Source organism: Marmota flaviventris, chromosome 2 (genome assembly GCF_047511675.1).
Source record: "Marmota flaviventris isolate mMarFla1 chromosome 2, mMarFla1.hap1, whole genome shotgun sequence".
Taxonomy (NCBI): Eukaryota; Metazoa; Chordata; class Mammalia; order Rodentia; family Sciuridae; genus Marmota; species Marmota flaviventris.
The window spans coordinates 11,890,952-12,012,847 of NC_092499.1; the positions used below are offsets into that span (position 1 = coordinate 11,890,952).

Genomic DNA, 121,896 nt, shown 5'->3' on the forward strand with positions numbered 1-121,896 from the left:
GTCAGCAGGAAGCAGGACAACTCTGTTGCAGAGGAGAGAGATTAACTCTGGCGGCTCTAAGATTCTAGGCTCTGGGGCTTTTAATGCAGCGACATTCAGAGGCTTTTGCTCTCCCCCGACCAGGTCTAGGCACTCCCGTTGAGTGCTTCCACTTATACACAGTCGGGCAGCTGCTGATTTTCACTTCATTTTACATCCAAAGTATATTTTCATGTAAGCACATACTTTTTCTTTTTTGGTACCAGGGATTGACCTCAGGAGCACTCAGTCACTGAGCCACGTCCCCAGCCCTGTTTTGTATTTTATTTAGAGACAGGGTCTCACTGAGTTGCTTAGTTCCTCACCCTTGCTGAGACTAGCTTTGAACTCACGATCCTCCTGTCTCAGCCTCACAAGCCGCTGGGATTACAGGCGTGAGCCCCTGTACCCGGCAGCACATATTTTTATAAATTGTCATCTTAATAATAATTAAGCAGTGGTTGAAACCAGGGGTCTGCAAACCAGGGCCTGCAGGCCTCCAGCCTGTCGTCACCCATTCTTATGAATGAAATTTTACGGACACAGCCACAGGCATTCATTCATTCACACTTTGTCCAGAGCCACTTTCTCACCCCATCCAAGGACGGGCCAGTTGTGACATAAATAATGTGGTTCTCAGCTGGAAATACTCACTCCCAGGCCCTTGTCAGAAACACTTGCCAATCCCTGTTTTAAATGTGTTTTTGCCAAATAACTTTTCAAAATAGGTTATTTTAGTTTGTGTGACCTTCAGTGTCAGGGAGGATTATCTACTTTGCTGTGTAAACACCAGCATTCTGAGTATGCTTTAATCTTTGCACATTTTAAAGATGAGAAAAATGTAGTATCTCCTTGTTTCAACTTGAAGTTGTTGGATTACCAGTGAGCCTGGGCATTTTTTCTGCTGGTTGTTTACTTCCCGAGTCACTCCTTTCGTGGATGCATATTTATATTTCTTGCTCATTTACTACGAGAGGGTTGCTTTTTATTTGTTTTGTTTTATTTTGTTCCATCTAGAAATTTCTGTTGTTTTTGTTTGTTTTAGTTTCACTACTGGGCATTGAACCCAGGAATGCTCCACCACTGAGTCCTTTTTATTTGCATTTTATTTATTTTATTTGCATTTTCAGACAGGGTCTTGTTAAATTGCTGAGGCTGGCCTCAAACTTGCCATCCTCCTGCCTCAGCCTCCCTAGTTGCTGGGATTATAGGTATATGCCACTGCTTCTGGTTTATGTAGGTTCTTTACACAAAATATGAACCCATTTCTGTCACATTTGCACAAATCTTGAGACATTTCTGTTACTAATTGATTAGGTGGCTTTGGGCAGATCCTTCAGCCTCCTTCTGTTTCCTAAATGAGTTTCCTCATCTATAGGACTGAAACAAGTTTTTTTTCCCATAATATTCTTTTGGAAACTTTATGAAGGCTGAATAATATTAAACATGTAAATTTTTTAGTTGTCTTTATTAATATTAACAAAAATTTATTTTTATTAATAAATAAATAATAATAAAATTAATAAAAAATTATTAATATTATCCTTTAAAACGAGCTAGCTAAAATTAAAGCATTGAATGCATTCTGTCTGACTGGTATCTGCATCAACAAAGCATTGGATTTCAAACCACTTTCAACCTAGCCTATCATAACACTCAGTTATAAGCAAGAGGGAACCCAGCTTAAAAAAGGCTTAATTAAGCAAAGTAGGAACATCTATTGGCTCAGGCAAAGTTCAGGATTTCAGGCAGAGTTGGATCCAGGGGTCCTAACCATGTTGTTAGGATTGCTTTCCTCTCTCTCTCTCTCTCTCTCTCTCTCTCTCTCTCCTGTGGACCCCTGCACATCCTGGCTGACCCTCAGCAAAACCTGCCCAAAGAACCAACTTCTGATTCAACACTTTTAGGAAAAGTTTCAAGGTGACACTCTTTGCACCCACCTGGTGATAGGTCCTTCCTGAATCAACCACTGTGGGGATGATCGGCCAAGTCTGGTGGATGGAATATCCATCTCAGAATGGTGAGGAAATGGTGAGTTTCCCCAGAGGAAAATCGGAAAAAAGGGGTCAAGAGCCATACACCTGGGAGGTGCCTCAGGGAGGAGGAAGGACCAGGGGACCCTGCTTCTCCCACTCAGCCAGGCTACCTTCCTGCTTACCTGTTTCACATATTGGCCCAAGATCTACCCTCAGGGGGGCTTACCTTCTAATCACACAGAGGCCGGGACCTAAGCCAATGCCTCATGGTCACACTCTGTAGTGGGTGATTCCAGCCGGAGAGGTGCAGAGGGGCCTGTGACAGAGGGTGGGCCCTGGAGGACACTTTCCCTGGGAGACCAGGGAGGCCTCTGTAGGGAGTCAGCATTTGAGAGCTAAGGTCCTCAAGAAGGACCCCCGGGAAAAGGGCCCTGCGGTGTGTACCTGAGGGACAGAAGAGTCTGGTTCCAACCAAGTCTGCAGGGACAAGTGCACGGGCGTGGGAAGAGACCCGGCAGAGGGTTTCTCAGCCTTGCAAGGAGGTCACAGCCCTGGCCCAGTACAAGAACCAAGGGTGGCCTCCCAGAGAGAGCAAGCACGTTCTCTGAGGCCAGGGCCAGGCTTGGCTCGGGATGCAGCCAGGATGAACTGCTGCAGAGAGTTCCGGGTCCAGCTCACCTAGAAGCCTGTGGGCAGTCGGTGGTGTCTGGGCACAGAATCGGCAGCCTGCAGGCAGTGAGCTCTCTGTCCCCAGAGGTATGGATGCAGCATGTGGCTGGCTGGCAGAACAGGCCAGAGCCCCAGGAGTTGGGGACTTTGTAAAATGCAGAGAAAAACAGCCAAACTTGATAACGACGTTTAACAAAGTGTCTGGGGAAGGGCCCACTTAGAACGTTTTAGCAGCAGCCCGCTGCGATCTGAGCAATCTCTGGAAATGATTTATTTATATATAAAAATGAGACATTTTCCACAGCCTGGAGACAGAGCCTGGGGCGAGGTTCTCATTGGACAGGCCTCCTGGGGCCAGAGGCTAGGTCCTCCTCCCACAGCCTGGCAGGGGGCTGATTGCTCTCCCAGGGGAGGCAGAGGGCCACCCCACCAGGCCAGAGCTCCAGAGAGTCACTTCTCCAAAATCAACCCCGCAGAAGCATTTTAATGTGTGGCTGAGCGTGGAGTACAGTCAACATCTTTATTCCAAGAATGCAAATTAACCCCTGAGGGGCCTGGAGGAGGCAGAAACCGCCTGCCCCAGTGAATTTTGAAAGGTTTGAGTTGGCCACACAAAAATCACTTTCCTGGAGCCAGACTTGGGGACACTGAGGCTCCAGAGGCTGCTCAAGGACAGAGCTCTGAGCAAGTTCCCCATCAGGACTTTCTCGATGGCTTTGTCATTGAGGGATCAGTGCACACAACAGTCTTGCAGCCTAGGAGTCTGCTCTGGGCTCTGGAGACCTGTGGGCCGGCTCTGCCTGTGGCTCAGAAACCAGGACAGTGACCCTGAGGGGTAGCAAGAGGCCATCCCTATACCGAGGGCCCTTCCAACTCCCCCAACCCCGCATCAGGGGCTCCTGCCCCAGCCCTGAAGGGCCAGTCCCCTCCCCTGTCTGGCACACAGGAAGTGTGTGGCCAGGACCTGAACTGAATCCCTGCCAGAGAGGACCTTCCCCCCAACCCTCGCGCTACCTGCCAGAGGCGCCTGCAGAAGCAGCCCTGGGAGATGTCTTGACGGTCCCCTGAGCCCCTGGTCCCCTGGGAAAGCAGCAGGAGTGGTTTCTAAGTCTCTCATGGACAAATAGAAATTGGGGGGGTCAGGGTCCCCAGGCTTTGAAATCCCTGCCAGAACTAATCTCGTCCCTGTACCCGACCAGGTGCTGAGTGAGCAACCTCAGGGGTCAAGGGGTTGCCAGGAGCAGAAGTGTCCTGGAGCACCAAGCAGCCTCTACCAGAGCCCAGGTGTGCATACAATCGGGGGTCCCCAGGTGAGGCTGGTCTCCTCCTCATAGGTGAAGGGTGGCTCTTCACCAGGGATTATCTGCATCCTAGCTCTGCCATCTCTGTGCTCCCAACAGCTCTGTGTGCCTGTGCACCCCTCAGCCTGCACCCGTACCCCCACAGCCCAGCATCACCCCCGTGTACCCCACAGTTCTGCACTCCACCCTCAGACAAGCGACTCCTCCTGTCTTTAGACACATCGTCCTTCTCTGCAGCGGAGGGAACCACCTGCTCCTACCTTGGTCGGTGGGTGAGAGAAGACAGTGGCTATAACTTGTTCTGTTTAAGATGCACAGACACCAGGGCCTGCGCTTCAAGGCCGGGGGTGAAGGCTGGCGAATGAGTCTCCGTGGACACGGCAGCTCCACCGCCCCATGGCAATTGTTTTCAATGTTTCTGAGCATCCATGTTTGCTGGGCCACTGTTGGGGACCCAAGGGAGAAGGTAGGTGGCTTCCGGAGTGGCAGGACAGAGCCTCACAGGCCAAGCTGGTAGAGTCAGGGAAGAGGGTGACGGGCTCCCAATATGGCCACAGTGTGAAGGGTGTGCCCACAGCTGCACCTGCTGGCCACCTCCTTAGGTCACTTCCCTACTGAGCCTCAGTTTCCTCAAACTGAAAATGAGGAGATGGGGGAGAGCGCCAGGCGGAGGTGTATCGTCAGTGTCCCCTCTTCCTACCAGAAAGGTGGCTCTCAGCTTCCGGGGTCCTCTGCTCCCTCCCATGGGAGCTGGCCTGGGGACCCAGCCCTGGCCTGTCCTCCCTCCCCACTGCGGGGCTCCAGTGCCATCTTTCCAGCCTCTCCTCAGGGATGCTAATGCTGGTCCCCAAGCAGCTTCCTCCTCTGTGCACCCACAGTGCTCAGCCCCAAATGACACCGCGCTGACTTACTTGTCAGCTCACCCCAGAGCACTTTGAGTCTCCAACCCCACACTGGGGGGCTGGCCCAGAGCAGGTGCTCAGGCACGCAGGGACCCAGGAGCGAGGAGACAGCGCTCTCAGCCCTGCGCGGGACGGTTTTCATCCTGCTACCTCCACACCCATGTAAGGCTAGGAACTGTTTCCCACAATTCCCTTCTGCTATGGGTGACACTGGGGCTCCCTCTAATCCATAAGTCTTGATATCTCGGAAGGTAAACTTGTCTGGGAATAAAGTACAAGTAGATGTAATTAGTAAAATTAAGATGGTCTTATCCTGGAACAGGTGGGTCCCTAATCCAATAGAAATGATGTCCTTATTAACAGGGGGAATTTCTACCCACAGTGGATATGCATAGTCACTTCACCTCACACACGGGAAATGCATATAGAGGTGAAGGCAGAGGTCAAGGAACGCCAGGATTGCCCACAAACCACTGCTCCAGACCCGTCGGACGAAGCCTCGGTCTGTTTTGTACTGCTTCAACAACATGAATTCCAGCATAGATTTGTCTGTCACAGTTCTGGAGGCTGGAAGTCCAAGATCAAGGCCTTGGCAGATTCTGTGGCCTGGTGAGGGCTGCTCGCCACTCCCAAGATGGCGCCTTGAAGCTGCATCCTGAGAGGGCAGGAGCGCTGGACCCTCAGGTGGCATGAGGCAGAGGGCAAGAGGAATCAACTCTCAGGACCCAATAGCCTCCCAGAGACGTCAGTGTCAATACCACCCCCTTGATTAGGTTCTGACAGGTTTTGGAAGGGACACAAGGTTCAACCACAGCAGATCATAAATTTGTTACTGAAGCCTCCCAGTTTGGGGTACTTGGCTGTGGCAAATGTCCTTTCCTTGTTATATGTTGCTAATCCAAGGACCTCCTGTGAGATTAGGAGGCAGGCAGCCCTTGTTCTCACAAAACCATGAGGGTTGGGACGGCCACTCCCTCAGAGTTCCACACTCCACAGACGGGGCTTGGTGCGCACCACCTCCTTCACACAATGGATCTACTTTAAAACGCCACACTAGGGAGTGTGGAGTGCATTCAATGCTCCCTGCACGAGGAAGCTGCTTCCCACCTGCTCCTCCTCTCTACTGCGCAGCTGACCCTCTGGAGTCTCCCTCACACCCCTGCAGTGCATCCTGATTGAGCCTCTTTTTATTGAACAGGATGATGCCGGGTTCAAATTCCAACTCTCCTTATACCAGATCTGAGGAGCCACTGCAGGGTTGTGCTGGCATGGGGTAAGGCACTCACTCTGTCCTTGCCCTGTTTTTATTATTTGTAAAATAGAAAAAGACCAGATACGGTCTCAGAGGAGTGTGAAAATATTTTCATATATGTAAAGCGATTGGCACGAGGCCTGGCAGGTCATAAATTCTCAGTAAATATTCACTGTGATCATTGCAACTATTTTTGTAGTTATTGTTATTATTGAGCTATTTCAAGTGTCTATATCTCATCTGCACAAGATTATAAACTCCTGAAGGGCACAGAGCTCTGCACAGCTAGGAGAAGCAGTAAAGCCTCCATAAATATTCATGGAATAGATAGATTCATTATTACATTCATAAGTCATTTCATAATTAATACATGAGGGAATGCGTATGAATAATAGTACCAATACTATAAATAATGATGTTATTGATCACTTGTGGAGTAGTTAATATATACCAGGATTCAGACTAAGCACTTTACACAAATTATCTCCTTGAATTATCACAACAATTACCTAAGAGTTGGTGGCACTTGCAATGAGGAAACTGAGGTATGCAGAAGGCGAACAATTTGTCAGTGTTCTTGAGCTCCTAGGGGTGAAGCTGCTATCATACCCGGGTTTTTCTGATGTAAGAACTCATGCTCTTGACCATAACTGGGCGTCTGTTTTGCTCAACTGATGCTTCCTCTGAGGAGTAATTAAATTTTGTTCATCATCGTTTTTCTAGTACAAGGCCCAGGACTTCACATAAAGTAGGTCCTCCAGGAGATGCTTATTGGGTGTGTTTAGATGGGTGGGTGGGTGAATAGGAGGTGGGTGGGTAGGTGGGTGGATGGATAGATGGGTGAATAAGAGGATGGGTGGGTGGGTGGGTGGGTGGATGGATGGATGAATGGATGGATGAATAGGTGGGTGAGTAGATGGATGGGTGGGTAGGTGGGTGGGTGTAGGGATGGGTGGGTAGATGGATGAATGGATGGATGGGGGGGCTGGATGGATGGGTGAACAGGTGGATGTGTTGATGGCTGAGTGGGTAGGTGGGTGGACAGATGGATGATAAGTAGTGGGTGAGTCCGTTGGTGGGTAGATGGAGGTTTGAATGGATGTGTCTTTGGGCGGTCGGGTGGGTAAATGAGTGAATGAATGTGTGGATGGAAGGGTGGTGAATGGGTGGATATGTCGGTGCGCAGGAGAAGGAGTAAGTGGAAGATTGGACGGTGCACGAGTGGATGAAAAGCAAGAGCACACTCCCCTGTGTTCCCCTGCAGGGTAGCCCCTGAGGGATCCTGAGACAGGGAAATGTTGGGAACAGAGGTGCATGTGGAGATAAAACGTGCTGAAAAATAGTTGTTGGCTGCACTGTTCCTGGAAGGGAGGCGGAGCCAGGGAAGGCACATCTGGGTTACAGGAAGAGGCGTCCCCTTGTTCAGCATCTCCTAGTCTGAAAGGGCCAGGGCTCCACGGTGCAGCCACTAATTGGATTTCATTAAAGTGAAATAGGTTTCCTAGCATTGGAAGAGCTGGTTCATTAATCTAACACATGCTCTACCGGTGGGGGGCATGGAAGGGGCAGCCAGCCCCATCCCACCTGGGCTAAGATCAGAGGACAGACACAGCGCTCAGGCCTGAGCGCCTGCTGTATGCCAGCACCCGGGCTAATGGTATGCAGTGCTGACTCGGGGCCAGGCTCTACCTCCAGAAACTCCTGGTCTCAGCAGAGCCTCGGGGGGCCGCTGCCACCATCCCACGAAATACCACGGCTGCCTGCTAATTGCTTGTTGGTCACCTGATCCCTGATGACATCAAAGGCCCCTGGGAGTTCTGAGTGGTGTTCCTATTTGCATCCCAGGCTGAGGGGTGCCAGAAGTGACCATGGCCATATCAGTACAGGGGTCCTGGGTACCCCCCAGCAGAAGACTGGAGCTCTCCTCTGTGGAATGAAAAGACCCCAGAATCTTCCCGGCGCTGGTTTCCTTAGCAAGGCATTAAAAAAAAAAAAAATCGAAAACCCCCAAGGCTGAGAGCAAAGGACTTTGCAGCTGGCGCTGAGATAGGCCTGCCCCTCACACCCGGACCAGAAAGGCCATGTGTCCTCATGACCCATGGCTGTGAGGAAGCCATCTCCTCCCGGCCCACACCTCCCCCTTCTCTCCCCCGCAGCCTGAGCCCTCTGAAAGGGCATTGCCCAGAGGGTTTGCTTGTCCCTGGTTAATGGAGGCCTGGGGACACAAGAGGGGAAATTCCATCATCTTTGAAACGGAATTTTTCTGATGAGGGGACTTGCCAGGGTAGGAACTGCTACCCACCCCCCTTTTCCAGACAGGAAGCAGGATCTGAGAGATAGGTGACAGGGACATAGTCGGATTAGAATCTGGCGTCTTCATGCAGGTCAGCCGGGGGGATCAGTGGCAGGAGTAAGGGGAGCGGCAGGAAGACCGGGCTGTGCCCACTGGAGAGAGCCCTGGATCCTGCAGCCGTGCAGCCTCTGCTCAGGCTGTTCCCTCCTCCGGGACCAGTCGCCCTGTCTCCGAGTCGGACTCCTACTTGTCCCTCAGAGCCCTACCTAAGTGTGACCTTCTAGACCAAAATTCCGGGCGATTTGCAAGCAAGCTCAGTCTGTGATTCCCTGGGCTCCCATTGCTCCAGGACTGTCATTCCAGGTTTTCCATTTACCTTCCTCCTTGGATTCTGAGCTTCTTGGGGACGGAATTTCCATCTTTTCTCTCTGCAGTTCCAACCTCCAGCACGGGGTCTGAAGAGGACACACACACTAATGTTGATTTCAATCAATCCATCAAATCATTGACTCCCAAGTATTAATTATCCACACAGTAGACTTGTGCTTCTCTTATTTACTTATGCAATTATTTATAATTAGCCAAGAAACGTAATTACATTTTGCTGTCGGCAGTTCAAACACTACAGAGCCATCAGAACTCCCTCCCGCCCCAACCTCTCGCCCTGGGCACCCTCATGGTCCATCCCTGGTCAGCATCTAGAAGGGAGCTCCGTGGCCAGCTTAGGGATCTCCTTCCAGTTTGGCTACTCGTCCATCAATGTTTGGGTCCCCACGTGGAGCTGGAAGGCCGTGCGTTTTGTATCTTTTCACACCGATGCCTCTCTGTTGCACATCTTACTTTGCAATTTGCTTTTACCCCAAAACGAGTTCTCCCAGGCTTTCCTCTCCCCGTCAGTCTCAGAGTGAAAACTAAGCCTTTTCAGTTGCTGATCTGGACCTTGCCATCCCAGGCATCCCATTTCCTCTCCCAGGTGGGCACCTTCTCTTCCTTGCAGGTATCTCAGGCTTTTCCTTGTCTCCTGCTGGCTGATGCACCCAGCCTGGGCTCTGGACACACTGATGGTGTGAGGGAGCTCAGGCAAGTCCTGGAGACCAAGATCATTTCTCCAACACTCCTCTCTGGCTCGTTGACCATGCAATACCCCCAGTGTGCATCGACTCACCAGCAATGAAGCACTTAGCTCTTGAGGAACTTGCTTCCAGGTGAGGACAGCAGGACTGGCTGCAGACCCTCCCGACCCTCAGATTTGTATTCCACAGATTTGGTGCTAGAGCCCTTCCCTCCCAGGGCTGTGGTGAAGATGGAAGGAAACATCCAAGAGCATGGCCTCCGTGGGACACTGGAATCCACACTGGCCAGCCCAGCCCACCCTGAGTCCCCTTCTTCTTGTCCTGTTCTACTGAACCCACTTGTCCTCATTCTGTCCCTACTAATGACTGGTGACAGCTGAGAGTCCGTCCTCTGGCATGTTTGGAAACATGAACTTTGTGTTTCCTTATGTAAGATGGGGTTGGAAATTCACCTGCCACCAAAGTCGCTGACAGTCAGTGTTCTAGGATCCAAAGAGATTGGCAGCAGGGCCAGCTCCCTGCCTGCAGCTCCTCCTGGCACAGAAGCGGGAGGGAAAGAAGACAGGTCAGCAAGGACCCACCAGGGCCCAGAGCACAACCCACCACCCTGCCGACTGCCCTGGCTCGGAGGCAGCTGGGCTTCAGGGAGCCTGCCCAAGGTGGCCTCTGACGCCCCCCGAGAAGCTGCCTGCCAGGAGGAGGGCTGAGGAAATGGCTTGTAGGGGTCCAGGCTCCCCGCCGGGGCGGACGGGTGGGCTGGGCCTTCACTGACTTGTTTCACTCATCACAGAGTGACATGGGGCAGGTCACTTAGCCTCTCCCTGGTCTGGTCTTCTCACCTGTGAATTGGGATTAGACCTGCCCTCTCCCTGAATCCCTGCAGCAGCCACTGCAGAAGTCCCTGGAGATACTCAGCACAGGGACAAATGCCAGCATCACAAGGACCCTCCCTGGCAGAGGGCAGAGGCAGGGTGACATCCCGCTCAAAACATGCAGGTACAGGAAGCAGGGCCTCCGCGGAGGTAGGGAGAGCAGTGAGTGGGGAGGAGGAGAAGGGAGCCTTTCAAAGGCCGGTGCCACTCCCCTCTCCTTTTCACTCATGTTCCCATTAATCGTGGGTCCCTGTGGCCTGGCCTGGTCCCTGGTGGAGTCTGTGGAGGTCCGCGGGGCTCAGGCACCTACCCTGTCCTGCCTGCGGTGGGGCTGGCCCCGCCTCCCTCTGGTGGCACCTCCCACCCAGGACTTGGAAGAACACCCAGTGCATGTGGCACCGTCACCCTCTGGCTCCCTCCCTGTTCCCGTGGAAACGTTCCCTCCACTCAGTCCCACGCCCTGTGACCCACAGAGAGCAGTACCTGCCTGAAGCCACCCTGACCCACAGGAGCCCCGGGACCCCACCCCAGCCTGGGCTCCATGCAGCTCCGTCCAGAGGAGCAGGGGAAACAGGACGGCAGGGAAGAGAAAGAGACAGAGAGACAGACAGACCTGGAAAGACGGACAGAAACAGGGAGCAGGGCTAGAGAATTCCCAACAGCAGATGCCACTGAGTCCACTCCACACGACCTCAGCAAGGTGTCTTTTTGGAAAGGGACCAGAACAAGCAAGGTGCTTCCCAAGGCTTGCGACAGGCCAGGGGGACAGGTGTCATGAACCTTCAGTGTGACCGTCATCAGTGACCGTCATCACAGTGCTCCACAGGGACTTAGCAGCTCACAGTTATTTGGAAATTCCAGGCAGGGATTCTGAGGGACATGGGGCTTTGAGACGCAGGGGACAGCAGACAGAGGGACATGGACAGACAGATCTAGACAGAGCTGTGCTCCGTGGAAAGAGGCAGGGCTCCGACGCCCGGAGGCAGACAGAGGGGACAGAACCACAGCGTGAGGAACACATTAGAGCCAAAGCACACTAGGGCCCAAGCCCCCATTACTGCAGTGGCACCTGGGATCGGAAGCCAGCCAGGGCTCCCATGCTGGGGACTGCAGACACAGCAGACTCAGCTCCTCCTGAACTTGGCCCAGACACACATCCCCTCTCAGCATGAAAAGGCGGCTGCCAAAGCCGGAGGACAGCGTCCCCTGGGAAAGACACTCCATCTGCAGCCCAGACAAATTAGCTACGGCTTCTGGAAAAATCCACCCCCAGGCAGCAGCCCCAGGCCTCAGTAGGTGCCGCAGGGTCTGCAGGGCTGGGCTCTGGGAAAGGGCAGCAGTGCTTCTGGAGGACAGGGCTGGACGGAAGCTGGAGAGCTCAGAGCTGTTTTAAATGATTTTAAATAATGGGCCTTTAATTTTATGGTTTTGTAGCCGCTTTCGAGAGGGAAGGTCACCTGGGTGACCTCGGAGGCTGTACTTCACTGGTGTTAACTGTTCAACCCAATGGCTGCCTCCTCCTTCCCCTGCCTTGGATCGGCACTGGCTCCCGGAGCGTCCCAGGGGACTTTGCAGGAAGCGCTCAAGCTGCTCCAACGCAGACCTATTTGTATCTGTGTCCCTTGCCACCCAACCTGTCTCGGCGTCTGCTCCTGACAAGAAGCTCCGGAAGATTCATCGCGGCCCAACAGCTGTTCCTTCTCCTGGGGACTAGATGCTCACTCACTTCCCTGGCCCTCTCCCGGGAGGCCTTCCCCAAGCACACGTGTGAGTGGACTCCCTCTACCCAGAGGCCTCCCGTGGCTGCCGTTTGCCACGCCACACTGTCCACCTGCGCCCCGGTCCTGGGGGATCTTCATGGCCCTGAGTGTGCGCTCTCGCGGATTCACGGGGCCAGTGTCTCGGGGTCCCCAGTGAACTCTGGATCTTTCTTCTGCACTGCTGGAACGTTCTGGTGGAAATCCTCACCCTGTGACCTGCTCACTTTCAAAATTTTACCCAACAGACTCTTGACCTGCCATTGGCAGCCTCTGTTCACGTGTCCCACATGTCCCCAGAGGCTCTCCTGGGAGGGTCCTCTGCATCCTGCTGCACTCCGGTTTCCTCTTTAGGGAAATGGAACTAAAAACAGCAGGAGAATCCCCAAACCTCCAGCCCCATGAGACAGCTCCCTACCCCCACATCCCCCCAGGACTCCACAGGGACCTGGCAAGCTCACACTCAAACCCGCCATCTCCCCCTCACGCCTCTCGTCCCTGTGTCCCAGGTCTGCGTGACTGACACAAGCAGACTCCCAGGTTCCAGTTCAGAGAGCCTAGTCCCCAGGTCCCCCCGGGCCCCAGAGGTTGTCAATTCTCCTTCAGAAACTTCTCCCGCGCCTGTCCCTTCTCCCACCGCCACTTGGCAGTAGCCAAATTTCTTGGGTTTTGCCATCTCCTGCTTGGCCTGTCCCTCAGGCCCCTCGCTGGCCTTCCTGCCTGGAGTCGATTCCCTCCCAATCTACATCCCTCCTCTGAAAAGCACTCCCCCAGCCCTGGCTTGAAAGTCTGATGAGATCTACTCCCCTGAACTTGACCCACCCACCCTTGGGGGCCTACCCTGGGCTCTTCTTGCACACGCTCTGCCAGCCCGGCCCTTTTGCACCCTCGTGCCTTTGTACAAGCAGCTCCCTGCGCCCCAGCTTGGCTCCTGCCTCACTTGGGTCCTGTTTCTGTATTAGAAGAACATTATACTGAATATAATACCAAAGTGCATTTGTGCGTTTCTCTTCCAACAGTCCAGAATCTGCTTGGGTTGTCAGCCCAGAGCCTGGCACAAGTCAAGCTCATAAACATTTATTGAGTGAATGCGGGGATAGATGGAGGGATGGAGGGATGGAGGGATGGAGGGGGATGGGAGGGTGGATGGAGGGATGGGACAATGGATGGAGGGATGGGTGGGTGGGTCGGTGGATGGATGGATGGATACACAAGTCCCAGGCCACATGGGGAGGCATTCCAGACAGCAGCTATAGCCAGTCGCCAGCTCTGCAGCTGTGGCTGCAAATTCCAGCTTCTGGATCTGAGGCTGCTTCAGCTTCTTCCAGTTAATAGTGAACTAAGCAAGGGTTCTGAGCTCGGGGTCTGTGGAGCCCTAGGTGGTCTGTAGATAGGATTCAGGGACATCTATGAACTTGGATGAGGAAAACTATACCATAGGTAACAGGTCACCCTGATGTTTATAGCACTTTGATACCAAGAAAAATCACAAGAGTTTTCAATAGTCATTTTTTAAAAAATTTTCCTATATACTGTCAATGTCACAGCTGTTTCTGAATATCATTTATCTTCATCACTACTTTGATATTATGATTGTTATTAGCTACTGTTAGGAATACTGTTGCCCTTTCTTATCATTAATGTACCAAAGGGCAATTTTATTACTGTATTGCACATTTTTTTTAATAGTATTGTGACTGCAGGTGGCTGACCAGCCTTCCCTGGGAATATGCCTTCAGGGCAAGGACACCGACTTACCCTGAGGCCACTCCTCAGCTCTGGGCATGCAGTGACCTGTCAGATACAAAGCATGGAACACTCTGGCACATCCCAGCTCCTGCGCAAAGGAGGCCGAGTCCTCGTTGTATCTGCCCCCGCCTTAGACTGCTCTCAGCCCACCCCTGCTGCAAGATGATGGGGTGGGATTGCTGAGGGGTCTCTAAGCTGAGCCCCAGAGCCAGCCAAACACAATGTCAGTAATGCATGGGCACAAGCCTGTCCGTGACCCAGAAGTACGCAAAAAGCCATGGACACCTGACCATAATCTAGTGACACCTAGGGCCTCTTAGAATAACGCTGTTGATATATTCAACAAAACACAGAGCACTAGGGGTCAGCTGCCTATAGATCCACGTTAGGGCTCCCATGTCACAAGGGACTCTGGCAAACGGGCCTAGAAGGTGAGAGTGTTGCTGTATCAGGCTCGTGAGTGAGACGTTGGGGGTGACATTAACTGTCCACATGTCCCTTTTAATTTTTCAGTAACACAGTTATTGCTGTCCCCCAAGTTTCGGCTGGGAAGCAGCCCCTGGCCATAGCCAGTGTTAATCTACGTGGGCCTCCATAGCTGGACTTGGTGGCTTCAACCACAGAGATTCACTTTCTTGCAACCCTGGAGTCTGGAAGCTCAAGGTCAAGGTGTTGGGGGCTGGTTTCTTCTGAGGCCTCTCTCCTTGCTTGGAGTTGGCATCTTCTCCTGGGACTCTGCTCTGTGTGTGTGTCTGTGCCTTCGTCTCTTACAAGGACAATCACATTAGGACAAAACCCTAATGATCTCTTTTAACTTAAATACCTCTTTAAGGACACTGAATCCTAACACAGTCCCATTCTGTAGTATGGTGGGGACGGTGAGACTTCAACACGAGGGTTTTGGAGGACACAACTCAGCTCATAACAAGCCTGCATTTCCCAGCCTCCCTTGCAGCGCGGCGTGGTCATGGGATTAAGGGCACTCCCGCCAGACACATGCAGAAGCGCTGTGTAGACGTCCTGGTCAGTTCTCTAAACCAAGCGCTTCCTTCTCCGGCTTCCCCCTTCCCAGTGGCTGGAACCGCTCCCCTGCACGGATGGGAGTCAGGGCTGGGTCTAGATTCCCAGATCTAGGTGAGTGTCACCTTCATGGAGTAGAAGTCATCCAGGGGCCACCCTGGACTGCCACTGTCAAAAAACTCTGCAGTGCACAACAATAGCATTTATTTTACACGATGCCCACCTGCAGGCCAGCTGATGGAGCTGGGCTGGGAGTGTCTGGTGCCCCTGCTCTTTTCTGGGTCTACTTCCCAATCTCTCATCTTCCTTGAACCACGGTGCAGACGCGCACACCTTTATCCCAGCTACTGGAGATGCTGAGGCAGGAGGGTTTCAAGTTTGAGGTCAGCTTGGGCAACCTAGGGAGATCCTATCTCAAAATGAAATTTAAGAAAATGCTGGGGTGTGGCCCAGTGGTAGAGCACTTGCCTAGCATGCTCGAAGGCCTTGGGCTCAGTCCTAGCACCACCACCACCACAAAAAAAAAAAGCACGCACGTACACACACACACACACACACACACACACACACACACGTGCGCGCGCGGACACACAAGGCAAATCATCTCCCTGAGCCAGCAGGCCAGCTGGGGACCGCTCCTCTCACGCTACACAGAAAGGGAGCCAAATGGGCAGCAGAAACAGCAAGGCCTCCTACAGCCTGGTCTCGCTGAGACTTTGTCACTTCCACCCACATGCCCTGGACTAGGGCAAGCCATTCAAGATGGGCCGATAATGTCCCTGGCCTACCTGCACGTAGACACCTACCGGAGAGAGATGTGTACGCCCTGCCTCGGGGAGGCTGTGATTCAGGAGCGCAGCATCGGCCCTGACGGAGGACCCAATTTCTACCCCGCCAGAGAGGGCAGCAGGAGGCAGCACCTCCATCCTCATGTCCACTGGGCCAGCTGGGGGCCAGGTACAGGGGACCAGGACAAGAGGATCGGAAGCCCAAGAATGGTGTGAAGAACCCAGGCAGCGGGGCCTGTTTGTCCTGGGAGACACTAAGGACCAACATGTGGGTAAGATGGCGCTCTGTCCCCAGGAGCCACCCATGAGCACCTGCCCAGCTTGCAGACAAGAGGGGTGGGGCTGTCCTCGGCCATAGTGGAGACCCAGGCAGCGCAGGAGGAAGTGACCTCTCAGCCTGAAGGCACGCACAGAAGGCCAGCGCTCACCTTCTGCTTGAGACAACACACAGGGCAACCTGGACATTCATAAGGACACTCCCCGGGCTTAAGCTCATCTTGGAAATACCACTTTAAAGGAGATCCAACAGATTAAAGCAGTGTCCACTCTTGAGGACAAGGTGGCCCCCAGAGGGCTGGCCTGTCCCTCTTCTCCCACGTAGACGACTCTGCTTGTGCAATAGGAGGCTCAGAACAGGGACTTGGAGGCCAAACTGTGGGGTGTCCAATACTGGCGCTGCCTTTACCAGCTGGGTCACTGATGGAAGTCAGTTGGCCCGATTTATTCTCTTGTGTCCCTATTTGGACCTCAGGATTCAGCGCATACGTGAACATGATGTGCTTAGAATAATGTCCAGTACACAGCACGGTTTCATTCATTTATTTATTTTTCAATGGTGCTGGGGACGGAGCCTAGGCCCCCGTTGCATGCACCAAGCTGCACTTTAGCACTGACCTACATCTTCGGCTCCACGGGCTGTGTTTGTGCCGTCTGGTCACTAAGCCTTGGTCCAGGCTGCACCCCTAAAGGAGGCCAAGAGGGAAATGTAGGCAGCCAACGTTTGGACGGATGGAGAAGGTGGATTGGATTAGGACATCTGAGAAACAGGACTCCCTGGTCAGCAGCAGGAGAAGCCAAGAAGCAGCCCAGCTGACACTAACGCCTCTCCCCAAGACCCGCACTGGCAGCCGGGGACTCCGGGCAGTGGGTGACGATGGCTTAGAGAAGAGGGGGCAGTGTCTGCCCTGTCTTGGCCAAAGGTGGAAGACTTGTTCTCTAGAGAATGAAAGAGAGGGTCGCTGGGCTGGGGGCCGTGGGGGGACAGCAGGAATGACAGAGGGTGAGACCCCTGGGGGGACTCCCACCTGGTCTCCAGGTCCCTGGCCACGGCCATTTGACTTCTAGGTGAGGGACAGGATCTGAAGAGCTGGAGGGAAAACACCTAGAAGCGCAGTCACCTGGTCCCTGGATGAAACACTGTGACCAACCAAAGTGACGGCGGCAGTGGACGAGCCCTGCCTGCGCCACCAGCCTCCAACCAGCTCATCTGCTGTCCCCATGTGGGAGCCACAAGCTGGGGCTCCCAGGACAGTTGGTAGAGGCCAAAACCAACAGAGAAGGGTAAGTTGGAGACCACAGGTCTGTGTGAGGAAATTAAAACCTTGAAACTACTGATCTCCGTAGAGGATGAGAGGGACACGGTACAATTCACAGATCCCTCGAGGTAGAGGTAGTGGTTAGAACCAGAAGATGCGTCCCAGCCCTGCCTCAGTGCCTTTGAACATGACCTTGTTTGGAAACGGGTCATGCAGACATCATCAAGATAAGGCCGTGCTGGATTGGGCGGGCCCGAATCCAATGACGGTGGCGCATGAGGAGACAGAACCGCAGACAGATGCAGAAGCCACCGTGAAGAACCCCTGGAGAAGAGGGGGAGCGACACGCCCGTGAGTCAGGCGCACCGGGGACCACCATCAGCACAAGAGCTGGCAGCGAGGCGGGGGAGCCCACCGTCTCCCGGAGCCCCCGGGAGGAACCAGCTCCCCCCCCCACGCCTCCAGAACTGCGAATAGATTCCTATTCTTGAAGCCACCCAGTGTGTGGTACTCTGTTGTGACAATCTTAGGACAGGAACACAGTAGGCGCTATGATTAGTATCCTCGTTCTACGGCTGAGGGAGTGTGGCTAAGTGTCTACCCGGGTCGGGAGCCCAGGGGGGAGGCAGGGCTGTGTCCAGGGGTCCTGGCGGCGTGGATCACGGGGTGTGCTTCGTCCTCAGGGAGCAGGAATGCGTGGGAACTGAAAAACGAGACAGCCCTAAAGAGGGAAGAGGAAGTCCAGCAGAGGAGCTCCCCCAGGAATGAAGGAAAGGTTACAAGGAAACACCCCGAACTAAAAATAAGAAAATGGGAGGTTCGGGATCCAAATCCGGGGAGAGGGAAGACCGAGTTTCCAGGGAAGAGGAGCTGAGCACCCGCTGAGAACAGCCTCGGCCAGACCGCACCTCCTGGGGAGCCGTCATGCAGCTTTGTGCAGAAGATACAGAAAATAAAAATAAAAATAAACCTTCCAAAGAGAGAAGGATGGGAACTCTGTTAGCTTCTCGGGAGAACAGTGGAGTCAGGAGACCACAGAGTGGTGCTTTCAAGATTCAAAAGGGGAATTATTTCCATTGTAAAAATGTGTAGGCGGTAGGCTGTGGTGAAGTCTATTGCTAGGCAGCATCTCAGCAACGCAGGTCTCCCGTGTCCACCTCCAGGGTGGCCCATCCCCAAGATGGCGCCCAGGCTGCCCGGGTCTTGGAGTTCAGCTGCTGACACTCATCAGGGCAGCAGAACTGATGTGTGTTTCTTCCAGGACAAAGTTGGAAAAGACACCGTGGCTCCTGACTCTCTTCTGTCTTCATTAACTCGCTCTGTGGGCAGCTGGCCGGTGTGTCATGAGGCCACTCATGCGGTCCTGAAGAAAGCCCCACGTGACGAGGACCTCAGATGACTCTGCCAACAGCCAGGGGTGGCTCCATGGCTCTGCCTGAGAAGACCTGAGCGTCCGAGCCACCCTGGACTCCTGACACGCAGACTCTGGGGGACATGCTGCATGGGGGGCTGCTCTAAGCGGCCTCATTTGGGGGCAATTTGTTACGCAGCGGAGAAAACGAATACATCTCCCGTGCATCCTTCTCTGGAAGCCATGCTCCACCCAAGCCACAGAGCGAGCAAACAAGAGATTCTAGAAGCAGCGCCCAGCAGGGCAAAGAGGGGTTGAAGGACCCCCCCACACACACCGTCCCCACCCCATGCTGGTGAAGGAGATCTGGAGAGCAGCCAGGGCAGCTTGAAGGCTCCAGGAGAAGCTTCCAGAAGGTTAAAGTGGATGTAACAGCCAATGCGTCTGAACCATCCAAAGGCGTCTGGGGCGCACATTATTGACAAGTACAGAAAAGAGCAAGGGAAAGTTAAAACTAACAAACAACAGCAAGGTGACTACTAATTCTAGGAAAACAAGGCATTTTGCAGTAAAAGGGAAACATCAGCGCGCCCTACCTGCTCAGCTGCGAAGAGCCCAGCACGGCCATAATAACGGGCTTCTGATTAACCACGCGAACAGACCTCTCGTGGAACTCGTGGAACTCGGCTGAGACTCCAGAGAGGACAGGAAGCCCGCAGAGGTGGGGAGGGAGGGAGCCTGAGAGAGGGGTGAGGGGCAGGTTGTGCTTCTCCTGACTCCCACCTTCGGTTCTTGTACCAGCTCAGTCGCCCTCAATGAGCACCACGGTTCGCTATTGTGGCTGCTACCCTTTTAAAGTGTCCAAGGGAAAGGATTGCTCCAGGCTGTGACAAAGCCAGCCGCCTGCTGGGACTCGCCACCCCCTACAGACAGACCCTGGTGCTGGGCGGTAAAATGGTCAGTCAGTCCTGAAGTGGGTCATAGGATGGGTTGGCCTCATAGTTCGCAGAAGAAAAACACAAGCACAGAGAGGTCAAGCATTGTGTTCAGGGGCACACAGCAGAGTTGGTTCATTCTATTTTGGAGTTAGGGTTCTTTAGAGAAACAGAACCAACAGGGGCGAGTTTGTGGGGACAGATGTTAAGGGACTCTTCAACTCTAGGATGGCCCGCTGATGGGGCTGCACCTCTGCCTGCCTGCCCTCCACAGCTGTGCCCAGGAAGGAGCGAGAGCAGCAGAAGCAAGTCCTCAGAGGTTGGGAAACTCCACCCTGGAGGGTTCTGAGCACGAGGTGAGCCCAGGAGAAGGCTGGCTCTGGCCGGAAGATCTGGCCACACGGAGGAATCCTGAGTCATTTTGTTAGATGTGATAAAGACGATGAAGTCGGTAAGAAAATATCCACAGGAACCTGCATTTCTGAGACGCCAACAGCAGTGCCAATGAGTGACATGCGTCCAGTTTGTCACTTGCTTTGAAGCACTCCAGGGGGAGGTGGGGCTTGTGGCTGGCCACCGGGCCTCGTCTTGAAGCAGGATGCCAGGCACACGGTGGCCTCCGCCCTCTCTCCACGGTTTGAACATTTCATCATAAAAATTAAAAATAAATGTAAAAAAACGTGTATGAATAAATAACCAAATAACCTCTCTGGGAAACTGCCTGAGGGTCTGTGGAGCCAAAGGAGGCGGAAGCTAAAAATAGTGGCGAGACTTCCTTGGCTTGTCCACATGTCATCTGGGATCATCTGTCATGGATACTCACACTTCCCGTTCGTTCTCTAGGTGCCCAGTGGAGCTCACGTCCAGGAGAGGAAGAAGGTGCGCCCGCCCGCCCGTCCAGGGGGACAAGCATCCTCAGTTTCTCCACAGGACGCCAAGTGTCACAGTGACGAGGCTCTCTTAGAGGGTTCCTGCTAGGGTCACACTAGGATTAAAGCACTTTAAAAAAAAAAAAAAGCTTTTCTCTCCTTGTTCAGAACCAAGACACCCTAATATAGAAAGTTCAGAAACAAACATTAAAACAGAGACAATAAAAATCACAGCTGTCACCCCCACCCACATCACTGACGTCATTATTCTCGCAGATGACCTCCCGGGGCCCTGTCGATGCTCACCATCTTTTATAAAATGTACAAAAGCGGCTCAAGCTGTGTGCGATTCTATCATCTAGCTTAACACACTGCCAACATCTTCTCATGGGCTCCACACCCACTGCGATCCCTACCTTTAAGTCGTTTTTCTGTTTTCCATTTTGTGACTCTGATCAGCTCACCATCAGTCCCATCGCATGCCTTTCCCGGGGCTGCTGTGACAAGCAGCACACGGCGATGGCTCAGAACAGAGTGAACGTGTCCTCTTACAGATCTGGAGGCCAGACGTCCAAAATCAAGGGTCGGTTCCTTCTTAGGACCTCAGAGGGAGAGCCACTCGGCTCCCTCCATCCCAGCTGCTGGAGCTGCTGGCCAGGCCTGGCTTGTGGCTGCGTCACTCCACCTCCGTGTCCACCGTTGTGTGAGTTCCTCCCTGTGTGTCTGTGTCTCTTCTCTTGGATAAGGCCACCTGTCGCTTGGACTAAGGGCCTGCACCAGATCTCATCTTTTCCCATTTAGGTCTACTCTTAGTTCCAGGTAAACTCAGTCTGAGGTTTGGGGAGTTACAATTTCAACAGGTCTTTTGGGGGACACAAATCAACCCCAAACACTCACCTTCAGGGGCTTTTCGATTGCCACCCCCCTTGCTATTCATAAGTCAGGTCACACATTTTTTGACACATCCATTGTTGTTTTTTAAAAAATTCCTAGAAGTGGAATTTCTAGGGCAAAGAGCACATTAGTCAGAGTTGGGGGCGGGTGAAGATGAGAATTAGAGAGGATTCAGTACTGGGATTGGATGATGCTGGTGTTGAGAAGATGGGAAGCAAAACGATGCTGAGGTGACCCAGATGAAAACTGCAGGAAGCAGTGAGGACCTTGGGATTTGGGGGACAAAAGGGGAGAAGTGGAGCTGTCAGAACCACCTGTGGAGGAGTGGCGCTGCTGTCTTCACCCATTTTCTGTTGCTATAACAAAACGCCTGAGCCTGGGTAATTATAAAGAACTGAGTTTTATTTGACACACAGTTCTGGAGGCTGAAGTCCCAGGCTCCAGAATCTGCAGGGTGTCTGGGGAGGACCTTCTTGATGCATTGTGACATGGCGAGGACATCATGTGGTGAGACAGCGAGCCTCTGGTTCAGGTCCCCCTTCCTACACAGCCATCACGAGGGCCCCACCCTTATGACCTCATCTAACTCTAATCACTCCTCAAAGGCCTCACTTTCAACTATCACTATTGTACGACTCTGGGATTGCGTTTCAAATGCACCAATTCTGGGGGATAAACTTCAAAGCACAGTCCTAAGGATCATGTTGTGATCCCTGGTGGGGACACTGCGGTCAGAGCTTGACCTCTCAGAGGCCACCATGGCAGGCGCTGGGACCTCTGAGAGCGGGGCCCACACTGATCTCAGGGAGTGCCATGGGCCTGGTGCTTAGACCGCGGATGGAGTCGGGGGAGCACCTCCACCCGCTTCTCCCCTCCCGGCCTCCCCCCCGCCCAGCTAGCAGTCAGCAGGAGGCTGGGAAATGCAGGGTGCTGACCTCCAGCCCCGGCCTGACTCCACAGAATCACTGGTGGCCGGGCCCAGCGGGGCGCCGAGAGAGGTCCTGGGTAAATAACTGTCCCAAAGTCTTCCAGAAGGAGTCTCTCAGTTCACATCCCTGCCAGCGGCCAGGAAGCGCCTCGTTCCCAAATCACTCAAAACTTTGTTCCCAATTTGATAGGAAAAAATCACAGCTTGTCTTCCTTGGCCTTTCACTGACTTTCCTCTTAGTCATGTTGAATATACTTCTTGAGATTTGGCTTTTTGTTTTTTGTTTTTTTCGGTCATTGTATTTATGACTTGTTTTGTGACTTGTTGAAATACAAAACTGAAATGATTAAAATGTCACATTGTATGTCCTCTGCCCATTTTATTCCAATAGCTGCCTTTCCTTATCAATTCATAGCACCGCTGGATGCATTAAAGTTATTAATTCTCGCTCTACAATACACACTGCAAACAGTATTTACTCATCGTGGTCTGACATTTCGTTTTATTTATAGTGTTTTTGATGTCAGGCTGTTCAATTTATAAGTGGCCAAACCCATTAATCTTTTCTTTTATGTATTTTCCTTTGGCTTCATGCTTAGAAATCTCTTCCTCAGGCCAAGCCTACATAAATATTCATATTTTATTTATTCTTTATGGTTTTGACATTTTTAACACTGATTTTTCTACATTGTGATCTTAACATGGACTTTATTTGGGGGTCTGGTGTAAAGTCAGAAGTTATGGAATAGTCAAATTTTCCCTGATAATTTTTTTTTTTTTTTTTTTTTTGGTACTGGGTATTGAACCCAGGGGTGCTTAACCACTGAGCCACATCGCCAGGCCTTTTCATTACTTTTTTAAATTTGAGACAGTTTCTCACTAAGTTTCTTAGGGCCTCACTAAGTTGCTGAGGCTGGCTTTGAACTTGCAATCCTCCTGCCTCAGCCTCCCAAGCTGCTGGGATTACAGGCGTGTGCCACCACACCCAGCTTGTGTATAATTTTTAATGCCCTCTTTATCTTCTATTAAATTCAAAGGATACAGATGGATACACGAGGGCTGTATCTACATATTTGTATCTGTATTTCTCTATTTTTGGACTACTTTTTTCACTCCATCAATTTGCCCTCGCCACAGTGTAGACTCCATGAGAATCACCTCGCTCCCCAGGGCCTGGCCCAGGGTAACTACCCCTAAGTAGATGTTGAGCAATCGAGTGGATTTTTTGTTGTTCCAAAGATGTTGTGTTTTTGTTTTCTATGTTAGGTTGATTGAGTTACAATTTACACACATGATTTTCTTGCATGGTTATAATTTATATAGAATCTAAATTACATAGAATTTAATTGCTGAATTGTGATTGACGGCCAAATTGTCCCCTTTTAGCATCCAGTTTAATGAGTTTGACAAATCCATAGGGTTGGGGATTCTCTACCACAATCGAGATACAGAACAGTTCCACTCCCTTCAAAGGGCTTTATCAAGCCTTTCTTTTAAATTATTTTTATTTTAAACTGTGGTTAAAAAGCTTGTAACCCAGGGCTGGGGCTGGGGCTCAGTGGCAGAGCGCTTGCCTAGCATGCGTGAGGCCCTGGGTTCGATTCTCAGCACTGCATATAAGTAAATGAATAAATAAAGGTCCATTAACATCTAAAAATATTTTTTTAAAGCATGTAACATAAAATCTGCCATCTCGATCGTTTTTCAACGCACAGTTCAATAGCACAAGGTGCATTCCCACAGTCGAGAAGCGACCAGCACGACTCTCTCGGCTTTCCCATCTCCTGTTACACTGCTGAGGACCCCCTCCCCTTCCCCAGTCCCCGCAGAACGCGGATCTGCTTTCTTTGTCTTCAGTTCTTGTGCCTTAGATGCTTTATATAAACAGGATCCTGCGACTCCTATGCTGGCCTCTGCTGGCCTCCACATCCGTGGGTTCTCCAGCTGGGGTCCAACCAAACGTGGATTGAAAATACTGGGGGAAGAAGGTCTGACCTTTCTTTCTTGTCATTCTCTAAACTGTGCACGATGACGGCTGCTGACACAGGGTTCACGTCGTGTCAGGGACTGTAAGTCGTCCAGAGAAGACTTGAATCTGGGCATCTGGAGATTGGGTACCTGCTGGAGACCCCAGAACCAGCCTCTCATGTCTGAGGAGCAATGACTGAGCCGTCTTGCCTTGGCTGCGTCTCATTTCACAACCTCCTAAGTCCTGCAGGATTCCCTTTCCTTTTTAAGGCTGAGGAAGATCCCATTGTCTCTCTCAAGCTCTTCTGCAATCCATTTGTCCCTGGACCTACTCTGTTTTCTGTCTCTACATTTTTGCCTTTTCCAGAATGTCAGGTAAGTGGCACCTCTTGAGTCTCTCCTTTTACTCCGTTTAGTACCTGTCAGACACCCCCACCCACATCATTCTGAGTGCTGCTCTTTTGTTGTTTTTCTTTAATTGTTGAGTGATATTTCATTATATGAATGTGTCACAGTTTACCCATTTCCAAGCTGAAGATGAATATGTGTTATTCCCAGTTTTTATGATTACAGCTTTGTAATGAACTTTTATGGTGAACCCATCTAGTAAGTAATCATCCCTTTCTATTACTATAATGAAACTCCTGAGGATAGATCCTTTATTAAGAAAAGAGGTCTATTTAGCTCACAATGACGGCTCAAAGTCCAAATAGCCTGGAGCTTTCTCTGGCTGCATCACATTGTGGCAGATGGTGTCATGGCAGGAGTGCATGAGAGAGAAAGAGATCACACGGCAAGACCGGAAGCCAAGAGTCCAGGGAGAAGCCAGGCTTGCTTTTTCTAACTGCCTCTCAAGAACTAACCAGACTCCTGGAAGAGCTGCATCCATTCTTCCCCAGGGCAGCACCCTCAGCAACCTACTTACTCGCTCCTACACCCCACCCCTTAGAGACTCCAGCGCCTCCCAACAGAGCCAGCAAGGACCAAGCTCCGTCTGACACAGTCCTTGGGGGACCCCACAGACCACCTCCAAAGCTGCTGGACACACGCCAGCTGTAGCCAGCACTAGAGGGAGACCAGGTGTCTCTAGAATATGGAAAGAAGCTTTGCCCCTGGAAGTGAGGGGGGTGAACAAACGTCTAGTAGACTAGGTGTCTGGGTGATGGACTGGTGCTGTCAGAGAACTGGAAACGTATCCTGCTGTCAAACAGGAGGTGAGGTGGGCGGGCACCCCAGGGGTGCATCTCCCTCTGGCCCCTCCTCGCTGCGGGGACTGGGGTGACGAGCCTGGGTCTCACATTTGTAAAATGTGAAGGTCTGAATGCTTCTGTCCCTCCACGTTCACATGCTGAAGTCCTTGCCCCCAGGGTCAAAGCCTTAGGAGGTGGTGATGTCATGATGATGTCTCTTGAGTGGGATCAGTGCCCTGTGGAGGGGACCCCGAGAGCTGTCTGCCCCTTCCACCCTGGGAGCGCCCAGTGTGAAGGCGCCATCTAAGGACCAAGAAGCAGCCCTCTCCAGACTGATCTGCCGCCACCCTGATCTTGAGCTTCTCGGCCTCCAGAACCGTGAGAAATAACTGGGTGCCATTCCCAGGCCGCCCAGTCTGTGGGACGTGGATCAGGAGCCTGGACGGGAGGCCGCGCTCCCCCACGGAGCACCAGGCGCCGTCATCAGCCTGAAGTAAGTGTTCAGCACTTGCTGCTTCTATGAACTATCAAAGGGGAAGCCGAGGCTGGCTCCCGAATAAGAAAGCCATGCAGGAATGAATTCAGCTGTTTTTGCCCAAGAACGTGCCCAGAACGTGCAGGGGGCCGGATGGTGCTGAAACCTGGCAAGTCCCGGACACACCCCCCCATCAAGAGCAGACCTGTGTCCTCGCCTCTTGATTCTAAGGCTCTTGTGACTGCTCCAACCAAGTCAGAAGGGCAGCCACAATGCCATATGTCACAGAATGCTGCCTTGCTGTCCCTGTCTCTCTGAGCCCCAAGCCACCGGCCCTTCTGACTTGGTTAGGAGTCTAACTAGCCCTAAAGCCACAGCGCTGGCCCCGGGTCATGGGTGGAGCCCTGAGACCCCACACAGGTCCAAACAGGCCCTGCAGCCCAGGTGTCTGCCTGTGGGTGAAGACTCTGGACTCCAGCCCGTGGCCATTAGAGTCCCTTCCATCCCTTGGATCTTCCCAGCTGAGACCCTAGACGCTGTGGACAAGAGCTTCCCCTCCGTGCCCTGAAAACCCCCCTGGTCCACAGAATTTGTGCATGCGACAGACCAAGCCAGTGGTCCTCCAGCCACGGGCGCCGGCCCCCCATCCAGCCACCTCCTACCCACTAGAGGACTTCGCACATGGGGTTGGAGGATTCACCAGGCTGTTCTGTTTTCTCCGTGAGATATCCCCCAAAACGCAGGATTTTGCTACTCTTGTGCCTACTGAGAACCAGCGGATGACAGACTTAGCCATGATGGCTAGGAGAAATTATTTCAGGCCCTGTAGAAATTTGATCAATTTCTATAAACCCATAATCCCCCTCTCCAGTCTGCACGTCATTCCCTTGTCACTTTGATGCATAGGAGTTAAGCAGACCTTAAGCTTCTGGACTGCCTTAGCAATACGGTGGAAGGATCACGGCCTGAAACTCAGCTCAGGGTCTAAATCCCGGCTCTGCTTAATCACTTGGCCCCGGTGAGTGCCCGTCTCCCTGTCTGGACTCTGTCCTCCACACAACTGCTGTGGAGGTGGAAAGAGACACTACGTGGGAAGGGTCTAGCCCAGGGTGACTCAGAGTAAACCCACTGCCGACATTGCTCTGAAGTGCTCTCCCTGCCTCCAGCCAAACAGGAGCAAGTTCTGGACCATGGTGCACCCCCTGCTCCGGGCATTAACCCTCAGGAGCCCGGACTCCTTCATCCCCAGCCACAGCAGTGCCCAGAGGGCTGTCGCAGCAGCTGGCTTTCCCCGCAGCCCCACATGCTCTCCTAGCTGCGCTCCGACTTGAGAGGCTGGGAGAGAACTGGCTGGGGCCCACAGGGGAGGCATCATCAGGATGACGAGTGGGGTCCCTGGAGGCCACAGCCTTGTCCCATCCATTCGCGGGAGGGAAGGGAAGACAGGAGCTTGGGAAATTACAGCCCCATCAGGCCACCATCATCTCCTGCAGCTGGCGGAAGTGATTGACGGCCCTTGGGCTCTGTTTTAAAGATTCAGCGGGAGGAAGGATGACTCTGTTGGATTTCAGCCCAAGCCGCGGACGGCCCTGGGTGCCAGAAGCCATGACAGATTGAGAGCCCAGAGCTCAGGAAGAAAGCGTGGACCTCCATCCGTCACCGGAGGAAGCAGAGCTGGGCCCAGGAGGCACGTGGTCCCTTGTCTCCAGCTCAGGACAGACCCCTGTGCTCTCCTGGGGGCTGGGCTCTGGCTCGGGGACTTCAGTGTCCGGGAAGCGAGGGAAGGTGGGTTCTGTTCACACCTTTAGGTGTTTGGCAAACGAGAGGAGGAAGGAGAGAACCATGACTCCTGCTCTCTTTCTAGTAGGACTCCCTCAAGCCCAGTGGCCCAGGGAAGCCTCAGACTCCTCATCTGTAAAATGGGACTGGGGGTGTCCTCCGCCCAGGGGCTGTTGTGACGATGAAGTGGCATCCTGTGAGGAATCACAGCAGCTGGTAAATATTTCAAGGTGCCCAGGTAAGGGAGAGGTGGCCGGAAAAGCCAGGTCATGAGCCCAAGTCCAGAGGACGAGACAGAAGTCCAGGCAGGCAGGGGTGCTCCAGGGGGCGGAGTCTTAAGCTCTTCTCGGCCCAGACAGCTCTGCTCTGACTCACTGTGCCCGCTGGGCTGGCTCCTCTCCACTGTGCCGTCTGCCTCAGAGGGACCGTGCAGAGACCAGGACGTGCACTTAGCAAGTCTCAGTGGCATATGTCCAGAAGGGGATTGCCGCAGTCTGGCTGGGCACAATCAGGAGCCACTTGTCAATAGAAACTAACTTTATTTTTAGAACCACACACTAAACCACACAGCTCCTCAGGAAAAACCCTCAGAGCCCAACTGCCACCACCGGCTTCCCACAAGCCTCTCCCTCCCACACAAGCTTCTCTCCACCTCCCACAATCCTCCTGCTCTTGAGGCCGATTGGCTGGGTCACGTGGGCAGAGCCAAAAAAGTCCCCCAATGAGCAGCTCCGTGGTCTGAAAGGGCAGGGAAACAGCCCAATGAGCATCACCGCAGAGGAGCCAATCAGCTAGATGTTGCTGGGGCCGCTGTGAGCCAATCATCAGCTGGCAGCTGGAAGTTTGCTGGCAGCTGGAAGTTTGCTGGGGCCCCTTCGGCTGTGGCTCTCAACATCTCCCCCTCTCTGTTTAAACAGCAAGCATGTGGCTTAGGGACCGTGCCTGCCTTAGGTTGTCCAATAGTACATATGGTCCTTAGGTTGGTACCATTGCAATTGGATCTCACCCGTCACTGACTACCGGTCCAGTATACAGCCACACCTGTGGAGAGGTCTTTGTACCAGCGGCAGGGTGAGGTTCTTTGCCTCACCTCTGTTGGCCCCCAAATTTTAGCTGGACGATCATGACAAGCAGAAGGGAGGAAGATACACCAAGCCAATTGATGGCTCCTTTTGGAAAAATTGTACCACCAATGACATCATCAGCAAAAATACCCCAACACTACCACAAGTCGCTGCACCAACAGATAGTTCACAATGCATACAGGTGAGCTCACAATGTGTCCAGGCAAGTTCTGCAAGCAGTTCAGTGATGGCTATTGTAGAAGCTGTAGATTGGTTTTATCTTTGACTTCACCAGCACTGGGATGAAGATAGGAATTCTGGCAATAATGGCTAAAGAAAAAATTTGCTGGGGCCCCTTCGGCTGTGGCTCTCAACAGGGGATGTTCGGTCAGGAGTGGTTCTGAGGTTGTCATGGGGGAAGGGCATCTGCACCAGTCTGGATAGGCTGGTGGGGCAGGAACCTAGGCATGGTGCGATTTTCCTAGATACTTCCAAGACCAGGCTGGGGATCTCACGCTTCAACATCAGGGCAGTGGGGAGCCATGGAAGATTCTGGAGCAGAGAGTGATCTCTCAAAAGAAATCCTTATCTTTGTTAAGCAGTTGGTGTCTCAACACCACCAGGAAAAGGGATCAGTTCAACACCAGTGCCCGGGACAGAAAAGGGGGACAAAGCGGCCAGGTCAGGACCGGAAGAGCACCAGGCCCTCAGCATGTCATTTCACTGTCCTGAGCCTGGGCCTCCCACCTGGGGCGAAGAGGCACCTACTGGGCTGAGTACGGGGTTGGGGCGGCCCCCCAAAGCAGAAAAGGGAGGGGGCCCAGCTGGGCGCGGCAAGGTGGGTGGACGAGAGGTGATCCCCAAAGGCTTGCCAGAGGAGGTGACCTGTGGTCTGGGTGCGAGGAATGCACAGGACGTCCCTGGGGTCAGCAAGGGGCCTGGTGTGTGCACTCCAGGATTGAGCCGTCACCGGAGCCTGCACAGGGACAACCAACCGGGCCAAGGTACATACGGCCGACACAGAGTGGAACTCAGAGCCCAGGTCTCCACTCCCAGGCCAGGGCGGCAGGGGGTGACGTGATGGGGGACATGGTGCTCAAAGAAAGCAGCAGTCCTTCCTGACAGAGGCCTGGGGGAGCCGGGCCCAGGAACAGGTGGAGAACAGCGAGAACGCGGGAGACGTTCAAGAAGGAACACAGGTGTCGCCTGCTGAGCCAAGACCGTGCGAAGGTTGAATTCGTGACCCCTGCATGAGGGGCTGCTGATCCCCTTCCTCCAGGAAGCCGGCTGTGACTCCACCCCTGAGCAGCCCCAGTACCACGTGGTGTGGATCCTGCCGATCACAAAAGGCCCCGGAGGCCAGTGCTGGTGGTCACTGTCTCCCACAGCAGAATAGTTTAAAGAGGTGGTTCAATCATTATTCCTGCTTCCTAAACTCCCTCTTGGTTAAGTGACCCCCCACACACACCACAAAGACTGTGGCCAGGGAAGCCGAATGACAGGCCGGAGGAGGAGACTCACCCCGTCTGATGGGCCATAAACCTGCTGGCCAGGTGGGCCAGGGCTGCAGGGCCTCCAGGACCTCTGTTAGTACCAGTCACTGTGCTGGGACGAGTGCCTGACAATGGCCGCAGTGTCCCCCACTGTGGAAGCTGTCTGCAAGTGGTGACAGCAGGGCTCAGACAATGGCATGACAAATCCTCCCTGCAGGAAGCCCTGGTCGCGCTTGACCCCGGCCCGCCCGCCACGTGGGCATCCAGACCTGTCCCCCGGGAAGCTGAGCAGGTGGCAGTGAGAAGAGCCACAGCGGTCTCTGGGCCTTCTCTCTTGGGCCCTGGGAAGACCCCGGAGGAGTGGTCACCGGATATCCCCCTTTCCCAAGTGGGTGATCGACTTGGCCAAGGTGATACCATTAGCAACTGGGACCAGGGGACAAGTCTCAGACTGCGGCCCAATGAGAATGCAGTTCAGAATGAGGACGTCACTAAAATCCCCAACGGCATCGTCCAGTCTAGACCCAGAGTGAGCCCAGCCCAGGGTTGGCTGAGAGGTGAGGGGCAGGGCCGGGTCCACAGCTGGGCCATGATGGGGGTCAGGACCCAGCAGAGGTGGGGGTCAGTGACCTCGGAGCCTGGGACTGCCTTTCTTCACGCACAGGCACCCGGCCATGCGGTCCTCAGTCAGAGCCCCCCCGCCCATTTCAAAGCAAATGGGCTGCCAGCGGTCCTTCTTAGAATGAAGTTGGCCTTCAAAGCCCGAGGCCACACTAGTGACCGAGTAAAGCAAACTCAGGAGGCCGGGAGGAGGCCCAGGCAAATGGGCGGGGAAATGCCAGGAGCCCTGGCCCTGGGTCCAGCAGTCAGGATGCACTGTGCACACGCACACACCCCCACACCCCCCCACACACACACAGACACACACACAGACACACCCCTAGCACATGGCCCTGCAGCAGGGAAAGGGCCTGAGTGCTCTGTCCAGGGGACGCAGGGTCTGCCCTGGCGCGAGACCCCTGGCCCCTTCACAGTCCCAGCTCCTGTCTGTGCAATGGTGTAGGGATCACCCACCTCTGGGCTCTGGTCACGTGGGTGTAACAAAAGTAAAACCCCCGCTCTGCCACCAGCCCACTGAGGGGATTCAGTTGGCGTCTCGGAGTCCCCCAGGCTCTTGGGTTTCTGGGAACTTCCTCCTTGTGCCCTTTCCTCTGGTGGCAGAGACAGGCAGCCCAGGCTGACAGTGAAGTGGGACGTCCAGCCCCCACGCCCAGCCCCACCCATATTCCTTCCTGGGGTGGCCTCACCTCACCAGGCCTCAGTGACTCCTCTGTCCCCTGGCGATGAGACTCCCGCCCGTGTCTGGGTTGTTGGGAGGATGTGAGGGACAGCAGGCTGCACCGGGCCCCGTGGACTGGCCTGGGTCGCATTTGGCTGAAGTGCAGCCAGTCAGCTTCTTCCCCAGGCACTAGTCGGTGACCCTGAAGAGAGTCCCTTTTCTTTTGCCTCTCGCTGTGGTGGTCCCAGGAAGAGTGAGCTCTGCGGTGGCGGCTGGCTTCCCAGTGTGCGTGAGGAGCTGAGCAGCCGGCCTGCGAGCCAGGCGCCAGGAAGGACTTGGGACCCACAGGGTGGGCTTCAGCTGACTAACTGGGCCTCTGTGCCCAGCCTGACTCGGCCTGGGCTTCCTGGGCTGTTCATGGAGCGCCTGGGGCGGGAGGGTGGGGCCTCTTCCTGCTCCGGTCTCCCAGGGTTCATACTCAAAGCTACGGAACAAATCGCTGAGAGTCCAGGACAACAGGCTGAGCACCCGCAGGTCCCTGCAGGCTGCGGACAGCTAGACATGGACGCGGCTTTCTTCCCTGTGATCTGGGTCGCCCCTGGGACTTTCGGACCTCGGTTGGAGTTCCCGTGGCAGCCTCTGTGCAGCTCACCACAGTGGACAGTAGAGATGGGGCCACTATGTCGTGGCCACCTTGAGCATGACAAGCTGGTCATGCTCTGGACCCTCTGTCCTGATTCTAGACCTTGCTTCAAGACGGTCCGGATGGTCCCAGCGCTCCACGGCCTTCCCTCACACTGTGGGGTGGAGGGAGAACGAGGCCGTCTCTGCAGAGGAGGAAAGAGGGAGGCCGGAGCTCTAGAAGCCACGCGTGTCGGGGGCATGCATCTGCCTGGGAAGGACGTCGCAGACACTTGAGCACCGTCCACACCTCGGGGATGGTCACGTGGGAAGGAAACCAGAACCACCCGAATGTAGCTGCTGTTTATTGAGCACCTACTATTGCATCAGCTCCTTCAGGGGGCTTCCTTCTCCCCCACTCTTTCAGCACACATGGGGGGGTCCTTCTCACCCCCATTTTAGAGACGATAAAGGGGAGATGGGCGACTCCTGGTCCCAGGACAGAGGCCGGTGAGGAAGGGAGCCAGGATGAGAAGACAGGTCTGTCTCCAGAGCAGTAGCTCTGAACAGCTGAAAGAAGAAGAATAAAATAAAAGCCAGTGGTTCCCCAGGGCAGAGAAGTCACAGAGAAGAAAGGGGACTGGCCCCAAGTGGAACAAGGAGTGAGACTCCTGTTCCAGGAGGTATGCGAGACCCGTGGACACCACCCCAGGGATGAGCGCTGTCCTCGGGGGCCCATAGAAGCTCCTGAGAAGGGGCACTCTCCTGGGCCCTCTGAGTGCCTGCTGTATACAGTGGAAGTCAAGGAGCCAGTCTGGGAAGCTGGCGGTGCATCCAGCTGGACTCCATGCCGGGCAGATTCCACATCCCCAGGCCTCAGCTTCCCCACCAGCAAGCCTGGGGGGGGGGATGTCATGCCCCCAGGGCAGAGCAGGGGACAGCGGAGCTCGCAGAGAGGCAGCCCTCACCAGGAGCGACCAGAGCGGGTGCCAACCCTGGTGGCACTGCTGTCCATGGGGCCTGGGAGAGCTCCCCTCCCCAAGCCCAGCTTCCTCCCCACACAGGGAGGCAGATCAGGCCTTGCAGGACCCTGTGGGGGTGCACTCAGAGGTGGGTCAGAACGCAGTGGGCCCGGGCCTGGGTCCTGGGGACTGGGGTGCCCCCCACTTGATTTCTCTTGGCCAGCTCCTGAGGACCTGGACTCTTAAACCCCCCCGACCTGGGAGGCTCCCTCTGGAAGATGAGGATCCAAGCAGCCTGCTGGACAGAGGCTCTCCCAACCCGCCCAGGACAGCTGTCCACCTTCACCATCCACCCCAGGGGGAGCCCTCTGGGTGCATGTTACTGCCCCCCCCCAGGCCACTCCAGAGAGGGCCCTGACACGTGGGGCCACAGAGCTCTACCCTCAGGAGCACGATGGCGGGTCCCCTCTCAGCAGCTCAGCCACAGCACGGCGGCCTCCCCAGGAGTGTCAGAGGCGTTGGCTGTGTGGACTCGTCCCGCGGGTGTTCTGGGGACCACAGAGCTGGCTCTCCAGGGGTTGGCTGCTGGGGCTTCGGCTGGAGAAGGGTTGGTGTGTGGTCTGGGCTGGAACATGTCCATTCTCAGCTGCAGGAGCCTGAGCAGGTAGCTGTCTGTCCAGGCCCCGCCCCCTCCATCAGGCAGGACAATGACACCTATGCGGGGTACTGAGGGACTACGCAAGAGCACGTGGAAAACTTCATTTAAAGGGTTTGCAAGGATGTGGAAATAGAAGCCCTGGGCACTGCTGTGCAGAGCAGTCAGAGACGTGCAGAGCGGGCAAATCCTGAGTCAGAAAGCAGCTCACCAGGAGCCGGGCTGGGGACGGCGGGGAGCGGCTGTCCAGTGGGCACGGGGTTTTATTTGGGTAATGAAAATATTTTGGAACCAGATAGAGATGGCAGTGGCATACCCTGCAAATATTGTAAATACCACCAGGGGCAGGAGGGGCAGAAGCCCGCCCTGGACACTTCATATAAACGGGATCGTTTACAATGGCCTCTGGAGTGGCCTGCAGTTCGTGTTTGAGGTTCCCGCATGAGTCCTGCTTCACTGCGTTAAATAGGTGAATAACAGTCCTCTGTGAGGGACACTGGCCGGTGGGGGTTGTGCTGCTGAATCGCATTTGTTAAACACAAAGTCACCTGACGTGCCGGACACGAGGGAGTGGGACAGCTGACCTCAGGTCTCCTCCAGTTGCTCACTGGGGACAAGTCACGGCCTGTCTTAGCCAGCTTCCTTGTCACAGAATGAAGAGAAAAGGGCACCTGCAGGTTGGTGGGAAATAAAAAGTGATGATGTATACAGAAGGCATTGGACGTGGGGCTGTGTACAGAAGGTGCTCAATAGCTACAAGCCATCCTTATGGACAGAGCAAGCGTGGCTCACAGGGTGACCAAAGGTACAGCCTTCCAGTTCCATTGGGGGCACTTTGTCCAGCCCTTGGGCTTCTCTGCCCTCTGTGGCACGCTGATTTGTTGACACCTGTTATGGGCCAGGTTGTCATAAGTGTCTAAATGGCTCAGGTACTTAGACACCACGATGACAGAGAGGCAAATGGATGCAGCCTACTGCAAGGGACTAGGCAGTAAGGGTGGGAGGATGAGACTGGGGGACCATCTGGCCATTTCAGAACGCAGGAAAAGCCAGTGCAAAGGCCCTGAGGTGGGGACCCCGTGGCATGACCCTGTAACTGCACAGCAAGCCCTGTGTGCTGAGGTTAGGAGAGGGGCAGGGGATTCCACGGGCTCCCCGAGCTGGTGGAGGGGTCTGGATTCTGGCCCAGGTGCAGGGGGAGGTGTGGAGGGGCTGATGGAGTTGACTCCACTGTTAGGATCTTGCTGGCTGTGGTGGGAGGAGGACTGGACGGCAGCAGGCACACAAGGAGCCACGGGCCCAGGGTGGAGGCTGGGGCTGGCCCAGGTGGGGAAGGTGTGGTGACAGCAGAGCTGGACACTGGGACACGCTGCACTTTGAAGGTGGAGGCAATGGCTCCTGCTAATGGAGAAGCTGGGGGACCAAGGGGGGCCAGGGGCCCTGGGATGAGAAAGATTTCCAGGTGTTTTGTTTAACCACAGGTGAGTGTGGGGTCCTCAAGGCCCGGCTGGAGTTGGGGAGGGGCTGGTCAGCAGAAGAGCGCCTGGGGCCGTGGGACGGTCAGGATGCTGGACACCATGGTGGGTGCACGCCCCATCCTGGAGGATCCAGCAGGAAGATAGGTCCCCCCGGGTGTCACTGCCACGCGGAGGCCATGCAGGAGGAAGGGCAGCTTCTGGGGTGGGGGAGGGGCAGGGAGGGGACACAGAGTAGGAAGGGCCAAGAGAAGGTTGTACCTCAAGCAGGAGGAAGCCACGGCTGTGCCCCGCGCAGGGCTGAGTGCCGAGCTTGACTGGCGCTGGGGGAGGTGGAGGCACTGAAGCAAAGCCCAGAGCACCAGGATGCGGGCAGGAAGCAGGCCCTGAGCTGCCCAGCGTGGTCTGCCCCTGGGGTGGGCCCCAGAGGGGGATGCGGGGTCCCCCATCTATAGCTTGGAAGCACTATCCCTGGATAGGTAGGGGTCCAAGGAGGTCCTCCAGGAGACAGAAGGGGACCTCACCTTGACCCTTGCGTAGGCGGGAAAGCTAGGAGTCTACCCTCAAGGGCAGTGCGGGCCATCTGGACCGTGAGACAGCCTTTGGGGGTCTTGGGCTGGTCTTTAAAGGGAACCTTGTCAGTGGGGAGCGTGAGAGGTGCAGGGGGTGGGGGCGTGAGCCCAGGGTGGGTCCCGTGGTCTGGTTCCTCCAGGAGCCCTAGGCTGACGGCCCCCAGTCAGGAGAGGGTGTTTGGAATGTGCCATGTCACAAGGCTCTGGAAACATCGTTCCCTTGGCTTTATTCAGTCTGTAGAAAATACGAGTGCCAGCTGCGGTGCCCGGGCTCTCATTACTGGACTCCAGCTCCAGGACCGAGATCCCGCTCTGCTGGAGGAAGCACCCACTGTTCGTGTGCCTCCTTCCTGCCTCGGTGCTAGAGGGAGCCACTGGGAGCAGCTGGAGAGGGAGGACACAAGTGGAGGCTGTGGCCACTGGGAGGAGGGAGGGGAGGACTCTGGGTACCAGGCCCTGCAGAGGCCTCGAGGGTGCGGTGGCGAGGGCACCTCCATCCTCCAGCTTCTGTCCTGGGCCAGGTTCCCAGCAGAGGGCGGGGACAGAGGTGAGTGTGAAACTGTCCATGGGGGCAACAAAGGAGGGGAGGGCTGCAGGCCAGTGGAGGGCCCCGGCGGCTGGGCTGGTGGCCATGCTGCTGCGCATGCCCAGCACCGGGGTGAGCTGTTGGCTGGCGAGGCTCTTCCTCACTGGGAAGGGTTTTCTCAGATTTGAGTTGTGGAGGTGGAGGTGGAGGTGGATCTGGGACCTGAACCTTGCAGACACCGGAGGCAGGTGCTGGATGCTCCCTGCCATGACGTGTCCTGACTGCACTCTTCCCGTCCACGCTCCCCTAGGACAGAGGGCTCTGGCCCCAGGCAGCACCACCGTGGCGCTGTCCTCTTACCAGGTTTAAAATGCCTGCTCATCTGGTAGAGAAGGTGGCCCTCGGGAGGTGCTCCCACTGGCCCTTGGGAGGTGCTCCCAGCGGCCCCTGGGGGGGTGCTCCCAGCTCTCCACTTCTTTCACCGATGTCAGAGTGAGTCATTTCTTCACGAGCGCATTAGCTGTTTGTCTTTTCTCCTCCTGTAGATTGTCCCTTTGTGGCATGTTTAAATATTCTTGGAGAAAACCTCAGTGAGTCAAGAGTCCCCAAAACTATCAGGAGCGACTCCAGGAGCCAGCTTGCCCAGAGGGGTTCATGACTCTGAGGGTTGCAAAGTCACCAGATGGAAAACTGAATCAGGCTACAGCAGTGTGTGTGCGTCCCTTTTGTTGGTTGTTTTGCTTTCTGTTTTGTTTGTTTTGCTTTTAATAAACTGCACGTTTTAAAGCTAATGTAAAGTCGGAAGCTCCCGGAAGCCGTGGCCTCCTTCTCACATGCCCTCAGACCCACGCTCTGACGACAGGGAGGGAGTATGTGCAGAGTTCCGTCTCCACCGAGCTTTTTTCGATGGCTTTTATTAATTATTGAGTGATCTGATAAATAATTCATGACTTTCTGCTAGTGACGGCATCGTCAAAAACTCATTGAGTAGAAGCCAAGCCAACACACGGTTCTCTTGATGCAGGAGGAAATCCCTACTGTATTTCCACGTGCGTTTGAATGAGGATGTGTGTGTGTGTGTGTGTGTGTGTGTGTGTGTGTGTGTGAGGCACAGCCCTGGGTGTGTGTCAGGCACAGCCCTGTGTGTGTGCTGGGTGTGGGAGCATATGTGAACAAGTATGTGAGCACTTGTGTGCATTAGCACAATGGAACATGTCACCGGAGGCGTGACTGTGGGTGTGTGAGCTGTGAAGGACTTTCTCTGGAGACTTTATTTTCTGCACTTTGCTGTAATCTCCTTGGTCTCGAGCTGGGAACAGTAGTTCTTTTTTTCATTATCTGTATAGATGCTTCTTAATAATAAAAAGTCCAGATTTCGAATAGAAAAAAATTAAGTAAAAAATACACGTCCTTTGGGGAGTGGTGAGGAACAGGGCGGGGAGGATGGGAAAAAGAACAGGAACATCATTTCTATCAGGAAACTTTCACCAGCTCCCCCAGTGGGACTGCTTAGGGCCCAGCACACAGAGTAGTTACTGGGCAAAATCACTGATGAATATAAACAATAGAGGCAGAAGTTTCCATGAAAAGGAAGCCAGGCAGGCCACCACAGGGTTTCTGGTCTGACCACTTGGCTTGCTTGTTCCTTAGGCTCAGTCTCCTCCGGTGGAAAATGGGACAAAACGGGACACTATCAACTCTGAGGCAAAGGAAATAACACGGATGATGGTAAGAACCACATGGCCTAATCCAGCCGGCCATGATGATAGTTAATTCACTTTGTGTCCATCCCCAGGGGCAGCTGCTGGGCATTCTCCAGGTCTTTGGAGCCACAGATGAGAGTCTAGTTGTGAAGTCAGCCCTGAGAAACAAGTGTTAAAATCTGCCGTAGATGTGTCCTCTTCTCATTCAGTTCTGACGCTCTTTGCTTCCTGCACTTTGAAATCTGCTACTGTCAACACATCTCCGGTCACTAGGTCTTACTGTTGAATAGAAGAACCTCTTCATTACTATGAAATGTCCTTCCTTCTCTGTAATACTAGGCTTTGTTCTAACATTTGCTTCCTTTAATATTAATACAATTACATATCAGCCTTACTTTGCATCAATATTCACGTGGTATATCTTTTCCCATCCTTTTATTTTTAACCTATTTGCATATTTACAGTTAAGTGCACAGGATTTTAATAGACAGCATATAGAAGTGTGGTTGTGTCTTGCTGTTTTATCCAGTCTGGTAATCTCTGCTTTTTAACTGGAAGAGTTAGTCCATTTACATTTAGTGTAATTATTATTGTGGTTCTGTTTAAGCCCATGGTCTTGCAATTTTCTTCTCTGTCTTGGTTTTTCTACCTTTTTTTTCTTTTGTCTTGCTTCCTTTTGCACTAACTGAATTTTTAGCATTCTATTTTATTTTCTCTATTGCACTTGAAGCTGTACTGCTTTCTGTTATTTTTTTTGCTGATCATTCTAGGAACTCTAATATTCATCTTTAACTTACCATAGTTTGCTTAAAATCAATTTTGCAACACATCATGTATCATTTTTCACACTGTCAAGCTTGAGAACATTGCAAGAGTATAATTACATTTACCTTTTTGTCCTTTGTGATGTTATTGTGTTTTTCTCCTATATATACCATAAACCTGATGTTATAATCATATAATTTTTTGCTTCAAATTGTCATTTGCTTTTCAAAAAAACCAAGAGATGAAACTTAATCTTTTAAATTTATCAGTAGCTCTAACATTTCTGGGGTTAGCATTCCTACTTTCAGATCTGAATTTCCCTCTACTGTCATTTACATTTAACCTGAAGAATTTCCTTAAACATTTCTTGAAGTGCAGACCCAGAGTAGACAAATTTTCCCAGCTTTCATATCTGATGTCTTAATCAGTTTATTTGCTGCTGTGACCAAAACACTTAACAAGAACAATTAAAAGACAAAAAGTTTATTTGGGGGCTTACGGTTTCAGAGGGTCTCAGTCCATAGATGGCCGACTTCATTGCTCTGGGCCCACGGTGAGGCAGAACATCATGGTGGAAGTGTGTGGGGAAGGAAAGCAGCTGGGAGCATGGTACCAGGCAGGAAAAGGAAAAGGAGAGGGAAAGGGAGGGGGAGGGGGAGGGGGAGGGAGAGGGAGAGGGAGAGGGGGAGGGAGAGGGGGAGGAAGAGGGGGAGGGGGAGGGGGAGAGGAAAGGGAGGGGAGGGGGAGGGAGAGGGAGAGGGAGGGGGAGAGGGAGAGGGGGAGGGAGAGGGGGAGGGAAGAGGGAGGGGAGGGGAGGGGGAGTGTTCTGCTCAACAAGGAAAAAATATATATGCCAAAGGCACTCCCCCAGGTGCCCACCTCCTCTGGCCACACCTTACCTATCTGTCTACAGTTACCACCAAGTTAACCCCTATCAGAGGATTAATGCACTGACTAGGTTAAGGCTCTCATAACCCAATCACTTCACCTCTAAGCTTTCTTGCTTTGTTTCTCACATGAGCTTTTGGGGGAACCTCACATCTAAACCATAACATCTAAAAATGTCTTCATTGCCTTCTTACATTTTAATATGTTTTTGATATTTAAATCATGTAACATACAATTCACCCATCTAAAGTATACAACTCAATGATTTAGGGTATAACATTACACTATTTTTAAAAATTGTAGTAAAGTATATATTTCACAGAATTAGCCATTTATTTATTTATTTATTTATTTATTTTATTGGTTGTTCAAAACATTACAAAGCTCTTGACATATCATATTTCATACATTAGATTCAAGTGGGTTATGAACTCCCATTTTTACCCCAAATACAGATTGCAGAATCACATCGGTTACACATCCACATTTTTACATAATGCCATATTAGTAACTGTTGTATTCTACTACCTTTCCTATCCTCTACTATCCCCCCGTCCCCTCCCCCAGAATTAGCCATTTTAACAATTTTTCAATGCACAATTCAGTGACATTAACTACATTGAGAATGTTGCACAACCATTAAAGCTTTCTTATTACCTCAAGGAAAAAAAAAAAAACAAGCAACAGCTCTTAACACCCCTACCCAAAGCCCCTGGTAATCTCAAATTCACTTTCTGTCTCTATGATTTTTGCCCTTTCTAGATACCTCATATAATGGGCATCATATGATATTATTCTTTTGGGGTCTGGTTTATTTCACTTAGCATGTATTTTCAGGGCTCATTCATGTAGCATGTTTCAGAATTTACTTCTTTTTTTATGACTGAAGAATATTCTATTGTAAAAAAAATCATATTGTGTGTGCGTGTGTGGGGGGGGGTGTATTTCAGTACTGGGGATCGAATGCAGAGGATCTCCGCCACTGAGTTACATACACAGCTCTTTCAATTTTTGTTTTGGGACAGGATCAAGCTAACTTTCAGATTCTGACCTTGAACTTGCAGTTTTCCTGCCTCAGTCTCCCAAGTAGCTGGAATTCCAGGTGTGCACCACCACACCCGGCTATACCACATTTTGTTTATCCATTCACCTGCTGATGGACGGTTGAGTTGTTTCTACATTTTTTTTTTTTGCCACAAGCAACACTGCAGTGAACATCAGTGTATCTGAGTCCCTGCTTTCAATTCCCTTGACTTTACTCATACTTTCAAAAAGATACAGAATTCTATGTTGACAGTTGGTCTATCCTGCTCCAAATCTTATCCCATTTTTCTTTCCATCTGTATCCATAGTTTCGGATGATAAGTGTTTTAGTCGGTTTTTTCTGCCACTGTGACCAAAAGACTAGATAAAAACAATTTTAGAGGAGGAAAAGCTTGTTTGGGGCTCATGTTTCAGAGGTCCCAGTCCACAGATGGCCAGCTCCATGGCTCTGGACCCAGGGTGAGGCAGAGCATCATGGCGGAAGGGTGCGGGGGGGGGGGAGGAAAGCAGCTCAGACGTGGCCTCCAGGAACAGAGAGAGAGCCCTGCTCACCCAGAACAAAATACACACCCCTTAGAATGCCCCCAGGGACCACCTCCTCCAGTTAACCCCAGCTTAATGCCCTGATCAGGTCAGAACTCTCATAACCCACGCATTTTACGGCTAAACTGTCTTGCATTGTCTCACACCTGAGCTTTTGGAGGACGCTGCATATCTAAACCACAACAGCCAGACAGCCTTCGTTTTCACTGGTTGCCTGTAAGTGGTGGGTTATTTTTTTCTGACTACAGACCAAGCTTTGTCTTTGTCTTTAGCTCCCAGAAGTTTGATGGTGATGTTTCTGGATTTTTGAGGATTTGCTGAGCTTCTTGGATCCACCGACTAGTATTTTTCATCAGATGGAGGAATGTTTTGGTCACTGTTTCCTCAAAAAATTTTTCTGCCCTATTTTCCTTCTCTATTCTTTCCAGGGGTCTGAGTCCAGGTGTCATGATTGAAGGTGTCCCCCAAAGTTCATTTGTCAGTGAGTTAATTAGTTGTTTGTAGCTGTGACCAAAACACCCAACAGTTGCAACTTAGAGGAGGAAACCTTTCACTTAATGTCATGTTTTCAGAAGTTCAGCCCATGGTCATCCAACTCCATTGTTCTGGACCTGAGATGAGGCAGAATATCATGGCAGAAGAAAGCTACTCAGCTCATGGCAGCCAGAAAGTGGGGAGAGAGGGAGAGGGAGGGAGAGAGGGAGGGAGGGAGGGAGAGAGAGAGAGAAGGAGAGAGAGAGAGACCATGAGTACTTTGAGGCACCAATAACAAAATATACACCCCAAAGTCATGCCCCCCATGACCTACTTCCTCCAGCCACACCCTAGGTCCCTGTAGTTACCACCCAACACAGTAGTCCTTGCAACTATTAATCAAATGGATCAATCCACTGACTAGACTGCAGCTCTCATAATCTAATGATTTTACCTCTAAACATTAATACAGGAGCTCTCGGGAGACACCTCCTATCCAAACCCTAAGAGTTAGAAACTTAATTCCCAGTGCAACAGTATTGAGAGGTAGATCATTAAGAAGTGATGGGGTCATGAGGGCTCTGCCCTCATAAATGCATTAATGTCATTGTCACAAGAGTGGGTTAGCTATAAAAGCCTTCTTCTTTCCCAACCCCCTCTGCTCTCCTTCCACCTTCCACCATGAGATGGTACAGCTTGAAGGCCCTGAACAGATGCAGCCCCTCAATCTTGATCTTTCCAGCCTACAGAACCTTATGAAAAATAAATTTTTGTTCATTATCAATTATCTAGCCTCATGAATTCTGTTATAGCAGCACGAAATGAACTAAGAAACCATATCTTACACTGCTTGATCTGGGCTCAGAGGACACTGAGATACTATTCCTCTTCTTTTTTTAATCCTTTCTCTCTCTCCTTCAGATATAATAATTCCTGTAAATCTGTCACTGGATTCTTCAATCCAGTGTTAAACCCGCCCAGTGAATTTTCCATTTCATTTCTTGTATTTTTCAGTTCTAAAATGTTTATATGGTTCTTTTGTTTCCATTTCTCTGTTGAGATTCCTCTTTTGTTTTTCGATAACACCATCTATTCCTTTAAGTCCTTGAAAATAGTTTTGTTCTTCTTAAAATGTTCTCATATGCCAATCCCAGCATCAAGGTGGTCTTTGGATCTGTTCTTGTTAAAGATATCTCCTCCTCCTCCTCCTCCTCCTCTTTCTCCTTTCTTCTTCTTTTCCTGATTATGGGGCACACAGGACTTCAAATCCCACTTCCTTTTCTTTTTACTTGCATGACTTTTGGCAAATGGATATCTCTGGACTATTTCCCTTTTGAAATAACAGGGATAATTTTGCATGATTGTTATGGGGATCAAACAAGATAATGTACATAAAGACCCTGTTGCTTAATGGAAGGTGGCTGTTACTGAAGTGGCACCCCCTTTCTCCACAGAAAAGCCCTCTTCACCATGGCTGATTTTGGGACTGTCAGCAAAAAAAGTCTCTGCAAAAGAGTCCAATGTAGATAAACTTTCTATTTTCGTGTCGCCCTGTTTTACTTGGCCACTGGCAGAGAAGATACCAGCACTCCAGGTGCTGGACACCCCCTTACTGATTTCACAAACATATACAGTATAGGACTTTGAAGAAATGTGCAAACAAGGCCTCTGGCCTTGAGCTGGGCTTCACAGAGATGTCTACATTTTTAAGACAAGTTACCAGCAGGGCTCCATGGTAACAGCTGGCAGGGGAGGAAAGAAAGGGGAGAAGAAGCTCTCCCCTTCTCAGGTGTTGTCCTTGAAGAGTTAACTTGCCCAAAACAGTGAAAGAAAAAGCTGCTTTTATGTGAAATTCTGCAGACTGTGAACTTCTGAGCCCCTCCCCTTACATGCTGGGTATAAAACTCTGAAACTCCCTGAACTCGGGGTTCAGGGGATTGATTGATTACATTGATTGATTGATTGATCGGGGGGGGGGGGTGAGGTGGATCCACGCCACAACTGTAATGACAGACATCACTTGTTGAGGGCCCCTTGGACCCAAAGCACACCCTGGGCAATGGGCACCCAACATGGCACTTAGTCTTCACAACAAGCCTGTGGCCCACGTGTTCTTCTCACTCCACAGTGAAGGAACTGAGGTCTGGAGAGATTCTGAGCCCTGTGGCCCCCAGATGGGCCACTCCCCCTTGTCCACAGGCCTGTGTCCATCCATTGCCTCCTTCTCTGCCTGGTCCCTCCTGGTCACTATTTGCTGGAGCTGAGATGTCACTTTCCTGATGTCACCCTCCAGAGCCCCACGGCTCCCTGAGCCCAGCATGGAGCTCCATCATCGTTGCCTGTTTTCCAAGAGCAGCTCACGACTTCCTTGGATCCATGTGTTTAAGTGACTAGAAAGTGTCAAACGCCTGGTGCTTAGCAAGGGCTCAGTAAATGCTGCTACTCTTACCGTCCCCATCGTCTGCCACAGTGCCAGGCCACATGGGTCACGGAACATGTCTTATGTTAATGGATGAATCCCATCACGCAGCCACAGAGCCACAGAGCCAGGGACACAGCTCCTCCTGTGCCCTAGGCCTGTGCATTGGCCAGACAGGCAGGACAGCTCCCATCCATCTTGCGAAGAGCCCTTGACCTCAGACAGCCACCCCCATCAGCCCAGGAAAGTGTGCAGATTGGGGGCAACTCCTGGCAGAGGAACCACGGGCATCAGGCCATCAGCCACCTGGAGCCCCAGCCCTGCCATAGCCCCTGAGGAAGGCAGCATATCACACACTGGAAAAGGAGAGCTCGAGGCCCGTCCTCTCCTCGGGTGGCAAAGGACTAAGGAACCCTCAGAAAAATATTTTGAAACTCTCCAACATGAAACTCTGATCCTTTTCTAGAAAGAACAGGGGTTTACGAGCAGGATCATGAACTGCCCATCAGAGACCAGCTCGGCCAGCGCCCTCCTCTTGCCTTCTCCCCAGGGCAGCTTCTTTTGGTCCAGGCCTTACTCTGTCCATCCTCCGCCCGCAGATTTCTGGCCTGTTTATTCCTTGTCTCATCCCCTCCCATGAGGCATGTCCCACCTTCCAGAATTTCAGCCCCAGGGAGTGCCAGCTCCCAGGTCCCTGCCTGGCAACCCAGGAGAGGGGTGATCACACCAGGTGCTCAGCCAGTCCTGACCAATGCAGCCCGGTCAGCAGGCATGAGCCATGACGGCTCTCGTTGCCCTGGCCAAGGACATGTGCCTTGGGCCCCATGGGCCATCTCTCCAACCCCCTGGCATCCATCCAGTCTCCCTCCTCCTCCTCCTCTTCACCGTTGCTCACCCCAGCTAAGGCTCTGTGTGCCAGGCCTGTCTGGAGCCTGTACAAGAGGAACATCATTTCCCAAGATGAGATCCCTACACTCGTTTGAGGACTAGGGTCTGGTCCTGGAAACCAGTCCACTGGTAGAGACTCTGAGCCCCACTCAGGTCACCAGGCTGTGACTATCAGTGGACAGAACCCTGAACGATCTCCGACCTGCCCTCCAGAATGCAGGCTGCCCGTGGCCAGGTCCGCCGTGGCTCTCAGTTCCCTGGGGCTTTTGCGCTGGCCCAGACCAGCTCCAGGTTCATTCCAGTCCGTGGTGTGGATTATGGGATGTCCCTGTAGGCCAGCACAGCCTGGGCTCCCCCTTCCCCAAGTCCACACCGGAGTCCCCAGCCTGCCACACGGCCAAGTGCACACGGGTTAGGTCCCTTGGACCACTCCACCCAGTAAGCTTGGGGACTGTCCCCTCCCGGGCTGCCCTCCAGTTCACTTCCTTACACCATCCTCTGAGCATTTCAAAAAAGCGGGGGCTGCATGGAAACATCGGGGTGCATCTCTTGCCAAGACCAGGACAGTCTAGGCTGAGGCGTGGTCACGTTGTTAAAGCCACAGAAGAAAACCGATGTCTCCTCAGGCAGAAGCGGAGGTTCTCCCTCCCCCAGGGGTATGGTGACAGTGACTGGGCTGCACACTAAAGAAGATCTGCCACATGAGGGGCTTCCCCAATCAGGCACTGGGGAAGGGCCCCCTGGGCAACTCCTGCTGCGAGTCTCTTGTGAAAGTCATCAATGTCACCTGGGACAGTTGCAAACAATGGGCCTCTTGCGGGGCTGGCAAGCTGACACTGGCTGTTCCCTGGGGACATGGTGTCCCTCCTATGGTTGTCTCCATGGGTGGTCTCACAGCATGGCCACCGACTCCCCCAGAGAGACACCTCCAAGAGGCCAAGGTGGGCGCTGAATTATTCCATGGCCTAGCCTAGGAGTCACTGTCACTTCCACCTTAGCCTATTGGTGACACGGGCCAGCCGAGTCATTGTGGAAGGAGACCACACAAGTCCCTGAAGACCAGGAGGCATCGCCCCGGGCTACCTCAGAGATGTGCTTCTGTAGACAGGGCTCCCAGGGAGGATGAGTTTCCAGAGTGGAAACTGAGTCAGGAGGCAAGAGAAGAGGGCACATCTGGCTCGAGCGCCTGGATTTGGAGGTCCACTGTCCAGCCACGCACTCCCAAACCAGGGGGCCGGGGGGGCCACCACATGAAGCAGGAAGACTGAGGGGGAGATGAAAGGAGCCTGTGGTAGGAGCTGGGAATTGGTGTCACCTGCACTTCCAGTGCCCGTCCTGCCCCCTCACCACCTCTGAGGTCAGCAGAGCTGCGATGGGCAGCTCCTGGACTCCTGGCAGAACCTGCCACACCTTTGCTTCCCACCCAAGCTTAGGGCAGCCGGAAGTGCAGAGCGGTTCACCCCCTGCAGCAGCGGGAGGGGGACACCCCACAGCCTCCTCCCATCACAGAAATTCTGAGGCTCCTTTCATACAGGTCCCAGGAGTCCCCGGAGGAACTGAACCCCAGATGCCCGCAGCAGAAGCCAGCTCAGTATCACCCACGTCGTTGCCTTTGGGCCCCTTGCCTGCCTCTGTCACCGTCAAAGTAAACCCCCTCTGCCTAACTCTGGCCCTCAGGCTCACTTTCGGGGGAGCTCAGGCTCTGACGGTGAGCCTCCCCACCCCTGTCCTCGATGGCCCCTGCTCTCGATCACCCCTGCTCTGCCGTGGCTTTTATTCAACAGACACTTCCTGAGCACTTGATATGCAGCAGACGCTGGGAAGAAAGGTGACCAGACATGAGCTCAGCCCTCAAAGACCTCTGGCGACACGCATGGCGGTCTCAGACAAAGCGTCAGCAGCTCGGACACACTGACGGGAACAAGGACCTGGTGTCCCAGGATGTGACATGCCTGGAGCCCAGAAGAAGGCTCTGGAAGCCAGACAGGTCTGGGGAGGCTTCTCGGATGATTGATGCCTGAGCTGCGCGCTGCTGACGATGACAGCTCACCCAGGAGGCAGAGCGAGGGGCAGTGGGCTTGGGCCAACTTGGCGGGAGTGGAGCCCAGCAGGGTTGGCAAGCCGCTGCTTTAAGCACTTTGTTGCCTTTTTTTTTTAACATTTTTTTGTTTCTGATTTTGCAACACTGGAGGTTGAACCCAGGCCTTTACATATGCTGGGCAAGCACTGCACTATTTTAAAATTATTTCCAAAGAGCTTTCCCAAGCATTCAGTCAGCCCTCCCCTGGATTATGTCCTGTGATGGCCTAGGAACTTTGAGTGATGGGATAATGTCCCCATTTTACAGAGGAGGGAATGGAGGCCAGCGAGTTCCCCGGATAATAAATCCAAGGGATTCAGTCTGACTCCAGATCCTGAGTCCAGGAGCACATGTCCATCTGCAGACCGTGGTGCTGAGCAGAGTGGTGGGGGGCAGCAACCAACGACAGGAGTTTCAATCAGGGAGCAAACCCAGGTCTGGTATTTTCCAAAGATAATTCTGAGCATGGTCACATCATCCACGTTCCAGAGTCTGAGAGAAAGGCCGTCATCTGTTGTGTGGCCAGAGGGGTAAAGAGTGAGCAGCTCTGGGTAAGGAGGCACACGCCTGTAATCCCAGCAGCTCGAGAGGCTGAGGCAGGAGGATCTCAAGTTCAAAGCCAGCCTCAACTTTTAAAAGTGAGGCGCTAAGCAGCTCAGTGAGACCCTGTCTCTAAATAAAATACAAAAGGGGCTGGGGATGTGGCTCAGTGGTGGAGTGCCCCTGAGTTCAATCACTGGTTGCAAAAAGAATTAAAAAAAAAAAAAAAAAAAAGAGTGAGCAGCACCCCCATGAGGCTGGCCCAGGCTGGCAGTGGCCTTCAAGGCCCCTTGGTCCCAGCCAGGCCCAGCAATCTCTCCGGGTTCAGGTTAGGAAATTGTTCTCCAGTGCTAACCTCCCAGGGTCTGAGATTTTATTAAAGAAAGTTGACATTTCCCTTCAAGTTTATCCCTCTTGGAAAGTCTAATAAACATCTTCTAACCAGCGAGGATGGCCTCAGGGTGCCATGATACACACACTATGACTATTTTTGACTCACCCCGCTCTTTTCTAGAACAATCTTAATTAAGTGCGAGGTGCCAGTAGGTCTAAAAGAATTTACCAACTGCCTCTCAAAGTAACTCTGATTAATAGCAGAGACACAAAAGTGTCTCCATAACCAGGTCACATGACAGAATACAAATGACTGTCTGTTGCTATTTTTAAGTAATGTTTATTAGAATCCCTCGGCGCGTAATAAATTTAATTTACAGCTGCTCGCAGCCCGACTTACACATGGCCTCCAGTGGCACAGCTCATTAACACACTCGGAGAAGAAATGAGTTTTCTCTTTAATTCTCTCATTCCATTTCTCCTTCCTAATGAGGCCAGATTGTGAGACTCTTCAGGAGAGAATGTCTCCATCGTCTCGGGTACAGATCGTCGTAAATGCTCAAATTTTTTAATCATCGCAGAGGCACGCGGCAGAAATTCGTGCTCGGTATCTCGGGGTGGAGCTGGAGAGAGAAAGTGAATCCTGCTCACGTGAGCATCAGATGGGGGGGAGAGAGGAGCAGCCCAGGGGGGTCATGGGGGGCCGAGGACAGCCCTGTTGGAGATTCGGAGGCCTTTGGACAAGCCTAGTATAGGGGTTCCATGAGGATCCCCGAGACCTGCTTCTATTCCGCTTCTGAGTTTGAACTAGAAGACCCTAGAGCATCTCTGATTCCTTCCAGGTCCTTGGCTGAGGGCCAAACCGCAAGTTTGATCTGTAAGAGCCAAAGGGTACATTTTAGGCTTCACAGGTCAAGCTGAAGGGGCACCCCCTTTGTCCACAGAAAAGTCTTAACTGGGCTTCTCCAGAAATCTTCACCATGGCTGATTTTGGGACTGTCAGCAAAAGAGTCTCTGCAAAAGAATTCAATGTAGATAAACTTCCTATTTTCATGTTGCCCTGTTTACTTGGCCACTGGCCGAGAAGATACCAGCACTCCAGGTGCTGGACACCCCCTTACTAGTTTTCACAAACGTATCCAGTATAGGACTTTGAAGAAATGTGCAAACAAGGCCTCTGGCCTGGAGCTGGGCTTCACAGAGATGTCTACATTCCTAAGATAAGAGAAGATACCAATTGGGCTCCATGGAAACAGCTGGCGGGGGGAGGAGAGAAAGGGGAGAAGAAGCTCCCCCCTTCTCAGGAGTTGTCCTTGAGGGTTAACTTGCCCAAAACAGTGAGAGAAAAAGCTGCTTTTATGTGAACTTCTGCAGACTGTGAACTTCTGAGCCCCTCCCTTACACACTGGGTATAAAACTCTGAAACTCCCTGAACTCGGGGTTCGGGGATTGATTGATTACAGCAAAAGCTGTGCCCTCTGAACCTGGCTGCAGCCAAATAAAACTGTTTCCTGCTGTCTTCGGTGCCTTGCCTTTGTTGTCAGCACCTCGGGGTGGAGCTGGAGAGAGACAACAAAGCTGCAAAGTCAGAGGTACCCTGCAGATACTGAAATCACGAGAGAGAAGAAAGTCCCACAAATTATTATTAATGAAATGGGAAATGTAACAAGTGCAAAGTTTGCAACACAGGCGAGTCGTGAGGAACGTGCAGCTCCTTTATGCAACAGCATTTTGCTTATTTTGTTTTCAGAGACAGAACACCCTGTCGTCCCCCTGATGAAAAGGAGCTCGAGGACAGTCCAAGAACAGGTGGCAGGCTGCGTGGGGCCGCGGGCCACAATCTGCCAACTCCAAGTGTGGAGCGGTGTCTAGAAGTGTGCAGCTGAACTGCTTGGGTTCAATGGCAGCTGAGCAGTTTTGTGACCTCCCATCTCAGCGATCTACAGTCACAATAGTGCTGCGAGGCTTTGATGGTGTAAGCAGGAACTTTTCCTCAGCTTATGAGCCTGCAGGATGCTTTGATCTGCGTGGCCTCTGCTGGCCTGGGTGGCCCTGCTCACGCACCTTCAAGTGGCTTTGGCCAAGGGACTTTGTGGACATTGGCTGGACTTGGTCATAGGCCAAAGTTCAGCTGGCTGATGGCTGGTGGCCTTGGCTGGGATGCCAGGACCAACGTGACACTGCCCTGTGTGCCTTCCCCTCTGGCAGACTAGCAGGGCCATGGGAGGAGAAGCCAAAGCAAACACACCCAGTTACCAGCACCTGACAAACGTCCTCCTGCCTCACACCTACTCTTATGTTATATGAAATGTCCCCAGAGGCTCCTGTGTGGAAGGCTTGGTCCCCAGAGCAGAACATCAGGGCGGAGGAGCAGGGCGGAGGAAAACAGCTCAGGACAGACACCAGGAAGGAGTGAGAGAGGGAGGGAGGGAGAGAGAGAGAGAGAGAGAGAGAGAGAGAGAGAGAGAGAGAAAGAGAGTACTCCCCTCTCCATGGACAAAATATAAGCCCCACAGTCGCCCCAGAGGCCCACCTCCTCCAGCCACACCCTACAGCACCACCCAGCTAGTCCCTATGAGGGGATTAGTGCATGGGCAAGGTCAGGGCTCCTACAACCCGGTCACTTCACCTCTAAACCTTCTTCCTTGTCTCACACATGAGCTCTGAGGGGACACCTCACATCTAAACCATAATCCCTACAGGCTGGGGTCATCTGGTCCCACGTCACTGCTTCTCCTTTAGGGAGGCCTCTTCCCACACCCTCACAGCTCAGGGTCTCGGTCAGGGCGAGCTGGGCTTCTCTTCTCTCTGGCGCTTCACCCGGACAGTCACGCCACGGGGCACTCTGCACCTGCCACCGTCACCTGAGCTCCAGTAGCCTTTCTCTGCTTGCTCATCAGGATTGTGTCAGTAGGAGGGGGCTTTCTTAGGGGGTGTCTCTCTCTCTGCTTGGGGTATGATTTGAACCCAGGGCTCAGGGACAGCTCTGAGCGACTCGTGACAATCAGCACCCCTCCTGGTCTCTCCCCGGGGCTGCTGCTTGGTGTTCATCTCCGTTGGTCGGCTTCCCTGTACTGGAACAGACATTGACAGAATCAGCTTTTAAAAAGGAAGGTTCACTCTGGCTCACAGTCCTGGAGGGATCAGTCCACGGCTGGTCGCCTCATTGCTTTCCAGCCTTCGCCAAGGAATGACATCATGGTGGAGGCGCATGCAAAGCCACTCACCTCAGTTGCAAAAGAGAGAAAGAGGAAGGGACCGAGGTCCCCATGTTCCCTTGAAGGGCATGTCTCCATGAGCAGAAGACCACTCACTGTCCCCACCTGTTAAATGTCTCCATCTTCCAACAGCCGCACAGGCTGGGGACCAAGCCTTCTACCTGTGGGGGCTCTTATTCACAGCCCAGAACCTCCTACAGTTAGACGCACTCCACTTTTAAGAAGTCTAACGTAGGCAACTCCACAACCCAAATCATTAAAAGATGTGAAGAAACTGCTGGTTGTCTGATTGTCCCTTGATGTCCCCTCTTTCCTCATTAGTGATGAGGAAAGTGATGGAATCCCTAATTTTAAGTTGGACATGTGACTGCCCTGATTAAGAAATGTGATTCCCGGCCTCCCTTGCAGCCAGGTGCGGTCATGCAATCATGCCCAGGTCAATAGGATGCCAGCACAAGTGTCCTTTGAATCTTCCAGAAATGTCCCTGAGGGGAGCATTTCTTGCTCACTTCCTTTTGCTGGAGTTTGGACGATGGCTGGGGTTTGAGCAGCTGTCTTGGACCACAGGGTACACAGAACCCTACAGGCTGCAGATGGTGGATCTTCTGGTTGGAAAGTCCCTGAACCCTGCTCTGTGGAGCACTGTCCTCGTCCGGAATTGCTCTTACCAGAGTGAGAAGGCAAGTTCTGCCATACGTAAGCCCCTTCTCTAGGTGTTGCTGACCCCGTCTGGTCCTTACTTAGTATTTTAAAGTCCACAAGACGCCCCTTCCTCCCTGTTCTTTTGTGATATTCCCAGGCAAGGCAAGTGATGATATTTATCATCCCCATTTTATAGATGAGGAAACAGAGGCTCAGGGAATTTAACTGACCGTCCAGGACCAGACAGATGGATAGAGGCTGTTATTCAAACCTTGAGGGAGTGACTCCATGTCCAGGCTCCCCCTGGGCACTCAGCTCACAGGCCTCTCCCTGGCCACACCCCAACCTGCACCCCGCTCCTTGATCCGGCCAGAGTGGACTATGGATACCACAAATGTTGAATGTCGCTGTCTTGCTTAAACACCCAGCACTGCCCCCCAGGCCCCTGAGTGCCTCCTGGAAATCTCTGCTTGGCTCCCAGGCCCAGCTGGGCACAGCCGTTCCCTCCCACAGCCTCAGTCCTCACACTCTTGGGATCTCTGGTCCAGCCATGCCCAGTAACAGGACAGGTCAGCACCAGGGTGCAAACCAGCTGTTGGAAACCAGAGTGGAGATGTTTTTCTCCCAGGTCACCAGCCTCAAAGGGTTAAAGGGCAGGTGAGCAAGTCCCTGCAGACAGGCTGCCCGCCACACTGGGAGGCCGGGGTCAGCCTGGTGGGAGTCCCTGGGGGAGGGGTGCCACCTGCACTGAGGGCTGTGCCTTGGATCTGACGGATGGGCAGACTCTGCCGGGAAGGCCTTCCTAGGAGGGGGCACCGGGCTTCCCAGCTGACCCTGTGTCATGACCGTCCCTTTCCTTTCTTGATTTCCTGCCAGGCCGGGGCTCCTGGAGTAGGACAGAGCCCTGGTTTCAGGCAATTCCACCCCAGTGCCCAGGGCCTGGCACAGAATTTGCGTTTAATGCCTATTCGTTGAGGTCCTAAGTGAGCAAGGGTGATCTTCTCGGAATTTCAGGGACCATCCGACCAAATCCACTCCACGTCACACCTTGAAGAAGGGGTGCTCTTTAAAAAGTCATGAATAACAGCTGGGTGCCCGGCGGTCAATGCGGGGTGAGCAGCGGATCCCCACGCTCGCGTGTGCTTATGACATTTCTGACTAAAGTAAATGGCAAAGCCCTCGTTCCCGGAAAAATCTACAAAGTCAAACCAGACAGGTTTCCAGGCAGAAGCCACTCCGTGAAAATCCTACTGTAAACACGAAGAGACAGAATGCAGCCAGCTCCCCCTCAGATCAAGTCACCCACACAGCAAATCGTGAGGCAAAACGCAAAATGTGGGACTTTGCAAACCGCCTTCCACGTTCCCTCAGCAAACATGGACTGGCCACTGCGGGGCGAGCTGGGGATTCTTGGCTCCCGGAATAGCGTGTTGGGTCTCTTGGTTTGATTTCTCCTAAAAGCAGATGTGAGACGACGACTTGGGTGCAGGGGATTTATGTGGGGGGTGGACCCAGAAGCAGGAAGGGGGCAGGCACAGAGAATGCGGTGGGCGGGAGGAGAACCAGTGAGCTGTGTTTAGAGCCACGTTCTGCTGTGGGTCATCGAACACCACCCCACTGTCCCCCCAAGGAATGGTGGGAACAAACCACCATTCAGAACTTCCCCTGGGTGGTGGCCCCCCGCCCCACAATTCCAGTTTTTGCCTGCTAAGGGGGCTTCCTGGGCTCTCAGGCAGAAAAGCAGAGAGACCTTGTAGCAGCTGCTTTGCAGGTCAGTGGGGGGAGCCCATGTACAGAGGAACTGCCCATCAAGGCTGCTGTTACAACTAGATGGACACAGGACAGAGTGTCCACTCCAGACATTAAGCAGCAGAGCCCAAAGCCTGCCCTCCCGGGGCTTACCTTCTAGAGACCCATCATAAACAAAGGAAAATAATGTGTGCGTTAGAAAGTAGTAAGAATAGGCGTGGGGGGCGGGGTGGAGGTAAAGGAAGGAGAATAGTGAGAGCATAAGGATTAGCCAAGTCCACCAGAGGAGCGGGGATTCCAGGCAGAGAGGTGGGAAGTGCAAGACGCCGGCTGGGAACTGCAGGCCCTGGAGTGTGAGACACAGGGGAGGAGGGGGCTTGCCTGGGGGCTGCATTAGGGAGTCTTCTGAGGAGTGCTAAGCAGGGAAGACGTTAGGGTTTAGAGATGAGGCGGCCACCAGAGCTCAGGTGTGAGGCAATGCAAGGTTTAGAGGTGAAATGGCTGGGTTAGGAGAGTTTAACCTCATCAGTGCATTAGTCCCTGATAGGGATGAACTGGGTGGTGGCTGTGGGCAGGCAGGGCGTGGCTGGAGGAGGTGGTCACTGGGGTGTGCCTTTGGGCTACGTATTGTGTTCTTGATGAGAAAAACTCTCTCTCTGCTTCCTGGAGGCCATGTCCTGGGACACTCTCCTCCTCCACACCCGTCTGCCATAATGTCCTGTCTCATCTCAGGTCCAGGGCAATGGAGCCAACTGTCTATGCACTGAGACCTCTGAAACCGTGAGCCTCCAATAAACTTCGGTTCTTTTCAGGTCACAGCAGGGAAAGAGCTGACTAATGGCCCTGTTTGCAGCTTAGTGCTCCATTTATTTCCCCTTCCCCATTAGAATAGGAGATCTTGACGAGTAGGACCAACTCCTTGCTGGTGGCTTCTGACTGACCCGTGGGGCTGACCTCGGTCCATCTTAGACAAAGCCGCAGCCAGTCGAGTGGCTCCAACCTAATGTTCTCTTGGTTCTTATTTATTAGGACTCTCTTTTGATGTAGGAAAATGGGACTGGGTGTGACTTGGACAATGAACTGAGCCCAAACCTGGCATTTTCGCCCCAAATGAAAAAAATGACAAGATATGGCTCGTTTTAAAGTAAAGTTTAAAATATGGGCCTCTTCCTGATTCTTTCCAGCCCTTGTATAAACGTACTGTAGCCTCAAAGACCTAGACCAAGATGTGGGTGAGAAGAGAAGGAACTCACAGCTCGAGGCAAAGCAGAGCTGTCCTCCCAGGACCCGGAGTGCACCTGCCCAGCCCTTAGGCTACTGCAGGGGTCCAGACCAACCTGAGAACCAGTGACGTCTCCATCAAAGCCCAGGAGAGACTTGGGCTCCTCCTCCTTGACTCATCAGGAAAATACCTTCTCCAGACAGACTCACAGCTGACCTTTAAGTGGTGACATTGACAATTATGGAGTTAATTCAAGCTGCGATGTTGAATAACACATAAATTAAATAACACATAAATAAATCTTCCTAAATAACTACATGTTCAATTGCTTCCTTTCAAAAAAATAATTAGCTTGCACAGTTTCAAGGTTGGATGATGAGCGCTCCTTTACTGGTCAAAAGTGTTTTTTCCTTTGTGTTTTCCTCAAAAAGATCCCTGATGTTGATTAGCATGCTTGCAAGAGGGTAGCATCTCCACCCCTCTACCCTTCAAGATAATTAGAGATGACTCCCTTATTTTTGAGCACTTACAATATGCTAAGCTATATCAATTAACCCAGTTAATCCTTCCACCTCTCTGTGGTCCAGTTATGTCTAATACTCTTCTAATCCATGATTGACAGGGGAGAGCAGTCAGGCTTGACGGTTTAGGGAATTCTCCAGAAATCAATTAGTGAGAATCAGGCGCTGCCACTCAAGAGCCCAGGTTCTCAGGTTCTTTTTTAAATATTTTTTAGTTGTAGTTGGACACGATACCTTTATCTATTTATTTATTTATCTATCTATCTATTTATTTATTTTTATGTGGTACTGAGGATCGAACCCAGCGCGTCGCACGAGCTAGGCGAGCGCTCCACCGCTGAGCCACCACCCAGCCCCAGAGCCCAGGTCCTCTTTCAATCCTCTGCAGTTACACAGATATTCCAGATAGGAAATGTCCTGCTGCCATGGTGTTCCTTTATGTGATGCATTTGGTCCCAACCTCTGGGGCCCACGAAATCCCTCAGAACTATCTAAGCAAGGATTCCCTAGACAAGGGGGCCTGAAGCAAAGTTTATGTAGTGACACATACAGGGTGGTGCGTTTCTAGGTTGGAAAGAGGGAAAATGGGGAGGGAAGAGCAGAGGAAAGGAGAGCAAATTGGAGATGGTGCTGAGCCGGCCACAGCTTTCCCAGAGAGCACAGCTGGCTGCTCCTTGCCCCGGACTTATTGGAACTGCAGATGCAGAGAGACAGACAAGTCACCTTCCAGACCTTCCCAGCCCCAGTGGTTGACCCAAGTTCATCCCCAGGGGAGCTAACTCTCCCACACCCTCAGGTCCTGGTCCTCAGTCCCCACCGACAGCTACCAAGTCCCTCACCCCCTGGTGTGAGGTGCATGAGCGGGGGGCTTGGCAGAAACCAAAACCTCCCTGAGTCTGCTCAGCCAGGCTTGGCCCCTACTGCTGCAGGGGCCCTTCCATGATGGACGCCATGCCAAGGGTTAGCTCTTATCCTGGAGGCAGCTCTGAGCGGACAATAGTGTGGTGGCCTCTCGACCAGCAGCATGGGGAGGCAGTGAGGCCCAGTGAATGCAGGGCAGTTCATGCAGAGGGCCAGGACAGATCACTGGCACTCAGCAAGTCTGAACACGGTTCGTCCCCTCCCATACTCTTGCTGAGGCTTAATTCCTCCAAGTGAGTGTCGGGTGAGGGGGGGACGTTGAAGAGGTAATCAGGCCAAGGCACCACCTCGTGAGGAGTGAACGTCCCCACTCCATGGGCTGTAGCAGAGGCAGGCTGGGCTTTCTTGGTGCTCTCTCGCTTCCCCCAGGGCCATGTGGCCTCTGCATTGCAGCGTGCCTTCCGCCACCAGGCTGTCATCAGAAGCTGAGAAGGTGCCGGTGCCATGTTCTCAGCTTCCAGAACCACAAGCCAAAGTAAACCTCTTCTTTTCTAAATCGCCCGGTTCTGTGGACCGAGACAGGGTGCTCCCACCCTCCCAGGATATCTGGATCTAACTGGAGAACAAAATGCCATCAATGTGAGAGTGAGGGGACAAGTCCCATTTTTGAAGTGGTCAATTATAACGTCCTAAAAACAGACAGAAAGGAAGAGTCAACTAAGGCAGAGTCCCAGGCCCCAGCTCGCCCTCGGGCCATGGCTGACATTCTTCATCTTCTCCCCTCCATCTTCCATTCTAGACTCCCAGGGCCAGCTCTTCAACTGTCCGGGGTTCTTACCTGGAGGGTATAGAGGTCATGTCCTGGTTGTGGTTGTCACCAAGCAGAGAAGCCCCAGGGAGTCCCAGACTATCTGTGCCATAACAAAGCCCACAGGCCGCCCACCACAGGAATTCTTGAGGCTGGACTGTCCCAGGCTGAGACCCAGCAGGGGCCTTTCTGGTGAGAGCGCTCTTGCTGGCCTGGAGACAGCTACCTCGTCTGTGCAGGGCCCTTCCTCTGATTGGGAAAAGAAAGCAGATTTGGAGAGCTAGCTCTAGTCTCCCTTCCTGTTAAAAGGACAACTCTCCTATTGGAAAGGGGCCCATCCTTATGACCTCACTTAACCTTGATTACTCCTAAGGACCCTGTCTCTAAATATAGTCACACTGGGAGTGAGGGCCCCAACACCTGTACTTTGAGGTGATACAACTTGGTCCTCAGCACCAGACCCTGCACCCACTGAAGGAAAACAACCCCAGCTCCCACACCTACCCGTACAGAAACTCCTCCTGGTCCTTTGGCATAAGAAGCCCAAGGTGCCCAGGTCAGAGTCACAGCCTCCAGCTTAGTGGAGCCTGATTGCATTCCTTAGTGGAAGTGAAGCCATCTAGGAGACAGGACCTCGAACCCTCTGGAGTTGAAGTCTGGTTGCAGGAGCAGGAATCCCAGATCCTGCAGGCATCTCACTGGCCCCTGGACTCGGGGACTCCACCTAACTTCGTCATTCTAGCTATTGGAGACACTTATTGACACCATGTCCAGGAGGCAGTGCTCTGGACTGTTGTCTCTGAGCTGATGACATGGCTGAGCCTTCAAAAGACCACCTCATCATTCAGGGAGGCTCCGGCATGACCAAAGAGAGAGGCTGGGTCACCCTATCCAACTCACTGTTGGCACCCTCTTGGCAATGAGTGCATGTCTGCACCTTGGTCACTCCTCCTTCTAACACCAATGCATCGTGTCAACGTGCTCCTTTCCTCCTCCATCAGACTGTCCCCTGGAACTACTGTTTAAGGCTAAAGGTGTAAGTTGAGGAAGAGCTTCAGCAGAGGGAGTGACATGGAAGCTGGGCCAGCTATTCAGGCCACTTACCTGCTGCTTTGGGGCCTGCTGGAGACTGGTCCTAAGTGTACCCCTCTGTCGCATGTTGGAGTGCTGTTGTTCCCGACTGTCCTGATGCCTCTTTGAAGAAACTCAGCCTCCTTTTCATTCAATGGGCTTCAAGCTATGGGCCAACCTAGGCAAGTGTCCGTTACAGTGGCTGACGTCACCTTTCTGCTCTTACTCTGTGGATTTTAAAAATATTTATACAAACCAAGCAACACCCTGGTCAGCTTTCCATTTGTCTCACCTCTAGTTACGTCACCATCTATCAGTCATCGGCCTGGATTCTTGGCTCACGGAACCCTCATGGCCACCCCAGCCTTTCTGCCTAGTGTGATAAATATGTTCCCTGTGTCTCTTATGACTGGGAAGGTCACCTGGCCTTTGCCTTTACATGACTTCCTCTGATTCAAAAGAGTGAATTTCTCACCATTTCCCATTATCAGACCCAGACTTCAGAAGACAGCCATCAGTGAGCTTCCTACAGGTGCCGGTGCCCCTCACCAGGGCTCTTCTTATGCCTTACCAAAGCACATTTTCTCTTCCTGGGGAACGTAGGCAAGGGATGGGATCTCAGTCTTGTGATCACAGTGTCTGCTCTCTGGGCCTTCTGGCCTTTCCCTCATTATTTTTCCAAAAAAATCTGACTTCTCATCTTATTTACTGCAGGCTATTGTCATGAGACAAGTGCCATCTTCAAGGTGCTTGCCTTAATGAGGCCATTGTGGTACCTGGACCAAGAGGAACTGCTCATCTGGGAGAGAGTCACTTCTACCATAGAGAGGTTTGGGGGCTTTGGGGGCCCCATATTTTTAGACTTCACCAAATGTCTCTATTCAGGATAACGAAGCCCAACTCTTTCTCTATGAGAGCCCCGACTGGGACATAAGATCCCTAGGTGGCTCAGTCCCTTTTCCAGCTTTGCCACGCTGATGCTCAGATCCTGAGCTTCATTTCTAGAACAGTCTGTCTCCTGGATATTGATAGTGGCCTCAAAACTTCCCCAAAGCATGGCTTGAGTTGGAAAATTGCTTCCTTGAGTAACTTTCACAAGATTTCCAGTACCATCAGAAGAAGCCACCTAAACGACCCCATGGTCCTTCTTTCTGATCATCACATCTCCCACACTGAGCCGGGGCAGCAGCATGGACTTGACCTCATAGCTTGGCTTCCTACCCATGTTTCCTTCCAGTTAGCTGCAGGAAGCTTTGGTCACTGCGTACTGAGTGCAACCCACTTACCATCAACTGTAGGGGCCCCGTGGCTGATGGACGGACGGAATCTCCCACCCTGACATCCCCTCCTGGATGCCTACTTTTCAGGGCCTCCTGTGGTACCTGTTGTCCTTGTTCCTTAGGAGACACAGCCTGAGGCCAAGCTTGCTTGCTGGGATGCTTAACCTTGGTTGTCAAATTGACTCAATCGAGAGATGTCTAGAAAATTGATAAAGCATATCCCTGGGTGTGTCTGTGAAGGTGCTTCCAGACCCTCTCACATGTTGGTCAAAAAGTGAGCAGGGAAGGCCGGCCCTGAACACCAGCAGCACAACCCAATAGGCCGAGTACCCGGAAGAAACAGAGCGCAAGAAGGGGGAAGCTGAGTGCAGAAGCCCCACTCTTCCTGCTACCTCCACGGACCACAGACATCACACTCAGAATCTGCAGCCTCTGAACAAGAACTTGCAGCACCAGTCTCCAGGGACTTCCAGGCCACCAGCCCCAGGGCTGTACCACGGGTCCCTGTTGTTCTGACGCTCCAGCTTTGTGGACTGAGCAGCCACTGCTTTCCCTGGCTCTGCAGTCCACAGACAGCCGTCCTGGGACTATCCAGCCCCTGGCCGTCTGAGCCCATTGAACAACTCCATTCTGCTGGCTCTGTCCTCCGGGAAACCTGACTAGAACCCTGGCTTACCCTTAATCGAGGGATAAAGTCCTGGGGCAACCACAGTAAGGGGGAGGGGAGGGGAAGTCAGAAAGGAAAGAGGGAAGTGAATCTAAGAAGGGGCCTCACGGAGCTGACCACATCTTCAGAAGAAAGTACTGCCATTCCTCAGTGACCCCCACTGGCCATCTCCTGACCAAGAGGAACCCTGGGGTCCACATTCTGGCTTCATGTCTTATCTTTCATTGGCCAAAGTTTGCCTCAAAGTTTAGCTCCCTTATAGTTTGGAGTAGTGTTACCAGGTGGCCCCCGTTAGCAGGTCCCATGTATAAGGTCCTTGCTTAGCATCTGGATGGCCATCTTAAGTGGCAGCCATCAGCTTAAGGAAAAAGCTTCACTTTCCCGCCCAAGGGCCTTTCTGAGAAAGGCTCACCACTCCCTCATATCAACCCAACCCTAACCGCCCACATTAGGACCTGCCTGGCTCTGATTCCTGAGCCTGCCCCATAACCAGAACCCAAGCCTGTTTTGCCTCCCTCTCCCCTAGGGAGATGGCCTTTATTTGTCAGCTCTGACTCGTAAACTCTCTTGTGGGTCTCTGGTCTCCGTCTTTCATTTCTCACTTACCCATCTCTTGTTCCTCGATTTCCTTCATTTTGGTGCTGAAACCTGGGATCCGGTTCCCCGGTGTGCCCACTCCCCTCTTCAAAGGTCACTGAGTGTCCCTGGGCTCCAATCCTGATTCTATCGTGGGACCAGGCCCTTCATTCTGCCGAACGCCCTCTCTGCACCCACCACTGGACATTGCAGGTAAGACCCCCGTCTCCAGTCAACCTAAATGACCTATGGGTCCGAGAAAGTGACAGTTGAACATCTGGCATTCCCGGGGCTACTGCGTGGTCGGAGGCACCCCCAGCCACAGCTTTTCACAGCTACTGCTGATCCCTACCGTCAACTGGGTCTATACGTGGTCTTTTATTTGGGTCCTGGGTCTCACCCTGGACCTAAACCCCCCAAAACTTATCCGCTTGTGCAATCAGACCTGGCCTCTGTGTCCTTTGGACAATGACTCTAAGTGGCCACTTAATGGCACTCTAGATCCCAATATTACCAGAGGCCTTTTCAACTATGTGAGCATTCTGGAAAATGGAAAGAGATATCCTGTGTTCAGGTCTTCTCCTCTCTGCATTCCAAGCTCTCTCTCTGCAACTCCTGCACAAGTCCTCTGAGCTCCCACCTCCCCTAAGTCTGCTTCCAAAGGGACAGAAGATCCTACCCAGGACTCCTTCTCCTTCGACCCAGCGGATGAACCCCTGCCATCCCACGATTCTCTTTCTAATGAAGCCTCCGGGCCACTGTCCCCTGGGCCCCTCCGCCCTTCTGTCCTCCTACCACACGTTCATGGGCTGCCGCTGCCCAGCCTGCCTCTCTGTGTCCTCTACTCGAGGTGGCTGGGTAGATGGTGTAATCCAGGTTCAGGTGCCTTTCTCTTTGTCAAATCTTTCACAATAGAAAAGCAGCTGGGGTCTGATACTTCATGTCCCACTTCAAGTACATACATCAAAGAGTTTCAGCATCTGACCCCATCACGATTTGACCTTCCCTGATGTCCACATGATCTTGTCTAACACCCTCCTGCCCGAGGAGCACAGTGAGTTTGGGAGCAAGCTAGAAATTACGCTGATGGGGTACATCAGACCTCCGCTGCCCATCCCATCGGCACTGACGCGATCCCAATCAGGACCCCAGTGGGATCATAATTTGCCTGGAGAAGTAACTAGTAGAAACCAATTCATTACTCGCCTCCTAGCAGGACTTAGAAAGGCCGCCCCTAAGGCCATCAATTGTGAAAGGCTCCAGGAAATCTTCCCAGATAAGAGTGAAAACCCTTCAGCATTTCTAGACCACCTGACCAAGGCTTTATCACAACATACTAATCAGGACCCCGGGAATCCAGATGGGAGACAACTCTAATGACCGCTTTTTCTCCCAGAGTTTCCCCGATATTAAGGCCAAACTAAGGCACCTCGAGAGGGGGCCCCTAACTCTCCAAGCTGAGGTGGTGGGAGTGGCCTTTAGGGTGAATAACAGGAGAGAGGAGAAGCCCTGGGAGCAGAAATATCAGATGCTCGCTCAAGTTGTCTGTCTAGCCTCAGCATCTGTCCCTGGTTCCACTGGCCCGCGGAAGGATCCCTCAGGACCACTTGGACCCTGTTTTAAATGTGGTCAGATGGGTCACTGGGCTGGTACATGTCCCAAGCCTTGCAAGCTTACGGGCCCTTGTCCTAAATGCCATCAGGAGGGACACTGGGCCATTGACTGTCCCCAAGCTCTTGTGGCTTCCAGCCACCTGACCCTTCTGGCTCCCCTTTCCAACTCTTAAGACTGACTGCAGAGGACTGAGGAGGACCAGGTCCCCATCACCTGACCACTCCCTTCACTCCGCAGGAACCCAGGGTAACTGCATTTCAGGTGGGCCTGTCTCCTTCCTCCTAGACCCCGGGGCTAGATATTCAGTCCTCAAGGAGTCCTGGGGGCTACCACTCGCTCTATGACCTCTGTTGTGGGGTAGAGGGCAAACCTTACAACCCTCACAGACACCCAGCCTCGTTTGCGCTTTTGGCTCTCTAATTTTTACCCCTCCTTTCTGGTCATTCCACAGTGCCTGGTTTCCCTATGGGAAGGGACATCCTTACAAAGTTGGGGGTGACGCTTTCCTTCTCCCCTCGTATACACTTCCATCCAGACTCACCTGCTGCTCCCCTGATCCTCACCTTCACCTTAGGACCGTCCCCCATCCCATCTGCCAGTGCCTTCCCATTACCCCTTCCCAGGTGGACCCTACTGGCTGGGATGGCCTCACACCACGAGGCCATTCACGTCGTCTCAAACCCCCCTCCATTTTCTGGCCCAAGCACAACGCCTGCTGTCCCTCCTTGCTGCCGCTGCCCTCTCTTTGCAGAGCAGCCTTGATCACGTTCTCCCATCAGCTTTGCTCTCCCCTCGGGGATTTGGGCTGCTTAGGGATCCTGGCCAAGGGCCCAGGACAGTGACCACAGACCTTCTGCCATTCACCCGGAGCTCTTCTTCTTTGTCCCCACTCCGGCCTCATTTGGGGAGGAGACTTGGCCTTCCCCTCCCCTCCTCCTCACAAGTCCACTCCCTGGAGAGGCAGTGACAATTCTCCTCTCTAGCAACAAAAGTTAACCTAGATCTTGGCCCAGCACCAAGACTCTCGACCTTCCCATCCCTTCCGCTGGGCAAGCTCACTCTCAGGTCTTGGTTCTCAGCTCTTCAGCAGAGCTCACGAAAGCCCTGGCCAGGCAACCAAGACTCTCTATGGGCCAAGCCCGGGACTAGGGAAATAGCGGGTGATGACTCCCTTCTCTCAGTCCCAGAAAGGCTTGGGTGGTGACGACCCCTTTTCACTGCTGTCCCCTCTCTCACTTTGGTTTGGCTTAGAGCCACTGCTGTCCCCTCTCTCACTTTGGTTTGGGCTAGGGCCACTGCTGTCCCCGCTCTCACTCTGGTTTGGCCTAGGGCCACTGCTGCCCCCTCTCTCACTCTGGTTTGGCCTAGAGCCGGGGACGCCTGCCTCTAGCCACGCCAGCACTCCAACTCGCCATGGGAAGCTCCCAATCCAGAATCCCACCTGACTCACCTCTCGGCTGGCCCCTCGCCCACTTAGCCCCACTCCGTCTGGCTCCTGAGTAATTCAACCCTCCACTCAGTCACGGCCCTTCTATGACTTGAATAATGGCCACCCAATGGCCCCTTTGATCCCAGTACTCTATGGAATCTTCATAACGTTTGCAAGCGCTCAGGAAAATGGCAGGAAACCCCTTATGTGCAGGCTCTCTCCTTTCTCACTCTTAGCCTTCCCTGGGCTCCTCTTGCCCTCCGTCCCGCCAGCTTCTACTTGACACTAAAGCTCTGGATTCTCCAGAGACCCTACTTCTAGACAAACAAGGGACCCAGAACCCTCCTCCCTGCTTCTATGGGCACAGTACATTGTAAAGCCCTGGGCAGCAATGCCCCTGGCCAAGGCCACACTGAAGCTAACACTGAAATACAAAGGGCAGGCTCAGCAGGCTGGATAAGAGGCCTAAGACCAAAAAAAAAAAAGTGTCAACTTAACTTTTCCCTTGACTACAACACAAAAGAATGACTTCAAAACTTTCTATCTCCCTGATCTCACAGGCCCATTTCACCTTTAAGTGGCTGAAAAGCAGGGATTTTCTCTAGGGGTCCTGGAACACATGCTGGGCCAGCCTTTGCCCCTGTGGCTTATCTATAAAAGAGTCTTGACCCTACTGTTCAGGGGTGGGCCCCTGGCCTACCAACCTTGGCCACAGCCTCTCATTATCAAGTCAAAGAAACTCACCTTTGGACCCCACCCCCATCCTGGCTCCCCACCACCTAGAGGAACTGCTCACCCACAAGGGCTTGCATTCCCTACCCCTACCCCACTGTCGCCTTGTATCTCTACAGGTGTCCCTGGTGGGAGATCCCAGTCTTACCTTCCACACGTGCTCACCTTTAAACCCTGCTCCTCTCCTCCCCATCCTCAGGACTCTTCCTCCTCTTCTCCTCTTACCCATTCATGCATTGAAACTCTGGAGGAGCCTCTCCCACACCCCTCCCACGTACAGGAAGGCCCCTGGCTCCTCATCTTTTCTGGCCCCTTCTTGCACACATTAGGAACCTTCTTTGGCAATACAGCAATGCTGTTCTGGCAAAGCCTGGTTCTGCCTCTTCCCCTTCTCCCACTCTGTCTCCTGGCGACCTGGTACTTTTTAACTGCCCCCCCCCCCCCACAGGACCCCTTCTCACAATTCTCTGCATAATCGACTGAACCCTATCGGGTCATGCTTACCACTCCCTCGGTGGCCCGCCTGGAGGGTACCCATATTGGGTTCACAACTCCCATTGAAACAGTCCTCTTGCCCTTTTTCACAGTGAGACCCACAGACCCTCTCAAGCTGCGTCTCTCCAAGTCCAGAACCCCCCATCTTCCTTCCGTCCCTGAGGACCACGAGGACACTGTGGAATCATGAGTACCATCCTTCCCGTTTTCATTTTTGGCCTCCTCCCGTATTCTGCACTCACCTCCCAGGGTACCATTACCAGGCGTTACCATTCCAATTTCCAGGAGACTTACAAGGAGACTTGCTCCAACCATACTAACCATACAGTCCCAGCTCGATTCTGCAGAATCGAAGGGGTCTTGATCTTTTTACCACCAAAAAAAGGCAGACTTTGTCTGTACCTACAGGAGGAATGCTATTTTTATGTCAATCAATCTGGTATAGTAAAGGACAAGCTAAAATAACCCCAACAGGACTTTGAACATTGGAAACAACAGCTCTCCTCTACTGAAGACAGCAGCTAAGTAACCCCCTTCTCCAGTGGACACTTCCTTTCCTGACCCCTCTCCTTGCCATAGGCCTTCCAAAAAAATCTCTCATCAAACTATAAACCAGCTTTTGTTACAGGAATACCAATCCCTCACTAAATATTGGGGCACCAGGCACAGCATTTCACCACCCATCAACCACCATCATCCTTCCAAGGACATCCTGCACCCCTAATGAGGGATTCAAACACCGCCCCTTCCCAACAGGAAGCAGTTACAGAAGATTGACCTAGGTCCCTGTCCTCAAGGGGCCCAATAAAAAATAAAAAAGAGGGGAATATAAGGTCCTTGCTTACCATCTGGACAGCCATTTTAAGTGACAGCAGCCAGTTTAAGAAAAAAAGTTATGCTTTCCCACCCAAGGGCCTTTCTGAGAAAGGCTCCCCACTCCCTCATACCAACCCAACCCTTAACCACCCTCATTAGGACCCTCCGGGCTCTGATTTCTAAGCCTCCCCCATAAAAGTCCCAGAACTCAAACCTGTTTTGTCTCTCTCTGCTATAGAGAGATGGCCTTTATTTGTCAGCTCTGACAAATAAATTTTTGTGCGTTATCTCTGCCTGGTCTCTGTCTCTCATTTCTCGCTTTCCCTTCATCATGTGCCTGGGGTAGGTTGTCATCTGAATCCAGATGGGTGAGTGACAGGAGCCAGGGCTGGCCTCTCTCCTGCTATGGCATGAGAGATTTATAACAGAGATCTTCCCCAAGGGAAGCTGTGACATTCCATGTTATTTGGTGGGCCAGGAAGATGGGAGCCAGGTGACTCTCAAGAGGTACCTCAATGAGGTCCAGTACACGAATACTGAAGACCAGAACTGATAATGAGGACTTTGAAATACACAAAACCTGCCCAGGCTCTCCCAAAGTCTTGAAGCTCTAAGGAGGGGTTAGTGTTTCTGAATCCCAGAGTGCAGCTGTGTGATTCTGTTTATGTCACAAACTTCTCTGAACTTTCCAAATGCGGCAAGTACGTTGACCTCACAGAGTTGTGGAAAATGAATTAAAAGGTGTGTGATGTTAAGTATTTTCAAGTGGAAAAGAACTCCAGGTATAGACAGCAGGGCTGTTGTCATACCTAAAGACAGAAGTCCCGTACTGAGCGAGATACATGCTGAAGCCGGAAAAGCACGGCAACTCCCAGTGTCACTTGACCTCTGGGGTGGGCCAGTTCTGTGCTTCATTCCCTTTCTTCCAACTGTCCGTGAGTCACCTAAGATCCCCTCTCCCCATCTCTTCCTTCTCATCCCTCCTCCCCCGCAATGCAGGTATCCCATTTGTTCACTGATCTATACCCAGCATCCAATGCTGTCTGGCCCTTAGTAGGTGTTCAACACTATGAATGGAATGAAGGAAGGGAGGAATAAATGTCCCCTATCTTTGCCCAGGCGGCTACCAAAATGCTTGGCATATTCTTCCACCCCCAGACCACTTTGTCCAGGAAGCCTCAATTGCCCTCTCCAGGGTCTCCCTTCTTTCTGCTCCTTTTTTGGGGTGCAAAGCCAGAGAACAGCACAATGCCTGATTCAATGCCTCCTGGGCCAGCTCCCAGGTTCTTGGAGGAAAGGGAGGAGACTTTTGTTCCTCAGGATCTCCCTGGTGGCAGTGCCGACCTGCCAAGTCGATGTGGAGAAGAGCCCTGTGTAGGCTCTGGCATGAAGGAGTCGCTAGGAGATGGGTCTGGAAGCTTGGTTTGCAGAGCAAACAGTTTACACTTACAGTGTGGGTTTCAGCGGGGTGACTGGAGGGCGCCCACAGAGAAGAGACAAGGTGCTGAGTAAATGTTTGGTCAGGGCGCTGGCTATGATGTCTGACCCTCCGCTGTGTCCTAAACCCCTGGTTCTCTCGCCCAACCTAAAAAAAGGATGGTCCAGGCATGGGGGCCCTCACTGGAAACAACCCCCCGCCCCCGCCCCAATCCCCGCATCAATCAAAGCGGTTGCAAAGCGCTTCCACCAGATAAGCAGAGCGCCTGCCGGTGCCCGTGCAACTGCTAGGAGCAGATTGTCTGAGCTAGAGGCAACCCGGCTCTTCCTGAAGAACCGACTTGTTGATAATCTTGCCTCCAACAGTTTGTTGATGGGTGAAGAAAAGCAGTGGCGCAAAGGTTCTCCTTAGGGCCGTCTTAACTCCTTACAAGACGCAGCCGAGTCTCTGAGCGCAGGTCCTGCTCCCGGAACTGCAAAGGGGAGCAAGGACAAGGCGCAGGGCCTTGGGAGGGGCGGCCTGCACCCCCTAGCCCGGCACCGGCAGTGACTGGCCGCGAAGGGGGCAGTCAGCAAGGAAGGAGCGCGAGAGGGCATCTCCACAATTTAGACCTTCTGACCTTCCCGCAGTCTCGGGATATACCGGGGAGAAGGGCAAACAAGGGGCAGGATCCCCTGGAACTGGGAGTCCTCGGCCTCCAGGGCGAATAAATAAATTATTAAGCGCCCAATACACAATAGCCTCGCTAGATGGAGACGAGGAATCACTGCAGCGGCGCTGGCGGCGGCGGCGGGGAGCGCGGGCGGGAGTGCAGCCTCGGGCGGGAGGCGGGCGAGGCTCTGGCTCCGCTCACGTCTGTTTTCCTTTTTCGTGCATTATTTATTTCGCCTCCGCCCGCGGCCCTGCTGTCCGAGCCGCCGCTCCGGGCCGGCGCCTCTCGCCGCTGCCTTCCGCGGGCCGGCGGAAGGCGCGGAAAGCTCAGGCACCCAGAGCCCCGGGCAGCCGCGCGGCGCCACCGGCAAGGGCGGGGACCGGGGCAGCACGGGGAGCCGCCAACGGTTCGAGGGGGGCTCGAGCGGTCGCTCCCGGCGGCCTGGAGGCGACTTTCCCCGCCCTCCGCCCCCGCCTCGGCCCTGGGCGCTGGGTACCGCCCCCCCCCTCCCGCCCCGCGCGCGGCCAGGCGCAGCCTGGAGCCACCGCGCCCTGCGCCCCGTGCGAGCGCGCCGCGCCCGGGGCCCCAGCTCAGCAGCCCTGGAGGCCCAAGCGGCGCGCAAACTTTTGCTCCAGTGCCGGGCGCTCCTGCTAGGCATGTGAAGCCCCCAGGCGCCCGCGCAGCCGCCCGGGTGAGGACTGAGGCCCCGCCTAGAGGGCGGGGGGACTGGGGAGGCGGCTGGCTTTAAATGGGGGCCGTCCGGCGGCTGGGAAACAGAGCTGCTGCGGGGGGAGCGCTGACCTCTTCTCTACCCCGAAGATCGGTTGGGGCCGCCACCAGGCAAGGTGGCGTGGGGCATCGGAGGGGTGCGGGCGGAGATGGAGGCGTGAAGGGAAACCCACGCCCCGGAGCGGGAGATCCGGGCTCGGGGTGGGGGGGTAAACCCGGGTGCACACGGAGGTGCATATGTTGCAGTGTGCGCAGTGAGGCCGCGGGGCAGAGGGTGCAACGCAGCCAGTGATTTCTTGATGCTGTGCATGGAGGGTTCAAAGAGTGTGCAGGCAGTAGTCTGTAGTGTGCATGGGGGTCAGTGGGTGCGCACAGCTCTTTCTGTGGGTGTGTGCGCAGGGTGAGTGGTTCCCGCCGAGCTTCAAGTGTGCTCCCAGTGAGAGTGAGTTGTGCATGACTGTTTCTGGGGGTGCATGGGGTTCAGTAAGTTGACTTTCTGGAGGTGTGCATGGGGCCAAGGTGTGAACGCAGTATTTGGGGGGTTTGAGCCAGGGTAGGCTGTGAGTACGGCATGCACGAGAGTCAGTGTGTGTGCAAGCTCAATCGAAGGTGCACTTACAAAGGTGCCCCCTCTGGACCAGGACTGCTACGTGTGCTGGTGCGCGGAGGCGATGGTGCCTGCGCGGTGTCCACCTGACCTAAGCCTTGCTCCCCTGACAGTTCGCCCCACCAGTGGGCGCCGCGGGCCGAGATGCTCCTCCGGGACCTGGTGCTGCGCCGTGGCTGCTGCTGGCCCTCGCTGCTGCTGCACTGCGCGCTCCACCCGCTCTGGGGCTTCGTGCAGGTGAGCAGAGAAAGGGGGCCGCTCTGGCTGGGAGGAGGGAGGTGTCATTTCACTCCCTAGGGCCTGGCTCCTACAGCAATGCCACTGATTGGTCCTGGGGCCTGGAAAGATAAGAAACTCCAGAAAGAGGCTTCAACTATGGCCTGTGGCCTGTGGCCTGCAGGACAAGGTCATGGCAGGAAACAGGGCTTGGGGATTAGCTTTTGATCGTAACTTCTATTGCAGACATTTGGAGAAAGAAACAAACTTGAAAAGAAAAATGATCCCAAGAATGTGCATTCTTTATTTCCCACCAGAACCCACTGGGGCACTTTATTTTGGTCTTCAACACAGGCGGGGGCCCTGTGTGTTCCTTTGTAGGTAGTGGAACTGGGGATGTTGACAGATTATGCCTGTGGCTACTTGTGACCAATATAAGGACCTGTCCTGTCTGTCAGACTACTTGAGGATGAACCCTCACCTTGAACCTCCCAGACCCTGGCACAGAGGCCAGGCAGCCACCAACTGAAGTTTTACCTCTTAGGGCTGATGGGAAGGTCAGATGGGATGGTCCCTGCTACGATCCAGAGAGGACACAGCAGTGGGACAGTGGAGAGAGCTGAAGAGGACTTTGGTGTATGTCAGCTCTGCCCCTCACCAGCCAAGGGACTTTGGGCAACCAATGTGACCCCCTCTGCTCCTTGGTCTCTTCCTGACTGTGCTACTTATTCTAAGTACTTGATGAGATAAAGCAAGTAGATCACTTTGCCTGGACCATAATAAACACTCAGGGGTAGGCGTCACTGCCACTGAGATAAGTATGACAATGCCCCTCTTCTCTCTGGCCCCGGGGGTTTTCTGGCAATCACCAGGTAGTATGGCATTTTTGAATTGTTAGAAGTTTTACTTTTGGGGGTATTGAAAGACCCACTCTGCGGTAGTTGTAGCTTCATGTTCTCCTGGTGGCACTTTGGGGTCAGTGACTATTCGAAGGGTTGCCCTGAGTTGGAGTGACTGAATGAGGAAGGGATGGATGAGATGGCTTGCCAGTCTGCTGTGGTCCATGAGCTGCCCCAAATGATGAGACCCTGCCTGGGAACCAGCTCGGTCAGTCCCACTTGCACGGTAGCCTGGGTGACCCCCAAAGAGAGCCAGGGCTCTGAGCAGGTCACCAACCCCAGCACCAGGCCCCGTCTTCTGCTCTGTTTTCAGTTTCACAATTGTTTTCCTTTTGGAACTGACAGTTTTGTTGAATGTGTGAAACAGCCGTTTGACTCAGCTGCGTGTCCCTGGGATTCAGGATTCTGTCACTTCTAAACACTTCAGCGGCTAGGGACTAGTTTCCCTTGTTCAACTTTTAACTGAGACTGGGATGTGAAGTTCACTTGGCTTTTATATTCATTGCTTTACCATTTTCTCTCTTCCTCCCTTCCATGGGCTTTTTTTTTTTAAAGCAAGGGATGCAGGTAGACAGCCTTTTAGGCTAGTCTGCTGTTCGAATTAGCAGGATCTAACCAGAAGACCACTGCCACCCAGCACCCCCCCACCCCAAGACATTATTTTGTATAAGCAGCTCAGCTTTTAAGGTGTCCTGTGAAACAGGCAATGCTCATACAAGCAATTGTGTGAGTGTGTGTTTCAGATCCTCTTACTCAATACAAATCAATTTTCATGAAAATCAATTAGAAAAGGAATCCTCCAGATAAATAGAATGGGTAAAAATCTTGGCTTGAGGCTCTGGAAAAATTAATTTACAAATGATAGGGACAGAGAAGCCAAGGGAAAGGGGGTTTTGGAATGAATGGATCTGGTTTTCAAGCAGAAGAGCTGAATCCAGAGGAACGTGGCAGGGGAGAGGACAAATGGAGGTGCAGAGGCCATGTGTTTTTCTTTAAGTGGAGAGAATAAAATCTGTCACGTCACAGGAGTTTCTCAAGAAGGAGCTGGAGAAAGGGCTTGGAGCTATCTATGCGTCCATGAGCATTTTGCCAGAAGAATCCTCCAGGGTGGTAAACATTTGGAAGGATAGGGCCAGTGCAGCCAAGTCTTACGATTAACGGGGTCATTGGTGAGGCAGGAGACCTGGGGTCCCCAAAGCACCAGGCTCCTCCCTGAAATCAGCCTGAAGCCTCTGGCTGCTGCTAGATGATAAGAGACTTAATCATTAAAGTCAGATGACATTTAAATTGCCAGAGGGCGGGTGGGGGCATTCCTCTCCCCTTCTTACTTTAATGTGTGTGGAATAGAGATTCTGCGCTTTTGTGATTTAGGGTTCTTCTAAGTTCACTTCAGATGCTTCCTTTTTTTTTTTTTTTGCAAAGGAAAAGGATGACAGGCTGGCAGATTTATTAGGTGTGACAGGAGTGTGTCTCATCAAGTTACTGTGGTGCTGGCCTGTCTCCATAAAAGATGCCAGAAGCCATCATCTTTGTGGTCGCCCGTCTAGAGCGATCGCCAGGGAGACAGGCTCAGGTCTGGCCTTATGGGTCTCTGTGTGCAGATGAGGATTGAGCCTGGGCCCAGGTGAGGCCTAAGCCTGCAACAGTCAGTACAGCCTGGATTATTTACTCAGTGGCATTTATTGGATACCTACTGTATGTTAGGCCTGTGTTAAGTGCAAGGGGCTTAATGTCCCTGTGGCATTGATAGTCTGACCATGGAGAGATGATTAAACAAGTGATTTCAGGCAAGAGAGCTCAGTGGCACAAACAGCTTGGCCCTGGTGCTGTGGCTGAGAGTCAGGATGCAAATGAGGGGAAGCAGAGGCCAGAGCCCCAGGAGGCCAGGGAGAGAGCCGGGGAGGTTCCCTTACGGTGGCGAGCCCCTAGCATGGTGTCTTGCAGATTAGACTTGATCCTGAGGCCCAAGGGGACTGTGGAGGGTTTGAAGTCAGAGATGACACCGTCTCACATCGGCGCTTCAGAAATCAGCCCAGCTCTAGCGGGAAGGATGGATTCAGGGAGGGGCTAGGATAAGGAGCAAAGGGGCTGGCGAGGGTAGGATCGCCAGATTTAGGAAATAAAAATATAGGACATCCAGTTAAATTTGAATTTCAAATAAATCACAGGATGCTTAATAGCACAGATCTATCCCATCCGATAGCGGGGGGCATGCTTATCCTGAGAAGTTTTTATGGTTTATCTGTAATTCCGATTGAATGGGACATTTTTCCATCTGAGAACCCTTGCGAGAGGCAGATGCTGCCCAGTGGAGACCTGAGGGGGTCCAAGGTTGGGGACGGTAGCAGAGGGAATGGAGAGGAGTGGACGCATTAAGCCCTGACTGGGAGGCAGCACCTCCCAGACCTGGAAGCCTCACTCATGGGGCAGGAGTGGGATGTGGTTGGGAAGTGGGTGCTGACGCTGGGGACTGGCAGCCGTGAAGCACTGTGTCCCTCGGACCACAGCGACAGGCCCCGGAGCCATGCGATGCCGTGCCTTGGCCCACTCTGTGCAGCCGCAGCACTGGCAGGATCCTGGCTGGAGGAGGATACTGCCGAGTGGGGCAGGGAGGCAGGCGATGGCGGCCAGCAGTGAGCAGCTGTCTCAGTAAGGAGCGACGCCAGTTTGGGTTCTGTGGGGTTTGGCAAGTCATTGGCCTCTCTGCGCCTCTGATCTCTGTCAGTCGAGTCAGTGAAGAGCAGGTGACTTCAGGGCAAGTTCCCTCTCCTGGTGAGACTCCCCAGATAACAGCCATGGGACAGATGCTGAGACCAGCTCCCAGAGCCCGAGGTCCCTTCTCCGCTGGTCTGGCTGCACCACTGCCACGTAGCAGAACCCCAGTGTGGAACTGGTTGGGGACCAGGGTAGATGCTGTTTTTCCACTGCTGGGCAGACCAGCTCCCAACGTACCTTTGCATTGAGCACCAACTGAACGCCAGGCCTGGGCAGCCGTGGCTGAGCCCTGGTCCCACCTGTGTGTGGCTAGTAAACCTCCCTTCCTGGTTCTCAGGGAGCAATCAAGGCACATCCCTGGGCCGACACCCAGCGGGGCTCAGCAGGTCACCTGTTCAGGTTAATACTGCAGAGACTCACCTGCCTGCCTGCCCAGGAGACCCTCCACTTAGTGTGGGGAGTCAGAAAGCACAAGACAGCAGGAAATTGCCACAAAGAAAAAGTGTGTGCAGGGTGGGAAAGCAGCGCTAGGCTCGTCAGTCTAAATTCCGGGGGCGCGGGGCTCAGAACAGCCTGCCCAGGTGGTCCTGCTAGAGTCCGGTGCAGAGACGCTGGCCAGGGTCTGAAGAGCCACCGTCAGCAGAGGAAGACTCAGCAGCCACGGCCTGCTGTCTGGACCAAATGACCAGGCTACCCTGTGTCCCTCAAGAAGGAGGACAGCCTCCTGTGAGAGCAGCAGGTCAGGCAGTGGCACCTACTCCCGTCTCAGTCGGGACCCAGAACGTGGAGTTTTTAGGATGCAGTGCGTTTCCTTCACCTCTTCCTCCCGAGCCTTGGAACTTGGCCCCGATTCTCCTGCCCCTCGTTGAACACTCTTACACATCTGTACCCTTATATCCTCCCACAAAAAAACAGGTCATTGTGTCGGGCCAGGTTTACCCCGCGTGCTCCTCTTGAAGTCCCTCGTGTCAGTTGCGCCATCGAGGCTGGAATGTGTTACTTCAGCCGTGATGTGGCCTGACGTCCACGCCCTTGGTGGAAGCGGTCTTGGGGGCCAGCTGTTGGAGCATGGAGCTTTCCAGTGACCCCTGGGGTCTTGGAAAGTGGTCATCTAGAGGTGGCAGACCCAATGTTGGGGGCCGTTGGGATTGCCCCAGGAGAGGAGGCTGTGGAGAGACCCCTGATGTGTAGGGGTCGATTGTGGCTCCCCATTGGACACTTGGCTCTTCCCATTGGGATATGAGACCGCCTCCCGGGGTTCAAGGTGCCATCTGTGGTCCTTACCAACCCCACACGGTGGTGAGCAGGAGCCCGTTGGCCTCTCAGATATTAACTTTGGCTGTAAAGCAGCCCACCCCACCCTCACCCCCACGGCCATTACCAAGCCTCCTTGCAGCTGGCAAGCGCTGAGGGTGTGCCCAGCCCTGCCGCCTCTCTCCCGTGAGCCTCATCGTGCAAGAGCAGGCTCCTCACAGTTGCAAGGAAGTTGGGGTCCTGGGTTTCTAGTGTCTCCTGTGGCCACCATGGAGGTGGCGGTGACCACCAGCTCTTCTCTTCAGGCCTAGAAGTCAGCGTAGGCCCTGGAGCAGGCCCGAAACCCACACTTGTGACTTTCCTGCTCTCTGTAGGGAGGGCCACCAGCAGCCAGTCTCAGCCAGCCTCTCAGGCTGACCCTACCTTCGTCGAGGAAAGCTGAAGAAAACACGCAGGCCCCGCTCCACCTGTGAAATTCGGATCGAATCAGGCATGAGGGAGGCTCAAGTGGGAGAATTCGTGAGAGCTGCCTGGGGGGTTCCAGTGTACGGCGGGGCTGGGGCCCCTGGTCCAGCATGAGCTTCCTGCTGACAGATGAAGAAACTGAGACCAGGGCTAGGAAAACACAGGCTAGGATGCAAGGGCAGAGGGCCTGCTCCCGTCTGTGGCACCCGTCCCTCCATCCATGTCAAACATTTGTGAGTGTCGGCATTCCTTGTCTGGTTGATAATAATGAGAGGGAACCCAAGGCCTGGCCCTGCCTCACAGAGATGACGGTTCCATGGTGAAGACAGGCAACAACCAGAGAAGAACCTGGTGCCTGGGGTGGGGCCCATAGGGACGCTGGCCCTGGGCCAGGAGGTGAGGTGCTTCCCTGAGGAGGTAACATCTGAGCTGCCTGGTAGCACAGAGCGGGCAAGGGCCTGAGAGCGTCCTGCCCCAGGAACAGCATGTGCCAGAGCTAGAACCTGAAAGGACATGGGGGTGGGCAGAGAGGGTGCCTGGGGGCCCCAGGCAGGGTCTTGTGGGCCACTGACCCCCTGAGCACTGGGGAGGCACTCCCTGGGCCTCGGCGGTTGGAGAGGGTTTGATCAGATGGTTTTCCACTGGGCCAAGAGGCCCGGCCGGGTAGGACTCCTCCCCAGGATGGGGGACCTTGCCCCAGAGTGACGACAGAAAGGCCACAGGGGCAATGACTGGGGAGAAGCTGAGGGTGTGGCCTTGTGCTGCTGCAGGGAAAGTTGAAGAAGTGCTGGGCTGAGGTGACTGAGAAGACAGAATCACTCTACTGTCACTCTCCACCTTTGTCTGGGCCTCAGTTTCTATATTTGTACCCGAGGGAAGTTCTAGAGGTTTACCTTCAGGTTCTTATCTTTCTGCCATTAATATCCAGGTCGTCTGCCCCCCGGGGTCCTGGCAGAGCTGGGGACAAAACCTTGGTCTGCGGAGCTGCCGGGCCGGCCTCCCAAGGCGATGCCCCTGTGCCCTCTGCCTGTTCTCCCTGCCTTGGTCTCGGGGATGGGCCCCACACTGCAGCCTGGCAGGGACCTGGGTGGGCCCCTTGGGGTTTCCAGAGCCTCATCTTCTCCTGTATCTTTTGGGTGCGCCCATGTCTGTAGGTGACGCACGGTGAGCCCCAGAAGTCCTGCTCCAAGGTGACAGACACTTGCCAACACATCTGCCAGTGCCGGCCCCCGCCTCCGCTGCCCCCGCCGCCCCCGCCCCCGCCGCCTCCCAGGCTCCTCTCGGCCCCAGGTAGGTAAAGGCTCACTTGTTTTTTCCGGGTTGCTCTCTGTGTTTCCCTGGGCCCGGGAAGATCCAGTGAGTGAGGCCGAGGACAGTCCTGCCTCCTTTGTAATTTTCCACTGGCCGAGCGGGAGGGAAGCCAAGGCCTAACTTTTCCCTGCAGTCTGCAAAACGCCCTTCCACAGAACGCTCCTGCGAGATGGAGAAGGATGTTTCTCCATCGGTTAATCGGATAAAAGTCAATCTCCGTTTGATGAGTGACCCGGCCTGCATTGTTCTGCAGGCCAGACCTTTACAGGGGGCAGCAACTGGGTCCTGATTTGCACACCCCACCCACACACACAGCTTTATTTCTCGACTTGAATTCATGTGTAAGGAGCCAGTCGGGGTAGAATCGAAGGCCGGGCTCTGGGAGCCACGTTGCACAGGGGCCTTTCAGCCATTTGCACCCAATTCTGCTAAAGCCTCTCTGGCCTCCTCTCCTCTCTGGATGACTGCATCCCTGAGCAATTTGATTGCCTGGTCATTCAAACAGAAGAGCGTTTCTTCAGCCAGAAACGGTCCCAGCCCTGACCTCTACGCGGTCAAGTTCCCTGCTTACAATAGCCAGTTGATGAGGTCTCTGAAGGGAGACTGTGTTTTAGAGGACCACTCACGTTTCGTCCCCCCACCTCACTGAACATCTCCATTGAATTCTTTGGAGCATATTTTAAATAACCTTGCCGAGGCTCTTTCTCTACTAGACCGCGTTTCCCACCTCGTGGTATACAGTTGGTGATGCAGTGTTCTGGGGCGTCTTGTCAGTTAGTGCGAGTCCCTGTATTTTTGTCTGCCAGGCCCCTGCCCGTCCCCATCCTTGCCTGGTACCCTGTGGCCCCATGCTTCTCAAAGCGTGGCCCTCAAATGACCTGCTTCAGCAGCGACTGAAGCAATGGTTTTAAAGTACAGCTTCCCTGGCCACTTCAGGCCCGCAGAGTCGGGGGCCTTGGGGTGGGGCTCAGGAAGGTCAGGAGGACAGGCTCGGAGACAGTCAAATGCAGACTCAGGTGGAGACCCTGGGCCTCGCAGGCCTCCACCCCAGGCCTCCAGGGGATCCTCCTACACCAAGTGCTTGCTCACCTCTGATCTTGAAGGGCCCCCGGTCCTGTGCTGGGGGGACACGGTCTTGGGCACCTGCCCCTGGAGACCACTCCCTTCCCTTCCTTAGAATTCCTGCTCCTCCCACTCTCTGGGCTCCATACACAGGGGTCAAAGGCCATCTGGTCTTCTGGGATCTTTCAGCCCTTCCAGAAAGGCCATCCTGTCAGCACTCATGAAGAGTAGCCTGAGAGAACACAAAAATTTTTTTGCCAGGGACACTGGAAATTCCTGAGTAGTTAAGCAAAAATATAGCTCCAGAGGACAGCATGTGACCTGGGTCATTAAGAATAAATGGGAGGGGTTGGGATTTAGCTCAGTGGCAGAGTGCTCTCCTAGCATGCGCAAGACCCTGAGTTCAGTCCTGGGCCCTGGAAAAAGAATGGGTGAGATCGTTCTAGGAAGATAGGAGGTTGTGGAGATAGGGCGCCAGGCAGAAGGAGCAGCACAGACAAAGGCCTAGTGCTATGGCTCTGTGGGACCCATCTTGGGAGTCACCAGTCTTTCAGTGGGTTTGTCTTAATTTGTTTTCTGTTGCTATAACAGAATACCTGAGGCTGGGTGAGCTATAAAGGAAACAGGTTTTTTTGGCTCATGGTTCTGAAGGCTGGAAAGACTTCAGAGCAGCACATCTGGCAAGCTGTATGAAGACATGGGGGAAATGTGTGGAAGGGCAGGCGGACCCTGGCAGAGAAACTAAAGGGCGTAACTGATCCATTCCTGAGAGAACTAACCCAGTTTCATGAAAAAGACATTAATCTCTCTTAAAGTCCTTCCTCCCAACACAACTGCCTTGGGAGCCAAGTCCCAGCATGAGTCTTGGTGGAGCAAACCCCACCCGGTCCCTGGCAGGGTTTCAAAGGGTGGCCCACGGGCTGATCTCCAGGGGGTCTGTGTGCCTGGCGGAGTCAGCCGCTTCTCATCCCGTGGATCGCTCTTGGCAGCCGCCGTATCCGATACCACCTATTATTTGCTGTATTTTTTTTCTTTACCTAGACTCACATTCTGTGTATAAAAATTAATATCCAAAGAAAGTTCTTTAAGACCACTAGAAATAAACCCAGGGTCACTTGCGTAACAAGCAGGGCAGCCTTCAAAAGAAATGCAACAAGTCAGCGTTTTCAAATTCTAGCCTTCTGTGGAAGGTTCTGAACCAAGGCCTTCTCTCTTTGATAGAAAGGGAGAGAAGCCAGTGGCAGAAGCGTGTCAAAGCCACAGTAGCAGCAGGCCGAGACTCTCTGTAAAGCCATCAGAAGGTTGTGAGGGAATCACGGGGAGCGCGTACTTCTCTCGTAGGACTTGTGTGAGTCAGATTTCTGTAACTGTAACAAAATACCTTAAGCGATCAACTTGATGAGGGAAAAGGTTTATTCTGCCTCACAGTTGCAGAGGTCTCGGTCCATGGTGGTTGGGTCCTGTTGCTTTGGGCCTGGGGCAGCACAATGTATCATGACGGAACTGCATGGTGGAGGGGGCCTGTTCACCTCATGGTGACCAGGAAACAGAGGGACAGGAAGGGAGGTGGAGCCCGATATCCCCTTCAAGGGCACACCCCCAGTGTCTGATTTCCTCCCCCAGGCTCTGCTTCCTAAAGGTTCTGCCACCTCCCAATAGTGTCACAGGCTGGGGACCAAGCCTTCAACACGGCCCTGTGGGGGACCGTCAGAATCCAGACGAGGCAGGGTTCAGTGTCTGAGTGTTGGGTCAGGTACCACCTAAAACCGGCTCATCTGCCACGCGTGGTGGCTCGTGCCTGGAATACCAGGACTTGGGAGGCTGAGGCAGGAGAATTGCAAATTTGAGGCCAGCCTCAGCAACTTAGGGAGGCCCTAAGCACTTAGTGGGACCCTGTCTCAAAATTTAAACAACAAGCAAACAAAAACCTGGGGATGTGGCTCAGGGTAGGGCACCCCTGGGTTCAATACCTTGAAAATAAGTAAGGAAACAAAATTAAAAATAATAAAATAAAATGAGCTCAATCAACGGCAGGGACATGGGCCATCTTTAGGAAGCTGCCATGGGCAGTGATGTCCCTACCCCCACGTGTGTTAAGCAGGGAGGTGACATGGTCTTGCGTGCCTGTCTCAGGGAGATCAACTTCCTGACATGGTGGAGGGTGGGTCGGGCTGGTGGGCTGCGGTATCATATTACTCAGTGCCCAGAGACGGGGAGGAGCCAGAGGGTGCTCCATGTGGGGAGAGGGGACAGCCGACTCTGGGCCCACCGTGCCTCGGGTGGGTGTGGAGTCTCTTTCTGTCTCCCCCTGATCCCTCCTGGGTGACTTCTCTCAGGCTGACGCAGTCCCGTGGCTGCAGGCTCCAGGATCCCATGGACCCTAGTTGGTGATCTCCCTCCAAAGAGAGCTCTTGTCCCCCAGGGAAAGTCCCAGGCTGACTGCCATAGGGCAGCGTGGGTCCCGTGGCCATTGGTGGATCATCAGTGGGCAACTGGTGGACCAGCCATGGCCAACTCAGGCCTCAGCATCTTCTTCTTCTAGAAAATAGGTTCATGGGCGACACTCACTCCACAGGGTTCTCTTGAGGATCCTCCAAAGAGGGAAGTTCGTTGGAAAACTGGGCGGGCATCCATTGCTGCTGGTGGCCACTTGGAAAATGTGGCTTGGAGGGCCAGCTAGACTTGGGGTGGGTGGGTAAAGAGGTGCTGTTGGAGGGGACAGGTGATCCCAAAAGGGATGAAATCAACCCCAGGCCATTCAAACAGGTGAACATGTCTTTAGCCAGAGTGGCTTCGGCTTTGACCTCGGGGTCAAGGTCCTGGTTTGCGACTGCGGGTTGCTCCGGTTTGGGCCTGGAGAACACCTGGGACCATGCCATCCTGCCTCTCACCGTGACCAGTCAGGCAGGGAGGCAGGGAGGCCCTGGGAAGCGGAGAGGATTCCCAGGGAGGCCGGCCGGGGCAGGTGGGAGGAGAGGGCAGCTGACACCGGCCCAGGGTTCAGAGCCCGAGGATCAGGCAGAAGTGCCATTGATCTGCAGGAGGCTGGCTTGGGTGCAGGTGCCTGGGACAGAGGGACAAAGAAGCGAGGGAGAGGGACAGCCGTTCCTGCAGATCCGCAAAGTCGCCTCTGGAAGTAACGACCAGAGGCCACTGCAGGAACGGCTGGGCGTCCTTCACGTGGCCAGACAGGCCTCCCTCTGCATCCAAGCCATCCCGCCACTCACTGGGGCCAGCTTGTCCCACTCTGCCCAGGACTGTCCTGGGTTTTGCCCTCAAGTCCGCCGTCCTGGGGACCCTTCACTCCTGGGCACCTTTCTTCTGGGAAAGTCATGGCCGTTTTAAAAATCCATCTTTGTTATGTTGACGTGGGGTCATTTGGTTTCCCTGATTGCACTTAGAATCACCGGACGTGGGGCCGGGGGCAGCTCAGTGTGGCATTCCACTCTGGTGGCCCAGCTCTGTGCCACCGTCCAGCAGCCTCGCCCTGAGCCCTGCCTGCCCTTGGGAAGGAGCGTGGAAGGGCTCTGTGACGCGGATGGTTCTTGAACACGGTCCTCTGCTGTGCTGCTCTCTCTCATGCTCGGCCCACACCCTTGTACTCAGGCAGGGTGACACCCGCCTGGGACAGCTGCTCTTCATATCCTTGTGCAAGCTGTGGGCCGAGGGGCGCTGGATGGTTTGTAGCCCCTGGAAGGTGTGATCTCCGGGGCGGGCCTGGGGATCTGCACTCCCCACACTCCCTCCCATGAGGCTGGTGCCCTTGGTCAGGGGAGCCGACCCGGCGCCCCAGCTCCGTGGCCCTGGGCATGTGGCTTCGCTCTCAGAGCCTCAGTTCCCTGGTATGGCTCCCCCCTGGTGGGATTGCTGCCAAGGCTGGGGGTCTCCAGGCCACCCGGGGCAGGGGCTGGCTCAGGGTGAGGTGCACAGCTCAGCCGCCCTCCCTGTCCTCAGGGCTGGACGCCAGGCTGCTCAGGATTTGGGTGAGGAATCTTTTGCTCTTGGAACCTCAGTTTCTGAGTCTGTGGAATGGCCCACCACCTCCCTGCTGCCCGCGGGTGGTCGGAGGACGAGCCAACACCATCAAGGACCGCTGCAGAGCGGTGGCTGCTGATGAGGCGGTAGAGCCGCGGTCACTAGCTGTCAGACTGGAACTCGCTCCACGGGGTTCCGGCATCTGCTAGACAGGAGCCTCGTGTTGGAAACCCCAGGGATGAAATGGGTGTGGAAGGATGTGTAGACTCCGCTGGTCCTCCACAGGAAGAGGTTTCCTCGGAGCCCTCTGTGTCCCTTCCAGGACAGCCCTTGCCAGAGCGGGATATTCCCCGAATGCTTGGGCGGGAGCGAGCCCAGCAACAGCACCTCCAGGGCCTGGCTGGAAAGCCCACGGCAGCCGCAGAGCCAAGGACCTGGGTTTGCTGGGTCAATGTCAGGGACGGCCCACTGGTCCCTGCTTGTGCCTCAGATGGCCCAGGCTCTGGAAGGAGCGGCAACTGGTGTTACTATTCCCAGTTTCTATGAGTCTAGAAGTTCAGAGAGGGTGAGTTACTTGTTTGAGGCTGCCCAGCAGGTGAGGAAGGGAAGTCATTTGATTACTTCCTGCTTTTTCTCCTGCTTAACATTCCCCCTCCATCACTGAAATCAGCTTGTGGGGGGCTTCCCTTGAGTGGGCCTCTGTCCCTCTGTCTGGGAGCCTTCATAATATTCTAGTTCTCTGTCTGCAGGCTCCCCCAGAGTTAGGCTTAACTCATGCACATCTCGCTCACACTGTCCCTGATGTGGGACGGCCTCCCCCGGGTCTGTCTTGCACCTGTATGAATTGCGTGGGACAGGGCAATTAATAACTAAGAGGAAGGCTTCTCTCGCACGTCTGGTAGTTGGTGTTGGCTGTTGGTTGGGTCCTCGGCACTGAAACACCTTTGTGGGTGCCACCGTGTGGAGTGGGTGACCTCTTAGCTGTGGTGGTGGTGGTGGTGGTGGGAGAGATGGCGGTGATGGGCGGGCAGAGGAGTCTGATTTGGAGAAGGGCAGGCTGAGTAGCCCCCAGGGCTGGCCGTGTGGGGAGGGAGGGTGCAGGAGGGCTGTTTAGAGGCTGAGGAATGACCCAGCGGAGGAGGCCACCAGGTGTCACAGCGCTGCCTCTCCTGGGTCCGCTAGAGGTCTGTGTTCATGCGGAAGGGACGATGAGCAGATTCAGGTGAGGCAGGAAGGGCTGGTGGCCGTCCCACGTCCCCCAGTGTCTCAGCTGCTGCATTTTCAGGGCTGGATTCTTTGGTTTGAACCCAGGTTGAGGTCCCGCTGCAAACCAGGCTCACGCAGGGCTGTGGCGCGTGGCGGGCAAGCAGGGGAGGAGGCCTAGCCCTGGGGCCACAGGACAAGGGATGGGCCCAGCGGGGAAGCTGGTCCCTATGAGCTGCAGAGGCCGGTGGATGCCACTGACCTTGGCCTTGGCTGGGTGTGTTGTGAGCACGTCACGGGGACTGTGCATGTGACGGGGACTGTGCATGTGGGACACGGCTGGGTTGCTTTGGGCGTGTCTTGCTCCGAGGGCTTGTGGTGCCGAGTGTCACTGTCATCGTTGGCTTGCCCCTGACCTGGGTGTTCACCTTCTGCTGGAGGAAGGTCTCTGTCTGGTTGACTTGAGCCACCTGCCTGGTCTTCTAGCGGCAGGACCTGGGGCAGGACAGTCTCTGGCTCTTTCCAGCTGTGCGCGGCCCCTCAGCCTCTCTGCCTCTGTTTTCTCCATCTCCAAGGTGCTTGTAGGAGAAGAAACTCCCCCCCCCCGCCCGGGGGCCAGCCCACCTTGCCAGGGCCACTGTCAGCGCAATCCACATTCTTATCCTGGTGGCTGTCCTGTCCAGAACTGTCCTGTACCCAATGGGCATGCGGCGGCGTGAGCGTGACGCGGACCCCGCCCGAGTGGCTGAGGTCCCTAAGAGCCTGCACAGCTGTTGGGTTTCTTTTTAACCTGCTAAGTCCCATGGTCCCAGTTGTGGGGACAAAAACTTAAATTGAGCAACAGACAAGTTCCCACTTACGGGAACTTCTGGAGAGAATTCCGTGTTTTCAGAGTTCCAGGCTTTTGAGAAAAGCTAACAGGGGCAGGATCAGAGCACGTGATAAGATGTATCTGTGTGGAACCTGGGCTCCAGGTGAGGCTGTCGGCCTGTTTAACGCACCTGGGTCCATCTCGTTGAGTTGGAAGCTGGGGCTTAGCGGGCGAAGTGATTTTATTTTTGTCAATTGCGTTTTCCTTTCAGAGTTCGATTGATGGAATAGTTTCCATCTTCCCTTTATGAATTTCTATCTGGCAAATAAGGAGAGGCGGCAAGTTTGTGTGTATTTCAACTTCCTCAACGGGTCTCTGTGTCTTGATTCACTGGACACACAGTTGTTCCTGGACAGCCTCCCGCCCTCAGGAGCCCTGCCTCCCGGTGACACGGTCCTCACAGCGCATCCGGCTCCCTCTTCTTTTTCCTCCTTCGTTTCTTCTTTGTGGGACCTGCAGCATGACTTGGTCACCTGCACTGAGGGCAGAAGACCGGTCACTGTTTTGCTGCCAATAAATGAGGTCTTCTGCCAGGGCCCCCACGTGTAAGGGCGTAGTGGACTCGGTCACCTCTGGGCTTCATCTACAGGTTGTTCCCTGAGTGTGAACTCTGTGCGCCATGCTCCACGGGAGGCCTGGGGCCTGAGATGGTGACCACATGAAGCCCCTGATTGGAGGTCCTGCGTGTGTCTGCAGTGGGCAGCCGAAAATGCGTTTGGTCACAATCCTGAGGATGGGTGGGAGAGAGGGTGGCCTGGGTGTGCATCGGGGATTCTTTGTTATCACCTGATGCGGGCACCTGGGGGTCAAGAGACTAGCTCCCCACCATCACATCACCAGATCACCCACCTCCCGGAAAACCTGACCTTGAGACCACTCAGAAGGGCCACGTGGCTTTCCCAAGGTCACCCCAAGTGAACTCTCTGGGACCCCGATCCGGGTTGTTGGTGTCTGGAGGTCGATTCCTCTGACTCTGCTGTCACCCGCGCTTGGCAGACATGCTCCCCGTCTTAGGTGGGGTGTCTTGGGGACTAGTCTGTCTCACTTGGACTCAGTTACAAGGAAGCGTCGCCTTCCTACCCTAGGGTCGAGAACAGATGAGCGTCCTGTGGAAAGCCACTCCTCTGTGGTCACCGTGGGGTGAAGGTGGCCTGGCTTCGTCTTGCCTGCTTGCAGGAAGCCATCAGGGAACCGTGCAGCACAGGGGTCTCGTTGTCACCCTGGCTTCATGTGGGTTCTTGTTTATATCACGACATTCATTTTATGTTATAAATGAAGGCAAATTAGATGACATCTATTAAAACACCTGGGGAGAGAGCTTTTGGGGGAACAGAACTTTCATCTGGCCTTTGGAGAGGGTAGAGGGACACAGCACGGGGGTCCTGGGAACGGGGTGCTGCAGTTGGGTGTCTGGGTGCTGAGTCGACTCAGTCTCCCTGAAGCAGTGGATCACTGAGATGGGAAGACAATGTCTGAACGGAGGTCGTTTGAAGCAAGAACACTTTCACTCACAGGCTTCAAATCCGTCCCGTGACACTGAGTCAGCAGCCTAGGACCTGCCTGGGAATCCCAGATTGGAGAGGTTTGGGACGGGTGGCCTGCCGCGACTGCGTGGCCGTGGGAAAGAGCCTTCCTCTCCTGTGGCACTGTTCCTGATGGGGCTGCTGTGAGGCTTAGAACAGTGCACGGCACGGGGAGAGCCCTGTCACGTTAGCTCTTCAACATGGCTTCCAGATTCACTCGTGTCCAAGACAAGGCGGTCAGTCTGACCAGTAAGTCGAGGTCAAGCTCAGGGGCACCTGGCGCTTGGCACCACTGGGGACTGTGCCTGGAGGTGAGGGCTGCTGGGGTGGTTGTGCCACCGCCCACCGATCACAGCCCAGGAGTGAGGAGTGACTCTTCCCAGGGCACAGAAGCAACATGTCCTGGAAGGACACCAGAAGCAGCTGCCACAGGCTGTCACCTTCTTCTGCTGTGATTCACCCTTGCCGTTTCCTGCCCAAAATGTCCCCAGGAAAGCGGCAAACACTTACAAGGAAAGTGATCCTCTCCCTCCTCTGCCCGTCTGTAGGAGAGGGTTGAAGTAGGCGTCCTGTCAGAGGGATCCCTAATAGGTAGATTGGGAGCTGTCCATCACGGGAAGCGCAGGAGGCCTGGGGGGGACAGACATGTATCCTCAGCCAATATTCATGGGGCCGCAGGTGTGCCAAGTGCTGCATGTGGTCACCGAGGATGACCCAGGGGAGAGGACCAGGGAGCTCATGAGAATGCTCAGCTGAGGCGGGAGGAGGGTTCCCCAGGGGAGGGAGCGCACCTGGCGGGTGCACCTGGGCAAAGGGAGCCCAGCCTGTCCCAGGCTGTGCGCTGGAAGGACAGGACAGGAATCCTTGGGGACGGGGCGGGGGGGGGGGGGGGCGGGGAGCTCTTCGTCCCAGGCAGGGCACAGCTCGGCAGGTCTGAGTGGAGACCCCGCAGGCTAAGCCCTCTGTAGTGAGCACGGCTGGGGGCAGCTGAGGCGGGGAGCGAGGAGAGGCTGGACCAGGGCACAGTTCCCCTGCCCAGCCAGACCGTGCTGGGAGCAGGGCTTGAGAACCCCCAGGGCTCAGTGGCAGGCCACTGTCAGGAAGGGAAGGGCTCAGGTGACGGTGACAAGGTGACCAGCTGTGGTGAGGAGGATGCTGTGATAGTGGAGGCCCAGAGTTCCAGAATTGCCGCCTCACCTTGGGGGTGCCGTGGGTCAGCATCAGCTGGGGGTCGTGAGCAGAGGACGGGGGTCTGAGCTGGCCCTAAGGGTGAGGGAGGCAGGCACCGAAGTCACCAGAGACCACCGGCTGGGTGGGGAGCAGCAGAGGCCAGCGTGGCCACAGCCAGGCGGGAGGTGAGATGGAGGTGCTGGTCCCCCGCTGGCCAGGGGCTCGTTAGCCAGTGTGAAGGGGGCACGGGTAGCCACGGAGCCCAGGGGCGTCGCCATCGGAAGTGCTCCCCACAGAATATCCCTGGCTACTGTGTTGGGACTAGAGTGGGCGTTGGGGCGGAAGCAGGGACACCAGCTCAGTGACAGGGGAGAGGCCTCTGGGACCAGGCAGCACCAGAGAGGAGCCTGCTGCCCTACTGATGGGTGGCGTCCCAGGTGAGTGGGGGGCAGGATGGGAACAGAGAGCATGGCCGGGGCCCAAGCCGTGACAGTGGCTGTTGCCCAGCATGGCCTGGGGCAGGGGCAGTGCTGAGGCAGGACACAGCCATCTGGTGTCACCTCCCAGCCAGCCAGTCGGAGCCTTCGCTCCGATCCCAGCCAGGCCTGAACTAGGCAGCCTGTCCATGGTGCTGCGGTAGTAAAGGGGGAATGAACGCACCCCCGTGTGGGAGGTGGTGAGCTTGTGTCACGCTAATGCTTCTGGGAGTGGCCGGGAGTGGGTGCCCTGTCTGCACCCCAGGACCCCAGGACAGGCGCCCTCAGAGTGGCCTCTCAGACCTCAATACCAGTGCCCAGGCCCTGGCCCAGATGGGAGCCCATCTGACCATCAAGGGAGGTTTTTTCTGTGGACAGGAGAAGGGATTTGGAGTGTCCCTAAGAATTGTGGTAAGAGTGATCAATGAAGGAGCAGAATAGTCCCAGCCCAGACGCCCTCTAAGTTTCCCAGTCGCAAACCAGATGGAGCAGGAAGCCGGTGTCCCCGGGGGAGACACTGCAGGTGTTCAAGGTCTTACTCAGCCACTCGACAGACACCTAGGGACACGGACTCTGGGCCAGGCGCTACAGTCAGGGGGATCTGGGGCTATAGGGGTGATTCCAGGCCCCAAATGAAGACTCTAAGAGGGGAGGTCCTGCGTGCTGGACAGAGGCCGGGGAAGCCTCTCCGGCTGGACTTTGAAGGGAGAGAAGAACCTGCCCTGTCAGTACCGGGGAGAACGTTCCAGGCTGATGGAACTGCACACAGAGGCCCTGGGGTGGGAGCAACCGACAGGTTCAAGAAACCCAAAGAGGACCCTGCCGGGCACTGTGATGGGGAGAGGGCCGCCTGAAAGGGGTCACGAGGCTGGTGAACCATAAGTTACACAGCACAGAGACACTCCCTTCCGAGTGCTGCTGCGGAAAGCCTTGGGAGTGACACTGATGGGTTTGCTCTTTAGGACAGTCATTGGCTGTGAGTGGGTTGGGGGGTGAGGGGCTGTGGGGGAGGCCAGCGCGTAGCTACAGTGCTGTCCAAGTGACAGAAGAGGGGGGTTGGACTGGGACAGTGACTCAGGGAAAGAGGTGACAGTTCCCAGATGCAGCTGGAGGAGCCACCCGGCTGCGGGGTGCACGAAGACCATTCATCTCACGGCCTGGAGGGGGGCCAGGAGGGGGGCCGAGCATCTCTGTCGGGTTGCTCACGGAGGCAGCCGTCTCTTTCTAAGATGGTGCCAAGACGTTGGCCGTGTTTCATTCCCTCCACGACCTGGTTTATGGGGACTCGATTCACGCCACCTCTCCATCCTGTTCCTTTCTCTAAATATGGCCGGGCTGCGCGTGGGAATGGCGCTTGCTGGCCCTGCATCAAGGGCCTTCCCGGAGCTTGTGGGGACCCGCCGTGGCCTGGCGGTGGCATCTGTACAGCCCCATGGCCTCTGGAGGAGGGACTCAGTGGAGGCTCCAGTGTCCCAGGCCAGGCTGTCCAGGAAGCTTCTAGACTATGCCAAGCCCAGAGCAGGGTTTGAGCACCAGGTGGTCTCTGCCAAGGACACCTCTGCCTCCTCTGGGTCTGAACGTCGGCATCGTGACCCTCAGGAGCGCTGGATTTATGAGCTCCTCCCGTCACCCGCTCCTCATGTTCCTGGCCCAGGCTCGCCTGCGTCCCCAGCCAGGGCAGCGCTGCTCCTCTCTCGCCCTTCCCTCTCTCACCTTAAGTGACTGTTACTCCACCTGGTTCTCAATCAGGGGTGTATTTGGAGACGGGGTGTCTGTTTGCTGGTACTTGGGTTGAGGGTGGGTGCCCCTGGCCTGTGGTGGTCAATGACCTGCCCCCGTCCTCCTGTGCTAGAGGGACCCTGCAGAGGTGCTGCTTAGCCACTGAGCCTTCTTCCCAAGCAGCGATTTCAAGTCCTAACGGGGATACCCTGTGCAGAGGTGGCTCTTTCCAGTTTTGGAAAACAGCCACCTGCGTTGCGACTGTGGGAAGAAGGGGCTGTCTCTTCTGATGGTTCTCTTTCACTCTTGGGCTAATCCAGATTAATTTATGAACCACGTCCCCAGGGCCTACGGTTGTCCACAACCGGGAGATGTAACACGCGCCATCCGTCGCAGGTCTTCAGAGCTGCTGTCAGCGTCACTGGGGGTCTCCACCCGCCTTTGGTGACCCCGCTGACTTGAAGGGGAGGACACCTGGAAATGAGTGTCCCTTGAGTCCACCCACAAAGCTGTCACCTGGGGTCTTCTCATGGGTACTTGGGAAATCTGTGGCACATTGAACTGACCCAAGGACACCCTAGTTGTGGTCCTGGACACCCTGCATGGCTGGAGGACAGGCTGTGTCCTTCATCTGATTCTTGTTGTACTCTGCTGGTGAATATTATTTCAGATTGAACTGTTACATCGTCCTGTGGGGCCAGGTACTTGTACTGGGCCATGTTCTTCTTTTTTTTTTTTTTAATTTTTTATTGTTGGTTGTTCAAAACATTACAAATTTCTTGATATATCATATTTCACACTTTGATTCAAGTGGGTTATGAACTCCCATTTTTACCCCATATACAGATTGCAGAATCACATCAGTTACACACACATCCATTGATTTACATATTTGGGCCATGTTCTTAAAACTATGTTTGCCCTGATTTCTGTTGATGGTCTGTCTTTGGCTGGTTCCCCAGGGGCGGAACCTGCCTGGGGTTCGGACGAGTGTCATGGTTTAGTGACGCTGTGAGGAGGATCTCCACTGAGCACAAAGTTCTCTTCAGGTTCTTGGCCCCAAGGTGGCAGAATCCCATGCCTGAAGACCTACCCAATCCGTCTGACTGCTTTAGAAATTTCTGAATGTTTCCTCCTCCCTGCCCGAATGTCCTGAAGTGCCCAGCTCACCTCAGAGACTTGGGGAAAGCTCAGACAACCCACACAGAGGCGCGCTGGTCCCCGTCAGGCCTCAGACACAGACACACTGCCGAGCAGAGCCCCCTCCCCACGCCCCCTCCCCGGGCCAGGCCAGAACTGGATTCCTTCACAGCCAGAAATACACAAAGGATTTTCTTCTCATCTCTGAGAACATTCTGGGCTTTATAACCAGAAAAGCAGTTTATCTCCGCATCCAACTCTAAGATGCTTTCTCTGGCCCCTTAAGCCCTGTGGGATTAACCAGCTCTGGCGGCTCCACCCAGGGGCTCAAGGTTCTGTGGGAGAGGAGCGGAGGGGGCCCGGGGTGGCGGTGGCTGCCGACAGGTATTAACTGCTGCTGCCTCTGAGGTGCAGCCATTAAGTAACGGCACTAATTCCTTCCTTCCTTCCTTCCTTCCTTTACTCTAACCACAAACCCACAAGCCGTCCATCCTCCCTGTGTGTGCCGGCTCTGGAATTTCCAACGCTGCTCAGAAAGTTTCCAGATTCTTCCCTCCGAGGGTTTGAACCTGAGTGACTAAAATGGGAGCAGCGTTTAACCAAGGCCGGGATCAAAAGACTGGGTTGACGCTTCCTTTGGCAAGAAGCCTTTGAAGGAGGTTGAGCGGGGTGCGGGTGTCTGATTCAGGCCGAGAGGTGGAGGATGGCGGGGAACACGGAGAGGAGGCTGGTGTGGAGGAGGACAACTGGCATCCACTGGCTGCGGTCCCCACTGGTGGATGGCATGGAGGGAGGACTGCGGAGGGGTTGTCAGGGAGGACTCCCACCCGGGCGAGTGGGTAACTGGGGGAGGAGGAGCTTGAGGGGCGAAAAATGAAGACTCCAGTTTGGACGTGTGAACTCAGAAGTTGCCAAGTGGAGGTGCTGAGTCACAGTCAGACTGGGGACTTGTTGGGGCTGAAGCTGGGAGTGTGGGAGTCGGCCACCGGCGGGTACTGGAAGCCATGGGCCTGGCTTGGGGGAAGGAGAACAGGGGGCCAGGGGCAGCCACCGTGGACCTTTCGACCCGCTCACCCTTGGCTAAGGAGCTGAGGGCGGCCAGGGAGCAGCAGATACAGGCTTGGTCCTGAGAACGCGGCCCTTGTTTTTCTTACTGTGCTTGGGGGTGACAGCTTCGTCTCCCTCTTTGTTCCCGAAGAGACAGATTGAAGTCCATCTGTCACGGAGGCTGCAGCCCAGATCACTGCCCCTAGGAAGTACAAGAATGCCGAATGCCAGCCATACTGGGAACTATAGTAATGGGCCAACAGGCCACATCCAATGAGGGGGAGGGAGGGAGAGAGAGAGGAAATGGTACCTAACCATCAAAGATACTTCATATTTTAAAATCCTGATTTTTCTATTCTTTTGAAAGAACCAGCCTCTCAGGGTGCTGTCATTGGATGTAGGAGCAGAGGCTTAGCAGAGTTCCTAAAGGTCACCAGGGGAACAGTGTGGGGTCAGCAGAGAGGAAAGGAAAGAAAAGGCTGCTTGGGTGACTGGGGAGGGACGAGCAGGACACTGGGGGCCGTGCTCTCTGGCGTGCTTGGGCCCTGCTACACCTCTCCAGGATGTTGGGGGCAAAGGCCCAGACCTCATTTCCTGTGGTTGGCTGGTGGGAAGGGGAGCCCAAGTGGCCCCAGGGTGGATTTGGGACAAGAGCCAAGGCCAGGGAAGCCCATCATGTCTGGTTTTCCACATCTCCATCTAAAAGAAGTTCTGGAAAAGTTCCCGGTGCCTATCAGAGACTTGGGGTTCAGGTTGGCTATGCTTGGACATTGGAACCCTGGATTTTAGGAAAGCAGCCCCGTGTAGGGGTGGACCTCAGGTTAAGTAACTGCCTGGCAGTCCCCACCTGGTGTGCCTGGGCTAGGTGAAATTCCTCAGGAGCACCTGCGGCTCTGCTTCTGCTTGGCTCAGGTTGCTACCAGATTCATCTTGGTGCCGAACTTCCTTTTGCATTAGGAAATCACCTGTAAAAGGCTGAGGTCCTACGTCTGAAAAATAGCCCTTCCTGAGTGGCTAGATAAATTGTGGCACATCCAGAGTGACCCTACCTTCAGCTCTAAATAAAGAAGGCAGCTGTACTCACCCTGATTTGAAGGCACTGCTGAAATACGTTATGAGAAATACACATTATAGCTCACGAGTGATGGAATCCCAGTACACATGGAGCGCTCTCACTTGGAATATATACATGCTTAGACTCTCAAATGGGTTGTCTGCCTGATCTGGAAGATTCTAGAAACACTGGTCAGTGGAAGGAACTGGAGAGTTCAGGGTTTCTGTAGTGGTGGCCTCTGGGGAGGATAACCGAACCTCAAGCCTTCAATTCCTTTCCACCTAGTTTCTGGGTGTTTCTAGAACTTCTATCTAGGTCTTGGTCCTGGTTTATGGTTCTGGAATTGTGGAACGTCAGCACCAAAAGGCTTTCTTTAGAGGCCTCACCCCATTTCCTAGTGAGGGGGCCGAGATCAGAGCAGGCAGTGAGTGCCTCACCAGGGCTTTGGCTGTGATGTCTGGTCCTGGTCACTTTGGTTTTCTAAAGCAGGTGGACACTGCTGATTTCTGAAGTGTCACCCTGTCTGTCTATCTGAGGCAGTCTCACCTCTGAGGCCCCAGTAATGTTCCTGTCAAAGGAAAATGATGGAGCACTTGATTTGGGTGGCCTGTGTGCCCAGCTGTCATGGAAAATAAAGAGCAGATGGCAGTGGCTGGGTTCTTCAGGAGCACAAAGCCATTGGATTTGGGCACGTGGTACTTGGGGAGCTCTCGACTCTCAGGAATTAAAGGGGGAGCATTCCTCCTGAAAATGACATGACCCAGCACCCCCTATTTCTCCCTTGCTGAGAATCTTATTCATCTCATTTCTGGGGAGCAAGCTATGAGTGGATGAGGCCCTTCACCCCAGGTCTGGCTCACAAACCTTCAAAACCCTGCCCTCTGCCCTGGGGAGAGGCTGGAGGGGCCGGGACTGTGGTTAGGGGCTCTTCTCACATCAAGGCCCCCGGGCTGATGATAAAATCAGTTCTTCAAGCTGGACCAAGGCACCTGCTGCCCAAATCCAAGGACCGTGGTCTCTGCTTGACTTGTAATAGGCTGTGGTAGAAGGAAGAGGGACACTAGGGTCAGGTTGCCTGGAATTCAGGCTCCGCCACTGACCTCTCCTCATGGGACTTGTTTTCACTTCTGTAAATGAGGACAATGACATGCACATCTCCTGATGGATCAGGAGACTTCAGTCAGGTGATGTGCAGGCACCTGCCAAGGGGCACCTACTACCATTATGTTTTTATTAAGCAAATTGAACTTTTTAATTCTTTTTTTTTTTTTAATAACAAGGTCTCACTCAAACCTGTGATCCTCCTGCCTCAGCTTCCTGAGTTCCTGGGATCAAACTCATGGGCCTTGAACTTTATTAATATAATTCTTTCCTCCACAAAAGTTTCTGAAACCTTAGGTGTTTCCTTATCTGCCAGTAAATTACCAGCAAATCCCAGAACCGGCTCAGGGACAGCCTGGCATGTCTCTGCAGTGGCATTTTACATGAACATAAGCAGTCATGGCGGAGACTTTGTATAAATCGTGGTCATAGCACCTTTTCACAATGGGAAAATTGCTCCTAGTTCATGTTAGGGCATTCAGTGTATCCTGGGGTTTGGCCTGTGCACCCCGACTTGGAGCTGCCTGGCAGGAATAGCTCCCTTCCGGCCGTGGGGGATGGTGCTGTTTGGAAGGTGGCAGGGTCCTCTCCAGTCCAGCGAGGCTTGCACTCCGGCAGCCTCAAAGAAGCCCTGCGGTTGGGCCTTCCACCTGGGAAGGCTGGCAAGTGTCCGCCAGGTGGGCTGGGAGGCGAGGCGCACCCCTGGGTTTATGCCCCCCTCTTCCACTGGGGGAAAGCAAGGCAACATGAGCAGCACTTGTCCCCTGCTCCCCAGCTTCTCTGTCACCCTCCTGATGGATCGGCAACCAGAAAAGGCCAGAGGCCACTGTTTCCCAGCCTCAGCCCCTCCACCTCTGCCCTGAGTGAATGAGGGCCTTGTCCTCGGGTGTAGAATGAGCTGGACTGTGGGTGGCAAGGGCGCATTGTCTTCTGCCTTGGCAGAGAAGATTGTGGAGGCCTTGGAAATAATACCTCGGCTTCTTCTTGGACCCTGTTACGGACAGTTCCACTGCGCAGGCTCTCCGTAGCCAGAGGTCATTCTGAAGGCAATTGGCTTGGAGTCTCAGAATGCCACAGCTGGAAGGCCACAAGTTTGACTCCTTCGATTGGCCGGGGAGGTCTGTCCTGCTGGCTGCGCCCATGTGGGACGCACTGGTCTCTATACCCAGAACAGGAGCCACGACAAGCCCTGGAGATGGTCCAGTCCCGTGGGTCTCCCCAGGGGTGGGTTAGTTCCCAGGGGACATTTGGCCATCACAAGTGGGAACGAAGTGTCATTGTCATCTAGTGGGCAAGGCCAGCATTGCTGCCAAACATCTGACAGGTCACAGGACGGTCCCCTGCCACAATGACAAATGTCAGAGTAGCAGGGTGGAGGGCCCTGTCCTAGGCCAAGGTCACCACTCCCATCGGGCAGATAGGCTACTGGGGTCCAGAGAGATGAAGTGACTTGCAAGGCTCACAGAGTTTCAGTGGCAATGCCAGCACCCAGGTTATGCCACCTTCATCTTTAAACCGAGGTGCTTGTCTGAGAGAGGATGAAGTTCCCAGGCAGGGCTGATTGCCAGGTGGGGCCTTCTGCCCAGTCTCGGCATCCCCGGCCTTGGAGAGGCCAGTGACACAGTCGTTAGTTTTCCGTGGATATGGCAGTAGTAGGATTCTCGCGGTCCCGGGCCTGGCACACACAGTGGCACATCTGCCCATCATGGAAGGTAGGCCCCGGGCAGCCCTGCACTTTGTGAGTGTCTCAGAAACACAGAGACCACTGTTTAGGCCCAGGGATTCCACACACCAGGCTGTGAGTGTTAGAAGGTGTCCTGGCCCTCTCCCAGCTCACCAGGGCTGACCTGTGAGGAGGGGCCTCCCCTGTGGTTCTCATTGTCCCAGGGCAGCCACCCAGAAGCTGTGACTCTGTCACTTTCCTCAGGGCTCTGTGACTTGTCTTTTCTGACCCCGAGGAGCCCCCGTTTCCTTACCTGTAAAATGATAGTCATTCCTGCCTTGCCCGCTCTTGCAGGAAGGAATCTAAGAGTCAGAGACAGAGTGAGAAGCTCATGCTGTGACAACAGACAGCACGCGTGGCCTTTGTGTGGCTATCTTGGTTTGCTTTCCATGGGACAAGAGAAGGAGCCGTTGCGCCATTTTAGAACAGGGAACAGAGCGTGCCCCCTCCTGGGCTCTGGCCCCACGCCCTCAATCAACCCTCTGCAGTGATGGCAATGACCAATGTGGCAACTGTCCGCTCCATGTGGCTGCTGAGCACTTAAAATACAGTCAGTGTAACTGGGGGATTGAATTTTTAACTTTATTGAATTTCAGTTAATTTAAATTTAAGTCAGCACATTTAAGTGGTTGGTGGCTACTGGCTGGACAGTTACCTCTGGGCCATCAGTGTGGATACTTTTCTCTTTAATATTGTGGTTTTTGTCCCAGAGCCATAGACATGTAAGGTTTCTTCCCCACCCCTTTTTTTCTTTTAATTTCTTTAAGCAAGTCCAAATGAGCCGTAGCAATTTTTTCTCAGCCTGAGGTGGGTCTTAGCCTCACCCAACAGGGACCTTTTAAACAGGACTTGGGCTCTGTCCAGAGAACTAGCAAAGGGTGGTTCTAGAAAGAAATTGGAACACAGAGGGTCCCACGCATCTCGCTGGGGTGGAACCCTGTCTTGGTTGGATGCTTTATGAAGGCACCGGAGCGTTCCACACGTTGATGACCTCGTGGTGAGTTCCTGACCTAGAACTTGTCCTTGGACTCTGGCACGAGGAGTTTTAAAGCAGGTCTCCAGAGGAGACCTGAGGCCAAGGGAGGAGGAACAGGCAGTGAGAGCACCATGGCAGGCCACATCCTAAAAAGTGCTTCAGCCTCAGGGCTGTCCCCAGCCAGTGGCAGGGCTGGATTCACACTTGGCACCGTTGGTGCCAGGGAGTCAATGCTCAGGCTCCCCCACCCTGAACTTGACCTCTCTACAGCCTCAGCACAGCGTCTCTCAGAAGGGCTGCAAGTGCCAGGGAAAGGGGTGACACCATCTTCGGGTGACACTTTTCTGCACTCAGAGCACAGTCCCCTGCATCCTGGCCCGCAGCTGGGAAGCAGCTCCCACCACCCTTCTGGGAAAGACTGCTGCCCCTTTGACAGATGGGAGGCCAAGGCTGCCGACCCTAGAGGGCTTTGTCTGGGTGTGGTGTGCGGAGTCAGGATCTAAACTTTGTCTGTCTGTCTGTCTGCCATCTTTGCTCTCTCACCATGTTATCACTGCTAAAACTCCAAGACAGGATGGAGCCCCGTGCCATGTTCCTTGAGACTCCCACCAGGATGTTGGCATGACATTTGGAGTAAAGGGCCCTTCAAAAAAATAAACCAGAGGGAGAGAAGGAATGGAATATTTTTTGCAAAATACAAACTTGGGGTGTAATTTCAGTGGACTCTCAGCCCACTCAACCAAGCTTAAGATTCCAGTTTGCCTTGAATCTTAAGCAAGAGCCCTTCTGGTTTAGGCAGAAAGAATTTTTGTAAAAGGCCAGATAGTAAGTATGTCAAACTCTGCAGACCACACGGTGTCCGTCACTAACTACTGGACCAGCCACTGCAGCACAAGAGCGGTCAGAGACAGTATGTAAGGGCAGGTCTGTGTTCCGATAAAACAACAGGTAGTGGGTCAGACTTGGCTTTGGGCCAGAGTTGGTCAACCACTGGTCCAGTTGACCTCAAAGAGTTACAACTGTTTAGACACAGCCGATTCTACCAGGCTGGGCATTCCCAAGACCCCCATCATTGCTTAAGAGCTCTCTTGAAGGAGAGAAAGTCACCCAACATCTCTTGGGTGTCCCAGAGGTGTGGGGACCCTGCTGGGCGTTTCATGTATGCCCCAGGGGCACTTTCCCACCTCCAGGGCATGAGCCTCCCACAAGCAGAAATGAGCTCATGATCTTAGCAGCTCTGGTTGGCTCCCCTGTCAGGACGTTGTTGTTTTTAGTTTTACAATCTTTTTTGTACTTGAGGCCCATGCACAGTTAGGTGTCTCGGTGACACAGGAATCACTGTCTGCATTACTTGGTGATAATCTAATTCGTGTCCATTCTCCAGGAGATCATGATTGTCCTGAGGGCAGGGCCCGGTCCCCAATAAGTAGCATGGTTCATGGCACCTAGAAGGCTCTTCCGTGTCACCCGGAGCTTTCTAGAGTGGCCCCATAGTGTCACTTCTGGACAGCGCTGCACTGTCCTGAAGCTGGCGAGTGGGGGACTTTGGTGCAGCTGGGCCTCTGGTGGGCGCGGCAGGCCTAGCGGCTCTGGGGAGGAGACCCAGGGTAAGGAACCAAGGTCACACTGCACTAGTAAGGAGTGACGAGTCCTTGCCTTTGGGAGCCTGACAAGGAGGGCTGTGTGGGGGAAGAACTAGGGTCCTCAGCTGCTATCAGGAGCCTAATGAGTCCCGCCAGCTGCCCCCCACTGCTGTGGGCGCCTGCTCCGGCCTCCGCTCGTCTTTCCCTCGCATGGGGAAGAGCCGTGGCTGCCCCCGCCTGAGAGATAGGCCCAATTCATCCTTCTCTTTCCTAATCAGGCACAGGAACGATGGAGACAATTATTAATAATGGATTAGGTTACTGAAGTGCCCCTGCAGGAGTCCAGCCTGAGAACACTGCTCTTGATGATGAGCAGCCACGCGGCCACCAGGCTGGGCTCTGTGCCCAGAACACAGGGCAGAATAAACAGGTCAGAGGGGCCAGTGGTCCAGGGAGCCCGGGCCCCAGGTTAGAGCCACAGATGGAGGGGTCCAGAGCCCTCACCCTGGGCGTCAGGGACACCCAGCCACCAGCCAGGGGAGCAGAGAGGCTGGGGTGCCAGCTTCCCGTGGCCCCATCCCAACCCTTGCCAGCCTAGGCCAACCCTGTGGGACCTTTCCACAGGGCCACCTCCTCTCTCCCTCCCCACGGGGCTCAGCTTGAATGTCACTTCTTCAAAGAGGTGTCGTTGACGCCCACGGTGACAGCAGTCTCCCCTTCCACTCCCAGGGTGCCCTCCCCCTCCCTGCTGGGCACCTGTGTCATTTTTCCCCGCATCTCAGCCGTCCACAGTTCCCTGGGGGCTCACTGGCTTGTCGGCCATCTCTCCGTCACAGGTTCAAATGCCAACTGCAGTGAAGGGCCCACTTTTGCTCCACCTGGTTCTGTGCCTCAGTTTCCTCCTCTGGGCACTGTCCCCAGAGTCCCCACTCTCTGTGAGACCCCCCTCCCACCCTGCACTCAGGGTCTGGACAAAACCAGGGGTGGCTCTTCCAGCTCCTGATCTGCCCCCGGGGCTGTGGGTGGCTGCAGCAAGTTTGTGTTCCTGACATCCACCCCACAGGGCCCTTGGCGTTCCTCCCCTCCCTGGTCCGTCACCCACCCACATCCCAGACACCTGGCTGCACCTCTGCTGCTGTCCCTGGGACACCAGCCCCTGTCCTGCCCTCACACTTCTTCACTAAGGTGACGGGCATAATCCAAAAGGAGCTTCCCACGCTCCTGCCGGTCCCCCCTGCCCCGTGGCTGCCCCCAGCCTCCCTCCCGCCTTCCCCGCACCTCGGGCTCCGGGACCTGGGCCCAGGCGCCCCCTGTGCAGGGCGCAACCCCTCCAGCCCCCGAGAGCGGCCTTCGCTCCTGCCCCCCCTTTGCCTTGCCTTCCTTCCACCCGGACACCCGTGGAATAAGCTCCCTGCAGACCCCAGCTTCCCTCCCTCCCTCCCTCCCTCCTTCCTTCCTTCCTCCCTCCCTCCTTCCTCCCCCCCCCCATGTCACACGAGAGCACCTGCTCCCCGGACCCTCAGCCCCATCAGCTGCCCTGCTGTGGAACAAAGAAGGACAGCGTGGTGTCCAGGCGGAGGGGTCTGCCTCTTCCCGGTCTCTCCCTCAGGGCCAGGAGGCCCTTTCCTGAAGCCCCAGCAGGCCTTCCCTCTCCGTCACCAGCCAGAATCACCGCACCCCTAAGCCAGTTAGAGGCAGAAGGACAGGGACAACCAGCCTGGCTAAGACCATGGAAAACCCACCTCCCCAAAGCCTGGCACCCCAGGGACCCGCTCCCTCTGCTGAGTGCTGGTAACTGGGCAGCCAGCGGCTTCCGGCTGCAGCCCGAGGGAGGATTGGGAAGACTTAAGAAAGGGGAGTTTTTGCCCAAGACCCAGAAGCCTGAGGTCACGTCCCAGCAGCAGAGAAGGGGTGTCCTGCCCACCTGGAGCAACTCCCAAGGCAATTTCTTATTTCTCCCCAGAAGTGGGGGCTGATCTCAGAGGTCGGCACAAGCCCCGAGGTCCAACGTTGTCCTTGTGACTTGTGCGTCCAGCCATGTACTCTGGTACCTTCAGGGCAAGAAACCAGCAAGCCGCCCCACACCCACGCTGGCCCTGGGGCCCCTGTGGGAGGTGGGCGCCCCTGGCACAGGCCTCCCCGTGGATGCCTGGTGTCCATAAGTGGAGAGTGGCGGCCTGAGAGTCAGTCCCTTGTGTCCAGAGACAATAGGGCTCTGTGGGGTGGGGTGCGAGAGGGAGGAGGCGCCCCTGCTCTCACAAGCACCTTCCTCAGTGGACACTGAGTCTGCGTCCAGCAGCCCAACAGGCCCAGGCCCTGGGCCCCCAGGCAGGAGAAGGGCTGTCTACCCACGAAGGAGCTTCTGAGAACCCGCACCATTTGCGGTGCTTTAGGACGGTACTTAAAGAGCACTGACAGTCACAAGGACTGAGGCCTGGTCCCCGTGCGGCCATGGGCCCAGCCTCGGTTTCCTCCTTTGTCCTAAGAGTCTGTGACACAGGTTCTGACACCACACAAGCCTTTGACAAAGTTCCCTGTCCCCATGCTGCTCTCGTGAGCCAGACAGAAGTGAGAAGTCACAGCCCGCTGGGGTGACACTGAGATCCTTGGGCACTTCTTTGCTCAGAGTCCCACACACTGGACAACTTCCTGAGGACCCTTCAGGAGTCCAGAGAGGGGCCCTCCACACTGAAGGACCAACTGTGCCATTAGACCGTCGCTTGAAGTGGGGACCTGTGACTGCTGTCACCTCTGCCTGGTGGTGTCACCAATCCCATAGGAACCCCTGAAGGAGAGGTGACCCCAGCCCACACAGCTCTGCCTTCATTTTCCCCTGGGAATGGCAGGGCTTGTCTGCTGTTTGGGAAGCAGGTTCATGGACATTCGCCCCTGGCAGGAGATGGACACCCGTCTCCACAGCATTGGTGACTGCAGAAGCAAGCACTGGCCTGACGTGTCAGTGGGGCTGGTCACCGGGCTTTGGAGGAGGCTGGAGGCAGATGGCCACTGTGGGCAGCCGCCTCCCCTGATCGTAATTAAGGCCAGTTAAGCTGAGACATTCAGCTCCTGGGGACCGAAGGAAACCACTCAGGCCCCTGGGCACGCATGAGTCACCAAAGTCTTTGGAAGTTGGGAGAGACGTCTGATGACGTCCCCGAGGCCCACCGTGTCCCAACAGTGCCTGAAATTCAGGCTACGCTCAACAAGCAGGAGGCGGCGTGAGCGAATGGCTGGCCTCGTGAGGAGGCCACACACAGGGCCAAGAGGCTGAGCCACCGACGGAGCCTCCGACTCAAGATGGAAAAGTGGTTTTAAAACAAACGACGCGGCTGTCACTCCCTTCTCCTGGAAGCAGACTGCATTACTGTTGAAAGCGATGCTGCAAAACAGATTGCTTCCAAACTATTCACTGCTGTCTGATTCGCTCGTCTCTTGCTCAGTCCCCCGACAGCCAAACATCTGTGCACAACTTCTCCAAACAGCTGGCTCTGGCTCTGATGGAGCCAGCTGTTTCCCGGGTTGCATATCCCCGGGGTTAGTGGGCCGAGTTGGCTGGGAGCTGTCCTAGGACACCGGCTCTGTCCTCAGTGTCCTACTGCTACAAGGGGAGATGCCAAATGGTGAGCCTGCAGTCATCGCCGGGTGACGGTGGCTGTGCTCCTCCGACCCGCAGGAACTCTGCCTCTGTCATCTCATGCGATAGCCACAAACCCACGAGGAACCCGGGGAGGCGTCCATCACTGAGAGCGGCTGGAGGGCTGGCCGGAGCTCACAGTTCTTTTGTGGCTCTGGACCTGGGGTGGAGCCACCAGCCCCCACTTCTCCCTAGAAACCGCTTGGTCCCCGTGAGCTCAGCCTTGGGGACCCATCCAGGGGGCATCTGAAGCTCCCGCTGCTCTGCTTCCTCTGCAGGCCCCTGCAGGGCGGCTTCTTCGCCTCCGTTTCTTCTGTAGCACCTGCCGCGAGGCCCGATCATGCTCAGCCAGGGATTTGTTTTTGGGCTTCGCTCCTCTCCTCAGAGTTCCCCTGGGGACAGGCTTCCTCTGACTTGGGAGCTCCCTGGACTGGCACCTGGTGGGCCCTGCCAGGCTGCTCCCCTCCGGCACCACTGAGAGAAACTGCCCAGGCGGCAGGTGGGCCCAGGGCCGGACCCGCCTCACTCGGTTCTTGTCTCTTGTGGCCCCATGTCCTCTTCTGTGAGGGCCCGTGTTTTGCATATCTGGTCTTTGGCAGGTTTGTGTCTCGGGGGTGGGTGAAGCAGCAGCCGGGGCTCTCTGGTGTGTGTGTGACCTAGGATTGAGCCCCGAGGCTCTCTACACCAAGCTCCACCCCAGCCCTTCTGGTTTTTTATTTTGAGTCAGGGCCTTGCCAAGTTGCCCAGGCTGGCTGCAGACTTGCCATCCTCCTGCCTCAGCCTCCCAAGTCGCTGGGATGACAGGCGTGCGACTGCACCCAGCTAGAAGTCCCAGAGCTTTTAATGATACGTTTCCTACGAACGCGGCTCCTCGGATGAATTCAAAACAAGCCTAGATCTTTCTAAACTGTCCTCTTCGGTGGCCAGTCTAGTCTCACCATTCCTCTAGGCAACAGGAATGTTTCCTGAATACAGCAGGCAAAGCCTCGCCGAGACTCAGAAAGGGTATGGCGACCTCTGAGATGCCAGGACACCTCCTGCCTTTCTGTCATGTGCAGAGAGAGTGACAAGAGGAGGCAGGAGCTCGGCAGCCTTGACAGTCTGACTGCGTTGGCCTCCCCTGTCTGCTCCCCGTCTCTCACGAGGCATCACTCCTGCCCCTGAGCCACCCTCCCTGCAGCCACAGATGACCTCACCTGGCAGGTTAGCCATCTGTGCGTGCCTCTTCTTTTGGAGACTGCCGGCTCCCTGAGCAAGAGGATCAGGTCTCAGTCAGCTTTGTAGTGACTCACGGGGTAGCTGGCACCAGGCCTAGGGAGGGCGCGGGTTCCGTCTGATTCATCTTGAGAGCCCCAGCTCCCCGCACAGTGCCGAGCAGCAGGCGCTCCGTGTGTGTATCTGGTAGATGAATGAATGAATGAGCACATTCAGGTCACTGTCCTCTCAGGTACAAACCGTCAGCTACCCACACAATGAGCTGCCTTGTCATCTCTGGAGAGAGGTACTGGCCACATCCAGCACAGGGAAATTGAGGCGGGGGCAGGCCTGGCAGGTAGCCCAAAGATTGAGGTCTCCAGCCTGGCCCCTGGGAAAGCTGTTTCTTCTGAATGCTGGAGGGGGACACTCAGCTAGAGCTTACTGCTGTCAGGATCCACTGTGTTTTGAAAAGTGACCATACAAAGGACATTCCTACCCCATTGACGGTTATGCAGGGGAAGGAGGAGCTGTGGAATCGAGTGATTCCAAGTGCAGCTCCTCGAGCTGATGGAATTTCTCGCCCTGTTGGCATCTTTCAAGGGACAGTTCTACCTTGGGCATTAATACCTCATTCACGGACATGAGTGTCCACAGCTGCTGGGATTGTGACCACCAAAGTGCTACTGTTCGGGGAAACAACCCCTGGCACAGAAACCAGAACCGATTCTTTGGCAGTGAGAACAGGGGGTAAGGCGTTGGCATGTGGGCCCCGTGGGGACAGGCAGCCTTGCGTGATCTGATGGTATGTCTGACCCCCGCAGCGACTGCTGCTTAGGGAAGGGGCCTGGATCTCTGTCTGGTCACCCTGGGAAGACTTGCCCAAGTCAGGGACACCTCAACTGAGGAAATGGGAGGAAGGATTTGGGGTTTGATATTTCAAAAAAGAAAAGACATCGAGCAAGTTCCTCAAGAGGTAAGTGGGAGTTCTTTGGGCCGCCCTCCCCTTACTTGAGTTTATTTAGACTTTGGATCCTGTACCTGATCGTGCCCTGGCTGGGGCAGCCCAGTGGCATTCTTGTCCCAGCCGTTTCATGGGAAGCACAGCTGATTATACGTGGGATCTGAGGTCCAACCCTGAGGACCTTGCATTTGCTAATGGTGTTTTAGCACCAGCCCCCTGGGAAGTGCATAACAGCTTCCTGGATCTCTTAATCCAGCTGCTGTTAATTCAGTAACAACTCAGTCACCACCGTCTCTCCATCTCCTCTGCATCTTCCGTGGTTCTACCCAGGAGAGAACAAAAGTGGGAGCATTGGGGAAAAGCAGCTTGCAGTTCCTTTTAAGGCCAATCTGCACAGACCCCAGGACCCGGCAGCCCCACCCCGAGTGTTTACCCAAGAGAAATATGAAAACATGTCTCCCCAAAGGCTCACAGGCACGACTTTCGGCAGCTCAAAAACCTGGGAATAGCCTAGGTGTCCATCAACAGGGACACGGTAAACAAATGGTAGCATACGTGGTGGAGTTCTGCTCAGCTACAGAGAGGAAGGAATACTCAAGTGTGCAACCTACAGACGAGTCTCCACCACTCTCTGGATAAAGGAAAAACAAGAAGACGTTGGCGACTCTGTTTATGTGAATGTCGGGAACAAGCAAATCTAATCTATGATTTTAGAAATCAGAATAGCCATTGCCCTCAGGGTAGAAAGAGGTACTTTCTAGGGTGTGGGGATGTTCTGTGTTGTGATGGGCTGTGGCCTCTGCAGGTGGACACCTTGGTCAAAGCTGTCAGGGGTGCACGTGAGGTGGAGCTAACCCCTGGATCAGAATGATAAGACCGTCTGCCTGTCCTTAGGAGGGTCCCCACTTGTCCCCCAAGTCCTGGGGCTGTCCTCAAGTCACTTATTCTTGAATGGACAGAGGCTGGGCATATTTGATTCTTTTGGGTATATTCTTGTGTCTTGAAGACCTACCCAAGGCTGGCACTGTCTGTTTGACCGCCGTCCATCCCCCTTCCTCTCTTCCTCTCTCTTTTCTACCTTCCCTCCCTTTCCTTCTCCTTCCTCCCCCACCCAGCCCCTCTGCTGTCCCCAGCACGGCTTTCCAGTTGTGCCAGGTCTTTCCAGGACCTCGCTCTGGGATGAAGCTCTGCGGTGTCTTTGCTTTCTCAAGGGGACCTGAGCCTGCCTCTTGACACCTATGCTTCAGAGGCACCCGACACAGCCCATATCGAGGAGGTGCAGATTCACCCCAAAGACTTCATGGGTGGGATAACAATGAGAGGGCCTCGTGGCACCCAGTGCCAGGTGCTTTGTTGATGACACTTTTCCACATTCTGGCCACCCCCATACAGACTGAGATGACCACAGGTGTCCTCCACTAGGCCAGACCCAGGACTGCACAAAGCCAGCCTCTTGCAACAATTAGCTTAAGAAACTGACCTCAGGGCCGCCTTTTCTCTCTCCTCCCCTGGAGTCCCCTGTGAGCCCGCTCCCCACCCCCACCTGTAGCGGAACCGGATTTAATGCCTCAACTGAGAGAATGAGATGTTCTGTTATTTTTCATGGGAAATTAAACCTGACCCGGCTGTCAGTTAGCTCATGCCAAGGGAGGATGGATGGCCCGGGCGCGGCACTTAACCCCTGCTCTGCGCACGCCAGGGCCGGGATGGTGGCATGGGGGAGGGGCTGGCTGGGAGCCAGGCATGACGTCACCCGCCGCAGGCTGGGGGTGGGCCTGCAGGAAAGGTCAGAGGGCCTTCCTGGGGGTAATGATGTCCAGGAGGTCCAGGCTGGTGGCACCCGCGATGGTCCCACCTCTGATGCTCCCCCCGAGACTCAGCTGCTCCTGTGTCTTCCAGTTCCCAACTCTACCTCGTGCCCCGATGAGGAGAGCTGGTGGTCGGGGCTGGTGATCATCGTGGCCGTATGCTGTGCCGCCCTGGTGTTCCTGACCGTGCTCGTCATCATTTGCTACAAAGCCATAAAAAGGTGAGTGTCACTGTGCCCAGCTCTGAGTCCCGGGGGGAACCCGCTGGGCTCCGGGCTCCTCCACCCACCCTCCAGCACTTTTTAAAATCATAGCAATTGCTGAGCCCATAAGAAGCAGGAAGACTGTACACACACTTCCCTGTGCCCTCGCCCTGATCCCGCACTTTCTGAGGTTTTGCTGTATTTGCTGCATCTATTTCCTCTTTCTTTCTTTCTTGTTGCTGGAATATTTTAAAGTAAACCTCAGTCACGATGCCCCATTTTTTTTAGGGAGTTTGATTCCACGAGCGTTTGACGTGCACCCGTTGTGTGTCAGGCCCGGCGCAACCCAAAAGAACCAAAAATATTGCCAAACTCCAGAGGGTCATGGGAGTTGTTAATAATACGGTGTATCTAAGAAAGCGTTTTTAATTCCTTGCCGTCCCTGTGAAGAAGGATCATAACACCTAAAACGTTTAATTTACCTCTTTTAATCTGTTGGCATGTGCGACCTCACCTCAATAATTCAAAAGCAGAGACTGACATCATCAAGTTGAAAGTCTTAAAATGAATCATGATCAAGCATCCAGGAAGGGGGCCAACAGTGTCCTGGCAAGTGAGCGGAAGAGGCCAGACCCAGCAGCAGGACCCAGCGTGGCTGCTGCAAGCAGCACAGGCCATGCCCTGGGCATGGACCTCCCAGCCCAGAACCCCCCTTCTCCAGTGCCCATGCTGCAGGGCAGTCTCTAAAACGACAGTAAATACCCAGGGAATAACTGTGGTCAACTCCTCGCCAGGCACCGGGTTCACCCCCTCACCCACACTCTTGGCTCCTCTTTGCCTCATCTCTTTCCAAACAGCCCCATTTGCAGATGAGGAAACTGCGGCCCTGAGGAGTTAGGGAGCTGCCCAGGATGGTACAACCGGGGAGCAGTCAAGTCAGAATTTAAGCCCAGAACCATGTGACTCCAGAGCCCAGCCCTGGCCATGGCACCACTTTACCAATATGTTTGATTCCAGTGTTGGATGTTCCTGCTCTTGCTCAGGGGTGCAGAAAAGGGGGGCCTGTGAGTGTGGCAGGGTGAGTCTGCAGCACTGGGAAGGACAGACAGAGCTCGCACTAGCGTCTCGTCAGGGTAGTGCTGCCCTGCCTTAGCTGAGCTGGGCTCTGAGAGGGCTAGGGGATGACCAGGGAAGGAGCATGAAGGGAAGGCTCCCTCCAGGGGCTGTGGCAGCTTTTTCTAGGGACATGGGCAAGTCCAGGGAGCAAACGGAGCTGATGAAGCCAGAGCAGCCATGGGGCAGTAGCTCCCCAGCACAGCAGCCAAGGGGACGGAAACTTAGCCCTCAGGGAGGGTCTGCCCAACTGGGAGTTGGTGGAGACACAGAGGAAGGGGAGGACATGTCCCCCAGCATCTCTGCGCCTCTCAGGTCTCCTGTGGGTCCTCCAGTGGCCAAACCCAAGACGCCGAGGAAATGGAGAGATGTGGTCTGAGATGAGCCTCCTGGGGTGCCAAGCAGGGAGAGAGTGAAATGGGCAGCTGGGGGCACGTGGAGACAGCCATGATGCCCATCCACCTCTTGGCCAAGATTGGGACACGGGGAATAAGACCCAGCCTCTGCCTTCAGGTTGTCCCTAATCCAGAGACAGTGTCCTTGAAACACAATACCTGGTGCCAGGAGGGGGCCTGCACACTGCAGGGGAGGAAGAGACCGCCTGGCTTCCAGAGCCCTGGGGGCCTGCCCTGGGGGGGCTGTAGAGAGCCTTGTGCTAGCCAGGTCTGTCTGCACATCTCCCCAGAGCAGATGGAGGGTTTCCTGCTCTCGGCCATTTCTTTTTGGTCAATAATTCATCTGAAACATGCCTTTACTCTCAGGAAACAGAAACAGGCCGCGTCACTGTGAAAGAAAAATTCAGTGAGAAGCCCCACGTTTCTGAGCTCTCGCGGCCTCCAGTCCCAGGGGGGATTTCCATCTCATGAAAGGCCCCCGTCCAGCCTTTCAGAGCCAGGTTGCAGGAGGATGGTTCTAGAATCAGCTGGGGTAGGAAGGAGGCGATTTGGGAGTTGCCAGGTTGAGCATCTGGGGTCAAGATAGTCGGGAGGCCTCGTTAAAGGGAGGTGTAGTGGTCAGCGTTCCCAGGAACCTCATCCTCCAGGACCAGGGGAGAGGCTGAGGGCAGACAGAACCTCTGAGAGTCCAGACAACCAAAGCCTCTTAGTCCACAGTGGAAGAGGAATCTTAAACCAGGGTGAGCCATCGAGTCACCAAGATAAAATTCCAAGGCACCCACTGCCCCAGTGACCTGGGGACACTCAGCAGGGAGCTGCCCTCCTGGGGTGGCCTTTGCACCCTTTCACCCCATGAAAGCCCCTGTGTTGAGGAGAGATGACCCCCACACACACCGTGCTCCTGTGTAGAGGCACCCACACCCCAAGGACAGGCAGAGGCCTTGCCTGGGGGCCTCAGGGCCCTGGTCCTTGCTGTCACTGTGCCTTCGCCATTGAACCTCTTGACAGCCATTTCCGTCTCGTGTTCAGGCTGCGATGGTGGGGCTGAGGGGGAGCCCGGTCCTACAGACTGGACTGTGGTCAGTGCAGTGGGTACTCTCGGGCCGGGCTGGAGAGCCTGCACTCCAGCTATTACTAGATGTACTGTTGAGCCACTTCCTGTGGAATGAGCACTTTTGAATGCTCCAGCTTCTTTCGTGGTGCCTTGGAAAAGCCCTTGACTGGCACAGGGCTTCTCAGAAAGTTGATGTTGGTCCACGGGTATTGAGCATCTTCTGTACGCCAGGGCCTAGACCAGGCTCCACGGATGCAGAGTGAACAGGATTGAGACCCCATCCTCATCCTGCCAGTGAGACAGGCAGATTACACGCCCACACCCACAGACTAATCCACAAGGTGGTTTAAAAGACATTGCTACAGAGAGAAGGTGAGCGGGCACAGAAGGAGGAGACGCAGGGGGGTTGCTTCCACCAACCGGCAAGTCAGGCGTGTTGTGCACACTTTTTTAAAGAGCTTAATGATTCAAAAGTGTGGCTAGGGCTTTGCGCACTCATTACCACCTTTTAATTCAGTTTTTATTTTTGTCAGAGTTAATACATGCACATAATTTAAAATGTCCTATGTGCCATAAAGTTATTAGGGAAACAACAGCCCCTGACTTCCGCTGCTCTTCCCCATCTCGTTCTTGAGAGGCGGCCACTTCTGACAGCTGTTGCCTGCTGTGTCTCCTCTGATTCTAAGTGATGTGCACACAGCTATTTGAGTTTTCCTCCAATTTGGAACATTATCTACTAACGTTCCACTATGGAATACCAGGGCCGGCACCCCTAACCCACAGACCTTCAAAACTCTTCCTCTCTTCCGTCCTCCACGGGTGGCCTCCCAGGGTGGGGCTCAGGATATCAGTGGTGACCTTAGTCTAACCTGTGAGCCTGCCGTTTACCACGGTTTCTTTGCTTTCCTGGGTTTCCTCTCGGTGTGCTCGGGCCCATGGTGCCAGTTTCCTCTTGGAGACTCCGTCCTTCTGCGGGGGGCCTGGTGGCTCTCTGGGCCTGCTGTGTAGCCACTGGGCTGCGGTCCCCGCAGCAGCTTCCCGGGACCAGCACTCCAAACAGGCTTCTGTCTGGAACTCTCCACACTTGGCTTCCCCCACCCCGCTCCGGGGCTTCATTTCTTCATCTTGATTCCTTCAGGAACTTATTATAAGATCGGGCCCAAATATACACTCCATAGAAAGCTCATCAGTGGAAGTAGTTTTTTTTTTTTTTTTTTCCTCCAGAATTTACATTCTTTTGGGACTTCAGGGTGGCCCAGAAAGGGGTTTGTTCTTCCTTCCTGCAGAGCAGACCCACTTACCTGGGCAGCTGCATTGCCAGACAGGGCTGGGGATGAGTTTCCCTGGGGTCCGAACCACAGCAGCCTTGGAGAGGTCATGAGCAAATGGAAGAAATGCCAGATCTCTCTCTTCCCTGCCCAACTGCTTGTCTGAGTCCATGGCTTCGCCTGTGCTTCCTTCTTTCTAGAGGTAAAGCCGGGATCCCACTCCTCTCACTCATCTCTCCCCGCTGTGCCTGGCACGGCACCTGCACCAGGGGCCACTTGGTGACCATTTCTCTGGCTTGAATGGAGGCCTGTTTACACACGTGCCAGATTCCACCTTTGAATTTGACGAAGGCCATTTAGAATTCCAGCAAACTCATTTCCCCCCCCTTCTCTCTGGGTGAGTGAAGGAGAATCTGTTTGGGGTAAATAGCATGTGCCCAGGGCTCAATGCCAGGCCCCACCCTGGCACCAGGTTCGGTCTCCTCCACCCTCTGCCATCTCTGCCCTTCCCCCTGAGTCCTTCTTCAGCCTCCTCCACACTCTAGCTCGGTGACACAGCAGCTCCCCTCCACCTCAGAGTGGCGTAGCCTCCCTCCCACCTGTGTGTGACAGCTCGGACCCCACCATGAAGGGTCCCGCCACCTGCCACCTCCTCATCCACCCCATGGAGCACGGCTACTGGCCAGGGGCCAGCCACCTCCACTCCCCTCCCTACTCAGGCCACTAGCTGAAGGGTAGGGACAGGGGACACAGAGGCAGGCTGGCCCAAAGCCCCAGGGAGGCCCAGGGATTCAGGACAGGATGGAAATTCTTCGTCTACTTTCCACTCACCATGAACTTCAAGAGCAAGAAATACACCTGGAATGCATCTGGGATTCCCTTGGGCTTTGCGACTGGTCTATCTCAGGGACAAACACCTGTGGCCAGGTGGGGGCCTGATGTAGTAGCTGGGGCTGGACAGCTGTTCCCACCTGTCATGTCTCTCTGCTGTCTGTGTAGGCACCCGTAACCCCCCCCCCCCAAACACACACACACACACACACACACACACACACACACACGCACGCCCAAGTGCTGTCCCTGGCTGGAAGTCCAGGTCACCACTTCTCCTGCTGGGAATTGAGTGCACATTGGCACACTCCCCGTAGGGGCCTCTGCCGGTCAAGTGCTGGGCCTCGGGGCACAGCCTCAACTGCTGAAACCACCTGCCGTCCTGGGCCACCTGCTGCATTCGAGGAGCCGGCACCTGCACTTTGCTGCACAATCCAGACTCACTGCCCCCGAGGCCAGCACTGCTCCTGGGCCTTGCCCCGTCCTTGGGCTGTCTGGGGTTTGGCTTCTCCCTGGTCAACGCACTGGCTCCTTTTGAGTCCGGATGCCACAGTGTCTCCCACCATCATCACCATTGTCCTGCCTCCAAGAAGGGCTTGGGCTGAGACGGGATGTGGCGGGTGTCAGGCTGCCCTGGGTGCAGGAGCTTGCGTGGACTCCTTTCCATCAGCGCTGGCTGACATGAAGTTCACCCCTCTCAGACCCAAACAGAGCTCTGCCTTTTTCTTTTCTTTTTTTTTTTTTTTTTTTTGGTGTGTCTGTGTGTGCCGGAGATTGAACTCAGGGGCACCCGACTACTGAGCCACACCCCCAGCCCTATTTTGTATTTTATTTAGAGACAGGGTCTCACTGAGTGCTTAGCACCTTGTTTTTGTTGGGGCTGGCTTTGAACTCAGCATCCTCCTGCCTCAGCCTCCCGAGCCGCTGGGATTACAAGTGTGCCACTGTGCCCAGCTCTGGGGCCTTTTTCTTTTGTCATGAAGAAGTTCACCCCTCTCTGAAGCCAGCTCCCCAGGCCCACTGGGTCAAGGTTCTGGACTAGTCATTGTTCCTGGAGCCTCAGAGAAGCAGGTTCCCAGTGTCCCAGTGAGACAGGTGCCATTGGGGCCACTCCTGCCCAGAGACCCTCCAGCAAAGGGCCTTTACCCCTCAGCCATGCTGGCATCTCAGGGGCTTGAAGGATGGTCATTGAACTCGAGCTAGTGTGGAGGCTCTCTGTCCAGGCTTCTGTAAGTGGCCCTTCGGTCCTTTCTCCAGCATCCTGGCTGGGAAGGGCATCATCCTGAATGAATCCCAGCCACAGAGCTTAGGGGAGATGCAGGGCAGAGCCCGTGAGAGGACCCTTGCCCAGCCAGCCACGCCCTCCACTGTCCCCTCTGGGCATGTGGCTCCCCGGAGGAGGCCTCTCAGCAGAAGCCAGGGATCTGGTCAAGACCCTCAGCTTCCACCCAGGTGTGCAGGTGCTCAGACCTGGCTCATCTTTGCCTGGGACATGGCGGGGAGGTGCCCAGGCCTGGAAGTGGGACTGCTGCTCCTCACAGGGATAGCTTGGTGGCTTCTTGACCCAGAGTCAGGGAAGTCTGTAGTCTACAGAGGAGTCCCATCCCGTGGCCGACCTCTGCCGTGTGTGTGTGTGTGTGTGTGTGTGTGTGTGTGTGTGTCTGTGTCCTGGGCTGGGCAGCGGGGAGGTGGATGCCTTTGGCAGGGAGAACCTGGGACCTGTAACCCCCACTTTGTTGAAAGCAAACCCTCCAGGGTGGGGTGAGACTAGGGGGAGCTGGGGGCCCTCTCAGCCACCCGAGCTGCACCCTGCCTGCAGCATCTCCAGCAGAGCCGCAGTGGAGGGTGGAAGCGCCACCGTCAGCCCCGGAGTGCCACCTGGTCCTGGAACTTCCTGCCCAAGGCAGGCACAATTTCTGCCAAGGTCGCTGGACTGCGGGCATCCAGAGTCGTCAATACAACACTCTGAGCAGAGAACACAGAGCGCCTGCTGCTCCCATGCCACAGGGGCACGAGAGGTGGCAGGTGGGAGGGCCTGGCCTCCTGAGCGCGGCCAAGGAAGAGCTCACTTACCTTTCTCTTGGTTTTAGGAACCATGCCACTTAGGGAGCCCTCGGTGGCCGTCTCTGCCTGGACCAGGGTGGACATGCCTCTCCTTGGTTTGGGGGACCAGCCCTGACTGGCCCACAGAGCCCAGATCCAGGCTGGGTCCTAGCATCGCCCCATAGCCCTTCTGGATCGTTACGGGCTCGTGTTAGGTAGGCAGCCTGTGCAGACTGGAGGATGCTGACCACTACCAGCCAGTGGAGCAGCCCCTGCTGGCACCTTCTAGCAGCAGAGCAAAGAGTTAACAAGCACTTATGGAGCACTTACTGTTTGCCAGATGCTCATCCAAGTGCTTGACATGCACTAACACAATTAATCCTCCCAACCAGCCTATGAAATGGACACCATTACTGTGCTCATTTTATAGATGATGAAACTGAGGCACAGAGAGGTTGCTCAGCTTGCCCTAGATACACAGCCAGAGAGTGACGGAGCCAGGTTTCCCTGAGCTGTGACTTCTGCCCCTAAGTGCTGCATCAATGTTACTGTTCTGCTCTAGGTAAAAACCCCACTTCCCCTGGGTACTACTGAAGCCCAGAGGCTTTGGGAGCAGCTCTGGGCCACAGCTCGGGGAGCACAATGGCTGGGGACTTGGCTCCAGTGGCAGGAGGGGAGCATGCCACGTCCACTTCTCAGGAAAGCCCTGGATGCCACCCTCTCCCCTCACCATGTGCAGGTGTCTGTGAGCCTCTCCCTCGACAGGGTTCTAGGACCCCATGCCATGAGACGTCCCAGGTTAGAGGTGAATGAAAGAGCCAGGTGTGGAGGACCCTGCAGGAGGGTAAGGGAGGCCCTCCCATGCCCACAGGACCTTGGACCCATTTTTAGGGGACGCTGTCCCAATACTCGGAGGGTGTGTGGCCCAGGATGCAGGGGCAGGGGGTGGTGGTCCCATCATCCCCAGCAGGTCAAAGCCCTCCCTAAGCCTCAGTTTCCCATAAAGCGACCCTTGACTCCAGCCTTGCTTCTTTGGGGAACTCTGAGGAGGGACAAGGACATGTCTGAGAAGACTGCTTTGCACAAAGTGGCAGGAAGTGTGGGTGTCCCCTTCCCTTTCTAGAAGAAGCCCTGGGCCAGGCTTGACAGCGCAGAGTGCTCCCCCAATTCCTCCTGGTTTTGTGAGCATCTTCCACCACAGGGGAGAAGGGAGCCGTGAGCAGATTGCAGCTCAGCCCTCTTCTCCGAGGCCCACAATTCCACCCAGGCTGCCACTGGCCATCTCCTTACAGACCTCCCTCCACCAGGCTCATTCAGACAGGCTGCATCGCAGGCATGGAGCCAGCCACCAAGGGCCAGCCCCGCTCACATGGCCTTTGGGAGGCTCTGGGGACACTCGAGAAGGCACATGCAATCGTCCTGAGCTTTTCACGGTGGCCACAATGTTCAGTGGAGACAGCACTCAGCAAGTGCCCATTCAGGCTCAGTCCTGGGGACCTGGGAGGTGCCTGATGGGATCAGGTCCACCCAGGACAGCAGGACTGTGGCATGGAGCTGGGACCCCGAATGGGCAGCCCAGACCAGGAGGGTGTAGATACTCCAGGTGGGGCTGGAGCTCTCCCGAATGACTGGAGCCAGGACAGACAGTAGCACAGAGATTTCAGGAGCTCAGCAACTGAGCAGGGGCTTTCTCAGAGCCTCCCTCCAATGGCCCTGGTCCCCTATGTGGATAGAACAATGGACCTTGGGGTTCAGTAGCCTCTGAAATGAGCTGCAGATGATTTAGGATGAAGGGTTCAAAAAGCACAGATGTATGGTAATTCAATTTGGGCATCCATCGCCATCATCATCATCACTTTGTCACTGCTGCCCTGGGTCTAACCATCACTGTCATCACCACTGCCATTACCCTGCCACAACCATCACCACTGCCATTACCCCCTCCTCCACCATTTTACCACTACCACCATCATCACCAGCACTACCATCACCATCACCACCACTACCACCTCCTCCACCATTATCACCATCACCACCACAACCATCACCATAACCACTACCACCACCACCTGAATCACCATTATCACCACTACCACCTCCTCCACCATCACCACTATCACCGTCATCACCACCATCACCACTGCCACTACCCCCTCCTCCATTATTCCAACCACACCATGCCCTTCATCGTATTTACCATTTTCCTTTGGCCACACAAGCAAGAGGGTAAAGCTGCCCATTGGTGCCTCTTTCTATTCACTGTCTGCTCCCCCTGTGTCCATGTTCATGACCACAATCAATGAGATCACTCCACACTTGATCCTATGAGGCTGACTGTACGTTCTGATCTGTCTAAACAGTCCCAGTTCAGGCCTGCTTGGTTAGCAATGGTCTCATCTCCTAGATTGCATGTTACATTATATGGTCACTCTAGTTAAGAACAGTCCAGCTTCTGATGGACCCCACAGGGCCAGCAGTGTAAGGATGCTAACCCAGAAGAGAGGGCTTCATTCCAGGACTTACAGAGGTCCACCCCACAGTCACTGGTATCTAACGATGTCCCTGCCTCCCCAACCCCCTTCTAGGAAACCACTGAGAAAAGATGAAAATGGCACCAGCATTGCCGAGTACCCCATGAGCTCCTCCCAGAGCAACAAAGGGGTGGACGTGAACAGTGCGGTGGTGTGAGTCTACCCCCAGGCCCAGAACCGATGGCCACAGGGACACCTTGGTGGTACTAGTGGACATGGGAAGCCAAGTGGACACAAGCTGACTCCAGGCTTGCCCAGGACTCCATTGTCGTGCAGGCTTCGGGCCTTCTGAGGAGAACCCACCCTCTTCCCTGGCCAGCTCCGGCCAGCCCTGGGGCAGGGGCTACACGGACATCAAGCTGAGCCTGGCCCCTGCATGCAGCGTCACACCTGCGGCTTCCTCCTCCACCTCCTCCTCATCTTATGTTTGGTCCCCTGACTGTCCCCCAGCTGCTACCTGAAGCACGCACTCTGAGGAAGACAGGGTCTGCCTGCTGGGTTGGGGAGGTGCCCCCTCTTTAGCCAAAAGAGAGGTGATCCAAAGCCCGCCCCAGGCCCTGAATCCCCCCTCCAGGAAGCCCACCTGCTTCTCTGTGAACATCCCAACAGAAGCCATCGACACAGCCATGAGACAGACGTCCCCTTTCAAAGGTGCTTCCCACCCATCTGTCCTTACCCCCTTCCATCGTCTTCAGTCTTCCCGGCCTGCTCCACCCTCCGTCCCCAGCCACACCTGGGCCCCGAGGTCCTGTCTGCCTGCCATGGGGTGGTGAGCCCCACCTGCAGATCCCCTAGGAGCAGCCAGAGGGGCTCGTCCACACTGAGGCGGTGTGTCCCAGGAGCCTAGGCCAGGCCACGGCCGCGGCCCCTGCGCCTGCTCCCAGCCCCACACCTGGCCCCACAGGAACGAGCCCCCGTGTGTGAGCCAGGCCTTGCCGCAGAGGCAGAACCACCACACATCCGAGGCCTGACCATGGCACCCAGACCCTCTCCTGAGAGTCCCCAGAAAGAGGTGTTTCTGCCCAGTTTCTCCCTGTGAATGTCTTCTCTGGGGTCCCGTCCTCTGAGAGTCTCGAACCCTCCTGAGGGTGGGAAGGAAGGGGAGGGAAAGGAGGGACCCTCCAGGCTCAGGGACCCCCAGCCCTGCCAGCTGTTTCCAAGATGGTCACCTGCCCTAGGGGGCTCATTGCTGCGCCCTGGAAGGCCTGGAGATTGTGCATCCCTTGACAGTTAGGAGAGCACTGTGACCCCATGGCTCCCTGCGTCACCCCCACACTGGCCTCGTAGGAATTAACTGGTTGCACCTGCTTTGCCACCTAAGTCACCACTGAGCTTCTCTGGCTAGTGTTTGGGCTGCAGGTGAGACTTTCAAATCCAGGGAAGACTGTCAGCCGTGAAAATCAGCCCCATTTGGGCTGAAATGTCCATTGTCCTGGAGCCCATGTGCCTCTGGAGCCGTGAGCCACTCTCCTGCCCCAGGCTGATGGGCACAGCCCTGGGCATGCCCTCCCATGGGGGCCTTGTCTTCCTTCCCTCTCTTCTGCTTGAGGACTTGGCTTGGGTTTGGACCTGGATCTCGCTTCCCCAGCACCTAGGCATTGGCACAGGGCTGCCTGTGGCCTTCGTGCTGGCTGCCCCTGTGCAGCACTCTGGGGACACAGTACTTGGTGACAAGCAGGCCAGAGGAATAGGGGCAGGGAAGGTGAGAATGCAGCAGACCCCCCAGAGCACATCCCCATGGCCTGCACCTCCTGTGGTATGCGAGCCGCTGGTGTCCTGAACAGATGCCTGGGCAGAAGGGCCCTAAGCTCATGCCACCTGGCCCCGCGCTAGTCAGAAGCTCCAGAGCCACGGGAGGTACCTTCAGCTGGAGGGAGGCCTGTGGCTACAGGGTCCCGGAAGGCTGGGCCAGACCCAGGGAGGTTCAGCATGGTGCAGCTTTCCATGCCACCAGGTACCACTGTCCCCAACTTTGGCTCAGACCTAGCCCAAATTTGACCTTTGGCCTGCAGGAACGGTGACTGAGCTGTCTGTTGTGCTTTGGCCTCTGAGACATCCAGGGCTTGGGTTTGCACGTGAACCCCCTCACCTTCGCTTGTGAAATCCCTTCTTGCCCAGGGAGAGCAAACCCAGGAGGAGCCCCCTCGTCAGGGCTGGCCATTCAGAGGATACACAGTGCAGAGAGTGAGGCCACCAGAAATTCAGTTCCTAAGATCAAAGGGCATGTGAGCTTAGGACGTTTTGCTTTAAAATGGATCTGTGGTGCTCAATGCAGGGCCATCCTCAGATGAGGCTGAGCTCTGAGGCCAAGGAGAAAACGCATGCTCCTGAGCATTTTCTCAGATGTCTTCAGCCATCTTGATGGGGAGCCCAATGGCATTTAGGATCTGCCGGAGTCATCAGGTGTTCCTAGAGGCTTCTAGAGGAAGTTTGGGAAGAAAGACTAATAGGTGTAAAAATATAGACATATATATTATATATAGTTATATATATTTAAAGAGATATCTATACATATATATATATATAATTACTATACTCTGCATCTGTACAAAGTATGATTTAAGCAGCCCAGGTAGCATCAGACACGTAATGCATGAATGTAAATATCCTGAAACTGCCTTCTTAACAATGTGCCGTGTGTACAGGGGAAAAGACCTGTCCCTTGGGGTTCTGTCTCAATGGACAGATGTACAAGTTGAAGCTGTCTTGTCCACCAACAAGCCATAATGTCAATTTCATGCTGAGGCTTCTGTATAGGAAGTGGGACCAGCAGCCTTGGGGTGGGGTGCACCGAAAGCTGCTTATGAGGAAGGAAGCACCGTGACTTTTTTATTTTCAATAAAAATATACTTATAAAGATGGCTGTCGGTTGTCATCTGTAGTGGGCACTTGCCCCTGGGTGTGGGGTAGAAAGGAGAGGGCGGGCCAGGCAGAGGTTCTGCTCAAGCCCGGGGCTCCGTGGTATAGTGTGTGTCTTATCTCTCTTTTATATCTTAATACCTGAGATCAATATTCTGGGATAAAATCAGAAAGGTTCTAGGCAAATGGAAGAAACTGGTCACCCCAACTTGGCAAGTGCTCATGGGAATCACAGAGAGCAGGAGTTGACTGGCTACACTGGGGAGCCAGGAGTCAATCTGCAGCTAGTGTCCACCTCCCAGTGTGTCCATTCCTGTGCCGAATTGTCAGTGCCCCACAGTGTCCCCAGCCACCTTGTTGCATGGAGTTATGGCCTGCCCCGTCCCACCAAGCAGAGGGGCCAAGACAGCATGGTCCCCATGCTTGCCCACCCCTGGAGCATGACCCTCTGTGGGGCCCATTCACCCCCCAGCCTCACCACCAGGAAGCCCCACTTCCAGCACTGCTCAGGAAAGCAGCTCTGCTTGGATGGGCCCCAGCAGCCGGGACGCGGGAAGGCAGAGGAAACCGGAGTTGTGCCACTTTGTCCTTCCTGTTGGTAAGTGAGGCGGCAGGTCAGAAGTGGAAAGGGAGCACTTAGATTCCAGTGTATGGGTGGGCTGTGGTGAAACCCGAACCTTCAGCCCCGACCCTCTATACTTGAGGGGACCCCAACCTAGATCCTGTAACCACAGTTGGGGCTCCACTGGGCTCCTCTATCCCCACCTGGGTTCCCCACAGCATCAGTTAGTGACTTGGAAAAGGCCTTCCTGCCTGGAGTGGGGGAAAGATCTCTCCCCATCTTGGCCACAGCCCTGGGGTGGTCAGGGGAAGGGCCCGCATTCTGGGCATCAGGGATGTGAGGGGAGTCGTGGAGCTTCCCACTAGAACTCCGAGGCACCTCTCAGTAGTGTCCCCGGCACACCTGGATCTGTGAGGTGTAGGCACACATGGAAGGCAGCCGTCATTACAGTCGCTGTCCCTGCCACAATCAATACAAGTAGTTTGTGCCATCCAGGCTGGAGTGACAGCTGCTGTCCCCTGACACCTACATGGGCCATGCTTTGGTGCCGTGAGAGCCAGTGGGACACTCAGGCCTCACACACAGTCCTATGCATCCCGAGCCCACTCAGAGGCCAGCAGGGTGGAGGCAGGGAGCTGTGGGGGGAGGGCGAGGCTCTGCCAGCCTGGGAGGGAGGAGGGGCTGGCCTGGGGTGCCCCAGCACCAGCTCCCCAGGGCCACTTCTCTGATGCCCAGTACAGCCAACTACGTGCCCCCTGCCCTTCTCTGGGGCCCTGCTGCCACTAGCAAAGCAGGAGACAGCAGGACCCACAGGGCAACCTGCCTGCCACCTGGAGCAAGGGGGGATCGCTATCTTGAACCCTGGGGGCCATGCGGGGACACTCCTCCTCCTTCCCACGGCAGCACAAGACAGAGACCTGCGAGGCTGGGAGAGCCGAGTGGCTGGACGCCAGCCGGCTGTCAGCTCCCCGGTGTAGCTTTGCGTGACCTCACCTTTGGGCGCTGACCCCACCCAGCTAGTGACCCATCCTGCTGGGGCACCCACATCTTCTCCTCCCCCATTCCCCACGCTGCCCCCACCTGGCACCAGGTGCCTTCCTGCCTCTTCCACAGCAGCTCTCAGAAAGAATCTGACCAAGCGCTCAAGCCCTGGTAGATGCCCTGTCTCCCTCCCCAGATGTGCCCAGCCAGGGCTCCCGGCCCGTCTGCTGTGCAAGTCGCCACCCCTCTCCCCGTCCTCTGCGATGGAGCAGGCACTCTCCACACCTCTGCCCTTGCTCCCCAGGCTCTCTTGTCCCCTGGGCCAGTGTCCTCAGGCATCTGGTGTCAGCTCTCCTTCATTTGTTCCTTCATTCATTCATTCAGTTCCCAACACGGAGGATCTGCTCCCCACCAGGTGGCACATGGGACACTGGGATCCAGCTCTCCCAGCAGAAGTTCAGCTCCTCAGAGCAGCTCATCCCGCCTTGGCCTCCAATCTGCCTCCAGGCGCCCTTCCACCCACCCAGCCCCTCTAGCAACACCCACCGACTTCCAGTCCCCTGTCCACCTGCCCCAGGTTTCTCCTCTCCCCACTGGATCACTGTCTGCCCGCCTGAACTCCCTCAAGCACCCCCATTGGCTGTGGTAGACCCATCTCTTCCACCATCTTGGTCTGGCTGCTCTAGGTGGGCCCTGCTGCCTCCCCAGTTCCATCCCTGTCATAAGCCCCACAGTCGGGTCAGCCTCCTCTGCACCCTATGCCCACTCCCTGGTTGGGTTTTGCGGTCCCTGAGAGTTTGCCCCTCCAATCTGGGTGGCCACATCTCATCTGCTGCCCAGGTCCCTCTACAGGCTGTCTCCACCCTGAGCACCCGGCACACACACCCACATATGCACAGAGCTGGAGTCACCCCCCCTGGGGTGGCATAGTCTTGCACACACAGCTTTCGTGTTCGGCCCTCTCCTGTGGGTGTTCCCTGTTGCCTCCCGACCCCGTCCCGCCACTGTGAACCTGCCAGCCCAAGACCCTCTGTCAGCTGATACCCTAGGTGCTGATGGGGGACCTGTGCAGTGTCCTGGGGATACGGAGGGAAACAGGACGGGCCTGCCCTTCAGGCACAGGGTGGGGGTGGTTATGGGTCTGCAATGTGTACAGAGACGGTGACAGACAGAAACCAAAGGGACACCCAGGCCAGCTCCTCAGCACATCTGTGCCTGACTTCTCTGAGCCTCCTCAAGCCTCAGAGGCACAAAGCTCACCCTTATCTTACAGAGAGCAAGCAAAGGCCTAGTGACATGAGGGGCTGGCAAGGACCAGAAAAGCAGGTGTGGCAGAGCCACATTTCAGGCACCGCTCAAGGTTTTTCAACCAGGATGGGCCCTCAGAGTTCAAAGGCTCCATTCCCTGCAGATGGGCACCCAAGTATCTTCCCAGCCCCAGGTCGTGCAGTCAGGGATTCCTGGACCCAACAGATCATTCGAGATGGGACTTCTAGCAAAGCTCCTCTCCACTCAGAGCTTCAGTTTTCTCATCTGTAATATGGGGCCATGGACTTGGCTCACTCTTGCCCTGATTTCTACCTTGAGTCTTTCTCTGGCCACCACTAGTCATTCTGTGTTCTGTCCCCTTAGTTTTTATCAGTATAGCACTTCCACCACCAAAGAATCATTGTCGGGCTGCTGCAAGCTTCTAGTCTTTCTCCTCCTGTTAGAATATACGGTGAAAGGGAACAGGCGCCTCCTCCAGTGTTTGGTCTTACTCATTACCAAATATTCAGCCTCCTGCAAACATCTAAGCATGCCTGGCACAGAATATTTGTTAACTTAAGTATAATTTAACACAGTATTCACAGGCATAAAGAGAAGAATGTAGCATTTTATTTCACATAGCTGTAGTCCCCGCCTCCTTGGGGTGGGGTTCGGGTAGAAAAACCTGGATTTTCAAGCTGATGGTATTTTGGCTTCTTCCTGTCTCCCTAGTAGCTTCTGGATGACTAGGTTTCTTGTGGGTAGATGCTCAGTCTTGTGTCCTCTCCAGGAAGCACCCACATGTGTCCCTGAGCAGGCATCTGTCCTTCTGGCACGGGGCAGCTGGCCTCAGGGCACATGGTGTCTTCCAGGTTCTCACAGGTCCCTGCTTCCGGGGGCTGGCCTGGCCTGCTTCTTGCACAGGTGACAGTGGGCTGTGCCTCGGCCCTTCTGGCCTTTTAGGATCTCTGGCGGGCCCCATGCTCTGGCTGAAAATGTCCAGCTCTGGGGGGTTCACCCTCCTGATTATGGTCTTTGCCCATCTTCCCGTTCTCTCAGCACCAAATCCTTGGGGATTTCTGGCCTCTGCCCACCTGCACAGGCCAGTGGAGGGCTGTAGACACTGCTGTTTATGTGCCACTGTCCTCTGGGCCTCTGGGGTTCATTTCCGAATGAGCAATGCTACAGCGTCCTCACCCAGGAGGGAAGGGAAACACGCCCACCTGGCCTCCCGGCCCGGCCCGACACTTCTCTCCCTTCCCTTTTGCAACAGTCCACTAGGGTGCAGAAGTGGTGGGCTCTGCACCCTCAACCTGACTGGCCAGAACTTTCCCCAATCCTCGCCTCTTCCTGCCCCACACTGTCCATGGAACAGAATGGGGCACACAGTATCCTGGAGAAGAATGAAAAACATATCCATTTATTATTTTCAAAATATTATCCCCATTACAAACACAATGATGTGCCCACACCGTGTGAAGTCCAAATGCCAACACAACGTGCCACACAGAGGAGGATTTCCCAGTTGCTCATTCAGACCCAGAAGCGTGGGGGGAGCCTTGAGTCACCACACAAAGTGCAGCAGCGTGGGAATGCCACACGCGAAAGAACTGGAGCCAAGTGCCCATCGCAAGCTGTGATTCCATTTCAGCAAAACACAGCTGTCACATGCCATTGCAATTTGGAGAATAAATGCTGCATGAAAGCAAGGCAAGGATCACGGAGCAGGGCGCACAGAGCAGGAGCGCTCCAGGAAGGCTGGCCCTGGCTCTGTCACCCCCACTCCGTGCTCAGCCCCGGAGAGGCATCGCTCCCAGTGCTCCTCCAGGGCAGGGGAATCATGCCTCTGCTCTGCAGCTGATGAAACAGGCTTAGCAAGATCCAGCGACTTCCCTGTGGTCAGAGACCAGGTCGCAGGCAAGTCCAGGATCCCACCCAATGCAGCTGGCGCCAGCTTCCACCCACAGGCCAAAGGCTCCGCACACCCTGGGGTCTGCCCAGCTCCCACACCCTTGCCCTTGCTGGCCTGCAGGACTGTCCTCACCTGGAGAGCGCTGCAGTCCTTCACACTGGATTAGTTGCTGGCTCACTTCAAGGGGCAGAAACCCAGCTGAGCGCCTCCCAGCAGCCCCGTGAGGGGGTCCCTCCTCCACTGGCTGCAGGGGGCCAGTCTGCACTGCATAATTAAAAAGCCACCTCTTCCAAAATTTACTTGGCTTCCACAAATGTCCTGTGCACCCTGGAGGGCACAGTAGGGCAGGGCTCACGTTGGCCCACACACCTGACCCTCCCTAGCAGGACATAGAACCTTCCCTAGCAAGGCCCCCAACCACATGGTGGTTGGGGCAGAGGAGCGATTCGGGGACAAGGGGCTCATGTGGGACTGACAGCACTGCTCCAAGCCTGACTTTGCCCCTGAGTTTCTGGCTGAGTGACTCTGGATAAATCCCTTCCCCTCTGGTGCTTGAGAGAGGTTAGTTTAAATCAGGGTAGCAAACTCACAGCCTGTGGGCCAGTGGATGAATGAGGGAAGTTCCCAGGCTTGTGAACCTGCCCAAAGGTCCCAGAACCTCTGTTGAAAGGCTGTGGGGTTGGTTCTTCCTTCTTCAGAGGCCAGGTCAGTGGCAGGAACCGAGCCAAGCTGGAGCCAGTGAGCTCCACCTTTCAAATCGAAAGGAGA

The 121,896-nt window shown here is 54.5% G+C and overlaps 1 protein-coding gene across 2 annotated transcripts; it reads left to right on the top strand.

The window, feature by feature from the left end:
- Window positions 1-68,495: 68,495 nt before the first annotated feature.
- On the top strand, window positions 68,496-116,375 carry Prima1 (proline rich membrane anchor 1). 2 transcript variants are annotated; one of them, XM_027931454.2, is made up of 5 exons: window positions 68,496-68,554; window positions 69,159-69,282; window positions 75,749-75,884; window positions 104,220-104,349; window positions 113,621-116,375. In XM_027931454.2, the coding sequence occupies exons 2-5, from the start codon at window positions 69,190-69,192 to the stop codon at window positions 113,721-113,723; spliced, it is 462 nt and encodes a 153-aa protein (XP_027787255.1). In that variant the 5' UTR covers window positions 68,496-68,554; window positions 69,159-69,189; the 3' UTR covers window positions 113,724-116,375. The 2 variants fall into 2 exon arrangements, with proteins under 2 accessions (XP_027787255.1, XP_071462644.1); XM_071606543.1 differs by lacking the exon at window positions 113,621-116,375 and adding an exon at window positions 111,083-111,245.
- Window positions 116,376-121,896: the final 5,521 nt, after the last annotated feature.

Coding starts and splice junctions, on each gene's coding strand:
- Prima1 (XM_027931454.2), top strand. CDS start 69,190: ATGCTCCTCCGGGACCTGGTGCTGCGCCGTGGCTGCTGCTGGCCCTCG. Junction 75,885..104,219: donor CAGGCTCCTCTCGGCCCCAG/GTAGGTAAAGGC, acceptor TGTGTCTTCCAG/TTCCCAACTCTACCTCGTGC. Junction 104,350..113,620: donor TGCTACAAAGCCATAAAAAG/GTGAGTGTCACT, acceptor ACCCCCTTCTAG/GAAACCACTGAGAAAAGATG.